Source organism: Primulina eburnea, chromosome 7, assembly GCF_022965805.1.
Source record: "Primulina eburnea isolate SZY01 chromosome 7, ASM2296580v1, whole genome shotgun sequence".
NCBI lineage: Eukaryota > Viridiplantae > Streptophyta > Magnoliopsida > Lamiales > Gesneriaceae > Primulina > Primulina eburnea.
Window position 1 is genome coordinate 10431986 of NC_133107.1, and position 144179 is coordinate 10576164.

The 144179-nt window shown below is 36.4% G+C and overlaps 6 protein-coding genes and 1 non-coding gene across 8 annotated transcripts; 4 read left to right on the top strand and 3 right to left on the bottom strand.

Annotated features, from left to right (window-relative positions):
• Positions 1–29365: 29365 nt before the first annotated feature.
• On the top strand, positions 29366–29471 carry LOC140837529 (small nucleolar RNA R71). Its single transcript, XR_012119360.1, has one exon. It is a non-coding gene; the product is annotated as a small nucleolar RNA R71 (small nucleolar RNA).
• A 38338-nt stretch (positions 29472–67809) lies between these two features.
• LOC140837214 (uncharacterized) lies at positions 67810–71750 on the top strand. Its single transcript, XM_073203292.1, has 7 exons — positions 67810–68054; positions 68626–69077; positions 69991–70174; positions 70296–70520; positions 70634–70750; positions 70860–71093; positions 71457–71750. Exons 1-7 carry the CDS (start codon positions 67986–67988, stop codon positions 71667–71669), a joined length of 1494 nt encoding a protein of 497 aa, XP_073059393.1. The 5' UTR covers positions 67810–67985; the 3' UTR covers positions 71670–71750.
• A 781-nt stretch (positions 71751–72531) lies between these two features.
• LOC140837215 (uncharacterized) lies at positions 72532–73208 on the bottom strand. The gene is made up of 2 exons (XM_073203293.1): positions 72798–73208; positions 72532–72683 (listed from the first exon to the last, which is right to left on the bottom strand). The coding sequence occupies exons 1-2, from the start codon at positions 73150–73152 to the stop codon at positions 72637–72639; spliced, it is 402 nt and encodes a 133-aa protein (XP_073059394.1). The 5' UTR covers positions 73153–73208; the 3' UTR covers positions 72532–72636.
• Positions 73209–80951: 7743 nt separating this feature from the next.
• On the top strand, positions 80952–83333 carry LOC140836134 (protein PLANT CADMIUM RESISTANCE 11-like). Its single transcript, XM_073201544.1, has 4 exons — positions 80952–81142; positions 81371–81442; positions 81901–82113; positions 83187–83333. The coding sequence occupies exons 1-4, from the start codon at positions 80971–80973 to the stop codon at positions 83261–83263; spliced, it is 534 nt and encodes a 177-aa protein (XP_073057645.1). The 5' UTR covers positions 80952–80970; the 3' UTR covers positions 83264–83333.
• Positions 83334–83764: 431 nt separating this feature from the next.
• Positions 83765–91240, bottom strand: LOC140837216 (uncharacterized). Of its 2 annotated transcripts, none has more exons than XM_073203294.1 (13): positions 91122–91240; positions 90045–90459; positions 89656–89902; positions 88464–88576; positions 88187–88266; positions 87324–87465; positions 87151–87231; positions 86042–86146; positions 85755–85937; positions 85171–85263; positions 84396–84535; positions 84236–84302; positions 83765–84096 (listed from the first exon to the last, which is right to left on the bottom strand). In XM_073203294.1, the coding sequence occupies exons 2-13, from the start codon at positions 90435–90437 to the stop codon at positions 83980–83982; spliced, it is 1761 nt and encodes a 586-aa protein (XP_073059395.1). In that variant the 5' UTR covers positions 90438–90459; positions 91122–91240; the 3' UTR covers positions 83765–83979. The 2 variants fall into 2 exon arrangements, with proteins under 2 accessions (XP_073059395.1, XP_073059396.1); XM_073203295.1 differs by having other exon boundaries at positions 90045–90452; positions 91122–91214.
• Positions 91241–99947: 8707 nt separating this feature from the next.
• Positions 99948–101194, top strand: LOC140837219 (small ribosomal subunit protein cS23-like). Its single transcript, XM_073203297.1, has 2 exons — positions 99948–100358; positions 100833–101194. Exons 1-2 carry the CDS (start codon positions 100089–100091, stop codon positions 101112–101114), a joined length of 552 nt encoding a protein of 183 aa, XP_073059398.1. The 5' UTR covers positions 99948–100088; the 3' UTR covers positions 101115–101194.
• A 74-nt stretch (positions 101195–101268) lies between these two features.
• Positions 101269–103151, bottom strand: LOC140837217 (uncharacterized). The gene is made up of 5 exons (XM_073203296.1): positions 102615–103151; positions 102345–102438; positions 102119–102156; positions 101905–102040; positions 101269–101768 (listed from the first exon to the last, which is right to left on the bottom strand). Exons 1-5 carry the CDS (start codon positions 102975–102977, stop codon positions 101353–101355), a joined length of 1047 nt encoding a protein of 348 aa, XP_073059397.1. The 5' UTR covers positions 102978–103151; the 3' UTR covers positions 101269–101352.
• Between the last annotated feature and the right edge of the window lie 41028 nt (positions 103152–144179).

The following is a 144179-nucleotide window of genomic DNA, read 5'->3' on the forward strand; positions in this document are numbered from 1 at the left end:
TGGAACCAAGCTACAGACTTTGTGCATGGATGAAACTCAAGCATATAAACTCCTAGTGACTCTAGGACTCTTCCGAGCCACCACCGAGCCCACCTGACCCTAACAATCCCTGGACCACGCCCAGACCATACCAGACTAGCCCAGAACCTGGAACCCATGCAGCGAACCCCCTGGATCAGAAGACACAAGCTGCGCGTTTCCAAGCTCTCTTACGCCTCTCTCAAACCATCAACCAACGAAGCCGCACCAGCCCTTTCCCAGACCCTTTTGCACTCTCTTAGGACCCTAAGGACCTAGCCTCGCCCAGCCCAAAGCCCCCTAGCCGAGCCTTTCCTTCCCTGTGCTGCAGCTGCTCCTGCGCGTAGCTTGATGCTTCTCGGCTATGACTCCTTCCCAGCTCCTCCCCTGACCCCACATGACCCTAGCCCAGCCCTCGTCGAGCCCAAGCCAAGCCATGCAAAGATTTCCCTTGACCGACCACCTAAGCCACAAAAACGTGCATATGGGTCCAGCTTCTATCATGTCTTGTGTGCAGCATGTTCATGTGTTCTAGGACCCTTTAAAAACATGCAAAAACATCCCATAACAATTCCTAATCATGGCAGCCCCTGATGCACATAAAAATCATGATTTTTGGTTCCACAACATGCTTTAAAAATTCACCTTTGATGCATAAACGAAATTATTTGAAAGCTTCACTTTTTTTTCATGCAAAAGATATATAAACAAATACTATGGTGTGATGGATGAGTAAAGGGAAGAATATGGCATGTCTTTGCATTTTTAACGCACAATTATTCGTTGACATTGGAAGAACAACGACGAAGGGACGTTTGCTAGAATATCTTGAAGATTTTCTATGCTTTCCTCCTCAAACTTTTGTGTGTGCCGTGAGGTTTATGAAAGAAAGATTTTTAATGTTTTAGGGGAGTGGGGCGTGGGTTTGTAATGGGGTATGGGGTATGATTTGTATTTTAAATAGTATTTAAAATACTAACAAAAGCTTAGGACCATTAACATGGTTAATTAGTCCCATAAGCTCCTTAATGTTTAATTAAAATATTTTGTTTAATAAAGTTTGTGAATTTATTAGCCGGGTTGTCAAAACGTTCTTATTTTTGTTCAAAATCCAACACCGATAAAAATTACGTCCTTGCATATAAAATCACCTTAAAACTCCTTATTTTTAAAAATAATAAAAGCATCGCTCTTAATTTAAATAATTTAAAAAATTATTTAATAAAAGAATTTTCTATTTTTCAGCCATCGGTTTCCGTTCCTCGATCGCAACTCGAATAACCTTTAAAAATAAATTTTAATGCAACCGTGTAGAAAAAGTATATTTTAAACATGTAAATATACACAACATAATTAATTTATGCAATTAAAACAATTAATTGAAATACAAAAGGAATTTAATAATTTGTATGCATGTGGTTTACGTAGACTTTCGAATTTTCGGGGCGTTACAATATTTCTCCCCCCCCCCCCCCCCCCCCTTTATATTGAATTTCGTCCTAGAAATTCGCTTATCATTGATAACCCAAAAATTTAGCCTTAGTTCTAGTATCCCAACCACGCTTCCGCTGCACTACTCTGATAAAAATTAAGTTCTAAAATGTCCTTATGTCTCCTGGATCCCAATTAAATTACCTTCTAAATCCTCATTGCGCATCACAACTTAAAATAACCCATGATGACTTAATGCTATGTTATTATAAACTCAAATTTCAACTTTTCTTACCATTCTCAATATAACATAATGGATTCCCACGCTTATTATAACCTCGAATTTCAACTTTTCTTACAATTCATGTGCTACGTTACATGCCATGAATTGGCACCTCAATTGAATTGACACCTCAATTGACTTGGCCGAAGAGGTGCCATGATTTGATTCAAACAATGTGTCATTTTATTAGTGAAATGGTCCATCATTTCATGAAGAGACATGTCTCTTGATTCAAGGCTTTCCATCATGACCTCTCACATTTCTTTATTGCACTATTTCTCTTCTTCTCTTTTATCTCTAAAGTTTAGTTCAATATACGAACTTTTAAGCATTAGTGCTTAAAGTTCAAATTTTCAAGATATAGAATCTTGAGTTTGGATTTTCTAAGCTTTTACGCTTAAATTCTAACTTTAGAATTAAATTCGAGAGTTGTCTTCTACTTTTGAGTTTTTTAAGCATATGCGCTTAAATCCAAGTTTTGAAAGATTTAAAATCTTGGAATTGGATTTTTAAGTTTAATGCTTAGAATTCGAAATTAGAAAATTTTCATTTCATCTTGATAGCATTCTAAATATTTAAAGTTCGTGTGGCTTTAAAATTTGCAGTGTTACTATTTTAAAGCCGTAGTCGTTGTATCTTGAAAAAACGAATTTTGCCAACAACCGTGAGCACCGGGGAGGGGCAATATCGTTTTAAGGAAAAAGAGTCAAACTCTTGCCTCGACCATTTTATTCTAGCCATTTGGTTCACCTATTTCTATCCTGAGATTTCCCAAGACAAAATAAAAGAATACCTACCAAAAAAAATCACTCAAATTTAGAACTTCATGCTGAGAGATTTCATTTAGTGAGAGATATGAAGAGAAGGTCTAGTGTTTTATGAAAGATGTTGAGCCTGAGACCACATATGCTGAGCTGGAGACTGTCGATGATGATATGGTATTTAAATTTGATTATAATAAATTTTCACGAGCAGATCTTGTCAAAAAGATTACGACGGTTTTAATAAAACTGTCGCTAATTAGCAACGGTTAAATAAAAACCGTCGTTAATCGCAAATTGGCGACAGTTGTGCTTAAACCATCGCTATAATTAGTGACGGTTTTATTAATATCGTCGCAATATTTAAAAAAGTGGCGGTTTAAACAATAACCGTAGCTAATTATAGCGACGATGTATCAAAACCGTCGCCGATTTAGATCGGCGACAATTTTGCTTAAATCATCACTATTAGCGACGGTTTAATGAAAAATCGTCGTTATTAACCATTGCAAAGTGTCTATAAATATCTGTATTTTCAGTCCATTTCCCTCCACACCACTTCACATATGCGATAAATTTCTCTCTTGAACGATTTTAGTTTTGATTTAGGGTAAGTTCTTTGCGTTTCAACTCTTGGAAATTTCTGAGTTTTGGTTAATATCATGAATTTTTTAGCTTTCCACCTGATTTTTTGCACGTGCACAGTGCTCCGGCATCTTCTAAGATCAGATTGTAAGTGTTTTTTTAAATAGATTTATACATATTTTAATTTTTTTATTGCATGTTATTTCGAAATTAAATAATATATATTACATGTTTAATTTGTTATTAAAATATTATATAATTTAATTTATATAAATTGTTAACATTAAAATTATGAAATTTTCCTGCTTATGTTATTGAATTTTAATTTTTTTAATTAATGAGTAAATGATAGCGATTAAGTAAAATACATCTTATTTATTCTTTTGTAGGATAAAATGAATAACGATAGAAATTGGATATATCGTCGTTTGGAGAATAGATTTCTAACGGTTGAATATTGTGTTGGTGTAGAGTCGTTTGTAACATTTGCACTTAGTCATCCTGAGTGTTTATTAAATGGAAATATCAAAGGTACAAACAACTCGGGGATTCAAGTGAGTGGTCATATGAGTAGGAAATGTGACTGAGTTTTACGAGCAAATTGAAGAAATAGTAGAAATTGAATACCCAGGTCTACCAATGAAACAAGTTGTACTTTTCAAGTGTTGCTGGTTTGATACTCATCCTCTCTTGGGCACACTCATACACAAAAGGTACAAAATTTTTGATGTCAATCGAAAAAAGAATCTGGGATACTAAGAACCAATTGTGTTTTCTACGCCAGCCTTGCAAGTTGTATATTTGACTTATCCAACAACGAAGAGAGCTGAATCAGATTGGATGTGTAGTGCCCAAATTCAGTACACGTATAACCCATGCATTTATTTGATTATTGAAGCATGTAGTTAATTTTAAAACGAGTCTTAGTAGTGCATAATTTATTTAAATGCATTATTTTAAATTATTCATGTTTAGGTGATGCACGTTAAAATGGCTTTTTCGAGTTTCATGTTTCAGGCGTTTATTCGAGGCGGGATTGAGGAAAAGACTCGGTGACGATTTTTGGTAATTTCAAAATATGGTATTTTATTTTAAATTAAGGACGGGGCGTTTTAGATGATTTATTTAGTTTTAAGCATTTTAAAACCTTATTTATGTCTTTAGTAATGTAAGAGTTTGAAACTTTTAAAATTAGTGGGTAATTATTCTAAATGAGGAGTTTGATTGGATTACTGTGTGTTAATTTTAATTAGTACTTTAATTAGTTAATTGAGCACCAATTTCTCCTAATTAAAAATCCACACACACGTTACACACACTCACACACACTTACACATTTTTAAACACACAGCACACCCTACTCATCTCATTTTCAGATTTTAAGAGAAAGAAAACCTAGGGTTCTAAGGTAGAAAGCAGCCGCCCCCTTCCCTTTATCTTTCCATCGAGTTTTTGGTGGATTTTATTGCAAGAAAACGGTGCCACGATCGTCCCGGATCAACATCGCTTCAATCTCCGCTTCGGTAACGCCGTTTCGGTAACGTTTGATATCAAAAGGCACGTATATTCTGTTCTTGATGCATCGATCATGTCATATTATGCGTAGATTGTTATTTATGCGTAAAACCATGTGTATGTTGTGTAGAAGTTTGAGCAATCATGTTTAAATCGTTTTCGGAGCCCTTTTTAGATCTAAAAATCACGTTTTTACTTTTCTGGTTGAAACTGCGAATTTTTGGTCGAGATTTTGAGAAAACTTTCAGCTATAAAATTTTAGAACTTTTCGATGCCTTCGATTTGATATAAAATTCGAGATTTGTGGATGAAAATTAAGTGAGTTATGGCGTTTTTCGTGGGACTGCTCAAACTGCGACTTTTACGAAAATTGTGTTCCTGAAGTTTTTATGTTGCAGGCTTCGCGGGGATCGACGGGTGATCGTTGCTGTGTCTAGGTATGATTAGTATGATGTTGGGATGTTAATTGATACGTCGTTTAGCGTCGATAGGCACTAGAATGCATTAGAAGTCGTAGGAACGAATTGGTGGCAATTGCTACGTTTCGAATGGTATGTGTCGTAGGGTGAACATCGTCGCTTTGGGATTTTGTACGAATATGGTTTGATGTTATGGCATGCTAGGATGAGTCTTGGGGTGTCGAATTGTGGTCCGTGCAATCGAGTCTAGACTGTTAAGCGAAACCTGTTTAGAATTTCCGAACTTTACTTGTCCCGCAGGTACACGGACCCACGGACGGGCCCTGGCACGGGGTCCGTGACTTTGTTCTTTCCGGAGTGCATTTTTCCAGAGTCTACACGGACCCCCACACGGACCCTGACACGGGGTCCGTGTCCACCCTTCTTTCCGAACCTTTCACCCGAGTCTACACGGACCCCTACACGGAGGTAGGCACGGGGTCCGTGTCCTTCATATTTTGGGAAAAATATTATAACATGTTTGAGGTTCAATGTCATGGTTTAGTACAACGATTTACAAGGTCGAGCCATGGGAATTTTAGAACGTCCTAGGTAATTGAACGAACTCGTAAGTAAGCATGATTACCTACGTCTAAGTTATGCAAGTTAAGTATGCAATTTCATGTTAGTATGTCGCAGCGACGGCCCCGATCGAAGTCCAACGAATCCCTCAACACCAAGTAAGTATGTATGACGTGCAAGAAAATATTTTAAGTTTTTGGGTTATACTAAATGTCTCGTGACCAAATTAAATGGGTTTGGAAGTCGGTGAACGTGGCCAAGGACCTCTCCACCCCGTTAAATTATGAACGGGTTAGATCATGGTTGGAAAGAGTTAAATTATGAACGGAGACCAACCAGCCCGTTAAATTTTGAACGGGGATCTCATGTATGTGGCAGTGGATACGTCCCTGTCAGCCCAGTACTGTGGTTTGTCTGATCAGGCGTTTATTATGTATGGGTCACTTACTTTGAAACATCTCCTACGAAAAGGATGAAGTTACGTACGTTCAAGTATGCAGTATGTTTATGAAAGTTTATGTTGATGGCACGTCTAGTTATGTATGTACGTATGTCCAAGTTTATTATGCAAGTTCAAGCCTCAAGTTATGTATGTCCTATTTTTAAAGTTGCATGCGATTTTATTACGTAGTACTCGTTATCTCAGTTTATACGTGTTGAGTTTTTAGACTCACTAGACTTGATCGATGCAGGTGACTATGTTGTTGAGGAGAAATGAGGTGGCGACCAAGGGGCAGGCTTGGACTGAGCGGGAGGCTAAACCCGAGGACCGCCCACGTTATTTTAGGATTTTAAGCATGAAAACATTTATACTCTGATTTTATGGTTTGGATGTGAGACCTTTTGGACAGCTTTGCTTTTAGCAAATTTTATTTGTGACGGTTGATTTTGAGATTTATTTTTATGAATGTTGAGTGACGACCGTATGGATGTTTACATTTAAGAAAATTTTTAATTTTTCCGCAAATTTTTAAGTATGAAAATACGGTACGTTAAAGTTGGTATCAGAGCGGTGTTCTTGTAAAGGGTTATGCCTACTGCCAGTCGCAAGAAGCTCACGAAGTCACACCTCAAGTCTGTAAGTTTAAAGTTTTTCATTAGGTTATGTAGTAAGCATCAAGTTATGATTTCAGTATGTGCATGTTTTAAATTTGATTTACGTGCATCATAAAATATTGATATATGTTCATGAATATTGGGTTTACGTGTTGGGTAATTTATTGGAACAGTATGCCTCCTAGACGTGTGATCGACCGTGAAACAAGGGAGGAGGACAGAGAGCCTCGAGTTGAGGAGAGGGCCAATCCTCCACCACCACCACCTCCAGATATGCAGGCGCAGATGCTTGCGGGTATGACGCAGTTCTTCGCACAGTTTGCGGGGAACCAGGCTGCAGCGGTAGTTGCAGGGGCGAGGCCCCAACCAGAGGCGGTATATGAAAGGTTTAGGAGGATGAGTCCTAAAGAGTTTTCGGGTACCACTGACCTGATGGTAGCAGAGGGATGGATTAAGTCCATAGTTGTAATCTTTGACTTTATGGAACTGACCGATGCAGATAGGGTCAGATGCGCCACGTTCCTTCTGACTGGGGACGCCAGGTTATGGTGGGAGAGCGCATCAGTGGCAGCCAATCTGCAAGTATTGCCATGGAATGGTTTCAAGGAGGTCTTTTTCTCCAAGTACTTCACTGAGGAAGTACGATCCAGACTCACCAACGAGTTTATGACGCTTGGACAGGGAGATAGTAGCGTGGCAGAATTCGTGAGGAAGTTTGAGAGAGGGTGTCACTTCGTACCCCTCATTGCGAATGATGTCCAGGCAAAGTTGAGGCATTTCCTGAATGGTTTGAGGCCGATCTTGCGCTGTGACGTCCGAGTAGCTGGCCCTACTAGCTACGCAGTCGCAGTATCTAGAGCATTGGCTGCAGAGCAAGATCTGAGAGATATCGAGATGGACAGGCAGGGCAAGAGGACCTATCAGGCACCACCGCAACACCAGCAACAACAACAGCAGAGACCCCAGTTTAAGAGGCCGTTTCAGGGGCCGCCTGGGAAAAAGCCATATCCAGGACCGCCAAAGGGCAAGGGTCCAATTCAGTAGCAAGGGGCGCCTCAGAAGCCCGGTAACTTCCCAGTGTGCCAGAAGTGCAATCGCCAGCATCCCGGACAGTGCCTATGGGGATCCGGGAAATGTTTTAAATGTGGGGCTACAGATCACGTGCTGAAAGAGTGCCCACAGTGGAAGCAGCCAACCCAGGGCAGGGTATTCGCCATGCATGCACAGGAGGCGGACCCAGACACCACCTTACTGACTGGTAAACTTTTCTACCTAAGCTCAGTATTATTTTGCCTTGCATGTGGAATTTTTACTTGGGATTATTAGCGTGCTAGTAATATTTTGTGTACCTAGGGTTATTGAGTTCTATTGTGCTTAAGGTTTATGTTAGTAATTTTGGAGATATAAGTAAGTTTGTGTGCTAACGTCTCTCAGGAAACATTTTTATTAAGAGAATATCAACAACTGCACTGATAGACTCAGGAGCCACTCACTCCTTCATGTCGAAGACGTTTGCTAATCATTTGGACCTTAAGTCCATTGGCCTAGTCGTGAACTTTTCGGTGACAGTCCCGTCAGGGGAAGAGCTGTTGGCTACCAGTGTGATCAGAGACATTGATCTAGAACTACATGGCCACCTGGTATATGCATATTTAATCCTATTGCCGATGCCAGAATTCGACATTATCTTGGGCATGGACTGGCTGACTAAGAATAGAGTTCTGATAGATTTTCAGAAGAGATCAGTGTTGGTCAGACCGTTGGGCATGGAGCAGTTTCTATTTGAACCAGCTAGATGGAGGAGTTTCCCTCGCATGATTTCGTGCATGCAGGCGAGGAGGTTGATCTATAAGGGGTGTCAGGCTTTCTTGGCCAGTATTTGCTCAGCACCTGACGTGCCCACTCCTTCTATATCAGAGGTACCTATAGTCAAAGAATTTCCAGACGTCTTCTCGGATGACGTCACAGGCCTTCCACCAGATAGAGAGGTGGAGTTTGCAATCGATCTCATGCCAGGTACAGTGTCAATCTCTAAGGCACCGTACAGATTAGCTCCAGCAGAGATGTTAGAACTTAAGCAGCAGATTCAGGAGCTCTTAGACAAGGAGTTTATCCGCCCGAGTTGCTCACCGTGGGGCGCACCAGTGCTCTTTGTGAAAAAGAAAGACGGAAGCATGAGACTGTGCATCGATTACCGTGAGCTGAACAAGGTAACGATCAAGAATAAGTACCCGTTGCCTAGAATCGAAGACTTGTTCGATCAGTTGCAGGGAGCTACCGTGTTCTCTAAGATAGATCTTCGATCAGGGTATCATCAGCTGAAAGTGAAGGATGCAGATGTCCACAAGACGGCCTTCAGAACTAGGTATGGGCATTTCGAGTTCTTAGTAATGCCATTCGGTTTGACGAATGCTCCAGAAATTTTCATGGACCTCATGAATCGAGTGTTTCAGCCCTACCTTGATCAGTTCGTCATAGTGTTTATTGACGACATTCTCATATACTCGAAGAGCCATTAGGAGCACAACCAGCATTTGAGGACAGTTTTGCAGACCTTGCAGAGCTGCAAGCTATTTGCGAAGTTCAGTAAGTGTGAATTTTGGCTGCAGAAAGTTGCATTTTTGGGGCATATAGTATCCAGCAGTGGTATTGAGGTGGATCCAGCGAAGGTAGCAGCCGTTAAGGAATGGGTTGAGCCAAAGAACGCATTAGAAATCCGCAGCTTTTTGGGTTTAGCCGGTTACTACCGTAAGTTCATTAAGGGATTTTCGTCCATAGCAGTGCCGCTCACTTCACTAACCAAGAAAAATGCTAAGTTTGTGTGGAGTGAGGAATGTCAGAGGAGCTTCGACACCTTGAAGCAAGCTCTTATTTCAGCGCCAGTGTTAGCCATGCCGTCAGGACAAGGTGAGTTTGTGCTTTATACCGATGCATCTAAGCTCGGATTAGGCGCAGTGTTGATGCAGCAAGGTCGGGTCATAGCTTATGCCTCCAGGCAGTTGAAAGTGCACGAGAAGAACTACCCGACGCATGACCTTGAGTTAGCCGCCGTTGTCTTCGCACTGAAGATTTGGAGACACTATATATACGGCGAGAAATGTCAGATTTTCACCGACCACAAAAGTCTCAAATATTTCTTCACGCAGAAAGAGCTGAATATGAGACAGAGGCGGTGGTTGGAACTTGTGAAAGATTACGACTGCGAAATTAGCTATCATCCGGGGAAGGCTAATGTTGTCGCAGATGCTTTGAGTAGAAAAATGGCAGTTGTCGCTCAGTTGTCAGCTCAGAGACCGCTTCAGTCAGAGATTCAGAGATTTGGTCTAGAGATTTATCAAGAGGGCAGAGCTCCTAGACTGTCTAATCTGATAGTCAAATCTGGTTTGCTAGACCGTATCCGAGCAGGTCAGTCTTTAGATGAGCAGTTACAGAAATGGAGACTGAAAGATGAAGCCAAGGGCAGCGTGTTGTACACAGTTTCAGACGGCATTGTGAGATACAGAGCCAGAATGTGGGTGCCTAGTGTTGGTTCGATCAGACAGGATATTTTGACAGAGGCACACGCATCTCCGTATTCCATTCACCCAGGAGGCACCAAGATGTACAAAGACCTACAGTTATTGTATTGGTGGCCAGGGATGAAGCGAGACATCCGTAGATTTGTATCAGAATGTCTCACTTGTCAGCAAGTGAAAGCTGAACATCAGAGACCAGCAGGATTGGTTAAACCACTCTCCATTCCCGAGTGGAAATGGGAGAACATTACTATGGATTTTGTAGTTGGGTTGCCGAGATCAGTCAGAGGATCGAATTCCATTTGGGTTCTAGTGGACCTACTCACTAAATCAGCGCATTTTCTACCAGTGAAGACGACTTTCTCCATGACGCAGTATGCGGAGCTTTATCTCGGGGAGATAGTTCGTTTATATGGATTTCCAGTTTCAATTGTATCCGACAGGGACCCAAGGTTTACGTCGTCCTTCTGGAAGAGCTTACATGCGGCCATGGGGACGAAGTTGCTTTTCAGTACAGCTTTTCACCCGCAGACAGATGGTCAGTCTGAGCGAGTGATTCAGATTTTAGAGGATTTGCTGAGAGCGTGCATGATTGATTTTCAAGGAACTTGGGAGTCTAGACTACCTCTAGTGGAGTTCACATACAACAACAACTTCCAAGCATCTATTGGTATGGCGCCCTATGAGGCGTTGTACGGGAGGAAGTGCAGATCACCAGTTCATTGGGATGAAGTTGGTGAGAGAACAGAACTTGGTCCAGAGATAGTTCAACAGACTGCAGACGTGGTGGCCAAGATTCGTGACAGAATGAAGACCGCCCAAAGCCGTCAGAAGAGCTATGCAGATAAGAGGAGGAGAGATCTCGAGTTTGCCGTTGGTGACCACGTCTTTGTGAAGATAGCACCCATGAAGGGTGTTATGAGATTTGAGAAAAGAGGCAAGTTGAGTCCGAGGTTTATTGGACCTTTTGAGATTTTGGACAGAGTTGGGACACTAGCCTATCGTGTTGCCCTTCCGCCGAATCTGGCCGGGGTACACAATGTGTTTCACGCCTCGATGCTGAGGAAATATCTGGCGAATCTTTCGCATATTCTGAGTTATGAGCCGTTGCAGCTGGCTCCAGACCTGTCTTATGAGGAGAAACCAGTCCAAATCCTAGACAGGCAAGAGCGTAGGCTTCGGAACAAAGTGACTAAGCTAGTCAAAGTTAGGTGGCTAAACCAATCAGGGGGAGAAGCCACATGGGAGTCAGAAGCAGATATGAGACTTCGATACCCGGAGTTTTTCGATAAGACTTAATTTCGAGGACGAAATTTTTATAAGTGGGGGAGGAACTGTAGTGCCCAAATTCAGTACACGTATAACCCATGCATTTATTTGATTATTGAAGCATGTAGTTAATTTTAAAACGAGTCTTAGTAGTGCATAATTTATTTAAATGCATTATTTTAAATTATTCATGTTTAGGTGATGCACGTTAAAATGGCTTTTTCGAGTTTCATGTTTCAGGCGTTTATTCGAGGCGGGATTGAGGAAAAGACCCGGTGACGATTTTTGGCAATTTCAAAATATGGTATTTTATTTTAAATTAAGGACGGGGCGTTTTAGATGATTTATTTAATTTTAAGCATTTTAAAACCTTATTTATGTCTTTGGTAATGTAAGAGTTTGAAACTTTTAAAATTAGTGGGTAATTATTCTAAATGAGGAGTTTGATTGGATTAGTGTGTGTTAATTTTAATTAGTACTTTAATTAGTTAATTGAGCACCAATTTCTCCTAATTAAAAATCCACACACACGTTACACACACTCACACACACTTACACGTTTTTAAACACACAACACACCCTACACATCTCATTTTCAGATTTTAAGAGAAAGAAAACCTAGGGTTCTAAGGTAGAAAGCAGCCGCCCCCTTCCCCTTATCTTTCCATCGAGTTTTTGGTGGATTTTATTGCAAGAAAACGGTGCAACGATCGTCTCGGATCAACCTCGCTTCCATCTCCGCTTCGGTAACGCCGTTTCGGTAACGTTTGATATCAAAAGGCACGTATATTCTGTTCTTGATGCATCGATCATGTCATATTATGCGTGCGTTGTTATTTATGCGTAAAACCATGTGTATGTTGTGTAGAAGTTTGAGCAATCATGTTTAAATCGCTTTTGGAGCCTTTTTTAGATCTAAAAATCACGTTTTTACTTTTCTGGTTGAAACTGCGAATTTTTGGTCGAGATTTTGAGAAAACTTTCAGCTATAAAATTTTATAACTTTTCGATGCCTTCGATTTGATATAAAATTCGAGATTTTTGGATGAAAATTAAGTGAGTTATGGCGTTTTTCGTGGGACTGCTCAAACTGCGACTTTTACGAAAATTGTGTTCTTGAAGTTTTTATGTTGCATGCTTCGCGGGGATCGACGGGTGATCGTTGCTGTGTCTAGGTATGATTAGTATGATGTTGGGATGTTAATTGATACGTCGTTTAGCGTCGATAGGCACTAGAATGCATTAGAAGTCGTAGGAAACGAATTGGTGGCAATTGCTACGTTTCGAATGGTATGTGTCGTAGGGTGAACATCGTCGCTTTGGGATTTTGAACGATTATGGTTTGATGTTATGGCATGCTAGGATGAGTCTTGGGGTGTCGAATTGTGGTCCGTGCAATCGATTCTAGACTGTTAAGCGAAACCTGTTTAGAATTTCCGAACTTAACTTGTCCCGCAGGTACACGGACCCACGGACGGGCCCTGGCACGGGGTCCGTGCCTTTGTTCCTTCCGGAGTGCATTTTTCCAGAGTCTACACAGACCCCCACACGGACCCTGACACGGGGTCCGTGTCCACCCTTCTTTCCGAACCTTTCACCCGAGTCTACACGGACCCCTACAAGGAGGTAGGCACGGGGTCCGTGTCCTTCATATTTTGGGAAAAATATTATAACATGTTTGAGGTTCGATGTCATGGTTTAGTACAACGATTTACAAGGTCGAGCCATGGGAATTTTAGAACGTCCTAGGTAATTGAACGAACTCGTAAGTAAGCATGATTACCTACGTATAAGTTATGCAAGTCAAGTATGCAATTTCATGTTAGTATGTCGCAGCGACGGCCCCGATCGAAGTCCAACGAATCCCTCAACGCCAAGTAAGTATGTATGACGTGCAACAAAATATTTTAAGGTTTTGGGGTATGCTAAATGTCTCGTGACCAAATTATGAATGGGTTTGGAAGTCGGTGAACGTGGCCGAGGACCTCTCCACCCCGTTAAATTATGAACGGGTTAGATCATGGTTGGAAAGCGTTAAATTATGAACGGGGACCAACTAGCCCGTTAAATTATGAACGGGGATCTCATGTATTTGGCAGTGGATACGTACCTGTCAGCCCAGTACTGTGGTTTGTCTGATCATGCGTTTATTATGTATGGGTCACTTACTTTGAAACATCTCCTACGAAAATGATGAACTTACGTATGTTCAAGTATGCAGTATGTTTATGAAAGTTTATGTTGATGGCACGTCTAGTTATGTACGTACGTATGTCCAAGTTTATTATGCAAGTTCAAGCCTCAAGTTATGTATGTCCTATTTTTAAAGTTGCATGCGATTTTATTACGTAGTACTCGTTATCCCAGTTTATACGTGTTGAGTCTTTAGACTCACTAGACTTGATCGATGCAGGTGACTATGTTGTTGAGGAGACAGGAGGTGGCGACCAAGGGGCGGGCTTGGACTGCGGGAGGCTAGACCCGAGGACCGCCCACGTTATTTTAAGATTTTAAGCATGAAAACATTTATACTCTGATTTTATGATTTGGATGTGAGACCTTTTGAGACAGCTTTGCTTTTAGCAAATTTTATTTGTGACGGTTGATTTTGAGATTTATTTTTATGAATGTTGAGTGACGACCGTATGGATGTTTACATTTAAGAAAATTTTTAATTTTTCCGCAAATTTTTAAGTATGAAAATACGGTACGTTACAGGAGGTATGTGAGTAGTCTATGTAGGCGAGCGTATGTCACTAATGTTGAGCTAAATAGTAAGCATAATCAAATTGATGCGAACGATGCATTTCAAAACAACGAAAGTGGACTTCATGACATTTCAATTCAATTTTCTTTTGACATCTCAAAATCTAGTCGATGTTAATGTTATGTACGACAACAAAATTGATTTGAACCGCACTGAAAGTGAAACAGTAGAGGTTCAGTATTCGAGCGACGATGTTCAGGACATCTACGACGAAAGTGAATAAGGTTGAGTTTATTTATGATTGAATTGTAATTTAAAAAATATATTATTTTATGCACATAATTAATGAATCGTTTGCTTACATAGATTCTGTACGTATATGGCAGAGCAGCAGCACGAACCACCTCCGCATGATGGTCGTACTCCGATATGGGTCACAAATGACATGTAAGTTATAAAATTATATTTTTGTTTATTTTTTGGTAAAAAAAATTGAGATAAATGTTGTTGCTAATTTTTAAAATTTCAATAATAGATTCAGCCGTATCACAATAAGGTGACAGTTCATTACTGCTCAGTCGCTAAATAGGCGATGATTTTGCTAATTAGCGAAATTTTTTGAGAAACCGTAGCAATATTTAGCGGCGATGACTTTAGCGACGTTAAAACCTTCGCTAATTTTTTTTTTGTAGCATGTGTAAAACGAAAAATACGTAATATTTACAATCGTTTCAATTCAATTATAACGTCAGAAAAACCAACTTACGTAAACCACATGCATGCAAAGTTATTTTAATTGCTTAATTGTTTTATTTAATTGATTTTAAACGCTAGCATGATATTTATTATATAATAAAATATATGATTGCATGATTAAATGAGAATATGACATGATTACATGAAATTAAGGATTTTACCCGAATATTTGATGATAGGCAGGGGAAAGGAGACCGGATACGACCAAGACAAGAATATGTATTTTTATTTAATTAATGGCAAGACTTCCTAATATGATTAAAAATTATTTAATTTTCCTAAAAATTTTGGAGTTCGAATTATTTTACGTGTCGAGATCGATTTTTCCCAAGAAGCCGGTTTTGGGCAAACAAGGAGTTTTAAAAAATCAAAAATATTATTTTTGGGAAAATTATTTTATAAACTTTTATTATTTAATTAATTAATTGTTATTGAGTCCAATTTTATTAATTTAAATAGGCCCAATTACCCTTAATCATGCAAGCCTAAAATCAAAGCCCAATAGCATATGAATTATTTATAAATAACTAAACCTAGGTCTTTTAACATCAAAATTCACACATAAATCAGCCGTGAAACACCCACAAGCACACACCAAGAATTTTGAAATTAAGGAGGAAAAGAAAAGCTTGTGTTCTTCGTCGTCCGGTCGTCCAACGTCGCATCCTCGCCGAAGATCGTATATTTGAGCGTTATAAACGCAAAGGCACGTTCCTAAACTCTTTTAAAACATCATATAAATCATAATATGCTTGATTTAATTGATTATGCATGAAAATTATTGGGTTCGATTATTTTACGGTACGATACGGATTTTCAACGTTTTTACAATTTCACGCTTGCTTTGAAAGAATCGTTATGAACCCAACAAGCACGTTGAAAATACATGATAAAATATGATTGATTATGATTGAAACATGATAAATTGATAGAAAGAAATAGGCTGGAACAACCGTGAAAGAAAAAAAAACAGAGAGTATATGGCCGTAGGTTTTATTGTTGTGCAAAATTCTAGTGGCTCGTTTCATTTGCATGGGGTTACGGGGCTGGCCAAGGATGGTTGGAGTCTTGGCTAGGGTCAGGTTCGAAGGATAGGTATGGTACTAGGGCGGCTAGCGTCGAGGGAGGCGGATGAGGAAGAGCCCTGCGTGCGGGGACTCTTCACGCACAGGTTTCAGTGTGGCCGAGAGTTCCAGGGGCCATGGCTCGGTTTGGGGCTGGGGTAAGTGGTCCATCAGGGTCCTAGGGTGATGGGCAGGGGATGGGCTAGGGTCTAGAGTGGCTGGGTTGCTGATGGCTAGAGGAAAAGAAAGGAAAACCGTGAGGGAGAGCAAGGTGACACGCAACTATTGTTTTCTGATCCAGGTGGCTCGCGCGCGGGGTCCATTGCTTGGGCTAGTCTGGGCTGGGTTTGGGCTTGGTCCAAGGATGGTCATGGTCAGCTGGGCTCGGGGGTGGCTCGATTGGAGGTGACCTAAGCTAACTAGGAGTCTTGGGCGTGAGTGAATTTTATGTGTGGCTACTGGGTTCTCAAACATGTGGTTTGTTGCGTGGCTCAGAGGCTCGAGCTAGGGTAGCTAGGTCTGGACTGGTCTAGGGTCAGTAAGGGTCGAGAGGGATCGATGGTTAACCAGCTGGAAGTGTCCTAGTTGGGTTAGGTGTCCTTGAAGTGCATGGAGTCTCACACACACAAACATGCAGAGCTTGGGTCAAGTTTCAGATGAGTTTGAGCGAGCTAGGGCTAGGTTCTAGGGGCTGGGCTTAGTCAGGAGGATTCTTAGGTAGGTTGTCTCGGGTTTGGCTCGAGGTGGTTCGGGCGTGACTCGAGTAGTTTGGGAGATGGCTGAGTGTGTTCCTATAAGGGTCAATTTTCAAAATTTAGGAAGAAATTTTGAACCATGGGTCCACGGGGGTGGCTCATGATTTGGAAGGGTAGAATAAATACTAAAAATGTTATGTCTAAAATTTGGGATCAAAATAATGAGTTTGGATTTATCCGCGATTTTATCACCTCACGAAACGTTAATTAAAGAATTAATTTAAAAGTCTAGCTTAAGCTTTATAAAATTATGTAAAATTATATTTAATCCTAAATAATTATTTAGAATAATCCCATGTCATTAAAAGTGAGAAAAAGATCAATTCGAGAATTTTTACGTCTATGGGAAAACAATCTTTTTACACTTAGGAAAATACATAAACTCTTGGCAGCGTCCCGAAGGATCATAATGAATGTTAAATGATATTATATGATTTAAAATGATGATTTTGATGATATTATATTATTTTTACGATTTATTGTAAAGTTGTGCAATTTTTACTGTTTAAAATGCTATTTTTGGAAAGCTGTCTTATTATATGATTTTTAAAGAAAAGGAAAAATATTTTGAGGGATGTGAATTGACTGTAACAAAAGATATGATTTATGATATATGATTTTATGGGGATGTCGTGAGGGGAAAAGGCCCCAGAGGAAGCTCATTTACTGGAGAAGGCCCTAGAAGGAGCCTATTTATGGGAAACGGCACCAGAGGGAGTCCGTTTTTGGGAGAAGGCCCTCGAGGGATCCCCGACGACAGTATTTCCATGGTTGAGCCTAGTGCACACCCCCCATGGGCCATGTAGAGCTGAGACTGATCATTCGACGAAAGGATAAAAGCTTATCACTTTCAAGGATCAAACTTCACCCAAAATGATATCTGATTGAAAGCTTATGACAAAAATGATTCTTATGATATATGATTTATGATGAGGAATAAAGCTATTTTTAAAATGATTTATTTATGCTCAAAGCTTATTTTAAAATGATTTTTAAAGGATTCATTTATGCTTAAAGTTATTTTAAAATGATTTTACGATTTATGATTTAATTATTCTCAAATGATTTTTAATGGTTTATTTATGTTCAAAAATTTTTTTTAAATAAAAATATGATTTTTAAATGCATGTGAATGTATATGTATTATTTTTTATCCATGTTTAGAACGTGTTGAGTCTTTAGACTCACTAGGTTTGTATGATGCATGATTTGATGATTTTTGGAGGCGGTGACGATTGAGTCGACTGAGTGCAGCAGCACACACCCGAGAGCCTTTATATTTCCGCACTAACTAGATAGATTTATGATTTAAAGATTATGATAATGATTTTTATTAGAGATCTTCGTATGCTTAATTTTATTGTTAGTCGATTTAGGAATTTTGGTTAGTCGATGATTTAAGATTTTTTTTATGCACTTAAGATTTAATTTATTGAGTTATTTTTCATTCATGATTTTGTTAAATTATTTTATTTAATAATTTAGAATTTATGATTTAAGATTTGAAAAAAAAAAATTGAGGTCGTTTCAATTATTACTTTGAAATCTTGGGGAATAATTTGTGTCAAATCATTGTTTGGAAATTATAATTCACTAAGTTGTAATGGTGAAAAAAGGAGTAGTTTAGGATTATTAAATATTATGAAATATTTAACAAATTAGGCTGTTTTTTAGAAATAGCCTGTTTTATCATTATTCATCTCTTGTTTACCTCGGTGGGATGAATAGCCCATAGCGAGACATGACTTGAATTGGATCTGGCGAGACCTTGGAGAATCAGAAATAAGATTCGATGTCAAAAATTTCCTTAATGTCGTATCCGGATAAAGAAAATCTTGGATAAGGATGAGAATATAAGGTTATCAGGGTTTGGTTGTAAATATAAGGTTTGCCTGCATTTCGAAATAGATAGTGTTTTTAGGATGATGAAGAAATTATCATTCCGATGATCGTGATGAATATTATGACAAATTTACTTGAAAGCTCTTGTGAATTATTATTGCATTAGGATAGGTAGTTTTTGACTTTGAACCTTCCTTAGTAATATACTATAAGATTTACTAGTTGAGTAGTGACATGATGTCTTGAACTAGTCAACATATTATGTAAACCAAGTCAATAGTATTTACACAATAGTAATTCTAACATATTCTTGTTTTCATGTTGTGTCCATTTCGGCCCTGGACCATATCTTATATTCATAAGTGTTTTTCATTGAAACGGTCATTACTTCTCACTTATATAGATGATCTCCTAACTAGAATATACTGTCATACCCTATCTCTAGGTATATGAATCATTAAAAGAAAACTTAATCTCACCATTTGTTCCAGGTCTTTTCTACTTGGATTTTGTAGGAATGAGCCTTTACTTATTCCAAAGACTCAAACTAATATTTATAACTTAGTTTTCCTATTGAACCAAGGTCATGGGATCTCCATTCCACAAGGTTCAGTTACAGCTATAAATATTTTATTTTGTGGGTTTTAAGCCCATTCCTCTTAACAAGTGATACGGTTTGATTCATCAACTCAATTCATTTTTATGTTTCGAATCCATTAATTTGTACCTTCGATCTCTATTTATTCCTTTAGTAAATGGTTCTGCTAGGTTTTCCTTTGATTTCACATACTCAACGGAAATAACCTCGTTTGAGATCAATTGTCTTATGGTGTTATGTCTCCATCGAATGTGTCGATACTTACCATTGTACATATTGTTCTGTGCTCTTCGTATTGCCGATTGACTATCACAATGAATGTTAATGGAAGGCACTGGCTTATTCCAGCAAGGAATATCTTCTAGGAAGTTTCTCAGCCATTCGGCTTCTTCCCCAGCTTTGTCTAAGGCAATGAACTCGGATTCCATAGTGGATTGAGCTATAAATGTTTGCTTAGAAGATTTCCATGACACTGCTCCTCCACCTAATGTGAATACATATCCTCTAGTGGACTTGGAGTCTTTTGTGTCAGATATCCAATTAACATCACAACATCCTTCTAAAACTGCAGGATATTTTGTATATATCAAACCATAGTTCAATGTATATTTTAAATATCCAAGCACTCTTGTTAAGAATTTCCAATGATCCTTATTTGGATTACTTAACCTACTTAATTTATTGACTGAATATGCAAAATCTGGACGAATACAGTTAGTCAAGTACATTAGACTACCTATTATCCTTGCGTATTCAAGTTGTGAGATGGGTTCTCATCGATTCTTTGCTAAATGAACGCCTAAATCTATGGGTGTTCTAGCAGGACGACTGTTTAAGGTACTGAATCTTTCAAGTACCTTTTCAATATAGTGAGTTTGTGAAAAAATAATTACATCGGGTATTCTAGATATTTTAATCCATAATATAATATCACATAACCCCAAGTCTTTCATATCAAAAGACTTTTTCAACATATTCTTGGTATTTATAATCAACTCATGATTACTTCCCATAATCAACATCTCGTCTACATAAAAGCAGACAATAACATAAGATTTTGCATTACCTTTAATATAAACGCATTTATCACATTCGTTGATTTTGAAACCATTTGACTTCATTGTAGTGTCAAATTTTTCATGTCATTGCTTAGGTGGTTGTTTAAGTCTGTATAGTGACTTGACAATTTTACACACCTTCTTTTCTTGTCCAGGTACAACAAACCCCTCGGGTTATTCCATATATATTTCTTCTTCTAATTCTCCATTCAAGAAGGCTGTTTTTACATCCATTTGATGAATCTCAAGGTTATGCAATGCAGCAATGGCTATGAGAACACGAATGGATGTAATCTTAGTGACAGGAGAGTAGGTGTCAAAGAATTCATATCCTTCCTTTTGTTTGAACCCTTTTAGCCACCAGTCGTGCTTTATATTTATCTATAGATCCATCTTCTTTGTATTTCCTTTTAAGGATCCATTTGCATCCTAAAGGCTTGCATCTCGGAGGGAGGTCAGTCAACTCCCAAGTATGATTATGCTTGATGGAATCTATTTAATCATTTATTGCTTCTTTCCAGAAAGGAGCTTCTGGATTGGATAGAGCTTCTTGAATAGTTCTTGGTTCATCATCTAACATATAAGTCATAAAGTCAATACCAAATGACTTTTCAACTCTCGCTCTCTTATCACGTCTTTGTTCTTCAGTTTTTTCTATGGAATCAATATTAGATTCATAAGATCGTTTGTTAGAACCTTCTTTTCTTTCTTTACAAGGAAAATTGGTTTCAAAGAATATTGCATTTCTTGATTCCATAATTGTACCTTCATTAATCTCAAGAATTGTTGACTTATGCACCAAAAACATATATGCACTACTATTATATGCATATCCAATAAAAATGCAGTCAACAGTTTTGGGTCCAATTTTAATTTGTTTTGGCTTAGGTATTTTCAACTTTAGCCAAACACCCCACACTTTTAGGTATTTATAAGATAGTTTGCGACCCTTCCATAATTCATATGAGATTTCATCTTTCCCTTTGTGTGATATTTTATTAAGAATGTGGTTTGCAGATAATATTTCTTCCCCCCACAGGTTTTGAGGGAAGCCAGAAAACGCGTTCATCATCTCCTTAAGAATACGAATTTTACGTTCTATAACTCCATTTGATTGAGGTGAGTATGGTGCAGTAGTTTGATGAATTATGCCCGAGTTAGTGAAAAATTCTTCAAATGGAGCGACATACTCTCCACCTCTATCACTTCGAACCATTTTAATTTTTGTACTCAATTGATTCTCAACCTCATTCTTATAATTTTAGAAATCTTTTATAGCTTCATCTTTACTTTTCAATAGATATACATAACAAAATCTTGTGCAATCATCAATGAATGTTATGAAATACTTTTTTTCACCTCGAGTTTGCCTAAGTTTTAAATCACATACATAAGTGTGAATCAATTCAAGTGGTTTATTATTTCTTGTCACATAATGGAATGGAGTTTTGATCATATTTACTTCAATACAAATCTCACACTTATCTCGTGGATCTCTTTTAAATGCAGGTAGCACATTTAAATTTGCAAGTCTTTGTAAGTTGTTGAAGTTAAGATGTCCTAATCTTTCATGCCATAAATTAGACCTTTCAAACAAGTAAACAGAATCAATAACTTTATTCTTCGCCTCATGGCGGGAAACATTCATTACATTCATTTTAAAGAGACCATTATCTTGGTACCGTTTTTCTACAAATACACCATTCTTAGTTAGGACAAACTTGTCCGATTCAAACACAATTTTAAAGCCAGCCTTACTCAACAAGGATCCAGAAACTAAGTTCTTTCGAATGTCTGGCACATGCAGCACATTTCCCAAGATACCTCTTTCCCAGACGTCATCTTCAATAGCACTTTGCCAATTCCTACGACCTCAGACGTCGTAGAGTTTCCCATAATCAATTTCCTATCACTTACATAAGTGTAGGACGAGAACATTTCTTTTTAATCACAGATGTGGCTAGTGGACCCGGTATCTACCCACCATTCCCTTGGATTATCCACCAAATTGGTTTCAAACACAACTGCGGATAGATCAAGTTCTGATATGTCTATTGGTACATGCCTTTCTTGGATGACGTTGGCTTGCTTTAGTTTCTGTTGTTTTTTTTCTTTCCTTGGAAGACGACAGTCCTTGGCCATATGATTCGGTTTTCCACAGTTGTAGCAATTTCCTTTGAACTTCTTGGCCTGCCCTCGTTTTTTCTCATTTAGAGGGCGCTTTTTCTTGTGACTGGTGCTAGATTCTATCAGATTTTCTATGGCCTCAACCTCCATTGTCTTTTTGTGGGTTTTGGCTTCAGAAGTTTGGCTATCTTCCTCAATGCGAAGCCTCACAATCAGATCTTCAAGTTTTAACTCGTTACGCTTGTGCTTAAGGTAGTTTTTGAAGTCTTTCCACATAGGTGGCAATTTTTCAATTATAGCCGCCACTTATATTGGTTCATTGATATCCATCCCTTCTGCCAATAAGTCATGAATAATAATTTGAATTTCTTGTTCCTAGCTTATTACAGATTTGGCGTCCACCATTTTGAAGTCCAGAAATTTTCTTGCAACGAACTTCTTAATGCCTGCGTCTTCTGTTTTGTATTTATTTTCCAAAGAGTCCCAAAGTTCCCTTGCAGTGTTAACAGAACAGTAGACACTATATAGTGTGTCATCAAGTCCATTGAGTATATATAGTTTCTGCAGAGAAAGTCACTATGATTCCAAGCGTCAAGTGCAGATCTTCGTTGTGTGTCTGTGTCGTCTGTAGCAATGACAGGGGGGTCCTCCTTGAGGAATCGAGACATGCTTAGTGTGGTGAGATAAAAGAGAATTTTATGCTGCCAACGTTTGAAGTCGGCACCAAAAAATTTGGGTGGCCTTTCGCCGTGAGCGGGAGAAGCGACAACTGGAGCGAATGATGTAGTCGACATATCCAGAATAATAAAAATGAAAATTTTATCTTGCGATTTGGATTACTCTGGATGTCTTGAACTAGTACAAAACTCAGCAACAAATAAACAGCAAGTCGAGGCAAGGATTTTCCTTTCTCTGCAAGACCAAATTGCACGTATACAAGTGCTTTACGTTGGAGGAAATCGTCTCTAAGATACAACGACTAAATCTAGAAGATGCAACACAACAGGTTCTGGATAGCAGCGAACAAGAGTATGCTTCCTCCGCCTGAGTGGGGAAGTCCACTCGTCGTTTTGCCCTTTTTCGCTGTTCATCCTCCTGACAAATTGGCTTCATCGGTTGAAGCCACTCCTCGTCGTGCCGGAAATGTACCCCAGCCCGTGCACACAATTCGGATATATCGTCGGAAAGAAAAGCCCAATGTGATGTTGTGAGCACTCAACATGATCTGAGAAGCTATAAGTTTGCCCACATTTATAATGTATCCTCGGGTCAACGCAAAAAGTAGCACCGCTCGTTCCTTTTGCACCTCGCTCTTATGCGAGACTGACATCATCCGTCGGGCCACAAACAAATACCACAGGGCAATTTCCGCATTCAAGTATTTCGCGTCAAAACAGCTTGGCGGTCCGCCCAACGGTTTCCACATTGCACCCGGGTGGCATAGAGTCTCGATAATCAGGTTGTAGTCGGGATCAACCACCAACGCCTGGAAATTAGAGTCATCGACCTCGGCCGTTTCTAAGAGGGCGTTAATCGTGGAAGAATCAAACGGCACAAGCCTTCCTTTAACAAATTCCCTACTATCAGTTCGTTCAACGGCATTAGCGTAGAATTACCTAACCACCGACACCACAGCCGCCTTAGGTGGCTCGCTAAATTTTTCTCATCCTCTTCTTTCCAAGTCCACAAGAGTTGACATATATCTATCGTCAAGGGTACGACGAAATCCCCTCTCGGCAATGGGGTTTCTATGAATTTTTGCATGATCGTATCTAGCCCTAGCCTCCGCACTCACAAAACGGTGTTTATCAAAGGCTGAAGATGAAGTAGAGGAGCCGGGGTTACCTCTTTGTTTCTTGGGAGCCATGGTGTTTGAAGATGGAGATGGTGGGTGACCGGAGAGGGGTGTTCTTGCTTCTTAAGGAGGATTGCGCCTTGTTGCCGGAGAATGAAGTGGAGATTGACGTGCCTGCACAAGGAAATCGAAAGAGGGGGTGAGTTTAGAGTTAGGGATTTGGGGGAAAATTTCGCAGAATGAAGAGGGGAAAGGGGTTCTCGCGTTTTAATTGCAGTCGCGCTCGAGTGGTAGAAAACTATCGCTCGAGTGCCAAGCCCTCTGGAATTTTTACCCCGAGGTAAGCGTTCGCGCTCGGGCGGTATAAAATTACCGCTCGAGCACCCAGCTCTCCGCCCAAAATCGTTTAAATTTTTATTTTTTTGAATATTTTTTTTGTAACAATAATTAATAATAAATAAAAATAACTGACATAAAAATTTTGAATTAAATGCAAGATGAGGGAAAAAGAGGTAGTTCTCAATTTATAGTCGAGAGCTTGACCGGCGGTCAGTCTCAGTTCGGATTGTCTTGGAACCGGGTGATTCCAAGTTGTAGCTCAACTGTGTTACCCATGTAGTGTTTCAGACGCTGGGCTTGACCATAAATGTCTCATCCTTTCCATCTTTCAATTCTACAGCCCCGATGAGTATACTTCCGAAATCACGAATGGACCGGACCATCGTGACTTCAGTTTTCCTGGAAACAGTCTCCACCGGGAGTTATAGAGCAGGACATTTTCACCTTCTTGGAATTCACTCTCAATGATTCGCCTGTCATGAGCCCTCTTTGTCTTTTCTTTGTAGGACAGTGCGAGATCATACGCCAGATTTCTGAATTCCTCCAACTGATCTAGTTGAAGAAAACGTCGTTCACCTGCATCAGTAAAGTTAAAGTTTAGTGCTTTTGTTGCCCAATATGCCCGATGCTCTAACTCTACATGTAGGTGACATGCTTTACCAAACAATAACCTGCACGGTGTTGTGCCTATAGGTGTTTTGAAAGCAGTCCTATATGCTCAAAGAGCATCATCTAACCTCACCGACCAATCTTTCCTACTGACACCCACCACTTTTTCCAGAATTCGCTTGATTTCTCGATTAGACACCTCAACTTGACCACTTGTCTGGGGGTGATAAGGGGTAGAGATCTTATGTGTGACACCGTATTTGCTCTAGAGTTTTTCAAATAGTTTGTTGCAAAAATGAGTGCCACCATCACTGATGATTGCTCGTGGTGTTCCGAATCTGTTAAAAATATTTTTCTTTAAAAATTTTAAGACCACCTGAGAATCATTAGTGGCATATGCTTCTGCCTCTACCCACTTAGACACATAGTCAACCGCAACCAAAATATATTTTTTCGTGAATGAACTGGGAAACGGTCCCATGAAGTCTATCCCCCACACATCAAAAACCTCACACTCAATGATGTTATTCAATGGCATTTCATGACGGTTAGAGATGTTACCTGTCCGCTGGCATTTATCACAGGTTAGCACATAAGCACGAGCATCTTTAAAGAGGGTTGGCCAATAAAAGCCGCATTCAAGTACCTTAGATGCCGTCCTTGTTGGTCCAAAGTCACCACCTACCTCACGGTCATGGCAATGATTGAGAATTTGGCCAAACTCCTCCTTTGCAACACACCTTCTTATCATGGAATCTGCACATATTTTGAACAAGAAGGGTTCCTCCCAAAAATAATATTTCACGTCCGAAAAGAATTTCTTTCTTAGGTGAAATATTAAATTTGGGGGGGGGGGGGGGGGTGAGCCTGTAACAAGGAAATTTGCAAAATTTGCATACCATGGACAATTTTTCACCTCAAACAGTTGCTCATCAGGAAACCAATCATTAATAGCATCATTCACACAATCGTCACTGATCAATTCTAATCTAGACAAGTGATCTGCTACCACATTTTCAACACCTTTTTTATCTTTGATTTCTAAATCAAATTCTTCTAACAGTAAAATCCACCTAAGTAGGCTTGGTTTTGCATCCTTTTTAGCAAGTAAATAATTCAATGCTGAGTGGTCTATGTAAACAATGACTTTAGACAAAACAAGGTATGAATGAAATTTATCAAGTGGAAACACTACTGCAAGTAACTCTTTTTCAGTGGTGGCATAATTTAATTGTGCTTCATCTAGAGTCTTACTTGCATAGTATATAGTGTGGAATACCTTGTTCCGTCTTTGGCCGAGGACAGCACCAACCGCAATATCACTGGCATCGCACATGACCTCGAAAGGCAGATCCCAATCCGGTGCCACCAAGACAGGAGCCGTAACCAAGCGTTCTTTTAAATCCTCGTATGCCTGCAAACAGTTAGAATTAAAATCAAAGGGCATATCTTTCATAAGTAGAGACGATAGAGGTTTGGCAACTTTAGAAAAATCTTTGATAAACCGCCGATAGAAACCGGCGTGGCCTAGATAACTTCTAACTCCCTTTATTGAAGATGGTGGTGGTAGGTTCTTGATGACTTCTACTTTCGCTTTGTCCACCTCAATCCCTTGTTCTGAAATCTTGTGCCCTAGGACAATTCCTTCTTGTACCATGAAGTGGCATTTTTATCAATTCAGCACCAAATTTGTCTCCTCGCATCGCATCAACACCACCTTCAAATTCTGCAAACAGTTATAAAAGAAGAGCCAAATATCGAGAAGTCATCAATAAATATCTCAAGAAAAGTTTCTATCATGTCATGAAATATAGCAGTCATGCATCGCTGAAACGTGGCAGGGGCATTACACAGACCAAAGGGCATCCGTCTAAAAGCAAAAGTGTCATAAAGACAAGTGAAAGTAGTTTTCTCTTGGTCCTCGGGCGCAATCATGATTTGGTTATACCCTGAATACCCGTCCAAAAAACAATAAAACTCATGACCCGATAACCTCTCAAGCATTTGATCAATGAAAGGCAGTGGAAAGTGATCTTTACGGGTGACATCATTTAATTTCTTATAATCAATGCACACACGCCATCCCGTAACAGTTCTAGTGGGTATTAATTCATTATTTTCATTTGTGATCACCGTAATCCCACCTTTTTTCGGCACACACTGAACAGGACTTACCCATGCACTATCAGATATAGGATAGATAATACCTGCATCAAGGAGTTTGATAGTTTCTGTCTTTACTACCTCTTGCATCTTTGGATTCAATCTTCTCTGAGGTTGCACGAGAGGTGAGTATTTTTCTTCCATCAATATCTTGTGCATGCAAATTGATGGATTGATCCCTTTAATATCCGCCACTTTCCACGCAAATGCACTCTTGTGCGCTTTCAAGACTTTCAACAGTTTATCCTCCATCACATCTGTCAAAGTAGCAGAAATAATGACAGGTAAAGTGTTATTCTCACCTAGGTACACGTACTTTAGGTGCGGAGGCAATGGTTTGAGCTCAAGCGTCGGTGGGTCCTCGATGCTTGGCTTGGGAGGGGTCAAATCTCTTCGATCCCCTAGATCTTCCAGTCGCATCTTCATTTGTTTTCTCCATGGATGGTTGGCATTAAAGTATGCCACTATTTCAGCTTTTTCTTCGTCCAATTCCTTTTCTCCCAATTCAGTAGTGATAGTGGCCTCCAAAGGGTCCCTCAGAGCATCCTGCACATAGTTAGACACAAGCGGATCAAAAACATCAATTCTAAAACAACTATCTGAATGCAGAGTGTGTTTAAGTGCATTAAAGACATCAAAAGTAATTTCTTCCTCTCCCACTCTCAATCTCAACTTCCCTTCTTGAACATCAATCAGAGCCTTGCCAGTTGCAAGGAATGGTCTCCCCAAAATAAGGGGCATCTCCATGTCTTCCTCCATGTCAAGCACCACGAAGTCCGCAGGAAAAATAAATTTGTCCACTTTAACTAACACATCCTCAATCACCCCTCGTGGATATTTGACAGATCTGGCAGCCAGTTGTAAAGACATCCTCGTTGGCTTAGGTTCATCCAATCCCAGTTTCCTAAACACAGACAACGCATAAGATTAATACTTGCACCAATATCACACAAGGCTTTATGAAAAACAACATCACCAATCATGCAAGGAATAGAAAAACTCCCTGGATCTTTAAGTTTCAGTGGGATTTTGTTTTGCACCAAAGCAGAGCAATTTTCAGTAAGATTCACCGTCATGTGATCCTCCAACTTTCTTTTGTTTGCTAAGATGTGCTTCAAAAATTTAGCATAGCTAGGCATTTGCATTAAAGCATCGGCGAAGGGAATATTGATATGCAATTTCTTAAATACCTCAAGAAACTAACCGAATTGTGCATCTAGTTTTGCTTTTTTCAATGCTGCAGGGAAAGGTGGAGGAATAACAATTTTAGGTTGTGCAGTGGGTGCTGGTGCAGAGTTAGAAGAATTACCTTATGATGTCTCAGTCTGTTCATCCGGCACTTGATTTTTTTCTTTTTCTTTCGACTCTAAAATTTTCCCACTCTTCAACTCAATGGCCTTCACTTGCTCTTTTGGATTGGTCTTGGTGTTACTTGGCAAGGTGCCCGGCTCTCTACTTGCTATCATCTTTGCCAACTGTCCAATTTGATTCTCGAGCCCTTTTATCGATGCATCTTGGTTTTGAAGTCTAGTTTCAGTGGATGAAATAAACTTAGACATCATTTGTTCCAAGTTGGACTTTTCTTCCCTATGAGGATCAGATCTGTACATCGGTTGTTTTCCATATGGTTGTCCTCCCTGTGGTCGATTCTGACTGTTTTGGCCACCCCATGAGAAGTTGGGATGATGCCTCCATCCCGGATTGTATGTGTTCGAATAAGGGTCATTCCTTGGGCGGTTTTGGACTCCCACTTGATTTATTGGTGCCCTTTTTTGCACATAAAATGGATTGTCATCTTGACAGTCCTTCACATAGTGTTCTTCTCCACACTTTTCACAGAATATCTCTTGAAGACGCATCGTCGTGCCACCCACAATCAAGCTGTATAGTTTCCTGTTTAAAGCATCAAGTTGTACAGTAATAGCAGAAAAATTAGTTACCTGGTGAACTCATGCACTCTTCCGCTGGTTGTTTCTTTCTGATTGAGGGTGATAGCTGCTAGCAGCCATCTCCTCCAACAACTCATATCCTTCTTCCGCAGTTTTTCTCAACAAGTTTCCACAAGCAGCAGCATCTATCATAGTACGGTTAGGAGTAAACAAACCATAATAAAATGTTTGAACGACTAACCCAAGTGGTAATTCATGATGTGGGCATCGTCGTAGTAGATCCTTAAAGCATTCCCATGCCTCATATAAAGACTCCTGATCTAATTGAGCAAATGTTGTAATGTCTGCCCGCAGCTTCATGGTCTTTGATGGAGGAAAGTATTTAATGAGAAATGCTTTCGCCATGTCTTCCCATGCAGTGATCGAACCTACAGGAAAACAATTTAACAATGCTTTAGCTTTATCACGTAAAGAGAAAGGAAACAAACGCAACCTAACAGCATCATCAGAAACTCCATTGAATTTAAAAGTATTGCAAATTTCAATAAAATCTGCGATGTGCGTGTTTGGGTCATCTACTGCAGATCCTCCAAATTGGACTGTGTTCTGAATCATCTGAATTATAGCTGGTTTGATTTCGAACTGTTTTGCTCGCACCATAGGCCTCACAATGCTGGGGCGTGCTCCATCCAAAGAAGGTTGGGCATACTCCAGCATTGGTATGCGGCGTGGCATCTCAACACGTCTAGCATCATGGTGTTCCTCATCTTGATCATTCAACTGCCTCTCCATCAGTTCTTTGAGTCTCTGCTGTTGTCTTCTCCTGTGGAAAGTTCTTTCAATTTCAAGATCAAACACAAGCTCAACCTCCACGTCAAGTGACTTTGGCATGCACTTGACAAGATGTTTGGAATAAAATATGGAGTGTTAGCTCAAGAAAAATAAAATAACGCTAAAGAAAATAACTAAAAATAAAATTGTAGATTAACAGTCCCCGGCAACGGCGCCAAAAACTTGATCGAGCAAAACTTGCACTATGGAATCCTCAATAAAAATATGTTTTATATGCTCAAAATTAATCGCAAGTGCACGATGTCAAATAATAGTATAATGTACCGGAGTTCGAATATCGTTCCACTGAAGACTATATTTAACAATTATTCTTTTCCAGTTATTAGATCTTTAGCAACGAAAATTTGAATGAATGATGATTACTACTATGCTCAAATAAATATGCAAATAAAATGATTCAATAAGTAAAGAATGAAAATTAATATCTAAAATGTTGAGTAAAATTCAATGAGAAATGAATTTGTTGGGAATATCGGTTCACCTACCCCTCGTTAATTTATTAATTCGTTCGATAGTGATTATATGCTTCCGACAGGATTTCCTATTCAATTGAGCATGCTCTCTCGAGCTATGCCAAACTAATACAACTCAATGAAGTAATTAAATGTCTTTAAGTATTTATGTCGCTAAATTTAGCGACGGTGTAGACTAAACCGTCCCCAAATTGTACATCGGCGACGGTTTAAGTAAAACCGTCGCTACTTTTAGCGATGGTTAAAGAAAAAACTGTCGCTAAATAGTTTTCGAATGTCTAAAAACACGCTTATACAAATGTCGTTTACCATTTTTCTTGTAGTGAGAATCCAAAACTGTTGTCTTTAATAATTTTTTTCATTAGGTAAAATTTTTGTATTAAATTTCTTTTAATTTATAATATATATTAATAATTAAACCAAAAATAACAATCGAAAACAAAATATTTACCACGTTAAATTCGTGACTATGTTATGTTCAAAATCCATCATCCAAAATATGTCAACGATAAACATAAATTTTACAAATTTGAATTTAGTACTGCAATTGACCTTAATACATGTTCGTCATCAACGTGGCAATGTGGCAGTAGAGTCCCACAATATCAACATTTTCCAAACAAAAAATACGTATATACTGCAATCTTTTGTCATCATCGGCCTCGATCTCCTCAAACTCATCAACATTTATGCATCAAAACCTTCCCCTGTCTTTTCATCCCTGGCTTATAATCCACACATAGAAAGCCCATTAAAAACCCATTTTCGTACTTACAGAGTTGGATTCCAAATTGACGATTCCTTATCCAGCAACATTCATGGTTACTCGTACCTTGTGTTTACTATTTTCCGGTTCATCTTTTTTTACCTTATGTTTTAACCAAGAACCCTTATATTACATTAAATTCCCAAATTCAAATAAATTTATTATTATCTCAATTGTTCTCCAAGCTACAAGTAAATATAGATCATGTCATAGTAAGGTTATGATTTAATACGAGTAGTTTAGCCCGTCATTCAGGCTATTCTCTTGAAATATAAAAATAAAACAATAAATAAAAACAAAATAAATAAAAAAAACTTACAAAGTGGTATTCAAAACTTGAAGCTTTTATTTAATTCGTAAGAAGGGTTGTTTACAGAGAGGAAATAGAGGGGAGCAAACTTGATCGTATTCTTCTAAAAACACAATACAGCCTATAAATAGATGGAAGAGCCGGACATCAAACCCAGGATTCCAACTAAAAATATAAACAATACAATGCTTTATAAAAGAAAATAGTAACATGGTTACAAAAGTCAAAAAGTCTATAGTGATATTCCACCAACTTTATTAAAGATGAATATCCTAATCATCTTAATATTTTCTTTTAATGAATTTATATAATTTTCAAAAATATCACTAATATGGGAAGGAATATCTTCCTTTGGGTCTTAAGCATTTTGCATCTGTATTAGATGGATAAATTTGTTTTCACTTGATTCGGATACCATAGATTTATCTGATTTAGAGTCAGAATATGCAATGTTCTTATAAAGATCTTTCTTCAGTTTTTCAATGTAGACTTCAATCATCTTTTCTTTAGAATAAGTATCAGAATATTTCGGAGTAAGAAGCTTGAAAGGACTCATCGAATCCTGCTCCTTTTCTTGTTTTTTATTAAAATCTTTCTGATATAAAGAAATTTTTTCTTCCATATGTTGAAGAATTTCGGAGCCATAGAGCTTTCCTGTATCAGGGTCTTCTTTTAATAATTTGTCCCAAAATTTTGTGAACTAACCCTCCATAAGCAAACAAATTCTGGTTGTAACCGCCATATCCATGGAATTCCGAATTCCATAAAGAACAGACATAAAATCTTACCATCGATTCAATGTTCTTAAAATGATTTTTTAATACTTGAGGAAATTTTTAACCAATTATTCATTGGTTTTATGAAAAATCCACTACAAGAAAAATGCTAAACGATAACGGATAAAATCCGTTGTCGTAGACACTCAACAACTGTTAAAAAAAGTTAAAAACAGAACAATGACCAAATTTTAATTTAGCGACGAATTATAAAACCGTCGCTACGTTTAAATTGGCGACGGTTTACAAAACCGTCGATTGTGATACCCTTGTCCCACATCTGAAAAATTAAAGATTTAAAATGAGTTTATAAAGGGCTACAATGGACTTCTATAGCAACTTGGGTCAATCATTTTCGTAAAGCGAGGACGAATACAAAGTAGTTGCTATAGGGGCCCATTGTACAGTCACGCAGGCGCGGGCCCGGGCTCGGGGCGTGACATAATGGTATCAGAGCCGGTCACCGGCATGGAACACCGAGAAATAAGTGCTATGCAGGGCAAAGTGCTACGTGCATGGGAGCCACCTCTTGAACCTGCGGGGCAAAGTGCTACATGACAGGAGCCACATCTTGAACCTGTAGGAGCCACCTCTAGATTCTCGGTGCTAGTGGATCGAGTGGTCAGGCCGCGACAGGGACGTCGCGTTCTGAAGGATGGGTGATTGTGATACCCCTGTCCCACATCTGAAAAATTAAAGATTAAAAATGAGTTTATAAAGGGCTACAATGGACTTCTATAGCAACTTGGGTTAATCATTTTCGTAAAGCGAGGACGAATACGAAGTAGTTGCTATAGGGGCCCATTGTGCAGTCACGCAGGCGCGGGCCCGGGCTCGGGTCGTGACATCGCTAGTTTTGAATCGGCGACGATTTTCAAAAAGCTGTCGCTATTTCAAATCGGCGACGGAATTTTCTAAAACCGTCGCCGATTTAAAATTAGCGACGGTTTATAATTCGTCGCTACATTAAACTTTGTGACGGTTTTAGTAAACCCGTCGCTAATAGCGACGGTTTTTTGTTTAAACTGTCGCTATTTTTAACAACGGCTCTCTAAAACCGTTATAATTTCTCCGAAAAAAAACGCTAATCCACAACAGTTCACAAAAACCGTTATCTATTCCCTAAAAAAAACGCTAATCCACAACGGTTCACGAAAACCGTTGTCGTTTCTCCAAAAAAAACACGCTAATAGACAACGGTTCACGAAAACCGTTGTCGTTTCCCAAAAAAAAACGCTAATCCACAACGGTTCAGGAAAACCGTGGTCGTTTCCAAAAAAAACGCTAATCCACAACGGTTCACGAAAACCGTTGTCGTTTCCCAAAAAAAACGCTAATCCACAACGGTTCACGAAAACCATTGTCGTTTCCCAAAAAAACGCTAATCCACAACGGTTCACGAAAACCGTTGTCGTTTCTTCGAAAAAACACGCTAATCCACAACAGTTCACGAAAACCGTTGTCTTTTGTCCTCAAAAACACGCTTATAGACAACAGTTTTATAAACCGTTGTCTTTGACCCCAAAAACACGCTAAAAGACAACGGTTTTTAAAAAACCGTTGTCTTTTATCGTGTTTTTGAGGGTCAACAACAACGGTTTTACAAAACCGTTGTCGTTTGCTGCTTTTTAACAACGGTTTTCACTAAAACCGTTGTTAAAAAGCAAAAGACAACGGTTTTTTAAAAAAACAGTTGTCTTTTGAGTGTGGTTGAATGCATATTTTGTTGTAGTGCCAGATGAACAGCTGTTTGAGATAAATTCTATACTTCCTTGGTTTGCTGATATAGCTAATTTCTTGTCTTGTGGTACTCTCCCTCCAGATTTGAGTTATCACCGAAAAAAGAAATTCTTTCATGATGCAAATTTTTACCTATGGGATGATCCATACGTCTTCAAGAGATGTGCTGATCGGATGATTAGAAGATGCGTAGCGGAGGAAGAAGCGAAAGTTATTCTTGAACAATGCTATTCTTCACCATATGGCGGCCATTTTGGAGCATCAAGAACAGCAGTAAAGGTATTATATTCTGGTTTTTACTGGCCTACCTTAGCCAAGTCATGTGACAGATGCCAAAGGATTGGCAATATTTCTAGACACCATGAGTTCCCATTGACCAATATTTTGGAAGTTGAACTTTTTAATGTTTGGGGTATTGAATTCATGAGACCATTCTCATCTTCTTTTGGTCAATCTTATATTTTGCTTGCTGTGGATTATGTGTCAAAATGGGTAGAAGCAATTGCCACCAATACTAATGATGTGCGAGTGGCTGTTAAGTTTGTTCACAGGAACATCTTCACAAAATTTGGGACACCAAGAGCCATAATTAGTGATGAAGGTACACATTTTTGTAATAAAATCTTTAACTCACTTTTGGATAAATATGATGTGAAGCATAAGGTGACCATGGCATACCACCCACAAGCAAATAGACAAGCCGAAGTATCCAATCGAGAGATTAATCAGATATTGGAGAAAACAGTGAAGACAAACCGGAAGGATGGGGCACTGAAGTTGGATTATGCTTTATGGGCATACAGAACTGTATAAAAGACACCTATTGAGATGTCACCCTATATGTTGGTCTTTGGTAAGGCCTGTCACTTACCACTGGAATTGGAACACAGAGCTTTTTGGGCCGTGAAAAAGCTCAACTTTGACATGGAAGCATCTGGTGAGCAGCGGCTATTGCAATTGAATGATATCGAGGAGTTCAAAAATGAGGATTATGAAAACGCAAAGATCTAAAAGGAGAAAACCAAGAAGTGGCAGGACAACCATATCTTGCACAGAAATTTTGATCCCGAACAACAAGTACTGTTGTTCAATTCACGGCTCAAATTATTTCCTGATAAACTAAAATCAAGATGGTCGGGGCCATTTACAATAGAATCAGTCCAACCATATGGAGCCATTGAGCTAATGAGAAATGACGGAAAAATGTTTAAAGTAAATGGACAACGGATCAAGCATTATTATGGGACAGAAGTACAGTATCTTGACAACATTCCTTAAGGTGGATCAACTTGATGTAGACTAGTGGTATTCGGGCTGACGACGTTAAACAAAGCACTTATTGGGAGGCAACCCAAATTTTTGTTTCTTTATTGCATTTCGTTTTCGGTTTTGCTTCTACTCTTGTATTCTTATTTATGGTTGTGTATTTTTGGTTTAGGGTGTTCTTATATTCCCCCAAACCTTATGAATCCCAATTTTGTTTTTCAGGATTAAAAATTAGAGGAGAAAACAATTTCAAAGAAGACACCGTGCTGGAAATATACCGCACCAGCGGTAATTGAAGACATAAAATAAAAAAATTTTCCAGTAGCCATACCGCACCCGCGGTACTTTATTGAGTGCACCCGCAGTGTTTGCTGAGTGAAAACTGAAAATTTCCAGTAGGCAAAGCGCACCCGCGGTCTAGTTTGTAGTGCACCCGCGATATGTTTCCAGAACCAACACCGCACCCACGGTAGAATATGCACCGCATCCGCGGTAACTGAAGGTCAAAAATTAAAAAATTTCCAGTAGCTACACCGCCCATGCGGTCGATGATTTTAAAAACAGAAAGGGGCAAAAATTAAGCATCAACGAAGAACACTTCTCCAAAATTCTCCTTCACTTCGAAATACCTTCTCACAAAACGTATTCCAGACTCAAATTTTGTTCATCCAATCACACATTTCCCACTCCACACCTACATAACTTCACTCATTCCATCCAATATCCATCTTCATTCCACAAAATCAACACCAAACCTAGGGTTTGAAAGGGGGCTAAAAAATTTTACACCAAGGATTGATTGGAGCTTTGATTTTATTCTTCCAAGACAAATTTCAACACTCAAGGTGAGAAAATCCATACTACATTTGCTTTGAAATTCGGAAAATTAAATTAAATTTTAGTGGAGTACATTCTTGAAATTGTTGATTGGATTGATGTGTATATTGTTGAGGTGTAGTTATTGTGATTAATAAGTTTGGGGGAGTGAAAGAATTATCAAGTTTAGTGAATTGGATTGAAGGGGAAGTTGTTGCTTCGAAAGTGTTTGACAAAATGCCTCCAAGAAAAAAACAATCAAAGGGTGAATCCTCATCTACGAATTATGATGCACACAAGTTCCGGGACGAGAAGACGGAAGAAAATTATGGTGAAATTCTAAACAAGAGCATTGTGAAAGAGAGGGGATTTGACCTAATCTTTCCACGAACCGAGATCGGATTAATGCTTACAGCTAGGCATTGGAGGAATTTGGCAAGCCACCACAGGATGCGGTCATTTCTTTGGTACGAGAATTTTATGCTAACTTTAAGGTTAAGCACGATCACTTGTAAGTTTTGGTGAGAGAAAAGATGGTAGCTTTTGATGCTTATACCATCAACACGATGTATGGTATCCCTCCAATCATGCATGATGAATATTAAGTATATCGGACCGAGAAAGTTGATTATAATAATATTCTTCAAACTATATGCATTGAGGGAACGGAGTAGCGAATGAGAGAAGATGTGCATTTAAGCCTAGCCAAATCTAATCTGAAAAATGTTGTCAAAGATTGGTATTCCTTCATTTCGGCCAGGATAAAGCCCACTGACCATACTACCACTGTCATCAAGGAGAGAGCAATCCTGAATTTTTGCATCTTAATGAGAAAGACAATTGATTTAGGTCAATTGCTTCAGAGCTCGATGTTAGATTATCCAAAAGAGAACTCTCCTAGCGGACTCCTCCACCCTTCTCTTATCACAGACCTATGCTATTATGTGGGAGTGACTTAGGCAGCAAATGAAGAATTGTTAAAACCAAAAAATATCATTGTGGTAATTCAACCACATAGGTCACTGACATATGATCAACATGATGCACGTCGAGATCAGAGAGAATTCAACAGAAGGCTGCAGAAAGACGTGCCCATGCTCAGGCCCACAACAACAAACACAACCGTAACCAAGAAATGTGCGAGATCGATTAACCATTTTGGAAGAAGAGATGCGTCATCAACGCCAAGACATGAACGAGTTTCGGTTTAGGACCGATATATTCATGGTCTATATGATGGATTTCACGTCCGTCTTGGCTCAACAACTTCCATCAGCTTCCACATCTGGTAATACATTTCCACAACCACCACAGTGGCCACCGCATACTATCCGCTGGAGTACCACCCACCACAAGAAAACACAGATGATGAGGATGTCAATGACCACTGACGGTCGTTGTCCGAGGTATGTTTATTCCTCTAACTTTCATGATCATTTACATTGAGGGCGATGCACATATTTTAGTTTGGGGGAGATGTTATTTATTTTATTTTGTGTGTTCAATTATTTATTTAGTTTTATTTGAGTGTATTTTACTTTTGAGTTATTTGCTTGTGTGTTTGTAGTGTCATAGTCATGAAATTTTTTGAAATGGCCAATGATGAACAAAATGTGTGTGTTGAGAAGAAAGGTCGTGCATTTCATTCATGTTCATCAATCAATTTGAAAAATTTAGAGAACAATCATGAGATTTGGTGAGTTTGAGACTTATAATTTCTAAACAACTCTGCGATTTTCATTTGACTTAGAAATAAATTTTTTCAAACACATAAATGATGGAGACAATCTTTGATTTTATTTAGGCCTATTTATATTGTTCATAAATATTCATTTGAAGACCTCTTGAACCTATATGAGAAAAGAATTGTGTTCTTGAAATTTCTTGGAAGCCAAGCACTTTTCTTTTGAATATATATATATTTGGTTGATGCATTGAGACACCATTTTTCCCGATGATTAGATTCTACTTTGTGTTGGTGAATTGATTTTGTCTAGAACTATCCAAATAACACTCGAGGTGAAATACGGACAAACTATGATTTAGGAATGATTTAGCTGATTTTTTGGATCGGTTGAGCCTTTCGAGCCACCAAATAAAAATAATTTATCATTTGTCACCTCTTTGTAGCTTATATGAATTCGAATGATACACGTGAATATGTGTAAAAGACCCACATTCGATATCCTTTCAAATATCCCACATTTACCACCAAGTTGAATATCTTAAACATTAATTTCCTACCTTCTCAAGGGAGTAGGAATTCAAAGGATTAAAAAAAATTGAATTTCTCCTACAAAAGAAAAGAAAAATGAATTATGTTTCATTGAAGAAGTTGGAGAAAAAGGGGATAAAAAGAGATGAAATGAATAAAAAATGGAAATAAAAGAAAAAGTGGAATTCGCAAAAGAGATAAAAATTCAATTTAATCCCTTATTTGAATTCTTAATCTTCATTTGTAGCCATGAGTCAAAGCCTAAAATTACAAGAATTGCAAATCCTATTTGTAATGCCTGAGAATTTATATCATGCTATTTTGCGATTATTGATTTTGAGTTGATATAATTATGAAGGATCGTTCCGAGTCTTGAAATGTGATTGCATGTGATATCGAATGTGCGAGGACAGTACCTCTCGCGCACATGCGCGACGTGATGCACGCACATGCGCGAGGCGGGCAAAAAACCTCGCGCATATGCGCTGAGTGAGGGCGCGCATATGCGCGAGATGTGCGAGGAGCCAAGTCCATGTCCATAGAACCTCGCGCATATGCGCGGAAGTGGTGCACGCATATGCGCGAGTTATGCGAGAAGTTAAACTGAATTCCAGTGGACCTCGCGCATATGCGCGGAAGATGGGCGCGCATATGCGCGAGCTGTTGAGAACACAAGCGTTGAGACCCGAAGGTCTCGCGCATATGCGCCGTTTTGCAAAAATGAAGCCACGTAAGTCTAACATGCAATTTAAATGTGAAATTTCTTTCAGTCGAAACCATAAGACGAAAATTGAAGGAGAAAAGCTTCAGGGAATTCAAAAAACTTCCTCGTACCTTAAAATTGTGATTGTGCCAAATTGGGTTGTCAGAATTTCAATCCGATTTCGGTATCACATCCCTCTCGACACAGGCTACTACTGGACGTAAGTTTTGTTACGTTTGATTATGATTTGAAATTATGATATTGCTAGAATCAGATAGGATTCATATATGATGTTCTTGATATGTTAGACATCGTAGAATCGAAGTCAGATTGAAAAACAGATTGATTATGGAATTGTTATGATTTATCAGAATATATCGATTGATATTGAACAAATTTGAATTATGAATTGATTACAGATTGTATTGGATATCAGTTATGGATTGTAATTATCATCTGTTGATGTTCTATTGACCGGGATACCGAGATTGTTCCGTTATGCCGTTGGTTTTGAGTTAAATCCAGATTGATCAGATTGGTATTGATTTGATCAGTATATTGATATGGTATTATTGATATTGTCATTGCCAGATTGAGTGTTGAGAGACTTTAAATTCCAGACGGGAACAGCATCAAAACTGCAATAAAAGAAAGGTATAAGTCAATGTGGTACCGATAAAATGACTCGAGTATGATATACTTGAGTTTCTCTAAATCACATACTTATTGTTATTATGTGCATTGATTTGATTTGATTTGATATGCTTGTTCTATTGATTGATAGAAAGCATGTATTAGACGAGTATTAGACGAGTGATCTTGTGATATAAGTGCCGATAGTGATGGAATCGTCACTGTATATTGCACATTGTCACAAGATAGTGAATTGACGAAAGTGCCAGAGTCTATGATGGATAGGTCAAGACATCGGATGTTTAGTTATATCGATGTTCAATAGAATTGGAGTTTCTTCTATTAATGATATTCGATATGGAATACAAATGTCTGGAAATCAGGATCCCTAGACTAGGATTGAGTCTAGTTTTAGACGTGGAGTCACGAGTCTGATTGATGATTTTATATTGGTTATGTTTCAGATTTTGATACATGTTACTGATATCTATTACATGCTTTTACATTGTTTATATGATTGCATGTTTCATTGATTTATACTGGGATGTATTTCTCACCGGAGTTATCCGACTGTTGTCGTGTTTGTATGTGTGCATGGCAACAGGTGGGACAGGATCGGGGTCGAGGAGATGAATAGAGATCGTGATTAGAGTGGAGACTATGAACCTTGATTAGGGATAGGGTTTGGACACTTGATATTTAGTTGTTAACCCTTAGTTTGAATGATTGTATATAGTACGAGACCTGTACTTTAATACTGACATGTATAATAGAATGTATTCCATTACGTTCCATATTTAATACTGTATTTTAAAAAAAAATAGACCCTGTTTATTATAATTAATTAAATTGTCCCAATGATGATTAAGAACATGATTAGCGTCCGGGTCCCGACACTATTGACCAAATCATAGTTGTCCAATATACTAGTAGAGAGGGATTGGGAGGATCAAAAGGGATTGGGAGGATTAAACCTATGGACAATCGATAAACACTTCCATTGAGTACGAATCTTGATCAACTTTACACACAACTCATTGCATCAAATATTTATTGGATATTCCTTTCTTGAATGAATATTGCTTTGAACCAAATTTTTACCAAAAAAGACCTCTTGATTTGTGTTTGTTAAAATTGAAATCGAATGAGAATGTTTTGAAACATGAGTTGAAGAGATTAGAACTTTAGAAAAATTAACCGATTGCATGATTATATCCGGATGAAAAATTGATTCGATTGTTTTGACTGGTCATATATTGAATAATGAATGCATGAAGAGTTAATTAAATTATCTTGAGGCCAAGTTCTTTAAAGTATTTAATGACTTGTTTGTTTGTGTTCTTTTGTTTTGCTCGGGACTACCAAAATCCTAAGTTTGAGGGAATTTGATAAGTGTACTTTATTGCACTTTTATTACTTGTTTTTAACTTGGAATTTTGTGATTCTTGAGCAGGTTTTATGTGATTTGTTGTTGTTTTTGTTTTTGTAGTTTGGAAGCTTAGAATGAGAGTTTGGAGTATTAAATTATTGAATTGGAAAGTGCAAAAAAATAAAAAATACAGAGGCTACAGCACACCGCGCTTATATCTGCGTCGCACCCGTGGTGTAGTACTGCACCTGCACTAAAAAATGCACCACACCTGCACTCACACACCAGTAGAAGCAGCGCACCTGCGATGACTTATTAACCACACCCGCGATCCTTGCACGACAGAATTCGAAAAATCTGTATTTTGGTGTGCTGTACATGGAAGTCCAAGATTTTGGTGTGCTGCGGATTGAGGCTTGTCTGAGACTATAAAATACATCATTTACTTACCATCTAGGGTATTGGGGGAGCTAAGGGAAGAGTGGATGATGCTGCTAGAAGATTAAAGACTCAAGCTCATCAAGTTTTTGGGATATCTTTTGCACAATTCTAGGGACAGAATCAACACTTCAAACTCTTGTTCTAAGTTCTTCTTTCTTTTGTTTTTCATTTGATATGCCATGTTTTATAACCATGTTTTGTTATTTTGCTTGTGTTATCATGAACTAATTTTTATTTCTAGAGGAAATATGGAACAAAACAAGAAACCATGTGTTGGAATTTATGAACTAAGCTATTTAAGTTTTTCATATTGTTCATTTGTATTGTTCTAATCTTAATGATTTCAATTTATTGGCCAAACTTTGAATGATTTATATGTTTACAATTTATCACTCGGAAGAGGAAATTATAAAAAAGAAAAGGGAAAAATACATCAATGATATTTATAGAGTTCGGGAGGGCCTATAATGCTATAGAAGCCCATAAAAAATCTAGTGCTTGATGTGTTATTTAATTGTAGATTGTTGATGGGGACGTTGCAATATATTTTTAGATAACTAATATCTTCTTAACACTCGGGAGAGGAAGCAGATAATTATAAAATTCTTGGCTAATGAATAAGAAGAATTTTTATAATATAGCTACAAGAAAGTACACATGGTGGACGGTTGAGTGAAATCGGACATCTAGATCTTTTATTTCATTGTTAATTGTTATAATTTGGTGTTACATTTAAACTCATTTTCAATTTAGTTATTCTTGCAAACAAATCGATTATTCGATTATTCTAAATAAAGTCGAGACTATTTTAATCACAAGTACTAATATACATTTATATACACATTCCTCGTGGGATCGACACTTGTACTCAAAAATACATTTTACTATAACTTGACATCATGCACTTGCGAGCAATAAAGAAAACGCGCAACAGAAATCATATCTCTAGATTGATTTACTCACTGAATTTCAGCTGAATCTGAATGCTAAGAGTTACATTATTTGTTATTTTCTTTGAATTGATTATAAACTATCTCATTTATTTCTTCTAAATAAAGTTGATTTATGTCAATTATGGTAATTAATATACAGCTTTAAATAATTATTCCTCGTAGGAACGATATTTGTATTTATACCAGTACTAAAACTTGATATCGTACACTTTCGGTAGTGAAAATACGCAACAGGTTGATGAATAAAAAAAAAAAAAAAAAACTCCATTGTCCTACTTTTCAAGAACTAACAAGGTGTTGACTTCATTTGTTAGTCCTATGGCCACGAGTTGGTATCCTGTTTTTTCACCACAAAGGGCTCGCGATTAATTTCCTGGAGATCTGACTCACGAGCTAACCGGCCACCAAAGTCCCACAGCATTTATACTAACCCATTGGCAACCCACTTCGGTTGCATGATTGGGAAATTAAATGAAAGTAGCATCAAAATTTGTACTTCGAAAGTTTTAGTGAAAAAATTATACCGTGTAATTAGAAGACTGGGTCGTCGTCTCTTGTTATGATTTCATTGCTATTAATAAAAATAACATTTTATTTTACTAACTATTCAAGAAATTGATAAGACTGAGAATATAATATAATCGTCACTATCTATGATTTTTTCCTAATTACTTTATTTCTATCGTATTTAATTTAAATAGTTATTACCAAAAGAATTTATGATAACACAATAACTTTTGTGAGACGGTCTCACGAGTCTATTTTGTGAGATAGATATCTTATTTGGATCACTCATTAAAAAATATTACTTATTATTATGAATATGAGCTGGATTGACTTATCTCACAGATAAAAATCTGTGAGGCCGTCTCACAAAAAATCTACTAAATAATAAAAAGAGAAGTTGCCTATCATTCAATTCACACACTTGAAAATGTAAGAACTTGAAAGGATGATAGAATCACGTGGGTGTGAAAAATGACTAAAAATGCAAACAAGGACAAAATTATGAATTAGATAGGTGACTTGAAAATTTGCAAGACTAAAATCATCAATTTACGTGACTAAAATGGTAATTGTTTCAAATAAATCGTGATAATTTCGGAGTTACACATGAAATCCGTAACATCAATTTATTTGTTTCTGTTAGCTAAGTTCAATGAAACATATAAGAAATATTATGATCAATAATAATCACGACGTGCGATCATATCATGATCATCACTATTTTTGAGATTTCGATTAAAATATGTTGTCTCATACGACTCATTCGACGATGCTAAGCCCGAACCAATCTTAATTCCACAAAAGATGTTTTTTTTTTAATGACGTGAGAATCTTCGGTCTCTACTTTTCGGTGCGAATGCACAAGATACTCTTGACATTAGAATAAATTGATTAATATTTTCTTCACAATTTTCTTGAAACATACAAATTCCACTCCGAAGCAATTCATATATTATATCTATGAAATTGATACACGTTGGGCTTTCATTCCTATAATTTTATGGGCTCAGATAATTATAAATAAGAAGATTAAAATCTATGAAACATATTGTTTGCACTAAAAATAAATTTTACATACAGATCTTGTCATGTTTCTTAAGAGATTGTATTTACAAAACTAAAACCAATTATGGAAGCCTTCAAATTCTCTTTTATACATTTGTAGAAACACAAAAACTATCGTGAGACAGTCTCATAAGTCAATTTTGTGAGACAGCTCGTACATCAAAATTAAAGAAAGCTTAAAAGCTTCCTCATTAATTTCTCTTAATCCATGCCAATGAGATGAGAAGATACCGAATCCAACTGATAAGATTTGTTATCTGTCCACTTATGAAATTTAATTAAACAATCACAAAAGTTGAATCCAGCAAAAGTACATATTTTAGGTAGTGTTTGGTACATTATTGATTTGGACTTGTATGAATCATGTATAGTTAGCTCATTAAATGTTGTCGGAAACTAATTCTCATCTGTCGGCTTCAAAAGTATTTTGTTCATTCAGCCAAAATAGTCATTTTTAATGATTTTATCTTCTTAAATACATTTATTCCTTTTTACTAAAAACATTATCATGAAAATTCTAGTGAGACGGATCTCCGATCTGACACAACTTATAAAAAATTATAATTTTTTATGTCGAAAATATTACTTTCATTATAAGTATAGGTCGAGTCGAACTGTCTCATGAATAAGGACATATAGAATCTTCACATTAGAGACAACTCATTATTGTTATATCCATAACAATAGAAATTATACTTATTTTCGTCCATCTAATGGTCTCACGTTGCTTCCTCTTGTATTGAATCAGGTTCGAGTCCTCTCACCTCCTACAATAGGATTTCAAAAAAAAAAAAGTCATTTATGGATTTGTTCGGTTTAGTTCATCTTGTTTTTCGTGTAGTAAAAGGATTCGTATATTCATGGAATTTGATTTGATAAAGTCTTCATAATATTGAAATATTGGATATTTACGAGTTAAGTATGTGATATCACAATATCAAATCTTTTCTCCCCATCGTAGTTTAGATGGTTGGATATGATGAGTTTATACCAAAAGATCAAAGGTTCAATCTCTATCTACCTCTGTCATCTCAAGTTTGAGTCTGTCACACGAGGTTTACTCATTATGGTTTATCTAGTCAACATTGTTTACAGGCTATACGATTGATATTGCAGATTTATTCAGAGCACAACAAAAATAGCGACAACACATTCTAAGAAAAATCACCCCAATCGTCTCCTATGCCTTTGTCGATTACATTGTAAAAGAGGTGGAAAAGAGAGATTTGAGGAAGAAATTGGAACAACTAGTTTTGGGTAAAATTTTGGTCCCGTGGCTATCTCTAATATATTAATTAGATAATTTTCCTCTCAATGCTGGTCAAATCTTGTTTATTTAACTTGCACAAAAAGAATTGGACATCATTAATTACATTTTCCCATGAAATCTTGATGAGCAATGTCAAAAAGAATGATGTCATGGATTATTTAATAATATTAAGTATTATTAAATTAATTAAACCAGTAACAATATTATCCCTGGCCGTAACTATAGGAACATATTAGTTGGTCATCTAACTATATATATTAAATTTAATAAATTGTGTATGAATCTATTTAAAAAACAAAGTCAATGGGCTATACAACGACTTCCAAGCATGAAGTGGTTACGTTTCCGACAATATTTTTACACCTGATATTACACAATATATGATATGTCAAGTTCAATTTTTGGCTAGAGAAAATAAATAGAGGGAAAAAAATGTAGGAACTCGAGATGTTTAATTTAAATAATAATTTAAATAAAATGGAAAAATACAAAATTGGTTATGTAAGTTCGCCAAATTGTGATTTTGCTCTCTAACTAGTTAATTTTAGCATTATCCCAATAAATTTGTTTTTTTTAAGCAATGTTGAAGTGACAGTAAATACTACTTGTATATTTGCACACGCAGATGTGCATTATGTGATTAGTGTTATGTCATGTTTTAATAATAATAATAAAAAGATTAAAATTACAAAATCATGTTGTTAGTTTAATGCTGAATTTGACTAGCTAGCATCGCCTCATCGTTTTTTATGAATATTTATTAGAGGGATTAGATCTTTCCACGATTTGTAAGGAATTTCAGTGAGATAAAATTCTAATATCGTTAGCGTAGAAACGAACTCGAAAGATAAGGAAGTAATCGAAACAAGTGTGTTGTTTACAGTATGATAATTGTGCAAAGGAAAACAAAATCAAACTGAGGCCTGTAGCGTGTACAGTTTTATTAAAACAGATTTGCCCATCCGGTATGTGCTTCGATGTTTCAACGGACGTCTATTTTCCAAGATACAACAGGCAGACTAGCAGTGATGTCGTACAAACCGCTATGCTAGCGAACAAAACAGTACCTAAACTTTATCAATGGACGTAGTAGGAGCAGAAACGCAACAAAACGAGCAGAAGTGCAGCAAAACAAGCAAAAGAAGAATGCAAAGCAGCAAGAGAAAATGGATTTCGGTGCGCCTTTCTTGGCTAGACACATACCCTATTTATACATGTCAATATCAGCTATACGAAAGGCCAAAGGTTTCTTTAAAGAAGCACCAAGAGTTGAGCAGACAAAGCACCAAAACCCAAGTCATGTGAAAGGTCTCAATCGAAAAAAATAACAAAAGATAGCATAGACTGTTAGGCAATTTTTGCCTTGATCAGTCCAACATTCGACGCACCCAAGTCACGAATCAGGCCCATGATTTACACCTTCCCTGCATCGGCGTGCACGAAAGAGAGCCTCTTGACCAATCATTGTTACACCTCCAAAAAGTGTAACACAATATAAACTTATCTATACCACTTTATTTTTCTGATGTGGGACAAACCACCTTTCCAAATTTCAATTCACTCACATGAAAAGCACATAAACCTCACAACCTAATACACTTAATCCCAGAATTTCATCCTTATTTTGTTTGGTATTTTGTTTAGAATGTGGTTGGCTAATAAGATTTTTTTACCTTCAAGTTTTGGGTAATCCAGAAGTCATCGAGATTGCATTTTCCTTGAGAGTTCGATTCTTAGGTCTAGCAATGTCATAATGATTATCCTGAATAAAGGCAATCTTTTGCGTAGCAGTATTCATCAAAATGTATATTATATTCTCATGATAAATCACTTTTGAATATTTTTATGTTGGTTTGTTTAGTTGATTTTCGACCCCATTTTCAAAAAGTCTTGACATCTCGCAGCCTACTCGTTATTGTTTGTTATGAATTTCATATCGTTTTAATAAAATTCATGGAAATTACAAACATGAATAATCTTTCAATTGATCTAGTTTTTGGAGTTGAATTACGTTTAAATCTTAAACTTAACATAACATCAGAGATCAGATTTTACCGTTATATGTTAGATTATCTATAATCGGATCACCCATTGTTTTGTAAACTTCACGTTCTAGATGTTTATTCCTGAGCATTGGAGAGGTGTGTTAGTTTTCTCACATCGGTCTCATAAAATCCATAGGAGTTACATATATATAATTAGACAGAGCTAGTTTTTTAGATTGAGTTAAAGTCTAATTACCAAACCACCATTTCACCATAATTTATAGTTAATATAAAAAAAGATACGGATGGGTTAAGGATCTTACAAATTTATGTAAGATAATCCACTTTTTTCCATTTAATTCAATTCATTTAATTTTGAATTTTGTTACCAAGTTGAGTTTTATGTCCATAAATTTTATCTTAATTTATTTTAAAATAAAATATATAAAAATATAAATTTATCATCATTTTTGTAAGTTTATCCTTCATCAATAATTATAGGCAATCAAATAATTATAGGCACACACCACGTAGTGTTACAGCTCTTTTTATATTTTTGTTCATTTTAAAAAAAGATTAACCAAAATTATTATATGAGTACATTACACATTCTTATTAGCTAATTCAAATACTTCTCACAATCAAATGTAAGATGAGGTATCCAATAACTCTTTCTTCTGAACTCGACATCGTTGTTGTGACCTCACCCATCGATTTTACATGTATTGTGAATCTAGAGGTGGTTCCAACAAGTTCAAGATGTGACTTTTGTTGATGTAGGTCGCACTTTACCTCTCAAATTCAAAAGATAGTTCTCACACACGTAACATTTCGCTTCGCATAGCATTTATTTTGTTGTGTTCTAGTTGGTAACGCCTTTAATACTATTTTGTCAGGTCGCACCTAAGTTTACATAAGTGCGATTAGAAGATAGACTACTGTAGCAACTACTTAATATTCGTACTCGTATTCACTTTATAAAAATATTTAACTCAAATTCCTATATGTATACGTTGAAATCTTTTATTAACAAATTAAATGTTCAGCTTAATCTAATATGGGATGGGTATCAAACCTAGACAGAAACTACTTAAATTTGTGTGTTATTGCACACACACACACACAGACATATATATATATATATATATATATATATATATATATATATATATATATATATATATATATATATATATATATATATATATATATAACATGCCTGAATTGAATGGCGGCAACTTGTCACTTATTATTAATAATTATTATTCTGAATCAAAGTATAATATTAAACATATAATTAAAGATAATTATGATATTTTCTCAACCGTATCCGTTTCTTTCAATCACACGACATTAATTAGAATTCAATAATCATATCTTTCTGCTCGAATTTTTTTTTAAAAAAAAATTATTTTTTAAATGTTACTTTTATTTAAAGTATAAAATCGAAGTGATATGATTCCCAAACTGATGCGAATTGGCATGCTTGCGGGTCAGAAAAGGTTGTTATTGAGGATTGTTTCAAGATTTATATGTTTTAATAACATGTTAATAAGTATAATTTAATTTTAAAAAAATGAATATTTTTATATAATGTGGAATTATCTTTATTCACCTAGTATCGGATATACGCTTAGGTACAGTTTGGTACATAGGATATGATAAGTAAGAGATATATAGTATAAAGATAAATCAGTGATAAATATAATGATAAGATAATATGTTGAATGTTTGGTATGATTTTAATAAGAGTGATTAAATTTATATATTGAATTGTAATGACAAAATTAATCCTATCACAAAAACTTATATTTCATTGTTATCAAGATCTTGTAATTGCATATCTCAATTCTTAAATTACGTTTTATTTATATATATATATATATATATATATATGTGTGTGTGTGTGTGTGTGTGTGTGTGTGTGTGTGTGTGTGTGTCTATATATGTATCTATATATTTGTATATATGTATGTATTTAATAAACATTTAACATTAACTTAAATACATTTAGGTAATTAAGTCATTTATAATTTATTTTATCATTACATTAAAATTATCACACCTCTTACTAAGGATGTTTTATCCTTCTCAAAATTTATTTATCAAGGATCGTGGGCTTTTTAAAAATGTACCAAACATGGGATAAGGAGGATTATTTATCAATCTCACCCTTATCCCATGTACCAAACAATGCCTTAGTGAATTATTAATAGCATTTTTTAAACTAAATATAATAATTTAGTTCAAGAGAGCGATGAAATATGGTATTGGGTAGTTCTATGGTTAAAAGAAATTGAGTTCTCAGTTGTGATTTTTGTTCGAGAAATACTCATGGATTTGATCCTAAAATTTTGAGGTCAGACACGAAGTCATGTGTTAATTGGTACGAGGAAAAAATCACATGTTCGATTTTTGTAACTTGGAAAGGATCCAATTATTAGAGGCGATATTTTTGGGAGCAATAATTTCCAAATTACTAAAATATTTCTTGAGAATTATTTACACTATTGAATTTATCAAATATAAAAAAAATTATGAGTTGGTCTCATATGAGACCGTCTCACGGGTCTTAATCCGTGAGACGGGTCAACCCTACCCATATTAACAATAAAAAGTAATACTCTTAGCATAAAAAGTAATACTTTTTAATAAATGACCCAAATAAGAGATCCGTCTCACAAATATGACCCGTGAGACCGTCTCACACAAGTTTTTGCCAAAAATTATATATAATTTTAATCAGAACTAGTGAAATTTTTATATAAAAAAATAATTAACTAGATTAGAAAATCTGTATTTACGAACAAGAGTATGTCTCTTGTGAGACAGTTTCACGAATCTTTATCTGCGAGACGGGTCAACTCTACTGATATTCACAATAAAAAATAATACTCTTAGCATAAAAAGTAATTTTTTTTCATGAATGACCCAAATAAGATATTTGTCTCATAAAATACGACCTTGTGAAACCGTCTCACACAAGTTTTTGCCTGCAAACAATCACTTGCACATATACATAGGGATGGCAATTTCCTCCGAACCCGTTGGAGGATCCGATATCCGACCCGAATAGAAGAGGGTATGGAGGGATTTTTAGACCCGATTAAATCATTGGGTAATCGGGTATGGGGATTTTCGGGTTTGGGTATGAAGGCGGGTTTGATATAATCCGACCCACGCTCTACCCGAATACCCGTTTAAATTAATATATATATATATATATATATATATATATATATATATATATATATATATATTTGTGTGTGTGTGTGTGTGTGTTTATGTATATATATTTATTTATATATATATATATTTGTGTGTGTGTGTGTGTGTGTGTGTTTATGTATATATATTTATTTATATTAAAGATTCATTTTCTCAAATACAAGTAAATCGATACTTTTTCTTTTCTCTTCCCTTTCACTTTCACTTTTACGTTTCAAGGTTTTACCTCTTTTATTTTTCATTCAATTTATCATCTTCTTCATTGGTAAGTTTATTCCATGTTTGACTTTAAAAATTGAAAATTAATTTATTTTTGTTAAATTGCGTACTTTTGTTCAACTAATATAAAATATTTTTAATATTTTGTTATTTTTTTTATAAAGTTTACTTTGCAAATTTTTATCAATAATAATTTTTCTTATTGTTCATTTAAATAATTTTTTAAATATTCATAACTTCACTGAAACAATTTAAATTTGAAAAAATTCAATTGTATATGATAATAGGGTATTTGGGTAGGGTATGAGTATCCGATAATCCGATGGGTATGGGGACGGGGATGAAATTCAATACCCGATGGGTATGGGGATGGGTATGGGGATGAATTTAATAAATGGGTATGGGGATGGATGTATCAAATCCGACCCATACCCTACCCATTGCCATCCCTACATATACACTATCTCACTAAATAAATTAATTTTCAAATGAGAATACTTTCTCATACCACCAACAAATTACACATATCTTTAATATAAAATATAATCGTTAAAATATTTATAAAAGAATTCCAAAATTTACACAATAAGTTATGATCGTAAAAGAGTTTAAAACGGGTGATTGAATAAACTCCTTAAAAAAATTTCTTTTAAATTTGAACCGAGAAAAATAGTTATCTATTAGTGCATGTTTTTCGGCCAGTTACACACAATTTGACCACTGAAAATGAATTTTTCATGTGTCGAAGAGTTCATCTGGACTAGAGTATCAATATATACTCGCTTAAACAAACTTTTAACAAGATCACCAGGCAAATAACAAATGCAGATAGACAACAAGCTGATGGAAGTAAATAACACAAGATATATGGAAGCTCAAAGGCAATATTCTTAAATGTCTCTCCTTATTTCACTCAAAGAAAGAATTCACTAAAAAACATTGCTTTTACAACACTTGTGTTGGAATTTTTCATGTTCGCAATCTTGATTTTGATGTTAACAAAACTTGTTATTTTGTTTATAATGATTTTGCCTAAGTGCGCAGAAACTGAAATTGATCAGGACTCGAACTGATCAATTATCGAGCCAAAACTGAAAGTACCAACTAATTAATCGAACTGAACCAGTTCAACTGATTGTCCAGCTGATAGGTGGTTCAGCAGAAGACCTTCACAAGCCTGACCAGCTGATGAAGAGTTCAACTGATGAAAAGCTCAGCTGATCAGTTTAAATGAAAGAGTGAAATCAGTTCAACTGACGAGTCAAATGATTTCACCAGCCCAACTGAAGGTTAGTTCAAATGACTAGCTCAGAGCATCAATTAGAACCAATCAGTTGCAGAGCTCGAAAAGCTTATTCAATGGAATCCAACTGTACACAAAGGTATAATAATGGACGTTGCAAGCAAAGTTTAAAGACAAAATATTCCAGAATGACTGTCGGAAAAGTCGAGACACAAATTTCAAAGAACGCATTCAAGCTACTTAATACATTAAAATGACTGTTATATCATATAAAAAGCTCGATATTATTTGTTAGCACCAGAATTTAAGAATCTTCAATCTAACACACTATCTAAATAAATTATAAGTATATTTGTAGTATAAATATTAACTTAACTCCAGTAATATTTATTTATATAACAAAAATAAATAGTAAAAGCACTGACTATGGTTACTAGAATATGTGTACGCGCGCATATATCTATGTATATAAATATGGAGTAGGTCTCATGTGAGACCGTCTCACGGATCATAATCTGTGAGACGGGTCAACCCTATCCATATTCACAATAAAAAGTAATACTTTTAGCATAAAAAATAATACTTTTGTATGGGTGACCCAAATAAGAGATCCGTCTCACAGATACGACCCGTGAGACCGTCTCACACAAGTTTTTGCCATAAATATGTGTACTTGTATATATACATGTCTACTATTTTATTGAAGCAAATATTGTAGCAGAAACACTTATTTTATGAAACCTGGTTTAATGAAAATTACGAGTATAAACTTAATATATTTTAAAAGATAAAACAAATTATACTACCTCATTTTTAACCACTCACTCAAATTCAAATTAAGAAGAGAAAAAATAGTTTTTATAATTATATTATTTTTTAAATTTAAATTTTTATTCATTTTTCACAAATTTTTAATAATGTCATCTCGTATATCGCACACATTAAATACTAGTATCACATGCATAAACCTTTGCCAAAAATCCTATGAATGAGTCAGTCTATGATACATGTATAGAGTAATAATTTCCTTACATTTTAATAAAATATATTTAATTGATCAATTATATTAAAACATAAAAAATATTACTTTTTCGATTAAAATTTATGTTATATTATATTATATTATATATTGCCAGATGTGAAACGACGCCGGTCGCTATCCATGCGTAGGAAAAATGGGTAGAAGATGCCTAACGACCAATAATTCATGTTTGAAAATAATAAGAGTGATAAAGTTTGGAATAATTGAATATTTTTTTAAAATAAATTTCAGTGCTTAACTAATTATTGGATTCGAAGTAGACGGCCAGCTTTGTCAAAATGAGATATATATTTTTATTTTCAAGTCATCCTATTTTTTTTTGTCAAAAATATAAATATTATTATTTTCTATAATATAAAAATAAGTTTTTCACTATTCTTGATCACGATCTTCCATTTATACTCAAAATGGATATTGCCCTTGAATTTGATAATTCCCCCTTCTTTTCGAAAGCTTTGAATACAAGAAACATATATTTATTTAGGTCAAAACTTGTGTGAGACGGTCTCACGGGTCGTATTTGTGAGACAAGTCTCTTATTTGGGTCACCCATGAAAAAGTATAACTTTTTATGCTAAGAGTATTACTTTTTATTGTGAATATGGGTATGATTGACCCGTCTCACATATTATGATCCGTGAGACGGTCTCACATGAGACACGCTCATTTATTTATAACATTTTATTCTATTTCTCGAAAAAAGAAGAAAAACTGTTGTGCCTAAAATTAATTTTTTTAGAGAAGCCCAAACCACAGCCCAATATAAGAAGCCCAAGTGAAACTGCAGTTGGCCTAATGAAGAAACGTATTATCAGTTGCTGCCATTGCCCGATGTGGAAGAACGTGGAGTGATGGGGAAGGGAAAACTGCTGTGCAGAATGTGACAAAAGTGAGGGAAGGAAATCAGAAAAGGCCCCCGACAAAATCAACAAAAAATCGACAGCAACGTCTCTGCAAATTTTCTCTCATTTATTTTGTTGTCTATTTTATTTCCAGCAATCATCTTCCATAGATTTCTCTTGTAAAAACTTTGTTCGAATTTGTAAAAACATAACTAATGTTGATGTTGTTTATGGATTCCCCTGTTAATTCCATTATATTCCTCATTCCGCGATCTTAGTTTTGGAGCCATTTCGAAGGAATTAGAACGAACGATCGAATCGAGATCCGCAACGTTTGGTAAACGAAGTCAGATAATTTTCACAAATTTGGCACGAACACGTGCCTGGCACGCCCGCAAAATTTCGTGACAAACAAGTTGGCACGCCCAGTGGGACACAATGCCTCCAAAGCGTACTGAGAAGAGTGAAGGAGTTCCTCCATCACTGGGGAAAGTTCATCGCTTACAAGAAGAGTTTCAGGAAATTGATGCAGAAGGAAAAACAGTTGAAAGGCTCGTACACCAGTTCGAGGAAGAGACTATGAAGGAAGGAATTGATGTTTCTGGTGGTGATGGGTCTTCGCCGAACTTCATGTTGGCCATGGAGAAAATATCCGCAGCGATCTCAAGGAAATGACTAAAACTTTCGCTACTGTCACGATGGAATTTGTGGCAGAAATGAAGGAATGGAGAAATTCTGCAAAAGGCGAAGTGGTTATACCAGAGAGTGATAAATTTCAAGAGAATGACGTCAAGTTGCTGAAAGATCAAGGCCAAGGATCAGGAGTTTCTCAGGCAGGTGATAGTCGCCGCTTGGGGGAAGCACGAATTCCTGAATCTGCCAGGGAAGGAAGGTACACTCCTCCGCACAAAAAGGATGAGGAATTTGGATTAAAATTCCAAAATTGCAGTAACATTAAACAAATGGCTGGTAATATGTTCTCTGTGACGTCTCCTAACTTACATCCAGGGATGTGTGGTGATGGGGGAATGCATGGATATTCAGTTCTAGGTTCGGGGAATAACACTCGAGGGGCAAATTATTCCCCGCACCCATTGCGAAAAACTCCAGTCTTGGACTCCGAGACTGGACATGATATTATTCAAGGGTTGTATGGCCCGGAAGTGAGGCCAATCAACCGATCAACCGACCAGAGTTTCATAAGTCATACCCCGATGTTGTTGATCGTGAAAATCCTTACCCACGAGGATATCTGATAAGTGCAAGATTTGCACTTAATTTACATTTAAATCCATTTTGAATTATGCTTGTTTCGAACAGAATTACGCGTTTTTGGTTTGTTTATGTTGTCATTACAGGAATGGAGATAATAGTGTATACGCAACCAAGTGAACCGAGAAAACAGATTCGAGCCGCGAGTTTAGCTACTGCCAAGAACAGAAGTACGCGCGCAGCCGCGCGACTTTGCGCGCGGCTAGAGGATCGACAGAACCTCGTGCGCGCCCGCGCGAGATCATGCGCACCCGCGCGCACACATACACGGGCAGATGAGCAGCACGGCACGCGCAGCAGCGCCAGAACTCGCGCCACCGCGCGCACGCCGCGTCCAGAAACATATATAATGCGCGATCGCTAGGTCAGAAAGAGGAAGAGGCCGCCGTAGAGAGCCGTCATTGGAGAAAAAGACACGCGAACCAGAGCACATACACGGAATAGAGATTCAGAGTGCGAAGAATCATCGCAAATACGAAGAACGACGGATCTGGGGACAGAGAAGACACTTCGATTTGTTATCTTTTCCTTTGTTTCTTTATTTTATTGCGTAAACATGTCTAGAATCATAAACATGTCTTGTTTTCTCTTGGATTTCGTGATGAACTAAATTCTCATTCTGGAGAATGATGTAACTCTGTTGAAACGATGATTTGACACCGTTATTTATTGATTGAATTCTGTTTTCGTTTAATTGTGTTCTCTGCGTTTACTGCACTGCAATTTACTGGCCATAAATTGTTTGTTGTTTGATTAATCTTATAACTCGGGAGAGGGACTAGGATTATAGATCATTAGAGACACATCGTTGAATGTTTATAGCGTTCGGAAGGCGTATAACTTTAGCGAGGCTTAGTAAGAATATTGTATGCGTTTATCTATGAACCGTAGATTCTAATTAGGAATAATTGAATCAAATTTGATAGATACACTTTATTCGTCACTTGGGAAAGGGGGAATAAAACAATCTAAGTGTTCTTGGCCATTAATCGATTGGAATTCAGGAATATAAATTAAACTGTGAATAATTATCGTGGAAACTTTGTGAAATCATTTCTCTAGATACTTTCTCTCATTATTATTTCTCAATTCGGTGATCTAATTAATTCATTGTTTTCAATTAATTCGTTTAAACAAACAAATCTGATTACTGATTTTTCTAGATAAAGTTTTGGCTATTTTAATTACAAGAATTGTTATACATTTTTATACACACTCCTCGTGGGATCGATACTTGTACTCAAAAGTACATTTTACTATAACTTGACATCGTGCGCTTGCGAGTAGTTAAGAAAACGCGCAACAAGTTTTTGGCGCCGTTGCCGGGGAGTGTCATATTTGAATTTATATCAATATTGTTACCAATTAGTCTAGATTTTAATTTAGAGCTTTTATTTTATTTCATTTTTGACTTATTTACTTTCTCTGTTTGACAGTGCATGCTAAGATCGCACAGCCCTGATTTGCTTATTTTTTGATCCGGAGATCGAACGAACTGCGAGAAGATTGAGAAAAGCGAGAAGGGAAGAAATCAAAGCGATGGCTGATAACAGAGAAAACGACAGACAGATGCCGCCTGAGGCTATACCAATCAGAGATCACTTTCGACCAGTGATCAACACGCACTATTCTGGCATTGCTCGAGGAACCATCAACGCCAACAATTTCGAGCTTAAGCCCGCATTGATAAACATGGTTCAACAGAACCAGTTTGGGGGAGCCACTACTGCAGATCCTCATCTACATCTCAGAACATTCTTGGAGATTACGGACACGGTAAAAATAAATGGTGTTTCTGATGATATTATTCGACTGCGCTTGTTTCCTTTTTCTCTTAGGGATCAAGCAAGAGGATGGCTCCAATCACTGCCGTTAGGGAGCATCACGACATGGCAAGAGCTGGCGACGAAGTTCCTTTCTAAATATTTTCCACCTGCGAAGTCTGCACAATTAAAGATTGAGATCAGCACTTTTAGACAGACTGACTTCGAGCAATTGTATGAAGCTTGGGAAAGGTATAAGGAGTTGTTGAGGAGGTGCCCAAATCATGGTTTTGAAGACTGGGTACAAAAGAGCTTTTCTATAATGGATTGAATGGTCAGACGCGTACAACTGTGGATGCAGCGACAGGTGGCACGATCTTTGCCAAATCTCCTGCTCAAGCCTATGACTTGCTTGAGCAGATGACTATTAATAGCTACCAGTGGCCGTCTGAGAGGTCAGGAGTACAAAAGACTGCTGGAGTTTATGTTGTGGATCCTATCACATCACTGACTGCACAGGTTTCGGCATTGACAGCACATATTGCAGCGATGAACAAGCCAAGCCAATCTACGTCTGATGTAGCATTGGTGACTGCTGCGGAAGAGCCAGTTGTGGAGGAAGCTCAGTACATCAATAACAATCGTGGCTATGGAGGATACAGAGGTAACCCTCCCCCTAACACTTATCACCCTGGTTTGAGAAACCATGAAAACTTTTCTTATGCAAACAATAAGAATGTGTTGAATCCTCCTCCGGGGTTCAATACATCAAATGGGGAAGGAAAGCCATCGTTTGAAGATTTAGTGGGGACTTTTGTTGTTGAATCTGGTTAAATGATGTCTAGAACTGAGTCTAGACTGGACAACCTTGAGACACACATGGCAAGTATTGGTGCGACCTTGAAAATCCTGGAGTCGCAAGTGGGGCAGATAACGAAGCAACTCACGTCTCAACCATCAGGCGCAGTTCAAAAGACTGCCGACCCAAATCTGAGAGAGGTGAATGCCATTTTTATACATCATGAAGAGATTTGTGTGGTAGGCAGAGAAGAGAAGGAGGTTGAACGTCCACCTATGCGGGATGAAAAGCTAAAGCCAACCAAAGGAGCCCGAGGTAAGAAATCTGAGAGGTATGATTTGAATAAATGCATTGATATTTCTTTACTTCCCTACCCCCAGCGATTTTTACAATTACAAGCTGAATTCCAAAAGAAAAAAGGTCTTGAAGAGCTCAAGAACCTACACACTAATAATGAGTTTGTAGATCAGGTGGAAGGTGAAGTTACCGAAGGAACACGAAGAAATCCTCCTCAGAAGTTGCTAGATCCCGGTGAATTTATTGTACCATGTGAAATAGAAGGTCAGTCAGTGGAAAATGTTAACTGTGATTCAGGAGCAAGCGTAAATATAATGCCAGGTTCTCTCTACGAGAAACTGGGATTAAGCAAGATGAAGCCCACAAGACTAAGCTTACAGATGGCAGATAAGTCGGTCAGGATACCGCTGGGTATTGTGGAAGATGTCGAACTTAAAATTGATAAATTGAAGGTTCTAACAGATTTTGTGGTGCTTGACATGGGGAACAGTCAGAATGTTCGTGCTATTTTAGGACGACCATTTTTGGCTACTGCTGGAGCCGTCATTGATTTGAGACAAGGAAAACTGACCATGGCGGTTGATGGTCAAAACATAGAACTCAAGGCTTCCAAGATATCATACAAACCACCATGAACAAGAGTGGTATAGTCGGGCTGATGACGTTAAACCAAGCGCTGTGTGGAAGGCAACCCACAATTTATTTTCTTTAGCATTCATTTTGTTTTTATTATTTTATTTTATTTTACGTCCTTAGTTGTTAATTTTACCCACCACCAGATCTATCACCGCCGCAGCCCATGGACATGGATGACACAGATGCTGCGGACAACAACTCGAGCGCCCGAGTTTTGACACTCGTGCGCAAGGTATGTGCTGTCGTGTTCTTTATTTCTATACATTGAGGACAATGCATACTTTAAGTTTGGGGGGGTAAAACTGCCTGATAGAATTTTTCCTGCAATTTTTTTTTTTTTTTTATGTCTATTGCTCAGTAGTTTTTATTTACTTTTTTATTGCATGTTAGAACTTGTTAGGTAGCGTCATGGATAAGCAAAATGTGTGACCAATGATGAAAACTGAATTGCGACCCTGAGATATATATGTGTTCATGATAACCTCGGAGTCACAATTATTTTGCACAGTCGTGTTGTGATACTATCATTGCTTAGAGACAAGTTGCATGCCTATGATGCTAAATAGATGAGGGGGATCCAATTCTTGATAATTCTTGCATGACATTGATTGAAACTTTTGCAATCATAAGAATGAGCTAGGCAATTGTTCGCAATATCCTTGGGCCTGTGTTCTTTGCTTATTGTCAATTGTAGCCCTTTGAGCTTCAAGTTAATTGAGATGCTTAAATTTTCTTCGTGCACCTATTTCATATATCTTTTTTATTGAAAATTGCATGTGAGTGGTGTGTATGAGTTGACTAATGGATTGACGGAAGTCTAGAACTTGTTTGAACACTTTTCGAGGCGAAATACGGATAATATGTGACATAGGAATGATTTAGGCGATCTTTGAAACCGTTGAGCCTTCGAGCCTACCAAATGAACATGAAATATCCCTAGTGTCCCATTTTGAGCTTACTAAAAATCAAGTGGTGTGTGTCAATGACATTCAATCAACCCCCACTTGTATCTATTCTACATCCCACAACAACTACCTAATGAAGCCGATACACTTATTTTCCTACCTGATTTTGAGAGAAAGAAATTCATTGGTGGTGTAGTGATTCAAATGCTCCTTGAAAAGAAAAAGAAAAATTGAAGTGAGCAAAGAGGGAGTTGAAAATAGACAAAAAGAAAGAGAAAAAATTCAATCAAAGAAAATATAAGGGAGATGAAGGATATGAATGAAAAGAAAACAATAAGTGGATGGTGAATGAAAAAGAAAATGAAAAAGAGTGAAATTGATGAAGAGTTGATTATTTCTCTCAAATTTTGAATTCCATACCTTTTATTGTAGCCGTGAGCCGTGGCCTAACGTTACAAGCCTACAAGACCTATTAACCTTGTCACATTTATCCAATATACTAGTGGAGAAAAGTTGTTCAAGTCAAGCCTATGGATACCTGAAACTCATTGTCAACAAGTATAGACCTTAATCACTTGCTTGCAAGCATCTCATTTTGTGATTTCATCTTTGGCATACTTGTGTTGATCATCTTTCGAGCCAAATAATCACCGAAAAAGTCCTATGTGATCTGTGAATGCAAATGTTTATGTTGATGATGTGAAAGTTGAACTGAACTTAGGATTTCTTGATTCTGTAAGGCAAAGGGGCATTACAACTTTATTTGAGCATTCGATGGGGTAAACAAACATTGACATAACACACACACACGTGACTCTTGGGAAATCGTGAATTACATGAAATTAGATGAATCGGAGGTCATTATCACTTTTTGCACATCCATGACTTTAGTAGTTTGCGTATTTTTATTCCTTCTTTATTAGCTTTTCTTATATTTTGCTCGGGACTAGCAAAAATTCAAGTTTGGGGGGTTTGATAAGTGCAAGATTTGCACTTAATTTACATTTAAATCCATTTTGAATTATGCTTGTTTCGAACAGAATTACGCGTTTTTGGTTTGTTTATGTTGTCATTACAGGAATGGAGATAATAGTGGATACGCAACCAAGTGAACCGAGAAAACAGATTCGAGCCGCGAGTTTAGCTACTGCCAAGAACAGAAGTACGCGCGCAGCCGCGCGACTTTGAGCGCTACCGCGCGCGCATGAAAGCTAGAGGATCGACAGAACCTCGTGCGCGCCCGCGCGAGATCACGCGCAGCCGCGCGCCCAAGGCAGCAGCAGCAGACTCGAGAGACGCGCGCGCCAGCGCCACTTCACGCGCAACCGCGCGCGCACAGATGAAGCAAATGACCAGAACCTCGCGCGCGCCCGCGCGAGATCATGCGCACCCGCGCGCACACATACACGGGCAGATGAGCAGCACGGCACGCGCAGCAGCGCCAGAACTCGCGCCACCGCGCGCACGCCGCGTCCAGAAACATATATAATGCGCGATCGCTAGGTCAGAAAGAGGAAGAGGCCGCCGTAGAGAGCCGCCATTGGAGAAAAAGACACGCGAACCAGAGCACATACACGGAATAGAGATTCAGAGTGCGAAGAATCATCGCAAATACGAAGAACGACGGATCTGGGGACAGAGACGACACTTCGATTTGTTATCTTTTCCTTTGTTTCTTTATTTTATTGCGTAAACATGTCTAGAATCATAAACATGTCTTGTTTTCTCTTGGATTTCGTGATGAACTAAATTCTCATTTTGGAGAATGATGTAACTCTGTTGAAACGATGATTTGACACCGTTATTTATTGATTGAATTCTGTTTTCGTTTAATTGTGTTCTCTGCGTTTACTGCACTGCAATTTACTGGCCATAAATTGTTTGTTGTTTGATTAATCTTATAACTCGGGAGAGGGACTAGGATTATAGATCATTAGAGACACATCGTTGAATGTTTATAGCGTTCGGAAGGCGTATAACTTTAGCGAGGCTTAGTAAGAACATTGTATGCGTTTATCTATGAACCGTAGATTCTAATTAGGAATAATTGAATCAAAGTTGATAGATACACTTTATTCGTCACTTGGGAAAGGGGGAATAAAACAATCTAAGTGTTCTTGGCCATTAATCGATTGGAATTCAGGAATATAAATTAAACTGTGAATAATTATCGTGGAAACTTTGTGAAATCATTTCTCTAGATACTTTCTCTCATTATTATTTCTCAATTCGGTGATCTAATTAATTCATTGATTTCAATTAATTCGTTTAAACAAACAAATCTGATTACTGATTTTTCTAGATAAAGTTTTGGCTATTTTAATTACAAGAATTGATATACATTTTTATACACACTCCTCGTGGGATCGATACTTGTACTCAAAAGTACATTTTACTATAACTTGACATCGTGCGCTTGCGAGTAGTTAAGAAAACGCGCAACAATATCACATTCCAGACTTTACTTTGTACTTGGGGGAAGACTGTCAATCTAACGTGGAACATGTGACAAGGTTTACAATACAGTGTGGGGAACTAGCAAATTTGAATAATTTTTCCAACTGCAAGTTACGTTTGTTTCCCAATTCATTGACTAGTATTGTTTTTACTTGCTATGCAACACTGCCTCGGAAAATGACGTTTGAGGTAAAGGAGAACAAGACAGAAACTTTTCATGGAAGAGGCCGCTGTCACAGTGGAGATAATATGTATTATAGTGGGAGGAATATGAGGTACAGTAGGGGATCCATGGCCAAAAGGCCGGAGAACCAGCACCTCGGAAATGTTTCGTTTCATGGGTCAATGAATGGCGAGGGAAGGAGTGACCGACAGTCATTCCAGAAGTTAATACAGAGGCCACCACCTCTAGACACCAATAATAGATATGAAAGAAAATCTCGTTTTGTTATTCCTCCCAGAGCATTCCCCAATGGCGTATGGAGGCGAGTAGAACATCCAAAGTTTCCAAAACCTCTTTCTCGGACCCAAAAGCGACGTTTGTTGAGGGAAAAAGCTGCTGAGCGCAGGTTGAAGATGGAGGAACCAGGTAAAGAGAATAAAAAATTTGGGAGGAAGGCTACTGAAGATAATGAGGAAGAAGATGGTGACTTGTTATCTGAGGAAGACAGTAATGTGGTCAAGAAAGCTACTTTCAGGGTGGGACAGATTCTCATTTCATTTGAATGTGCCACTGGTTCGTTAATGCTGCCAGAGGAGTTTAAACACAAAACAACATTTGAATCCAATGTATTCACCGGAAATCAGAGTGGTACAGAATCCATTCAAACTAATATTTTGAATGAGAGCGTCAGTGTTCTTGTCGATGAAGAGAAAAGAGTGTTAATGAAGCGACCCACCAACGAGATGACGAAACATATCAAACCACTCTACATTGTAGCGCACATAAATGGAAAGCCATTGTCTTGGGTACTCATAGATAATGGGTCAGCTGTGAATATTCTACCCTACAGAATTCTTCAAAAGTTGGGAAAGAATGTAGAGGACTTGATTCCTACCGAAGTCTCTGTGGCGGCTTTTACCGGGGAATCTACAAAAACTTTGGGAGTGTTGCCAGAAAATGTTACTGTAGGATCCCGATCCTCACTGTCGGTATTTTTCGTAGTCAATTCTAGTGCTAGCTTCCATGCTTTGTTAGGGAGGGATTGGATTCACACCAATCATTGTGTACCATCATTCATGCACCAGTTACTGCTGATGTGGAAAAGGGATGAGGTGGAAGTGGTACAGGCTGATTCGCAGCCGTATCAATCTAATTATTCCAACGCAGTTGAGGCTAGATATTATGATGGAGCCTTCGTACCTATTAAAATTCGTGATTACAAGGTGAATGGACAGCAAGGAGCAGTCTACATGGACACCAAGAAAGTACGGGAAGCACTTGAAAAAATTCTCAAACCCACTGCCGTGGTCTCTCCTAGACCCATGGTTCGACCTATTATCGAGGGGGTCGATGATTATGTTCACTAAAGAAGAGATGGAAGTGGCTGCAACTTCCGAATGGAAAGCCACATTGCAGCATCTGGTGAGTGAAGTACAATCTCAGGAATTGTGGGACATTGACGGAATTGAAATAATATTTGAAGATGAATGTGATAACAGTGAGGAAGAAAAGTTACAAATGGAGGATTTCATCTTAGCTCCGGCTCAGATGAAAGAACGACTGCCGGAGACAGATGGTTCATGAAGCGGGGTGTGAGGAAGTCCGGTACAGAGTAGGCTAGATGGCCACTTTGTTTGAATCTGTCATATTAACTTGTAAGAAGTTTCTGTAAATATGTGAGGAATAGGCTTTTAAGCCATTCCTTTCTGAAGTTTTGTAAATAATGATGGAGCATTGTGAATAAATAAAATGATTGCTCATGGAATCCGATGTAGTTGATGTATTTTGAGAGGAATATTTGTTGTGTTAGTTGGCCAAATCGGTGACAAAGCGAAGTTCATTTAGTGCAGGCCTTGAAACTTCGTTGAGCTTTATTTGGAAAAATGTGGTTTGGTCGTTCATTGGTAATATGTGTTGATTTGCGTTGGTTTGCGTCGTTATGAGATGTTCACTTTTTAGAAAAAATTTGGCAGAGTTTCCCTTGTAAATGTAGTGTGCCAAAAATGTGAATACCTGCAAACAAACCCCAAGCAATAGATATCCAAACAACATTATATTTCAACAGCAAAGTTGAGTTTCTAGTCATTCATCAACATTCACGAAACAAAAAGAACTTGCCAAATCATGGCAAACAAGTGCAAAGAAGTACACCTACTGTCCCTAGCCTACGTATTTTTTTTAATGTGTATTACACTTCATACATATATGCTCAGTCAGTTGCAAAGATATTCATCCAAGCTTGGAAATTATTTTGGATTGGCCGGCGGCACTCCCAAGAGGTAATTTCCATATCCATTGGTATTTAAGGTACTGCTTGCATTGGCCTTTGAGATAAATCCTCATTTCCTCCAACTATGTTCCTGCGAAATAAATGGGACCACATGAGAAATAATAGAATGTTGATCAACAAAACCATGCTTTGTGTGTGCTATTGTTGTCATTGATGTGACACATGTCACTTCTTTGTGAGATGGAATGAATCTTGCCATTTTTAATTTATGGCTTGTCAAGATTCCAGAAAATGAGATCTCATCCTCAGTGAATTTGGGTGGAGCATCACAATTCCTTGTGCTGGTGCATTTCTTTTAAGCGCATGGAAGATTACAGAAGTTGCATCAGCTATAGGCCAAGTTTTGAATATGGCCGCCAAGGGAGCCGTCCTGTTGAGATGCAAGCAGTGGGTGTTGCAAGGTATTGCTCATAAAAAACTCATTCAGACATATTCACAAATATCTTGAGTGCAGCATGAAATGTCACATATTCTACAATGTTTTTGTGATGGAGGATTGAGAAAAATGCTTAAATTTACCAACCTTGAGAAGGTGTGACTTGAGGTGAAAGAGATTGATGATGGAAATTTTCAGAAACTTGGATTACATTACAAAGGCGATGTAATCGGTGGTGATATGGGACATGAGATCTCCGTGAGTGGTTGAGTAGTTATCTAAAAGTGAAGGAGAATAGGTTGTGGAAGCAGCGAAGAATTGGAGGGTTTTGGGGGAAGAAGAACAAAGAAGAAGTTTGGGAAGCATGGTGTTGGGAATACACTGTTTTCTTTCTTTTTCTCCTCTTCATCCTCCTCCTCATATGTATCGTATTATGTAAATGGGCCAACTTGTAAATAGACCAAATATATTTGAATTATTAAAAATAGCCAAATTGGGCCAAATTGGCCATTGGCCCAAATTGGCTAGGGGGGCAATTGTTGTGCCTAAAATTAATTTTTTTAGAGAAGCCCAAACCACAGCCCAATATAAGAAGCCCAAGTGAAACTGCAGTTGGCCCAATGAAGAAACGTATTATCAGTTGCTGCCATTGCCTGATGTGGAAGAACGTGTAGTGATGGGGAAGGGAAAACTGCTGTGCAGAATGTGACAAAAGTGAGGGAAGGAAATCAGAAAAGGCCCCCGACAAAATCAACAAAAAATCGACAGCAACGTCTCTGCAAATTTTCTCTCATTTATTTTGTTGTCTATTTTATTTCCAGCAATCATCTTCCATAGATTTCTCTTGTAAAAACTTTGTTCGAATTTGTAAAAACATAACTAATGTTGATGTTGTTTATGGATTCCCCTGTTAATTCCATTATATTCCTCATTCCGTGATCTTAGTTTTGGAGCCATTTCGAAGGAATTAGAACGAACGATCGAATCGAGATCCACAACGTTTGGCAAACGAAGTCAGATAATTTTCACAAATTTGGCACGAACACGTGCCTGGCACGCCCGCAAAATTTCGTGACAAACAAAAACATATACACATATTTTTACATAAGATGATTATATTTTAAACTAAGAGAAGCACATAATTTATAAAGATAAAAACTTATGTGAGCCGGTCTTACGGGTCGTATTTGTGATACAGATCTCTTATTTGGGTCATCCATGAAAAAGTTTTTATGCTAAAAATATTACTTTTATTGTGAATACCGGTTGGGTTGACCCGTCTCACAGTTTAAGACGCACTCATTTGTAAAACTACCCGTATATTTCGATGCGATCTTGTTATCAAAATGACAAAAATCTTATAAGATCGTCTCTCAGTTCAACCTATCATATTTATTCATAAAAAATGTTATTTTTATGACATGTATTGAATAAGTCGACTCATCTCAATTTCATAAAAGATTTGTATTAAAATAGATTTCTTTATAAAAGCATGATTAGAAGATTATCATATTCTTCGATTCATTTTTTATAATATATATTAGTATCTTATAATTATTTTTTAAAATATATATTATACAGACAATTAATTTATAGATTGGAAAGGGGTTAATTGGTACAGTATATACCGACTTGGTCCAAAGACTCTCGAGTTCTGCGGCACCTACAAGCCCACACAGAAGTTAAGCGTGTGATAATCACGCGCCCACAGGATTGATGATTATCATGGGGAGCATGTCTTGTTTGCTCATTACTCAATAGGATGAAACTCACTCAATAATCATTTCAATGAGAAAAGAAATCATAATCATTTATTGTAGAAAATAAATCAATCAAAATTTTATCTAAAATCATAAGTATTTTTTTAAAAAATAGAAACTAATTAATATATTGTTTCGTTAAAAAAATAAATATTCTCGAATCCTATGGACCTACTATGATTTCTTTGTTGGTGAATAATGTGCATTCCAATGCTATATAAGAAATAAGTAATGCCATGTAGCATAGAAGAAAACTAGAGTTCGCTAATTATATATAATATGATAAATTTTATCTGCTTCTAATTTTTTAAACTGTATAACAGTTCAAGCACTACATTTTGATTGTTCTATCAAGTAGAAACAATTATTGAACCTCGGCAATCTATCTCTCAATAACTGAACCATTTGTAATCAATGAGAATCACACATGCGACCTTGACTCTGATATCAATTGTAGAACCGAGCATTTTTCATTTTATCAAAAGATGTAGTTGGTGAAAACTTGCAACTATAATCTTTTAAATCGTATAGCAGCTTAAGCATTAAGTTTCGATTGGTCTACCAAACAGAAGAAATTATTGCATCCCAAAAACCTAATCTTTCAATAATTACATCATTTGCAATCAATGAGAATCGAAGACCTTGGCTCTAATATTAATTGTAGAACCGAGCGCTTGTCGTTTTACCAAAAAGCTGTAGCTGGTAGTAGCGGTGCAACTCTAATATTTTAAATTGTAAAGCAGCTCAACTACAACGTTTCGATTGCTTTATCAAACATAAACAATTATTGCACCCCCAACATATCACATAGTAATATAATCCGTATTTATCCTTTTCAAATCCATTCCTCAAAACATTCAAACTTTTAAGGTTATGTGTATCATCTACTAAAAATTAAAATTTAAAGATATTATTAAATCAAACCAAAAACCTAAAACAAATTAGTCACTTTTGTTTTCTATAATTTCTATAAATTCATCATAAAATTGGTTGCCACTGAAAACTTATTATTACCTTTTCTTGTAATTTAATTAGTAAATATTTTTTGTTATGTTTTATCCCAAACAAACGTTTGTTGTATCTCAAAAACGTTTTTTTATAACTTTCAAATGAATTCTATTTTTGTATTACATAAATAAAATTAGTCCCGTATTCAAAGGAGAGAGTCTCGCGACCACGGCCAAAAGGCGCGTGGGTAAGCTCTAACACAGACAGAAGTTCAAAACTTTCACAAGAAAATGGTGGCAAATACCTGGCAACTCATGCCTATCTTCCTTCTTTAAAAACCAACAAAATGATAGCCGTTACATGTTTTCAGTTTCTTCTCCATTTTTTCTTTGATTTTCCCATTTATTAACAAACTTCAACCTATCGTTTACTTGGACTTTTTTCTTAAAAATATCATCTTTTTCCCTTTAGAACGGGAATTCGATGAACGATGAGCGTCTCCAGATCTTCGTCAACCTCTTCTTCCTCCTACGACTCCGCCGTGGGTGCCTCACAACCGGTACTGGTGCTGTTGTCTCCACATGTTTGTGTCAGTTTGTGTTTTTGGGTGATGGGTTTGGATCTTTTCTTGACTTGGGTTTTGGTTTTTGAAACTTGTGGTGTTGGTTTTACTTCGTTTTGTCAGTTTTGTGTGTAGCGATCCTCTCTGATTTTGATGTTTTCCTTGTTTTGTTTAGTGATTTGTAGATCCCTTTTTCTGTATTTTGATTGTATGCTGATGCGTACGAGGATCTGAATTAGTGCAACTTAAATAGTTGAAGGAGACGTATATTTTGTCTTAGATCGATTATGCCATGCGCTAGGAATTAGGGCACTTGTAATTGTGTGGAAAAAGTTGAATGTTTTTCAGGAAATCAAGTAAAGTTTCTGCACGTCTTTCAACGACTAAGGTTTTGATTGGGAAAATTGGAATTTGCAAATTCCATCTTCCTACTTTTCTTTTTTGTTATTTTAAAGCAGTGGGCATATGATTTGTAGATTTTTTTTCTTTTCTTCTTTTGCAATCAGTACTTGTTGAACATACCGATTATGTTGGAATATATGTTGTTCTCATAGTGAATTTGTTGCAGAATGTTGTGGGGAGCCATTCAATGTCTCAGGGGATATTTACAGCAGTGTCTCGCCATTGGCATGATGTGTTCTGGTTGCTTATATTTATGGCGCATTTGGTGGTTATCGGTTTCGCACTTGCGGTTTTGGGGCTCAACAGGTTCAAGAAACAGGATAGGCTAAATATTGATAAGTACACAATGGGATTTCTTGAGAACAAGGATGGTTTAACAGAAGATTACTGGCCATTGTATGCTGTTGCTGGCGGAGTGGGGGCGCTATTGGGATGGACTTGGTTGCTATTGCTTGGTTCACGAGCAAATCAAATGATGAAGTTTTCTGTGCACATTTTGACCACGTATCTTGCTGTCATCAGTGTGCTTTGTTTTTGGGTTAAACAGTATTTTTGGGGCACTGCATTTGCTGGAGGTGCTGCATTGCAATTCTTGTATGTGATATCAGTCATTGATAGGTAAACTCTACAACCTCATGTTTCATGTTTTTTAATTTAACTTTGTCCTTGAAAATTATTGCAAGTTTTTGTGATATGCTATTAAGTTCGTCAAATTAAAGGCTAGATGCATATATTAGAGCTATTTTGAAATTTGACGATATATCAAATTTAGTAAAAGTCATGATTCAAAGATAGCAAAAAAGTTTTTGGCTCTTACCGTTTTCAGGATACTATTCCATAATGATCAAGGTTCAAGCTTTTTTTTACATTATAAAGGCTAGATGCATATGTTGGAGCTATTTTGAAATTTGATGATCTATCCATTTTGGTAAAAGTCGAGATTCAAAGATAGCGTAAGGTCTTTGGCTCTTAGCATTTTTCAGGATACTATTCGATAATGATTAATGCCTCTATATAGTTCTTTATAGTGTTATAAATATTGCCGAACTTTCCAGTCAAAACTGTTACCTGACACAGCAAATAAAATTTAGATGGCATATGCAACAAACCTTATGTTCTTAGAAATGGGCATGCTTCCAATTTTATTTTTGATGTCTTTTTGTATAATCATCCTTCGTTGAGGTAAAAATGTGAAAATAAATTGCTTTCCCTATAGAATTTAATTTTAAGTAGCCAGGAATTAAGATGGGGCTTAGAGACTTTGAATTTGATTTCTTGTTGAATGATTGTATATAAAAAGTATTGAACCAAAAACTCCTTAATAAAAGGTAAGTAAAAAATATTCCAAGAATACAAAGCTTGTAAAAAAGTTATAGGTTATTTTCATGGAATAACGGATAACAGAAAAATGGTGTTCCACTCATGAAAATGAATCTACCTAAAGTCAACTTTAGACATCTTTTAGGTGGAAGTAGAGTCGCTCAAATTTTTGCTTGAGTATAAAGTTTATCTGACTCTCGTCCTTCAATAGACTTCCATTTACCATGCTGGTGCTACAACGAGCAGTGAATATGGTTTGGAACCTTCCCGAGGTCTCTAGATTAACATGCATTTTTATGCTCATAATGCTTTTCTGGCTCTCTCTGTGGTCCTTCGGTGCTGCTGGGGTTGTTGCCTTGAGCATGGGTGATAGTGGACGCTGGTGGCTTCTTTTGGTGAGCGGGCAAGTTATTTCTCTGCATGTCATATTTTAGGCTGAGATATAATGCAATACAGTTCACATTATTTGAATTTCAATTATGAAAAAATAGGCATGATCCCATGACTCATATGCAGGTGTTATCTGTGAGTTTGTTTTGGACTGGCGCAGTTCTTTGCAATGTTGTCCACGTCATAGTTTCAGGAATGGTGTTTCTTGTCCTTAGTCATGGCGGCCGAGAAGCAACATCAATGCCTTCTAAACCATTAATCAATTCTTTGCGATATGCTGTCACTACATCTTTTGGCAGCATATGCTATGGATCTCTGTTTACGGCCGCTATACGAACTTTACGATGGGAGGTAAGCAATCCAGGGTTGATTAGTACTATTGTCTTTTAGTTACTTGCCTATCAATGACCAACTAATCGAGCCACATCTGTTCTTACTAACAAGAGATCTTATGAACTTGATAGATTAGAGGATTGAGGTCAAAGATTGGGAACAACGAGTGTTTGCTCTGCTGTGTTGATTTTCTGTTTCATCTAGTAGAGTTTTTAGTTCGTTGGTTCAACAAATATGCTTATGTACAGGTATTTTTTCAATCCATAACATGGCTACCAGTATTTTCTTAAAAATCTTGCCTGATAGCTGATCAAACTACGACAATATTTGTGACACATGCATCCTTTTATCTTCAAGATTGCTGTACATGGAAAAAGCTTTAATCATTCAGCAAAAGATGCTTGGGAGTTATTTCAATCAACAGGGGTTGAAGCACTTGTAGCATATGACTGTTCAGGGGCTGTTCTATTGATGGGAACAATCTTGGGTGGACTTATCGCTGGAACGTGTGCAGCAGTTTGGACTAAGATTAAGCATCCCGAGCGAGTACTAATGGTAGGCTCTACTGCCATGTTAATGGGAATGATCTTGGTAAGAAACGGCCCTAAATCCTCGAACGTACAGAAATATTACCAACTTGGTTCTGATTTTAATTCTTGGATACCAAATTACACTTAAGATGTGAAATCCTTATCTCTCATTGGTTGAAAATAAAAGTTTAAAATACTTTGTAAGAGCTTACAATAGACTCTGATAACAAATTGAGTTAATCATTTTCGTAAAGCGATAATAGATACGAAATAGTTTTTTTAGGGTACATGCGGGCTTGGATCCGAGTCGTGACATAAGAGAAATTGAGCTTTCTTAGGGCACATAAAAACTTGGAAAAAGTTTGCTTTTCCGCTTAAATATTCACGTCTTTTAAGCTCACCTGTGTCGTTTTTTCTTTGACAGGTTGGGTTGGCTATGGTGGTTGTGGAAAGTGCAGTGACGTCGATTTACATCTGTTTTGCAGAAGACCCTTTGCTAATAAACAGGTGGGATGCTACATTCTTCAACCAGATGTCGGAAAGACTACACCAGCGCCTGCAGCACAGAAGTGCTCGAGCGAGAGAAGGATTAAGTCATAGAATAGATGACCAAATGCCAGAAATGGTTCATGTTTGATTGTTATCTTGTACAAGATAAATAGCATATAACTGGTTGCTGCAGTTGGTTTCTATGAAATGTGAAGCGCCTTTCTTCTTATTTTATCTTCCAATTCTTCTACAATTTTGTTATACCGTGTTGCTTTATCGATTGGATATTCGGCCTATGTATCCTAACTTAGAAAATGTATTGACATATAAACTCTTATAGATTGATCAGTCAAGGCATTTTTCCGCTTTAACTTCTGATGGATTCCCTCGAACTCGCTATTGGAACTATCAAACAACTCCCTGATTAAATGAATGAGACTTCTCTGCGGAAAAGGTGAATCGCCTGAGCTAGTATTTAAATGTGTAGTACAGATGGCTCGTACGTAGTATCTCACCAGGAAGTCTCTATCTCTCCTAGTTTCCATTGGTTGAACGAACTCCGGAAGCATGAAATAATGGTACACAATCAATACATCAACGATCCCATTATCCGTATATCCATAAAATTCATGGAGTTCATATGAATCTTACAAATTTTGAGTTCAAAATGGATTGGTGAAAATCATCCATTGACACTTCCCTATGCAAGTCAACTCTGTTGTAATAAGATCCTCGGACGGCATACATAAGTGTCGCTTGCTATCGCATCTAATTTCCAGGGCACAATGGCTTAGTGAAAGTAATGGACTACATATACATCTCATTGCAATCTTTGGTTGTATTAGTGGAAATGTTTTTACTCATGAGCTACTGAAAACTTGAGTCTCACTCTCATTTGAAGCTACTCAAACTGAATTTTTCAGAAGCCCCGTATGTATTTTTAACTGCGATAATCACAGATTCGACATTGCGAGAAAGTACTTCAAAAAACTGGTTTGTACCAGTGCATATCTTCAAAACCTGTGAAACCCATATATTTAATTATGATGAATGTTTATATGTATATATTTACATTAGAGAACTAAAGTTACATATATATAGAGCATGTTCTGGTTCTAATAATCGACTCGTTTCCACTTTCTTTCTGTTCCGTACTTCCTCCCTGCAGCCATAACCAAGCAGCAAACCGGCTTGTTAACGTCAAGTTAGGTAAAGTATAATTCTCATGTTAATTAAAAAAAAGAAAAGAAAAGAAAATCCTGAAAATATAACATACTTAGCCTATTTTTCTTCCTAGTCTGAGAAACCTGTGGTATAAATACACCAGTCCCATTATTTCCATTTCTCCACAACTTCAACATCCATGCAGGTGCTACATAATCTTCCTTGTTCGCTACCCAATTGTAATAGCAACCACTTTGTGTAACACTGCACGAGCTGCTGTTCGGGCTCCGATTCCGGGCTTCCACCCTTCTCGAATGCTTGTTCTCATATAGTCTATCTTCATCATCATCATCATCTGCTGTCAACTGCAAGACTTGTCTCCTAAGTTCAACAAAGAGAAGATCATCTTCATCTTCAAACACATCATCGCTTGTCCGCGTCTCTTGCTTATCATACTGAAAATCCATTGAAGGGGATCGAACTTATGCTTTTGCTTGTTAGATGGTGTCACTTGATGTATACATATAGTTCGAAATAAATATATATAGAAAGCCATGGAAATGGAGGAAGAATGTGCTTTGAATATGGTCAAAGTGACCACAAATGCATTGAGTATGCCATTTCTTGTGTTTTAGTGCATGTTTTGATTGTTTTTTATGTGCTAATATTATTTATTAATTAGTTCTCAAAATTGGTATGTTTTGTTTACATTGAACCGTTCACAATAAAATCTTTAATGGGTATAAAACGCGTTGAATTGTTGCTTTAAAGGTCAAGTTGGAAAATTCCAAATCTTACGTTCATAAGGTCGACATTTGTTCAAACTCAATGAATTCTTGGAATTACTATTTGATTTTGACTTAGCTTCTAGAAATACATTATAGGAGTATTTTTTTTTTTCTACTATGAGATGGTTTGTCATCGGTGCTTGATACCTCCCTCCATCATATATATATTTTGGTTTGTGTGTGGTTCATATAAATTAAGAAAGATACTGGAAAAGTAATGTAAAGCCCGAAAAACCAACCTATATAAATCGTATGGATGCAAATTATTTTAATTGCTTAATTGTTTTATTTAATTGCTTTCAAATGCTTGCATTATACTTATTATATGATTAAATGCAACATAATTAGATGATAATATGACATGATTACATGAAATTAAAGATTTTACCCGAATATTCGATAATAGGCAAGGAAAAGGAGACCGAGGATGACCAAGACAAGAATATGTATTTTTCATTAAATAATGACAATGCTTCCTGATATGATTTAAAAAAGATTTAATTTTCCTAAAAATGTTGGAGTTCGAATTATTTTACGAGCCGAGCTCGGTTTTTCTTGGAAAGCCGGTTTTGGGCAAACAAAGAGTTTTAAAAGATCAAAAATATTATTTTATGGAAACTTATTTTATAATTTTTATTATTTAATTAATTAAGTATTATTGAGCCACAATTTAATTAATTAAGTAAGTCCAATTTCACTTAAGCTTGTAAGCCCAAAACCAAATTCCATTAGTATACAATTACATCTATAAATAACTAAACTAGTGTTTATTCACCCTAATTCACCACCATCAGCAGCCGTAAATCACACCACAAGCACACACAATATTTTTGAAAAGTAAGAAGGAAGAAAAGCTCGAGTTCTTCGTCGTCCTGTTCGTCCTTTCTCGCCGACGATTGAATTCAAGCGTTATAAACGCAAAGACACCTTTCCTATACTCTTTTAAACATCGTACAAATCATATTATGCATGATTTAATTTTTAAGTATGAAAAATATAGGTGTTTGATATCTTTTACAGTAAAACTTTTATTTTCAAAAATACGACGATTTCACGCTTATTTTTAAAATGTTTTTTAATCCAACGGACACGCTGCCAATACATTATAAAATATGATTGAATATGAATAAAACATGACAATTTTTAAAGGAAAACCAAGCTGGAACCATGGGCAAGGAAAATAAAAAAAGGGCCTAAGGTTTTTGTTGGTTGGTTCATGGTTCGAGGGGCGGCTATGGTGCATGGGGCCATGGGGCTTGACCAGGTCTTGGGCGAAGAGTCCTAGGAGGGTTAGGGCTCGAGCAATGGGCTCGGAAAGAGTCCATGTGAAGTGGGGCTCTCCCCCACGTGAGTGCTGGTACAACAGCGGCCATGAGGGATCGCTGCTGGGGCTTGGGCGGGCCAGGTGGGTCCTATAGGGTCTAAGGGAGATGGGCATGGGTAGGGCCAGGGGTTGGTGCAGGTGGGTGCGCCGTTGGCTCGTGGCAACATGTGGGGAGCATGGAGTCGCGCGCAGCCTGTCCTTGTTTCAGGGGTTCGCTGCTTGGGTTCAAGGGCTTGGGTTGTTAGAGTAGGTGCCCGGCAAGCCAACTTGTGGCTCGGGCTTTATTGACTCTAATGTAAAATAATCTTTATTTTAATAATATTTTACGATTTTATTCGATTATGACATTATACTTTATCTGTATACCATGCAAGCTGCATAGATAAAGTCCTTGAATATACAATAGGTACCATGAGGTGTGCGTCTCAACTAGGGATGTAATCGAGTCGAGACGAGCCGAACTCTTGAATGTTTAAGCTTGGTTCGTTTATAATCGAGCCGAGCTCGAGCTTTATTTAACGAATATATGCACGGCTCACGAGCTTATTCAAGCTTTTATCGAGCTTAAACAAGCATAATAAATATGAATTATACATTTAAATTTTAATTAAATTAATTAAAAAGTAAATTATATATTTAAAGAAAAATAAATTATTCTTATTAAAATTTGTAAATTTATTCTAATAAATAAATTTAATAATTTTTTCTATATATTTCATAAATAATATGCAAAATCAATAAATCAAATATCAAATTATTTTTTCATCTAAAAGATTACTCATGAACTTACCAACGAACATGTTCACGAGCTAACGAGCCGAATACTGTAAAGCTTGACTTTGGTTTGTTTATCTTAACGAGCCTCATTAAACGAGCTCAAACGAACTTTTATCGAATCGAGCTCCGAATAGCTCACAAACGGTTTGATTCGTTTACATCCCTAGTCTCAACGTAAGATCATGAAACTCATTAGGAAGCGTACCGTATATTCTAAACAGGTTCCTAGTCGATTCAGCCGCCTGAAACAAGGATAAAGGTCGCTCGAGCTCGAGACTAACATTTGTGGTGTAAACGCCTTGTTTCATTGGCAAGGGCATGGGGAGATGTCCATTCACGCAGATGAGTGATCATATGATGATGCGCTGAACAACCCTCCCTCGGACTATCCAAGTGGTTCCCACATATCGAGTTGAATAGTCCGAAGTTATGGTTGTACACCATTAGTCCTTTGACCCAAGACAATGCAGGGGCTATACGTACTAGCATACACTTTAATCTGTTTACCGACTCTATCGAGGGTCATCAGATGGACGAGGTTGGGTGTAGTTTCGAAATACGTAGGAGCAAATGTATTGTAGTCAGGGATTCACCGTTCGCCTACGGGAGAAGATATCCTATGTGATCTGATGAGTTAATAGTACAAGGAGTCTCTGGCCAGAGCAAGAAATGTGCTTTAGGAAAAGGTGTTTTCTTAGTTGCACATACCATGTCACTATTAGTACTCAAAGATAAATCGCATTGTTATCGAATTCATATGCAACTCTCGATATACCAATGGTTACAGATTCGATCGGGATATATGTGTTGAAGGGACCGTACTGTACGCTAACCATGACTAGAGGTTCTTGCAGGCACTAAGTGATACCTAGAAGATCATGGGGCGATGCTACTAGACGCTCTTACCATGATCTGATGGGTGCAATCAGAAATGAGTTCTGACATTTTTGATCAAGAGTTGATGAAAAGAATGAGGTTAACTAGGGTAAACCCGAATAAGAATAAATGTTATTCTGAATCACATGGAGATGTGAACCCACGGCTAGCTGTATCCCTGAACCATTGAGGGTCACATAATTATCGGATTCTGTGTTCCCGTTGAGATAGTCAAATTTCAAGAAGTTGGAATTTGGCGACTATAGTTTGATGGAGATCAAACTGGAAGCTTATAAAGGAGTTTATGAGCTGATTCTATAGGATGGAAGAAGTAGAAGTTAGCATGATTAGAAGTTAGCATGATTGCTAAATATAGGAGAGTGGAACTGCCTGTTTTGTGAAGGAGTTCACTAAAACTGACAGCTGCCAAATATGATGACTACCAAATATGGTAAGTTCTAAATTTGGCAAATGAAAATTTTAGTCTTCGAAATTTTCATTATATGAACGAGATTTGTATCTTTGGTACATCGGTGCTTTCGGATCATCGATTGGGGTTATAATGAGTTCGGAATCATTTTTTTTAGTAAATTTGGAATTTACTAATTAAATGATTGTGCTAGTAGTGGTGACTACTAACATGCACAAATTCCCATGAATATTCTAGAGGAGTCTAGAATTAAATTAACTAAGGAGTTAGTTTATAAATTAAATAATAATTATTTAATTTAATGTACATATACATGTATATATTTTATATGGTGATATAAAATACATGTATATGATATTATTATATCATGTATTATTAAAAGTTAATAAATACATTATATATTAATTAGAGCTCATAATTGAAGAACACAATTTTTCACACAAAAAAAAAAAAAAAATTCCCTTCCCAATCACAAAGAAACCCATGGCCACCCCATAAGGAAATTGAAAGAGATTTTGGCAATAAAGCAAATTTGATTTGCTTGATATTTAATTAAGAATCAATATTATTTCTTAATGATTGATTAAGAATTAATTAGCCAAAATAGGAAGTGTACCGTATATTCTAAACAGGTTTCTAGTCAATTTAACCGCCTAAAACAAGGATAAAGGTCGCTCGAGCTCGAGACTAGCATTTGTGGTGTAAACGCCTTGTTTCATTGGCAAGGGCATGGAGATGTCCATTCACGCAGATGAGTGATCATATGATGATGCACTGAACAACCCTCCCTCGGACTATCCAAGTGGTTCCCACTTATCGAGCGGAATAGTCCGAAGTTATGGTTGTACACCATTAGTCCTTTGACTCGAGACAATGTAGGGGCTATACGTACTAGCATGCACTTTGATCTGTTTACCAACTCCATCGAGGGTCATCAGGTGGCGAGGTTGGGTGTAGTTTCGAAATACGTAGGAGCAAATGCATTGTAGTCAGGGATTCACCGTTCGCCTACGAGAGAAGATATCCTATGTGATCTGATGAGTTAATAGTGCAAGGAGTCTCTGGCCAGAGCAAGAAATGTGCTTTAGGAAAAGGTGTTTTCTTAGTTGCTCATACTATGTCACTATTAGTACTCAAAGATAAATCGCATTGTTATCGAATTCATATGCAACTCTCGATATACCAATGGTTGCAGATTCGATCGGGATATATGTGTTGAAGGGACCGTACTGTACGCTAACCATGACTAAAGGTTCTTGCAGGCACTATCAGTGATACCTAGGGGATCATGTGACGATGCTACTAGACGCTCTTACCATGATCTGATGGGTGCAATCAGAAATGAGTTCTGAAATTTTTGATCAAGGAGTTTATGAAAAGAATGGGGTTAACTAGGGTAAACCCGAATAAGAATAATTGTTATTCTGAATCACATGGAGATGTGAACCCACGACTAGCTGTATCCCTGAACCATTGAGCGTCACACAAGTATCAAATTCTGTGTTCCCGTTGAGATAGTCAAATTTCAAAGAGTTGTGGAGATGTGAACCCACGGCTAGCTGTATCCCTGAACCATTGAGGGTCACACAAGTATCGGATTCTGTGTTCCCGTTGAGATAGTCAAATTTCAAAGAGTTGGACTTTGGCGACTATAGTTTGATGGAGATCAAACATGAAGCTTATAAAGGAGTTTATGAGCTGATTCTATAGGATGGAAGAAGTGGAAGTTAGCATGATTGCTAAATAAAGAAGGAGAGTGGAACCTCCTGTTTTGTGAAAGAGTTCAATAAAACTGACAGCTGCCAAATATGGTGACTACCAAATATAGTAAGTTCTAAATTTGGTAAGTGAAAATTTTGGTCTTCGAAATTTCATATGTTAATTTATTATTGATTGTTAGTAATGCTAAGTTATTTATTTTAGAATTTTCGAATTTATGATTTATGATTAAAAAAAAGTCGAGATCGTTTCAAGTAAATTTTACAAAAAAATTCATATTTTACTCTTAGTGGATGTTTTAATAGAATATAATAATTGTTATTGGTTTATGTATTTAATTATGATTATGGATATATATACCTGACTATATATTTGGGACGAAATAAAAAAGAAATGTGCCATTTATATTTAGAATGGAAGAGTATAATACTAGCTTCTCGCGCACATGAGTATTGGCTTATATATATTTTTCAATTGAATTAATTAGCTTTTGAATTTTTATTATTATCAATCATTAATACAATTACATTAATTAGTTTTTGAATTTTTTATTATTATCAATCATTAATACAATTAGAATTAATATACTATAAGTAATATATCATATATTTTTATAAAATTTAAAAGGAAAATAATAAAGACATATTTCAGTACTATTATATTTTAAATTGAATGTTTTTGGGGCGTAATAATTAATGATTTGATTAATTTTATGTATTTTTGAACGTTTATGATATATCTACATATTATGAAAATTAACAATTAAATATTCATTCTGAGATGAATATATATACAGAGAGCAGAATTTTTCTTACAAGCATCAATAAATCCACCAACATCGAATATATTAGGCAGTCCGAATTTTGAGTAGGTCTCTTGTGAGACGGTATCACGAATTTTTATTTATAAGACTGGTCAACATGGTATACCGATATTTACAATAAAAAATAATATCCTTAGCATAAAAAGTAATAATTTTTCATTGATGACCCAAAGATATCTCTTTCACAAAATATAACTCGTGAGACCGTCTCACACAAGTTTTTGTCTCGAATCCTTTTGGGACAAATATATTATAATTGAATAAACAATAATATAGTCAACTTGAAAGATTTTCTGAGGTAACTTTATCTTATGGTTAATCCTCTCATTTTCAAGCAATCGTATTTACAACTTAATTTGACTAATTCTTTGGATTTTTCCTCACTCAAGTTGGACACCTATGGTAGAATTTTCAAAACATCTTACACTGGCCTTTGTAAAATAGTCAAAATATTTCAATTTTTAATGAGGAAATAATATAGGAAAGATTATAAATTTGGTTCCGCTATTTTAATCTTTTCCCCGTGAGCCATAAAAAAAGAATAATTTTTTAAAAAAAATTACAAAAAAATTTAACAACACAGAAAATCAAATTATATCAACAAAAGGCATCGAATGTTTAGTAGTTCTTATCTATGGCTATCACAACAATAATGATAGCCCATACTATGCTACATCAGAGTTTTATTATCGGTGCAGCCTTGTTCATTGATAAGCATGTATATTTCTTGTGAGACGATCTCACGGATTTTTAGTCGTGAGATGAGTCAATCTTGCATATATTTACAATAAAAAAAACAATACTTTTGTCATAAAAAATCATATTTTTTCATGAGTAACTCAGATTAAAATCAATCTCAAAAAATTGACTCATGATCAGACAGTCTGACCAGAGGATTTGTACTCTTGTTCTTGTCCATTCCAGGACACCTTGAAGTGGCTTAAGAAAGCTTATCGTCACATGTCTCGGATTATGAAGGCTCGCGAGCTTTGCCATTTTCAACCTTAATTGGACGGAAAGATGTTTCAAACTCTCGTGCAGATTTAGACATTATATTTTTTTTAATCAAATTTCATATACTTCGTTGTATGAACAATTTATATTCTTGTGACGGTGTCACAGGTGATATTTTTGTATTAGTTTGAATTTGTATTTGCATCTGAGTATGTCCAAAGTATTTGTACAACTTAAATTTTGTAATATAATTTTCGATTTATTGATAAAAACACATGTAATTCTAAAACTAAAATTCAATAGTCTATAAATAATAATAAAAAAAAAAAACAGGGTGATTTAGAAAACTTATCTGTTGCTTAATTATATATGTGAATTAAAATTTAATATTTGAGAGCCTTAATTTTGTATGTTAAACCGTACGGGTTATATAGTGAGGAAAATGTAATAAAATTCAATCAGGAAATAACGATTGCCAACCGCCATGCGCCGCACCCAATGCACGAAGAAATTAAATAAATTTATCATGTTTACTTATGTATTATAACTGCCACAACCGTTTATTAATTATCCTTGCACATTTTAGAAAACAAAATGGATGTGGTTGTGCCGGCAACAGCGCCTCCGCCGGAGCCGCTGCTATCTACGAGCATCCCCGTGAACCGAATTGTTCCACCAGTGACTCCGGCCGCCGCTATCTCCACCCTTCGTTATCCTGTTCCTTGGTCGACCGGCCTCTGCGATTGCTGCGACGATTTTAGCACTTGTAAGTATTCTTCATTGATTTTCAGATAATTTTTTTTTAAAAAAATGTGTAATGGCTAGAGTAAAAATACTAATAATACTCGAGAATGATTGAGAATATGTAGGGATTTTGTCATATAACTTTTTGAAAAAAAAAAATTTGAAATTTTATATTGTCGTGAGAGAAATATTTACTTGTTAGTTTATTTTAATTTTTATGATTACATGATAATTTATATATATATTACAGGTTGCTTAACATGTTGGTGCCCATGCATAACATTTGGTCGGATTGCTGAAGTTGTCGACAGAGGATCCACATGTAATTCCCCATTCTTATTTATCCATATATTATAAATAAGTTATTTTTGTCGATTTTTTTTTTTTACTAACCAGTATTTGTGAAGAAAATTTAGAAATTATATATTAAAATTAAGAATTTTGAAGATAGTTTTGTACACGAACTTTTGGCAATTTATGAGAATAATAATAATAATAATAATAATAATTCAAACTCATTTTTCGTTTTTTCGAATTTAGGGTGTTCTATAATTATTTTAAAAAAAAAAAAAATCAGATCATGAATGATATCTTCATACGTGGTTATATTCTATACTCCTGTATGTCTATTTTAATAGACATGTAGATATTATACATACATATATATTTATATATATAGATTATGCACGCAATATTCCCTACATTTAGCATCTGATGAAATATTTATTTTGATCAAAATTAGAGTTAATTAGTTTTAAAAATATAAAGAATTCTATCCAGCTTGTGGGGTGAGCGGGGCGTTGTACTCGGTGATACTGTGCGTGAGCGGGTGTTCTTGCTTGTATTCGTGCTTCTATCGATCGAAGCTGCGGGGACAATATTTCTTGGAGGAGAGCCCATGCGCAGATTGTTGCGTCCATTTGTGCTGCGAGACATGCGCATTGTGCCAAGAATATCGACACCTCCAAAATCAGGGGATCGACTTGTCTATAGGTACGCAAGTTTGTTTCCATTTCGATTTCGATTTAAACCATTTTTTTATTCCACCCCAACATTTATTTTAACTTTACCTATCATAAAATTGGGATCAAGGAGTAAAAGTAGGGGTGTCAAAATGCGACACGACCCGTCAACCCGACACGACCCAACACGAAAAAAATCAGGTTCGGGTTGGGGTTTTTCGGGTTCTGGTTGGATTCGGGTTGGGTGGATTCGGGTTAGTGTCATGTTAGGCGGATTTCGGGTTGGGTCGCGGGTTGACCCACAAACTTTTTTTTGAAAATATTACCTATATTTTTATATATTGTATGTTTGAACAAATTTTATTGTATACTTATGTGCTAAATTTTCATCATTGATATTTATTTTGCATATTTTTATTTTTTTAACAATTTTTTATTTGATTTAGTAAATATACTTTTAATTTTTTACGATTAAACTTTCAAGTTTAAATCAAAAATTTTGTTATTATGTGTTTAAATTAAAATATTATTATTATTTTTTATTTTTTTGAATTTTTTCATTAATTTTTTAAAAAAATTTAAAAAAATTAATAAAATTCGAGTTAGGCGGGTTAGACTGGGTTATACTGGGTTCGTGTTCGGGTTAGAGTTTCGGGTTGCTTCGGGTTCGGGTTGGGATCGGGTTGAAAAAAAGTAAAAAAAAATTCGCGGGTTGACCCGAAACCCGACCCAACCCATCCGATTAACACCCCTAAATAAAAGTTTAATTTTGTTCTCATTCTTTATGGCATCGATAATACAACAGGTAATAACAGTTGCAGATTCTCACGGCATAAATTTTTTTTACCCTTTTTTTCTAATTCTCGTTCCATTCCAAATTAGAGATTATCTTCCTGCATTATTTGATTCATGTATATCAGTGTAGGCCCCGTAGTGTAGTAACTAATCTCATTTTCCAAAACGAGATTAACTTCCTAATTCTTTTTATTTTTATTTTTTTGGGTCATATAATTTTGTATGAAACCCTTTTCGACATTATAATTTATTATACTTTATTTTATTTTTGGACAAATATAATTAATAAATGTGAAAAGAAAATTGTAGGTTGGCATGGGAACGTGGAGAGGCAGAATCGAAAGGCTGCAATGCCTCCGCCAATTCAGAACACCATGAAGCGATAGACTCGAGACCAAATTCAATCCCTACCCTTTTTTTAAATAAATATATTTTATGACTTTAAAATGTATGTTCCTCCTATCAATTAAAAAAAATGTATGTTTTATTTAGTGAACTTGGACTCCATTTATTTATTTATTTTTTATAAATATCAATGAATTATATAGACTTGTTTTTAGCAATTGGGTATGAGATAATTTATTCTTTGGTACGTTTAAGATGATAATAGAAGATCGAAAGATGTATAATTTATTAATTATATAGTATCCGATATCATCTTATCGATCACACCAAACATCAAATGACGTTGATTTTCAATGTCAATAGCTTAACATGTTTCCAAAATTGTTCAAGATCATGTGGCCGTTCATGCTCTTTCAAGATCCTTTTTTTTTAAAAAAAATCCATTAATTTTTCACGATCCTTCATTATTTTTTTCCAAATTTCTAATGTCCAAAATCCCAACCGTTGAACCAAGATTTCAAACTCGATTGGGGCATTACAGCTGAACAGAAAAAGATGTACTACAACATGTCAACATTAGTAAGAGTTGGTTCAAAGAAAATACAATACAAGCAAAACGGAATTTCTGAGATAATAGTAACAAGTAAAATTCGGTCGCCTGTTCAAATTTATGATTATTCAAGAGCCACTACAAGAAAGGGAGACATGCATAAAAATAGACACCAGAAATAACATTTTGCCGGGCGTGAACTTGTTTCTAGCTCGACATCATATGGTCGATCGATTGAAGAGCTTGATTAGCAAAGAAACGGACATCAACATCAGGGTCCTCGGCAAGATCTACCAGGCAAGGGCGTATGGTTTTCTCCACCACCTTGGAAATTAAGATTATGTTTCAGGTACATGAATGAAATTAACGAAAGAAAAAGGGGGAAAAAGAGATAAAATGGATTCAGTTTCACAAGGCGAACATTCATTTTCATGCAAGTGAAAGAAACAAATAATGAACTCACCGATTGATCGACAATGGGGATCATGGATTGCAAAACTTTGGCCACGTTAAATTTTATGTTTGGTACTCTGCAAAATATAAATAACTCACAGTTGATTATATGCGTAGAGGCTATTGATTACACAATCATATTCATAGATTATTTTGGAAACTGGGGTTACTTGTCTTTTGATGAGGTAACAATGACAGGCAACAATTTGGAACATGTTATCTCAGAGCCCATAACAGGAGCAAGCAATGAAATTGCACGAAGAATGGTCATTCGATACAGGTAGTGTGCATTGCCTATCATCTCCAACACCTGCATGGGACCCGTTGACGAGGCCATGAATGCACATTCATGTTATATCTTAAACCAGTGGCGGAAAAGGCAAAAATTCTACAATTTTACTGCAGAAATATGTAATAGAATAAAAAAGGTAATTCATTTTGCTCTCAAACGGCCAACAAATTTGGCGACAAAATGACAGCAGAAATGGCAACCAAGGAACTTCTATTTGTCTGAAGAGGGGCAACTGGAAATATGTTTTATGCCATTTAAATGCTTTGACCAATTTGCCTGTGAAGTTAGGGCCATTTGTCATCCATGACTAACTCAAGCCATTCTTCAATTAAGCCATACACGGTTTATCATTCTCACAAATGCTCTTCTTGCCTTGATAGGCATGAGTTCGTTGTGGCTCTCTCCTTTCTAAGTTCTTTGAGATATCACAAAAGAAGACATCAGCTTGTTAATTTTACTCGAGGGGTTCAAAAAACTTGTGCGTAAAATAAGAAACTGAAACTTAAAATATTACCATCTCCTTGGCTTCATGTACAAGCCACAACTATAATTTAATCAGTCATACATGCAGAAAGTAAATTGAAATACCAGGCTAGCAACTTCAGTTGAAGCAGAAAGAATAACAAAGCAATAATTAACAATCATCAACAAACCTGCGGTACTATATGCTGCATTGCCCACTCTGGACCAAATTCTTCGGCCAGGCGTTTCAGATTATTAGCAGCAGCATCTCTAATCGAGTGAACCTTTACATAAAGAAAAAGGAAGACATTAATGGTTGTCCATTTCAATGGTTTTACCTATTGATGTACATTATTAGTCCATGACAAAGGTAAACAAATGGTTTATTAAGAAAAAAGAAAAATGGCCAACCGACCTAAAAGATTATTATTAAAAATAGAGAAGTAAAAATCGTTTTCAAAAAGAAGTAAAAAAGAGGAAATTATTAAATCAATAGATGACAGTTGAAGGGAACAGAAAATCTACAATGGGATGGTTAAATCTACATATTTCTCCTGGATGTCTCATCATGTAACATTTAAGTTTGACCTCGCTGTTCAACCTTGGATGTCTCATCATGTAACATTAAGTTTGACCTCGCTATTCAACCTTACAACTGCCATGACATCATTCTTTCAGAGTTCTCATGTAGATTGGAAAACGAGAAAATACTATCAATTTGTAAAATAACTTTACACATTAGACGAGCATAATCCTAAGAAGAAAAAACACTAACCTTGTCCTGTAACCACTGCATGCAAAGGGCACCCAATTTATCATCAAAAAATCCAACACCCAATTGACTAGCCAATAGTGGTATATATTCTATGATGGCTAGCCGAACTCTCCAATGCCTATCCTCAGCCAGCTCAACAATAGCAGGTAATAAAGACTGAGAGAGCAAATCAATCCCAATAACCTGCACGCATCCAGAAACAGGTATAAAGAGTAATATTTTGAAAAAGCCATACAGGTGAAGAAGTTCCTTTAACAAAAGAAAAAATTTGAAGGAATGTTACACACCTGATTGACTTGATCTAGCTTGCTAATGATATTGAGGCGAACATCAGGAAATTCGTCTTTCAATAAAGAAAGAAAAATAGGAAGAAGTTGTTCAATAGTTGCATCCTGCATTATCAACATAAACAAGACCTCAATTTTTAAAACCCATTGTAATTGTCTGCATATCTTATTACTTCTTTATTTAAGAAATGTGACTCCAAGAAAGTAATAAATGATATATTGAAAAACCATGAAATTGACAACTAAAGAATCACCGATCAGTTGAAAATTCTACAACACAAATTATAAATGGTAAGCTTAGAAAGGACAGCAAATACCACCCACATCCATATCCATACAAATACTATAATGGTGACTAAATCAAAATTTATAGGATGCAAACAGGGCTAAAACACGTACGAGTGTCTAAGAAAACAGGGTATTTTTATTTCCCAAAGACAAGGCAAAGAAAAATACGAATTGAATCTTAACAAGACCCTACAGCTCATTCACAAGAACCAAGATCAGTCTGCACACGACTCCGGCCTCCAGGATATAGGACAATAGAGACATCTTGACTCAAAATTCAGGCAAGCCAATGCTGTCTCAGGTGAGTGTCTTGGTCAGGTCTGACCAACCAACAGTGAAATAGATTTGGTGTGCACGAACAAAATGTATACATTCTCCAGGTCGAATGACAAGGAGTTACCAACTAAAGATATAGAGCTATCTATGGATAGAAATTGTTAATTGTTGAACTGGAACTCTGTCAAAAACCATGCATATAATATCAACACTAAGTGTACATAACTACAGTGAGCATAAATAGCTGAAACAACCGCGGGGTTAAGATCAATAGCCACGGGAACAAGCAGGTGGATGTGGTAACATATGCAGAAACACTTAATGTTTAGCGTAGCCCATCATATGGAACTATGAAGCAAAAAGAGACTGCTATTCCATCTCCGCACACATGCAAAGACGCTCATATAACATAAAATAATATGCCTTTAGATACTAACAATGTTACTCAAAATACACTGGAGCTGAAACTAATTAGCAGTTCATCGTGAAACAAGAATTTGCATCAATGGCATATTTCATCAACTTTAAGTTGCAAATTGATTTACCTTTCCTAACACAGGAGCCATTCCCATAATGACAGATGCCAAAGCAGATCTCACATGTTGCGAGGAATCAGATGACAATTCCTGCAAGTAACACCTTTTATTAGATAGTAGAAAGCAATTACAAGAACCATATATTCATCAGCTATCATTAAAAAAATACCTCAGGCTCCTACCTTCACACAGGGAAGAATATGCTGAATAGCGAGTTCAGGGTTAAGAATCCGACAAAACTTGGTAACTTTTCCGGCAGCTGCTATACGCACTTCTGCTTCATTATCTCGAAGTAGGCGAACATAAGCAGGAACCAAATCTGTCCTGAAACATATAATCAACGGTATAATGCATCATTTCATTGTGAGAAACACTAGTGACGTGATTAAAAAATTAAATCACAGAAAAAATTAACATATCCAGTTAAACTTAGGAAGAAGATGTTCATAAGAAAACATATCCCGCTAGACACTCCATAAACAATTAAAAGAGACATAGAAACATAAATGACTATGATAACAGTGTCCACATTAACAATTTTTATTTTTAGCATCTTTCCTTATTATGCAACTTTGTTAGCTAAACATGAATAGTAAAGATACCATCTTCATGACGAGGAAAACATCACTCCCATTGAAAGTAATCTCAAGGAAAACTTCAGTTAAAATACACAGAAAGAAAATCGAAAAGCACTGATTTGCCCATAAGTTTGTTACTCTAAAGGCATAAAAAAGTCAAGTGCGTCATGAGAACATATGGATAAAAATAAATAGGACCAGTGGAGAACAAATATTCTTAATTGAATAATAGCAACAATCATAAGCTTGTTATACATGTCCATACAAACACACAGGGCCTCATACATGCACATGTAGCAAGAAGAAAGAACAAAAAATTATAGCTGATAAATGTAGTCAATCTACTTTCCACATACCACGTTGATTACCTTGTAAACAAATTCAGTGTAACCAGAAGATACTTGTATCAGCATCAGGCAGTATAAAGAACCAAGAACGCGTGAAAAATGAAATATAAATATAATAACCTAGTAGGCTCAGGTCCAACAGCCTCGCAAAGCTCATACAACTGGTTAGCAACCATGTAGCGAACACGCCAAGACTTATCCTGATAAATACAATTTTCAAGCATGTTATCGTCCACAAGACCAAGGAAAAAAACTTGGCATACAACAGTTATAGACATCAGAACATTAAGAAGTTAATAAGTTCAGCACTGATAATCACAAACAGTAAATTATAGACATCAGAACATTAAGAAGTTAATAAGTTCAGCACTGATAATCACAAATGGTAAAACTGTACCTGCGAGAAGTTGACAATTACAGGAAGAATATGTGCAACACAATCTTGAGGCTCCAACAATTTTCCAAGGGCAGCACAGCTCTCCACAGCTAGTAACCGAACAGAATCTTGATCTGAAAAGAGGAATCATGAATGTTAAAACTTGTTTGCAGCCAGCAATACGCACCATATTTTGTATTCCGCATTGTGTAAATTGATGCTTGAAGCTGTCACTCTCATTCTTCATTCCAAGTAATTTACTTAAAGTACTGTTGATAACAGGGCATGAACAAACAAAAGAACCATTTTCGAGATATCAAAGCATTTGAATACCCTAAAAATTTCTGATTATTTGACTCCTTTCATCAAGTTCCTCATTTGAAGACCAGTAGACCACACTCAATTTTCTTGAGTATGATTTAATCATTCTTTAGCATGAATGGTGCACTTCATTCTGCTCACTTTTAATAGAAATTCCAATTACTTCCTTATCTTATCCTACTTCAAAAGCCATGTATGCTAGCATGCAATGCTGATCCCAAGTTAGTATGCAAGGCATGAAGAAAAAGGCAATAGATTTTATTTAATATTCACTGAACAATATTAACTTTTGTTTCAAACTAGAGGTACCTTCCTTCTAATCATGATATCAAACCTCAATAGATTTTATTTAATATTCACTGAACAATATTAACTTTAGTTTCAAACTAGTTGTACCTTCCTTCTAATCATGATATCAAACCTCTCCAAGACCATGAACTGCCAACTTTCTGAGAATCAACCCATTTTTCTAGAGTGACTAAGCAATAAATCTCAACAAGCTCATAAAATGGGTACTTTCAAAACAATGAAACCAAGTACCTATCTTCAGCAACTAATTAAATAAATTCCATCAACTGAAAAAGGCGGAGGCCATTTAGTTTAGCCTCAACTAGAAATATTGCAGCAACACTAAATAATTCCCGTGGAAAAATCATTACACGAGGGAAACTATCACAACAATTTGTAGTGCACCCTCATTCTGTTGAAATAACTCTGATTAATCCTGGACAGGCATTATGAGCATTAAAAATTCAAATAATAAAAAACCATTATTTTGATTCTTTCTAATATCTACTTTACACCATTTAGATTTTAGATATGTCAATATCATTAGAAAAAGCTTGATAAAATGATTGATTGGGGTAAATACAATAACCCAAAGTTTGTTTACCATCTTGTGTAAGATCCTCAAACATTGACATAATGTCTGTCTTGAGATGAGCAGGTTCCACAGTGGCAGCAAATTTTCCAAGGTTTGTTGCCGCAGCCCTTCTCACCATTGGCATATCATCTTGACACAACTGACTGTATATTGATCTCAACTCCGTCTTTAGCATATCTGGGGCACTTGGGTATGCAATGTGAAATAACCCACAAGCGGAAACCCGAGCGGTAAACCACTCACCAGCTGCCAGCCTCTGTGGTTCATAATTAAATCAAGTTCAAGCAAATATTTTTAGTAAAGAAAGATTTAATCTAAATTGTATCAGTACTTTCTCCATATAACACTTTACATGATAGAATTAAAAATCATAAGCAAAATACTTAATCATAACAAACCTTCACGAGAGGAATAAACCAGTCAACCAAATCACTTTCCCTCATCTGTGAACCAATTCTGCATAATGACTCCACAGCTTTGTCCCTCACACAGGTCTCCTCCACGGTGCAAAGCGTTTCCAAAGGAGGAAGCAACACATGTGCATGCTCCACTCCTCCAACATAGGGGATAAATACACCCAATTCCTCAGCCATAGCAAGCAATACCTCGTCATCGTCATCATTGTTCTCACTTAAAAATGGAATCAACTCTTTCCGGGTCCTCTCCTCCCCAAGTGCACGTGCAATTGTGGAAAGTCTACGGATAGAGTTCAATCGTAGTTGAATGTCGTCATTCTTTAACTCATCTATTAATACAGCTATAGGATACAATGGCTCATCCACAGTCGACATTGTGTTTTCCTGGAGCTAAAAGCTTCACCACAAAAGTGAAAAAACAAAATGAAAAGAAGGGAAACGTAGGTAACATAAATCATAATCCATAGAATTAAACATAGAAAAAACCATAATCACAGCACTAGACTCCCTAAAACACTATTAGTTGATATTTTCTAGACATTTTAAAAAACATATGAAATCTTATGAAATTCACCCCCAAAATCCTGATATAAGAATCACTCCAACTTTCAACCGTGAAAATCCTAACAGAAGTAAGAATTCACAACCAAATCCTGAAAACCCTAATAGAAGTAACTCGCCACTTTCATCAACCAAAATTCCATATTAAAATAGTCTGCACTATCGAAGATCATAGAAAGGCAACACCTTTCTCCTCGTAACTTCTTAAAAGAAAACCTCAGGATCTAAGACTTTTATCCCAGAACAGAAATGTCGACTACGATTAAAAAGAAAGAAAGCTGGCAAATTTCATCGACTCCCACAATCTATTTTTTAAACAATATCCAAACATTCTAAAAACAACCAAAACCAAATCAAATGCAAAAATCCAAGATCTGGTAACAAAAATAAAAATCCAGGGAAATTACAGAATACAAGGAATTTTCAAGCGCGTATACAAAAAATATATCAATTCAAAAGCATGATTACAAACAAGTATTCAGCCTAAGGAAGGTTTACCAGGAACAATAGTTTCCGGACGGCTCTTCTCAGATTCGAAGGAATTTTTAGAGAGAGTCTCTCGATCGCTGAAACAGCATCACTAAAATCGATATTTTAATTTAATGTATTTAATTTAATAATTAGCAATACATATTTAATTATTTTGATAATAATAATAACTAAAGTTGTTTTTTTTTTAAATTAATATTAATATATGATATTTGATTTAATATTATTTTATTTTTAAATAACAAAATTAAAATACTTATCGTTATTAAGACATCCAGTTTTATTTGATTTAATATTATTTTATTTTTAAATAAAAAAATTAAAATACTTATTGTTATTAAGACATCCAGTTTTAGTTATAACATTCACCACCTCATCAAAAATAATGAAACTCATATACCTCGTGTATATTATATTGACTAGTGCACAGACGTAAGCTCTGTACAATATTTTTTTGTAATTCATTTGGTTTATATTTAAATGAATATCAAAATGTAAATATAATAAATAGTGATGGACTACGCTGTAATTTTGATATATGAATTAAAAAAATAAATAGAAAAAAATAAGAGAAAAAAAGTACAAAGCAGGAATTAAAGCCTACACAACAAGATTTTATCCACTAAGCTACATGTGACTTATATTAAAAAATTTACACTTTACTAATATATCTAATTATTAAAATAGATCATGACACCAAAAATTAGTTAATATAAGTGTCTCAAACTTTATAGTATAGATGATATAGATTATAATTATAAATATATTTAAATAATTTCAAATCTTTAGTGTAAATTTTATTAAAAAGATGTATACTTTTTCTTCATAAATATAGTTATAAAAATAACAAGATAAATAAATTAATACTGTAGAACTATTTTCTAATTTCGTTTTATCGTAATATTTTTAGTCTTTTAATATTTTATGGCGGTATTTAGATCGTGTTATTAACTTCAGGTGATAAGTTAAAGAGTGAGTTTCATGTGAGACCGTCTCACGGATCTTAATCTGTGAGACGGGTCAACCCTACCCATATTCACAATAAAAAGTAATACTTTTAGCATAAAAAATAATACGTTTTCGTGGATGATCCAAATAAGAGATTCGTCTCACGAATAAGACCCGTGAGACCGTCTCACGTAAGTTTTTGCTTAAGTTAAATGATATATTTTAAAATTTAGTGACAGAATATTCTACTCAATTCTAATGATTTTACACATTGTTATGATTTTTTTAGTATATTAAATTTTTATCTAAATGTTATTTCAAAATATATTATTATAAAATATGACAATAATTAAACTCACAAAAAAAATGTATTTGTCCTATTATTATTACGAATAATATTTTTAATCTCTAATATTTTGTCGGCAAACATTTAAATGAGGTAGAGCCAATTAAAGAAACGTGTAATGGTTGGCTGCAGGAAATTTCACGGGAATTACGTGAGTAGACGGAAGACGCATTTTATACGCGTCTTCACACTGACAAGAGGCTCTATAAATAGAGCACCCCAATTCATTCTGAAAATATCTCTTCTTCGAGTTTTCTCTCATCTTATAAGCATTTGAGTGCTTAGTTCTATAATATTTGTGAGGTGTTTTATTCTCCTGTATTAGGAGAGTGTGTGTTCTTTTTGAAAACACTGTGAGTGAGTTGTACACCACAAAATATTATAGTGGAATTCTTTTTATCTTGTCCGTGGTTTTTACCCTAATAATTTTTAGGGGTTTTCCACGTAAATCTCGGTGTCCATTTTATTCTTTATTTTCGGGTTATATTATCTCAAATTCCGCACGTGGGACCAACAAGTGGTATCAAAGCCTTGGTTTAAAATTTCTTAAAATTCTGAGTATGCTCTGTGGTTGCAGCCTAGACTGATCTTCCACATCAGAAATTTTTTTTGAGATTTTTTATTTAAGGCGGGATTATTTTGTCCAGTCTACCAAATCGTTATGGACATAATGGCGGGCAGGTACGAGATAGCAAAATTCAACTGAAGCAATTTTATGCTGTGGAAAATAAAGATACAAGCAGTTTTAAGAAAGGAGAATTGCTTTACAGCTATTGGAGATAGACCGGTGGAGATTACAGATGATGGAAAGTGGAATGAGATGAATGACGTTGCCTATTTACACTTGGCTATAGCGGACGAAGTATTGTCAAGTATCTCTGAGATAAAAACAGCCAAAGTTATCTGGGATACTCTGACAAAGATGTACGAGGTCAAGTCGCTACACAACATGATTTTCCTAAAGAGAAGGCTTTATACTCTTCAGATGGCGAATCCTCATCGATGACCGACCATATCAATACACTAAATACTCTATTTGTCCAACTCACTTCCACGGGGCATAAAATAGGGGAAAATGAACGTGCGGAGCTTCTACTTCAAAGTCTACCAGATTCATATGATCAACTTATCATCAACATTACTAACAATATTCTTATGGGCTTTCTAAAATTCGACGATGTCTTAATTGTGGTTCTCGGAGAAGAAAGCCGGCGCAAGAATAAGGAAGATAGGTTGGTAACCTCGAAGCAGACAGAGGCTTTACCGATGATAAGAGGAAGATTCATGGACCGTGACTCCTGTGGGAGCCAAAGACAAGGTAGATCAAAGTCAAGAAGTAAGAAGAAAAATATTTACTGCTTTAAATGTGGCGGTAAAGGGCACTTCAAGAAAGAGTGTATGAGTATCGAGAAAAGTTCTCAAGAAAATGTGGCCAGTACTTCAGGCAGTGGTGAAATATTATTTAGCGAGGTAGCAACTGTTGCAGAAGGCAGACACAAATTTTGTGACACATGGATTATGGATTCAGGAGCGACGTGGCACATGACGTCTCGAAGAGAATGATTTGATCATTATAAACCAGTCTCAAGAGGATCTGTATTCATGGGAAATGATAATGCCTTGGAAATCGCTGAGGTCGGTACTATCAAAATAAAAATTTTTGATGGCACCATTCGCACCATACAGGAGGTACGACATGTGAAAGGACTGACGAAAAATATTTTGTCCTTGGGGCAATTGGATGACATCAAGTGCAAAACTCGTATCGAGAACGGGATCATGAAAATTGTGAAGGGCGCGCTTGTGGTTATGAAAGCAAAAAAAGTTGCCGCAAATCTGTATGTACTTTTGGGAGAAACACACAAAGAGACAGAACTAGCTATTGCATCAATTGGTTCAGGAGAAGAATTAACAGTGTTATGGCATAGAAAGCTCGGGCATATGTCAGAACAAGGGTTGAAAATTCTCTCAGAACGGAAGCTGCTGCCGGGACTTACAAATGTATCACTACCCTTTTGTGAGCACTGTGTTACCAGTAAACAACACAGATTAAAGTTTGGCACTTCTGCTGCCAGGAGCAAAAGCATATTGGAGCTGATTCATTCGGATGTTTAGCAAGCACCGAGAGGAGCGAGATACTTTGTCTCGTTCATTGATGATTTCTCTAGGAGATGTTGGGTGTATCCAATCAAGAAGAAATCAGATATTTTCCAGAACTTCAAAGATTTCAAAGCGCGGGTTGAACTTGATTCTGAAAAGAAAATCAAGTGTTTGAGGACTTACAATGGAGGAGAATATACTAGTGACGAATTTGATGCATATTGTTAACATGAGGGCATCAAAAGACAGTTCACGACGGCTTACACACCTCAACAGAATGGAGTGGCAGAGCGGATGAATAGAACCTTGTTGGACATAACAAGAGCTATGTCGAGGACTGCGGGTCTAAACAAGTCCTTTTGGGCGGAAGCATTCAAAACCGCTTGTTATATTATCAATCGTTCTCCTTCAGTGGAGATTGATCTGTAGACTCCGATGGAGATGTGGACCGAGAAGCCGACGGATTATTCTCATTTGCATACATTTGGAAGTCCGGTGTACGTTCTTTACAATGAGCAAGAAAGATCAAAGTTGGTTTCGAAATTCAGAAAATGTATCTTCTTGGGTTATGCTGATGGAGTAAAGAGGTTTCGCTTATGGGATCCTACTGTTCACAAGCTTGTCATCAGCAGGGATGTTATCTTCAAGGAAGATAAAGTAAAGGGAGACAAAGGCACACTGAATTCAAAAACTACTATATTTCAGGTGGAGAATAAGACAGACGAAGGTCAAATTTCTTGTGAAGCAGTACCAAAGCACGAAGAACAAGAACATGTTGAGTCTGAGGTTTCCAATGTGAGGCAGTCAACTCGAGACAGAAGACCACCAGGTTGGCTTTCAGATTATGTCACTGTAAGCAACATTGCATATTGTCTATTATCAAAGGATGGTGAGCCATCGAGTTTCCACGAGGCTACTCAAAGCTTGGATATATCCTTGTGGATGATAGCAATGCAAGAAGAATTGGAGGCATTGGACAAGAATAAAACTTGGGATCTTGTTACACTACCACAAGGGAAGAAAGCAATTGGAAACAGATGGGTCTATAAGATCAAGCGTATGACAATAACCAAATGGAGCGGTATCGTGCTATATTGGTGGTAAAATGGTATGCTCAGAAAAAAGACATTGACTTCAATGAGATATTTTATCATGTGGTTCGACTTACAACAATCAGAGTAGTGTTGGCATTGTGTGCGGTGTTTAATCTACATATAGAACAGCTAGATGTGAAAACAGCATTTCATCATGGAGATCTTGAAGAAGAAATCTATATGCTCCAGCAGAAGGTTTTGCGGAAAAAGGCAAAGAGAACTTGGTTTGCAGGTTGAAGAAATCTCTGTACGGTCTCAAACAGGCGCCGAGGTGTTGGTACAAGATATTTGATTCCTATATCATGAGCCTTGGATACAACAGACTGAGTGCAGACCCTTGTACATATTTCAAGAGGTCTGGTGATGATTATATCATTTTGCTGTTGTATGTGGACGACATGTTGGTAGTAGGCCCCAACAAAGATTAGGTCCAAGGATTGAAGGCACAGTTGGCTAGGGAATTTGATATGAAGAATTTGGGACCAGCAAACAAGATTCTAGGGATACAAGTTTATCGAGACAGAAGTAACAGAAAGATTTGGCTTTCCCAGAAAAATTATTTGAAGAAAGTCTTGAAACGCTTCAACATGCAAGATAGTAAGACAATCTCGACCCATCTTCCTGTTAACTTCAAGTTATCCTCCGAGATTTGTCCTAGCAGTGAAGCAGAGAGGATAGAGATGTCTCAAGTACCATATGCATCAGCAGTGGGAAGTTTGATGTTCGCCATGATTTGTACAAGACCGGACATTGCTCAAGCAGTGGGAGCAGTTAGTCGGTATATGGCGAATCCTGGATGAGAGCATTGTAGCATTGTTAAGAGGATCCTTAGATACATTAAGGGTACCTCAAATGCTGCATTATGTTATGGAGGATCAGATTTTACACTCAGGGGTTATGTCGATTTAGATTATGCAGGTGATCCTGATAAGAGGAAATCTACTACTGGTTATGTGTTTACACTTACGAGGGGAGCAGTAAGCTGGGTTTCAAAACTGCAGACAGTTGTGGCATTATCTACAACGGAGGAAGAATACATGACAACTATTCAAGCTTGCAAGGAAGAAATATGGATTAAAAGGTTACTGGAGGATATCGGACACAAACAAGAGAATGTTCCTTTGTTTTGTGACAGTCAGAGTGCCTTGCACATCGCAAGGAATCCAGCCTTTCATTCCAGGACGAAACACATTGGAGTCCAATTTCACTTTGTACGAGAAGTAGTAAAACAAGGAAGCGTGGATATGTAGAAGATCTATACGAAAGAAAACATAGCTGATTTTCCGACCAAGCCAGTGAACACTGATAAGTTTGAGTGGTGTAGATTCTCAAGTGGCCCAACAGAGACGTAAGCAGCAGGTAATGGCAAGATTGAAAAGATGTGTGGAAATGTGTTTGATTCTCAATCAAATCTCCAAGTGGGAGAAATGTCGGCAAACATTTAAATGAGGGGGGACCAGTCTAAGAAACGTGTAGTGGTTGGCTGCAGGAAATTTCACGGGAATTACGTGAGAAGACGGAAGACGCGTTTTATACGCGTCTTCACACTGACAGGAGGCTCTATAAATAGAGCACCCCAATTCATTCTGAAAACATCCCTTCTTCGAGTTTTCTCTCATCTTATAAGCATTCGAGTGCTTAGTTCTATAATATTTGTGAGGTGTTTTGTTCTCCTGTATTAAGAGAGTGTGTGTTCTCTTTGGAAACACAGTGAGTGAGTTGTACACCACAAAATATTATAGTGGAATTCTTTTCCTCTTATCCGTGATTTTTACCATAATAATTTTTAGGGATTTTCCACGTAAATCTCGGTGTCCATTTTATTCTTTATTTTCGGGTTATTTTATCTCAACGTGAGACCAACAATTTATATATATATATATATATTATTTATTAAAGTTCAGCATATTAGAGTAACTAAATTGTGGTGTCTTGGTCTGTTTTTCAATCTCCCTAAATTACCCTCACTCCATCTCTCCACGTTTATCCAACCGGATTATTCTTCCCTTACTCCTTCTCTCCACGTTTTCTCAAGATCCAATCATATTATTTCTTCCCACACAAGTGCCAAACGCTACAAATTTCATTCTCAAATTGTCGCCTCTTCCCTTCCATTACAATCGCATTGAAGTGGAGCCGGCGGCCGAGTCCAGCGCCTGTAGAGCACCCTGACGCACTCAAAAATTGTTGTCTCTCAGAAATCTAAACACACGTCCACGTCGCCTCCGCTTCTTCCCTTCCAAAACAAGCAAATTGGAGTGGAGTTTCAATTGCTCGCCGGTGAACACGGCTGCCGAGGCCAACGCTTGTATACAGCACCCTGACGAACTGAGAAATTTTTTTCTCTCGGAAGATATAAAATACGTCCACGATTGGCGTAATCTCGGATGCCGTATATGTCTTCCTCGATAATTTGACCAGTTGTTTGAGACGCTCGACGCCAGCCATCCTCTCCTTAATGTCAACAAAACGTTATTTATTGATATAATTTTTTTATCATTTCTCAAGAATTAGAATTCTGCATATGAGAAAAAGGAATAATTCATATTAAAAGGATGAGTTTTATTGTTCTACAATATGTACATCACAAAATTTATCTCCTGAGATGTGTGGTAGACATCTTTCTCCCTTTCTATTATACTTTATTAGAATACGGTTCTCTTTTTTTTCTCACTGTCAAAAATCTGTTCATGATGCATTCCACAATGAAATCTGTTGGTCTTTTGATACAGAAGAAGGGCAGGATGAATATGAGAAAGATGGTTTCTTATTGGATGATGTTGATGAAGAAGAGGGGGAGGAAGAATAAAACAAGGGTGATAGTGATGAGGAGAGGCAATAGAAGAAGAAAAGGAAGAAAATGTTATTTATTTATTTCATCAATCGCCTGGATATTTTTCTTTACAATATTCACTCTACTATTCTGTAGTCCAGGGATGAAAACATGTTTTTTGCCTTGATAAAAATTTCTCTGGTTGACTATAGGGACTCTGAGAGGAATTATGTGCTTGATGAAGATGATTATGAATTTCTTCAGGAGAGCAACATCTCCGTTCCTCGCCCAACACTTACATTTAGAAGTTAACTATTGTCATGTGTGGATGTAGGTATTAAATGAGCAGAAGCAAATTAGAGAATATGGAGAAGAAACATTAGATTAAAATATGAAAATACTATTTTAGTGTAAATAAAGGAACTGTGCCATACAATCTATTACCATATATTGAAGGATCTGTGCCATACTACCCCACTTGAGTTTTTGTACATCTACCACTAGTACGGAGAGAGTATTACAGAAACTACCTTAAACTTGGTATTGCATCTAGGGGTGGAAAAAATACCGAAATTACCGAAAAATAATCATACCGTACCGACATTTTTTTAGGTATACCACATTTTTTCGGTATATCGAATTTTTTTTCGGTATCATTATGGTATTGGTGTGAATTTTTTCCATAGAAAAATTTCGGAATGTCGGTATCGGTACTGATATGAATTTTTTGATATCGATATTTTTGCCACGGTATACCGAAAATCCACCCCTAAATTTGCATCCCTTTTCGCAATACTACAACATATCTATCACTATATAATAAAGGCAATGGTGTCATACCAATTACCTTGGTCTCTTTCTATGTCAGGTCTCTTTTTCAATGTTAATCCTACAGTATAGAGCTATCTTATTTTAAATAGAACACATTAAATATCGTTCTTTTATAGTTTGGTATGTCACCAGTGACTATACTAAAGTATACCAGATTATAAAAATTATCTGTCATATATTATTAAACAAAAAACATAGAAGTTTATTATATTAGTCTCATATATTCATGACACACGCAACGTGTGTGCCTCGGTGGCTAGTATATTTGAAGTTTAGGGATCAAAATCGTTAAGTTAAATGTGAAAGTATATGGAGCAAAATTAGGTTTAGCGAGCTTTTTGAGCCGACTTAAAAACTATTTGATTTATATTCGAACTTATCGATTTCGAGTCGAACTTGAACATGTTCAAATTTTTTTTGAGTTGAACTCGATCCCAAATTATTTTGTTCTGTAGTTCGCGATTTGCTCACGAGTCTTAATATTTTATTAATATAAAATAATTATATATTAAATAAAAAAATTTCGAGTCTTTGAAGTACTTAAATTTTAGTAAGAGTTCAAACAGCTCGCGAAATGTTTGAATCTTTCGAGCCGAACTTAAACTCAAGCTTTAATTCGAATCAATTTTGAATTTTCAAATTTTTGTCAAATTCGACGCAATTCCATTCTTTACTGCCAAAGTAAAATACCTTATTCCCAATAGAGCAAACCAACATAAAGTCCAACACATTTCAGTCAAGCCCAAAGCCCATTTCTTGGATCATCGTCACCTTATCCACTATCAGAACTTTTCTCAAGCACCATGACTTCTCCCCCTTCAACTGAATAATAAAGAACCATCTTCTCTCTTTATCTTCGTGAATTTGTGAAGAGCGAGCAGAAGATGTTATCCATGTCTGTTCCATCAAGTATAAAAGGCACTCTAATCTGCCAACCATCCATTGTTTCCAAGAATCCCACTTCGGCGCCATTGAAATCCTCGTGTTTTGTGAAGCCAAAAGCTATTTCTTTGCATTCTTCGGCGTATATTGACCTCAGAGCCAGACCCTTTAGAGGATTCCAAAGGCTGCATGCTGCTGCGGACACCGCAGAGTTAGCTCCAGCTGAAACAGTTGCTGATGTTTCAGACCCGGAGCTTGGTCAAGAATCTGAGGTGGGCCATTTCCATTTTCAAGTACAAATCATTTTTTTTGTTGGTTTTTATCTTTCTTTTTTTCTTTACTCTTTATATGGGCATTTGATTGCATTTAGCTGAAGTAGTTTTCATATTCATCGAGTTGCCTGGTATTTACTATTTAGCTTGACATGATAAATTAGATCGACGGGCGCAAAGTTTGAGTTTTAAAATTGAACTATGTTTTAACTCTTCTATTACATTTGGGTTGTTGCTGGCACACTAGCTTCTTATCTGGATAGGGTTATTGCCACTGGTGTGGTGCGTATGTTTCAGTCTTCAGATACATAATTACCATACCATCTTACCAAAATTGTCAAGTTAATATAGAATAGGGATGAAGATATTTTGGAATTATTTATCGGGCGGACGACAGTTTCCGCTTTTCATTCTTTACTTCGTCGTCCTTTGACATAGAATTAGACACAAATTAATGGATTCCTGCTTATGCAGAAGCCAAGAGAAGACATGAAATCATTGGCGAAACCGAGGCTCGTATTGAAATTCATTTGGATGGAAAAGAACATCGGGCTTGCCCTGGATCAGAAGATACCAGGTCATGGAAATGTTCCTTTGAGTCCATACTTTTTTTGGCCTAGAAAAGATGCATGGGAAGAGCTTAGAGCCACACTGGAGAGTAAGCCCTGGATATCACAGAAGAAAATGATCATCCTTCTCAATCAGGCTACGGATGTTATCAATCTCTGGCAGCAGAGTGGTGGCAATCTATCTTAAATTTGCATCGATTGCCATAGTTTTTGTATTTAATCTTTTGACATTTATACCTAAGGTTGGATTTGAGTTTCTTGATTTCATGTTCATTGTCTACTTATTTAAATTCTGCAACTTGAGCTGCTAGTTCAATATAATCGTGCATCTTGCGCGTAAAAAACAGAAATCTAATGCTGATTTATATTTTCAACTGTGAAAAATGTAATATTACATTGTAAAATGTAAAATACCCAGCTATAGCCTATATCTCATCATCAGGGCTTAAAAAAAGACAATAGGCAGTCAGCCCAATAAAGGGAACGAATCTAAGAAAATTTACCACACCGTCCTTATCTTCTTGAATATTCTGCAAGTTCTCACCTATCAACCATGGCTGAAAAATTGAATATAGGCAAATGTCCCAAATGAAGGCATAAGCAAGCCGCTCTGTCCCGAGATATTCAAGAAGAAACTCCCATCTTTGTGCTAAATCACCGAAATTGCCGTCTCCGCGCCCATAAACTGCCCACAGAATCGAAACCGAACAAACAAGCCCACCAAGAAGTCCCACAACTGGTGCGCCGTTTGTCATGATCAAACCTAGCTGAGAGTTCTTTACAGGAGTGTTGTTTCCATCAACCTTATTCAGACGGATAGCCATGTAAGGAAGTAAGAATGCTACATTGGAGAAAAACAACGAAACTCAAATCCCAATCGCGAAAATATTACAAAGAACTGTAACAACAATCATCACCATCATTCAAAGGATACTCATTCTCACACCTCAAGTAAAATTATTAATTTCAAAACATACTATTTGTAAGGAACATTTGGAATCCCCAAAGAACATCAAGCGATCCCTTGTATTTTCCTCTGTTCTTATCTGTGTATAGCAGAGGGGCGAACATGAACGTCCACCCGATGACAAAGTTGAATAACCCTTCAGACATCTGGAAAACAAAAGACATCAAGAATCTGAAATTACACAAGAAACCAAGCAGACATGAGATGCAAGCAGTAAAACTTACCGGATGAAGCACTGGTGCATCGATAAGATGAATACCAACTACTCTGCCGAAAGTTCCAATCAACAAATGATCAAACATTATACAATATAGACTTAAACATTAAAATATGCATCTTCAGTATAATTTGCAGTGTTCATTGATTAAGATATGTTTACAATTAGGCAGTTCTTGATTTCTCTCTAAGATAGTGTACTTGTAGCAGTCTTGCAGAGTAGAGTAGCATTACCACGGTTCAGCAATGGCAGAATAAAGAAGAAATTAACACTAAGGCCTATGAGAGAACTGATTGTTTCCGAACTGATGGCCCAGATGGGATCCCCCTGCATGGTACAAGCAAATTGGAACTCAAATACTCAATCAAAAGCAAGAATTCTCATCCATATCACCTTTAAATCAATTTAAAGATATTCAACATATGCATGGTTCGATCATTATGGCCATTTAGCAATAAATTCCGTTTCGGCGAATCATGGATATATGTTATTACGGTACTTACAGGAGCGTAGGGAAGTAAGAAGAGCCAAATGATATAGACACCCTCAGCAACCCACAGAACCGCTTGAAGTATTTTCCGTACATTATCATCCAATTCTGATACTGAACCCCCGCCGCCGCTGTTGTTGGAGGCTGCAGGGAAGAAGTTCCGGCGAACACCATTCGTCAGCCGATCAGAACCATTGGTGGCAATGGATGGATTTGATCTATTCATATTGCTCGCGGAGACGATGTGTTCTCTTCGTTCGGGAATCCGAAACTGGGGTCTGAAACCGGGAGTGTAGTTATTCAACGGCATGAACGAAGTGAAATTCAGAACGGGAGTAGAATTGGAGCTCCACGGTATCAGAGTAGATGGTGGCATCTCCGTAATCTCTCCGCCGGCAAGGGCGGTGATTTTGGTGAATTATCGCCGGAGGTAGTCCTCAGGTCACGGAGTAACGGGTGGCGAAGCGGCAGATTTGGTGGCTAGCTGCGCGGATGACAACGTGGCATGCCCTTGTTCGTTTAAACTACCCAGTTTCTCTCCTGTAGGATTTTCTACAATTTCAACTAAAGTCGGGTGCTTGCTTACGCGATTTAATTGAATTTTCATAAATTGAATTTGAAAAGCTAAAATATGTGGGATTCTTCGAGAGGCATGTGATGTAGTGATTTTTTTCCTGTCGGGAAATCAACGTTTCCATCTCAATTGTAATAATATACGTGGGATTCGATTCTTCTCCAAGAAACTTGAAACCCAACCATTGAATCCATCCTTCAAAATCATTAATAATTTGACTCAAAACTTAAACGAAAGTATATCCGAAGTTAAAATCTTTACGCCTTAAGAACGAGTCTTGATCTTCCAGATCTACATACTTTTTTCTTTGAGACAATCATTCAGTTTATTTTCAGAACTATTTTCTATATTAAGGATAGAGGATAGGGAACATAATAATGCTCGATCTGAAGATCATGACTCATATATATAGATATTGTCTATCATTATCTTATGATATTTATGTTTTAGCTCATCATAAAAACAGAAAATTTTATTTTCGCCTCTACACATTAAAGACTCAGAACTTATTAGATACATTAAAACTCAATAACTCGAAACATTAGTTTATCACTTTATTTTGAGTTTAACTTAATCGATAACCCATAAAATATAATTATTCATATATAGGCTCATATAAATAAAATTGATCAAATAATCTCACTTGGGTAATGTGTGTAATCTTATACTTATGTTTGTGATAACAATCTTATGAGCTCAAAAATGTTGCCATTTTGAAATGTATCTATAACCAGTCTGGTCTATCCATCACATCAACATAGGAACAAAGCAGTCTTTGATACACCTAAAGTAACTAGACCCATCAATGATCACATATGCCAACACAACTGTATGATATGAATTATGAAGTTGACATATAACATGAAATTTTATGCAATGTGATCATAACATGCATATTTCAAACTGGTCCTCCCTAAATTTTATTAATATCAAACTTTAAACCATAATCAAAACTAGTTACTATGCACATGCGATGCGTGTGTACAAATTTTTTTTTATCATTATCGATGAACTAAAGTGTAATTTGACAATTTATGGAGTGATTAAATTGATATTTGAATTGTTGAAATAAAATAAAAATAAAAATGTGTGTTGAAATTTAAAAAACAAAAATGTAATATTAGTATTATATAAGGGTAAAATAGGAAGGAAAAATTGGTGTCATTTTAGGTAGTTACTATCATGTGCTCAAACTTAATATAATAGTATAGATATGATATAAATTAAAATTTATTTCTATAGAAATTTTTTTACATAACCATAAACCAAATTACTGAGCATGTCTATAAAAAATTTAAAACTACAAACTTCTTTTGAAACCAAATATATTTAATTGACCAAATACCCATACAAATGTTGTGCACAAAAACCTTTTGGGTGATAGTCCCTTAATAATTAAATCCCCAATTACGGAGTTTGTACCGAAGTGATTTATAGATAACTATCCACTCTCATATGTTCCTTTAACAACCCGAAACTTAATTGGAAGTAAAATAACAAGCTATAAAATATATTGTCGTGATAAAAGAGGTTATAATAAATAACCTTTTATCACTATTTCATGAGACAACATCTTCAGCTAGCAAATCAATATTTTCTAGCTTACTTTTGACATCCCATAAAATCAGAGTTAGTATACCAAATGGTCTCAAACTGGTCTAGCCTCTTATATATGAGCATGTAATATTTTGTTCTCTGTAAATATCATGAGAGTCGTTTGACTGCTTTCCAATACTTTGCGCCTGAATTACCTAGATAACTGGGGTCTGAAACCTGGAGTGTAGTTATATGAGCATAGATTTGATCTATTTATATTGCTCGCGGAGACGATGTGTTCTCTTCGCTCGGGAATCCGAAACTGGGGTCTGAAACCGGGAGTGTAGTTATTCAACGGCATGAACGAAGTGAAATTCAGAACGGGAGTAGAATTGGAGCTCCACGGTATCAGAGTAGATGGTGGCATCTCCGTAATCTCTCCGCCGGCAAGGGCGGTGATTTTGGTGAATTATCGCCGGAGGTAGTCCTCAGGTCACGGAGTAACGGGTGGCGAAGCGGAAGATTTGGTGGCTAGCTGCGGGGATGACAACGTGGCATGCCCTTGTTCGTTTAAACTAAGCAGTTTCTCTCCTGTAGGATTTTCTACAATTTCACATAAAGTCGGGGGTACGCTTACGCGATTTAATAGCATTTTCATAAATTCGAAAATGAAAAGCTAAAATTTTCTTAAACTTGATAACATTGAAACCCAACCATTGAATCCATACTTCAAAATCATTAATAATTTGACTCAAAACTTAAACGAAAACATATCCGAAGTTACAATTTTTACGTCTTTAGAACAAGTCTTGATCTTCCAGATCTACACACTCTTTTCTTTGAGAGAATCATTCAGTTTTTCTTCAAAGTTATTTTCTATATTCAGGGTAGAGAATGAGGAACGTGATAACGCTCGATCTGAAGACCATGACCCATATATAGATTGAAACGTCTGCCCTTTATATTGCTTTAAAAGTACTAGAATTTTTTTTATAACACTCAATACACATTTTCCCATGAAAATATTTTTATAAAATATTTTACCCCTTAAAATAAAATACCAACCATCTAGTATTTTGAAAATCAAGTGCAATAGTCATAAAATGAAACCATCAACTGTTTTACCAAAATTAAAAAAAGCAATAAGTTTCAAAAGTATAGCACATACTAAACCTCTCAAAAATCCCCCACAAAGTATAAATAAATAGTCTTAAAAATCTTTAACATAAATCATGAGTCATAATCATAATGCGTAAAAAGTAGAACCGCTGGTCCTCGGGTTGTGTGCGCCATCAGTACAGTCAAATCATCCATCAAGACCTCCCCCAACCTCACCTGCATCCATCACACCTAGTGAGTCTAAAGACTCAACACACCATAATCTTAATAACAAATAATACGTAATACAGTCAACATATAACAGTGAAAAATACTTGTACTTAAAATATCGTTTTCATGAAGATGAATAAACTTCAAACATGACCATTTTCATAAATATTTCATGATGCATAAACTTTAAATAGAAACATTTTCATAATGATGCATCAACTTTAAGCATAAACATTTTCATGACATGCATTACATAAACCTTAATCTTTTTCCTTTTTCCTTAACATGACATAACATAAAACCTTTTTCATGATCATAAACATTTTTCCTTTTCCTTTGTTGAATTCAGATCGTTAATTGTGACTTTCCTGACATGACATGAACATGAAAAATCGATGGATCCATCTACATGAAATCGCAATACTGGGCGGCAGGGGACACCAGCAACACACTCACCGGTCAATTGGGCCCTGGCCTATCCTGATCGAATAGAAATAAGATCGTCGGGATTCCCTCGGGGACCTTTTCCCATAAATAAGTTCCCTCTGGGGCCTTTTCTCTTCACGATATTCTCATTCTTACCGTTACTACAAAACCATTACCACATAACCGTTACCACATATTAGTAATGATGAAAATACGATCGTCGGGCTCCTACTAGGACCATCACCCTCACGATATCTCCAAAATTATCGAATTAGTCACAATTACTTCACTTCCTTCAACGTTTATATTCTCCTCACTTTATGAAATCAAACATAACATTTTCGTTTTTGAATTCAAGCATGCAACATGTCTTTTAAATGTCTTCCTTAAATCATAAAAATTCCTTAGACATTTAAAAATCATAATTTAACCATGAACATTTCATAAACATTTAAAAATAATCATAATATCATAAAAACACCATTTAGGGCACTGCCATGACCTCTACAATTTTTTTAGGTGTAAAAGACCGTTTTACCCCTGGACGCGACTTTTTACGTTTTTGACTTTTTTCTTGATTTCTTGACTCTAACATGTCCCAATAATTATTTAAGCTTACATGAATTTTTTCATATTTTTATTTGGCTTAAAACTAGCCGTTTCAATTAATTTGTTAATTAGCGTTTCGTGCGACGATTAAATCTCGAATAAATCCAAAACTTGTTATTTTGATCCCAAATTTTAAACATAGCATTTTTATGATTTATTCTACCATTCCAAGTCATGAGCCAACCCAGTGGACCCATGGATATATTTTTAGCCTTTTAATTTTCGTTTTTGACCCTTAATCGAACGCACCGAGCCATCTCCTAATTTACTCGAGCCACGCTCGAGCCACCTTGAGCCAAAACCTAGCCAACCCATCTAGCTACCCTACTGACCAAGCCCAAGCCCTTGACCAGCCCCTTAAATCCCGAAACAGCCTACTGTCTGAGACCCTTTGTTCGTGTGTGTGAGTTCTAGGTGTACTAGGACTCTTCTCCTTCTAGGAACCTTACCAACCCCTAACCATCTACCAGCACTGACCCTCACTGAGCCTAGCCCACACTAAGACCTAGCCTAGACCAGCCCGCACCCTAAGCCAGCGCGCAAAGCCGCAGCAAGCCCCCTGCCCTTAACGTACAGCAGCATGCGGGAGTTGCACATCTAGTGTACTCCACGTTTTTGCTGTCAGGGCCCCAACCACCGAGCGCCCCCCCCCCCCCCCCCCCCCACCCTTGAACCAGCCCATCAAGCACTCTCCTAGGACCCTAACCACTTGACCTAACCCAGCCCAGCGCCCCCAGGCCGAGCCCTCTCTTTCCTGCACAAGCTGCCACCTGCGCTCCCCTTGCTGTAACTCTCGGGTGGGAGTCCTAGCTTGCTAGGACTCCTCCCCAGCCCCTGGTCTCGAGTCCTAGCATGGCTAGGACTCTTCTCTTGACCCCTCACGCACCCTAGCCAAGCCCTGGTCCCAACCAAAACCAATTCCATTAGCAAGACTCTTACAACCAAGCCCAACTCCTCCATAACAGTAGAAGGTACCAGCTTGTTTTCTAGCATGAATTCAGTGTTTTGTGTGTGTTATTAGGACCTTAAAACTTGTGAAAAACGCCATTGATGGATACCCTAGTCATGGCAGCCCCTTAACACATATTAAACAAGTTTTTTGGATGAAAACACAAGCCTTAAAAATTACTTGTGATGCAAATCCGAAAATAATACATGATGCAAAAAACACAATTAAATAAATACTATGGTATGATGAATGAGTAAAAAGAGAATTATGGCGTGCCTTTGCATTATATACGCACGAAAAACCGTTGACGACGAAGAACGAGACGCAACCTTTGGCTTGTTTTCTTAAGCACCCTTCGAAAAAACCCTTGAATGTGATATGTAGGTGTGCCGTGTGTGTAGAGTGGTTGGGAGAGAATTTCAGAATAATGGGAGAGGGAGGCGTGAGTTTTTCTTTCAAAAAGTAGGGTTTTTTTTTTTAATTCAATACTTTAAATACTAATTAATTAGCATCAAGGCTTTTAGACCTATCAAGCCTCTAAATTAAGCCCAATAGTTTTAATCAGAATTTAATAAAATATCAACAAGGTTTTTTTTTGATTAATTAAATTTGTGAATTTATTATACGAGTTGCCAAAAAGCTCGCATTTTTGTTGAAAAACTAACACCGATAAAATTTATGTCCCGGCGTATAAAATCACCTCAGAACCCCCTTATTTTCAAAAATAATAAAAAGCATCACCCTTATTTTAAATAATGAAAATCAATTAACCAATAAAAACATTTTCTATTTTTCAGCCCTCAGTCTCCGTTACTCGATCGCAACTCGAATAACCTTTAAAAATACATTTTTATGCAACAATGTAGAAAAATATATTTTAAACATGTAAATATGCACAACATAATTAATCATGCAATTAAAATATTTAATTAAAATACAGGATAATTTAATAATTCAAATGCATGTGGTTCGCGTGGACCTTTAAATTTTCGGGGCGTTACAATCTTCACCCCTTAAAAATTCATGTATATATAAATAATTTTTTTTTAAACCAAGCTTGCAACATGTCTTTTAGCATTAACATTTCATCTTAAAATTCCATAAACATTTAAACTTAATATTTCAACATTCATTACAGCACTCATGGCGCTGTCAGGACGTCTAACATTTTTAAGATGTAAAATGACTATTTTTCCCTTGAAACCCTAACTTTCTCAATTTATCCTTAGACCTTAAAATGACGACCCAAATTCATATAAACTTAACACCTTAAAATACACATAAATATTTAGACGTAAACTTACGCACCTCGACTAATTTTTCGATTCGTTTTTAAAACTTATACGTACATCCTGATTTTAACTCGAATTGACTAGAAACTTAACAAAACTTGAATCATAACTAGGGGTGTCAATCGGGTCGGGTGGATCGGGTCGGGTGGATCGTGAATTTTTTTTTTTATTTTTTCAACCCAAATCCGAAGCAACCCAAAAACCCCTAACCCGAACACGAACCCGCCTAACCTGACTCAACCCGTCTAATCCGAATTTTATTTATTTTTTTAAAAAAATATTAAAAATTTCGAAAAAATAAAAATAATAATTATATTTTAATTTAAACACATAATAAAAAATTTTCCGATTTAAATTTGAAAGTTTAATTGTAGAAAATTAAAGTATATTTACTAAATCAAATAAACAATTGTTCAAAAAATAAAAAAATACAAAATAAATATTAAATGATGAAAATTTATCATATAAATATACAATAAATTTTGTTCAAACATACAATATATAAAAATATAAGTAATATTTTCAAAAATTCGGGTCAACCCGCGACCCAACCCCACCTAACCCGAAACCCGTCTAACCTAGTACTAACCCGAAACCACCCAACCCCAACCACCTGATTTTTTTCGTGTTGGGTCGTGTCGGGTTGACGGGTCGTGTTGCATTTTGACACCCCTAATCATAGCTTATTAACACCTAACCATACCTTATACGATCCAAATCAAGCAAATTAAGACCATTGAACAAGCTTAGGAAGCTGCTGGAAAATTCTGTCATTCGAACCAAGCCCTAGTTTGCACCAACTCTTAGTCCCTTTGATTCCGGCCCTTAACCACCATGTCCAAACCCTATCTGACCATCCTAGGACCATGACCATCCCCTGGAGACCCTACTGGACTGAGCTTGAGAAGCCTAGAACCCACAGCCACTTAACCCCTGACCCTTAAGCCATACGCGACCTAAGCTTCTCGTCTCCGCCCTAGGCTTCGCACCAGAAATCCCTTGAGCCACCTAGGACCATTAATAGACCCTAATAGGACCCATTATCATGCCCTTACAGTAGCTAAGTGACTTGTTCTTCGTAGGGCAAAAAACGCAAGCCTTATCCCATGAAAACCCCATTTTTCGTTTAGCATGGCACCCTATCACGTCCAGCCCTCAAACATGCGCCTAAGAACCTTAAACATGTTAAAAAATGTCTCTTATAGTAATCCTACCATGTCAGCCTCTTTGTGCATCATAAGCAATAGTGTTAAAAGATGAAAACTCTAGTTTTATCATGTATAATAAAAATAAAAGAAGTGTATCATGTTTTCATGTAATCATGTATCAAAATGCATAATATGGTGTGAAGGATGAGTGAAGAAAGATTAAGGCGTGCCTTTGAGTATTTCATGCATGAAAAAAAACTTGCGATACGAGCGACATCGGTGGAGAGATAGGGAAAGAAGCTTGCTGAATTTTCTTCAAACCTTGCTTGAATTCCTCTTGAAATCTTGTGGGGTGTGTGTGTCTGTGTTATGTGCAGATGGAAGAGTCCTTGTGTTTTTAGGGTGAGGGGCATGAGTTTGTGTGTGTGTAGGTTAGGGTTTGTTAGCTTTATTTTCATAAAATTACATGGTGCAAGTTTGGGCCCATTAACCTAGTATAATATGCTCATTAGGCCCATTAGATAATATTTAAAATATCTTGTTTAGGTTGCTTTTCAAAAATAATAACCGAGCCTTCAAAAAGTCCCTATTTTCATCAAAGATTGATTACCGGTATAAAATACGACTTAACGCTTACAAACACCTCAAAATACATCATTTTCGAAAATACTCCTTAAAATATACCATATATTAAACAATTAAATATTTATTTAATAATATTTTTTCCTTATATGGTTCTCTGTTTCCGTTCCTCGGTCGCGTCTCGAATCAAATTTAAAATACATTTTTATGTGTTCTACACATATTTTAAACATGTAAACATGCCTACCACATTTAATTAATGCAATTAAAATAAATTGATTAAAATACATAAAAAATTTGATAACTTGCATGCATGTGGTTCACGTGGACCTTCAAATTTTTGGGATGTTACCGTCATAGCTCATTTCTGATTGCACTCATCGGATCATAGTAAAAATGTCTAGTAGCATCGTCCTATTATCCTTAGGTATCACTGATAGTGCCTGTAAAAACCTTTAGTCATTGTTAGCATACAATATAGTTGAAACTTCTACTACTCGCTTTTCTTTAAATATATTAGAATTTTTTTTCTCTCTACCCTTCTATTCAGCCAAAATATAGTATATATATATAGAAATATACTTTTGCACGATTTAAAATAAACCAACTAACCTATTATTTGAAAATCCAAAAGAACGTATGCAAAACATAAAATAATAAATCGTAAACCAAAACCTAAAACTTATATTTTTTAAAATAAAGCATATACTTTTAATCAAATAGTTTTTCATGAACATGCATCACTTTTAATCTATTTTCCTTTTATCATATCTTTTTTCCTTTCATCATATATGTATACGTTTCACTTTTTATTGAATTCTGATCGTTAATTTTGACTTTCATCTCAGTTGTAGGTCGATGGATCTATTTACGTATAACCATGGTACCAAGCGGCGAGGATATCAGCGACACTCTCACCCGTCAACTGAGTATTGACCTTACATATCATTATATCATCGTATTAGTCATAATCAAGTAACTTCCTTCAACCTTTCATCATGTTAATCATTTATAAAAATCCATGCACATATATCAATTTTTTTTTAAATCAAGCATCCAGCACATCTTTTAGCGTTATCATTTTTCATCATAAAATTCCATAAACCTTCAAATAAATATTTTAACATTCATTACAGCATTCAGGGCACTGTCAGGACGTCTAACATTTTTCAGGTGTAAAATGACCGTTTTGCCCCTAAAACTCTAACTTCCCAATTTACTCTCGGACCTTAAAACGACGACCCGAATCCATCCAAACTTAACATTACACCTTAGAATACACCCATAAAAATTTCTTAGACGTAAAATTAATCTCATCGACTAATTTTCCAATTCGTTTTAAAACTTAAACTTACGTTTTGGTTTTAACCTGAATCGACTCGAAACTTAGCCGAACTTTACCAAAATTGAACCATAGCTTATTAACACCTAACTATGCCCTATGCAAGCCAAATCAAGCCATTTAAATCCCTCAGAAAGGCATGGGATGCCTACGGAATTTTCTGCATAATTTGATCAAACCCTAGCTTAATTTACCATGGGTTCCTTCAAGCCTAGACCCTAACCATTATGTCCAGACCATAACCAACCCTCCTAGGACCATGACTGACCCCTAGAGACCCTGCTTGACTGAGCTTGAGGAATCTAGAACCCGCAACCCTCAACCCGTCATTCTACAAGCTTGCGTGCGTCCCAAAGATCATGGCTCTAGCCCTTCCATTGTACCAGCCGCCCTTTGGTACATCTAGGGCCATGAATAGTCCTTATTAGGATCCTTGGACGTGACCCTACGGCAGCACATGGCCTGCTCCTCCCTATCCCTCAAAACCAAAACCCTAGTCCCATAAAAATCAAATTTCCGTTCAGCATGTTGCCCTATCTTGTCCAATCCTTAAACATGCATCTATGGACCCTTGAAATTGTGGAAAAACTTCCCTTCCCATAGCCCTATCATGGCAGCCACTTTGTGCATCATAAACATGAATTTAGAAATATAAAAACTCAAGTTTTGTTCATGTTTTGTCATAAAAACGAAAATAAAAAAAAGTGAATCATGTTTTCATGCACACATGTATTACACATATAATATGATATGAACGATGAGTGAAGGAAGATTAAGATGTGCTTTTACATATTTCACGCACGAAAAACAACTTGCGATGAGATGAACGTTGGCGGACAGAAGACCTTGCTGAATTCCCTCAAATTTCACGTGTTTTGCTCTAAAAAAACATGTGTGTGTGCGTGCGCTCTTGATGGAGGAGAAAAAACTAGGACTCTTGATTGATGTAGGCGTGAGTTTTAAGTGTGTAGGTTAGGCTTTTGGGGCCTTGTTTTTAAATAAAACACTTGGTACAAGTTTAAGCGCAACCACCTTATTATAATAGGCTCATTAGACCCATTAGATAGTAGCTAAAACATTTTGTTTAGAAAAGTTATCGAAAATATTAGCCGAGTTCCAAAAAGTTTCTATTTTCGTCAAAAATCGATTAATACGACTTGACGTAAAAACAACTCAAAAGTTGTCATTTTAGAAAATAACACATTAAATATATCATATATTAAATAATTTAAAATAATCATTTAATATAAATATTTTTCCTTTTATGGTTCCCAATCTCTATTCCTCGATAATGTCTCGTGTAACCTTTAAAAAACACTTTTATGCATCCTAGTATAAAACCATATTTTAGACATGTAAACATGCCTACCACATTCAATAAATGTAATTAAAATAATTTAATTAGGCATTTTTCATTTTTCCTAGATTTGCCTGCAGTTGGATTATGTTATCGTATTTTGGACTTTACAATGGTCCCATCAACACATATATCCCGATTTAATCTGCAATCATTGGTATATCAAAAGTTGCATATGTATCTGCTAACGATGCGATTAATCTTAAAGTATTAATAGCGACATGATATGCGCAATTAGGAAAATACCTTTCCCTAAAGAACATTTCTTGCTCTAACCAGAGACTCGTTGTGCTATTAACTAATCAGATCACACAGTATATCTTTACCCGTAAATTTCCGACTACAATGCATTTGCTCTTACGTATTTCGAAATTACACCCAACCTCGCTACTTGATTACCCTTAATGGAGTTGGTAAACAAATCAAAGTGCATGCTAGTACGTGTTCGGGTCAAAGGACTAATGGTGTTGTTGGAACATTTCATGTTCGCAATCTCGATTTTGACAAAACTTGCTATTTTGTTTCTAATAATTTACCTTAGTGTAGAAGAAGCTGGAACTTATCAGGCTTCGAACTGATCAGTTAAACGAGGTAAAACTGAAGCTATCAAGAAGCAAACTGAAAGTGCCAACTGACTGATCAAACTGAATCAGTCCAACTGATGTATCAAGAACAGTTCCACTAATTGTTCAGTTGTTATGTGATTCAGGAGAAGAACTTCAGAAGCTCGGCCAGCTGATGAAGAGCTCAACTGATGATAAGCCCAACTGATCAGTTCAACTGAATCAGTGAAACCAGTTCAGCTGACGAGCCAACTGATTTCACCAAACCAGTTTAACTGACCAATTCAGAGCATTAGTTAGGAATGCAGAACTCGACAAGCTTATTCAATGGATTCCAGCTACACAAAAGATACAAAAGCATCTGTATGATCAAAAGTACAATAATGGACGTTGCAACAAAGATTAAAGCCGAGAGATTCCTGGAGGCATGTAAGAAAATTCAAGACACATATACCAAGGAACGCATTCAAGCTGCAACGATCACATGTGATGAGTCTTGAAGTACGGTCTCTATGCCTCTATGAATACAAGCTCAAGACCATCAGCAAGGATACAAATATACAAGAGTGTGTGAAGATAAAAAAAAAAGCAGGCTTATTTACTTATCAGCTTTCAAGAAGCAATCATCCTAGAGGGAATACTCAGTCATATCAGCTTAGTTTAGAAGCAATCATCCCAGAGGGAATACTCAGTCATATCTGCCGTTATTAGCTTAGTTTAGAAGCTTACTTCCCTCAGTTCTCTCTCTCTCACACACACACACACCACCACTCAAATACAGTCTTGCACAAGCTATAACGGCAGACTATTCTACTCGACAAGTGAGATTCACTTGGACAGTCCGAGGGAGGGTTGTTCAGTGTTTCATTATATGATCACCCATCTATATGAATGAACATCTCCATTTCCTTGTCAATGAAACATGACGTTTACATCACATATACTAGTCTTGAGTTCAAGAGACCTTTATCCTAGTTTAGGCGGCTGATTCCACTAGGAACATGTTTAGAATATACGGTACATTTCCTAATGAGTTTCATGATCTTACATTGAGAGGCATGCCTCATGATATTGTTTGTATATTCAAGAACTCTATCTATGTAGCTTGTATGAGTATACAAATAAAATATAATGTCATAATTGAATGAAATCCTAAAATAATATTAAAATAAAGATTGTTTTACATTAGAGTAAATAAAAGTCAAACCCACAAGTTGGCTTGTTGGGCTCATACTCTAACAAAAATGTATGATTGCGAATGTACATATTTATACCGCAACCATCAATTCTTTGTTTCGTAATGGTACCATTGTCAATTTAATTTTTTCTTGTGATTTTTTTATGAATCGGCGCGCAACTTCGTGAATAAATAGATTGCTCTCTATTTCTATAAATTTCTCCATCTTCTATTTTAGCATATTCATGCATTTTTTTTCTTCATATGTAGTTTCATCTAGTTTATATTGGATTACATCATGTAATTTATGTTATATCAGGTTTTGTATTCTATTTAGTATCAATGCATTAACTTGAATTGTTTTGCACTTTTAGTCATTCTTAATTAACGAACAGATATAATGCCAAATGATTGTAAAAATATGTGTATTCCTTGCACGTCGTCATATTCATTTTCTTCTAAAAATGAAGTGTTCGCATTGTCTGAGAGAAGCTAGCCATACATCGAATCAAGTACCAGATTTTCACAGCCAAAACGTGAAAAATTGTCATAAAGGCTGCAATCTGTGTTGGTACTTTGTATTGATAAATGTCAGAGTTCAAGCAAAGTGCGCGAAAGACGAATAAGATTTTGACATCCATTACAAAAAAAAATTCTACTTAGCAACAGAATAAGATGAATAAGATTTTGACATTCACTATAAAAAAAAATTCTACTTAGCGATGATATTCCGTCGCTAAGACCGTCGCTAATCAACTTAGCAAAGGCTTTAGCGATAGAAATTATGACCGTCGCTAAAGTCACCGTCGCAAACATATTGCGACGGTTTCTGACAACCCGTCACTAATTACCGATGGTTTTGAGTAGATAAACCGTCGCTAAATTAACGACGATTTTGACATAAACCGTCGGCAATTTAGCGATGGAATATGACCAAAACTGTCGTTGATCAGCGACGGTTTTGGTCTATTCCGTCTCTATTTAGCGACAGTTGTTTTCATATTCCGTCGCTAATTGTTTCTTTTTATAATTTCTTAAAAAAAATTATTTTTATAATTATTTGTAAATTTTTTTAAATAATCTCCTCAACTCATCTAAATTAATAATTTTCAAATTTATAAATGATGTATGAAATCTTGCGATAATAAGCAAACAATAAAATCGCTTAAGAGAGAAAATTATATTACAGATGTGAAGAGGTGTGGAGAAAATGGACTGAAACGGTCAATTTATCGACAATGTGCGACGGTTTTTTGAAAAACTGTCGTCCATAGCGATAGTTTAAATACACCGTCACTAGGTTGTTGAAAAACCGTCGCTAACACCTGATTTTTTTGTAGTGATCCTTATCTGCACACAAAAAAAAAAAAAGAGGATTAAACCAAAACCTCTTTAAAATGCTATGCAAAACAACAAACTACAAAATAGCAGTGTATCAATACTCAAAATTGCAACAATTCTTCTTAATACTTCCATACAATTCAAAATATGGCACACATTTTAGAACCTCGAACGATGACACAGAAGTGCCATAAAAATCAAAATTGTTAGAGAGAAGACGTCAAATTACACTTGCATAGTTTTTGATCATTTGACTAAAGATGAAATCCTAGATGGACACTATATATATTTGATTACATCGAACGGGCCTTCTTTGACTAAATAATAGTTTAAATCCATATCAAATGATAGATGCAGTCTAGCGCAATGTTGTGTACATTGTAACAATGATTTAATGCCATGGTCAGCCAAACCAGAACAAGCCATTCTCATGGAAATGTGATTGTTTTCAGGCAAAACAAGCAGAGGAAAATTTGATTAAGTTCAGATAAGGTGTCGATATTGTAACGTTCTGAAAATTTGAAGGTTCACGCGAACCACATGCATACAAGTTACTAAATTCCTTGTGTATTTCAATTAATTGTTTTAATTGCATAAATTAATTATGATGTGTATGTTGACATGTTTAAAATATATTTTTTTACATGGTTGCATTAAAATGTATTTTTAAAGGTTATTCGAGTTTATTAACCAAAATATTTTATTTAAGTACTAATGAGCCTAATTAACCTCCTTAACGGGCCTACGCCTTGTTAGTGGTTTATTAAATATTTAAAGCACAAAAAAACCCTACCCCATGCATCATACCTCACGCCCCCACACCCCATGTAAGGCCCGAGATTATATCATTTTAATCCGAGATTAGTTAATTTACGAATTTTGGAATGATGAATTAAATTCCACGATTTTTGTAATTAATTAGGATTAAAATTGAATTAAAAAGAGTTTGAGGACCAAATTGCAAATAGTGAAGACTTCAGGGGCTAAAGTGCAATTAGCACTTGAGTGACACTTGTCACACCATGCAATTGATATATAAATGGTTATTTTCCCTTGAAATCAGAAGCAAGAAACGAAAAAGGGATTTCCAGGAAAACTTCCGATTTCATTTGATCGTAGATTTATGATTTTGACAATTCCGTCCATCCGATTTTAAATCTGAACACGGTACCGAGCTCTTCTTGACACGAGCTTCAACTGGACGTAAGTTTTGCTACGTTTTGACATGCTTTGAAATTATGCTATTGTCAGAATTGAATAGGATTCATATATGATGTTCTTGATATGTTAGACATCGTAAAATCGAAGTCAGATTGAGAAACGGACTGATTATGGAATTGTTATGAATTTTTAGGGTATATTGATTTATACCAGACAGATTTGAATTGTGATTGGATTACAGATTGTATTGGATATGGGTTATGGATTGTAACTGTGATTTGAGGATTTTGTATTGACGGGAATATTGAAATTGTACCGTTATGCCGTTGATTTTGAATTAAATCAAGATTGATCAGATTGTTATTGATTTGAAAGGTATATTGACATGAGACTATTGATATTGTCATTGCCAGACAGACTGTGAATTCTGGACTCCGACTGAGCCAGAAACCGACGAAAGAAAGGTATAAGTCAATGTGGTATTGGGAGATCGACTTGAGTCGGTTTAGACTTGAGTTTCCCTAAATCACATACTTTACTTTATTGTTGCATTGATTTGATTGATGTACTTGTTCTCTTGAATTATAGATAACAGGTAGTAGATGAGTAATCTTGTGACAGAAGTTCCTGATAGTAGTGGGATCGCCACGGGAACATTGCACGATGTCACAAGATAGTATATAAATCTTGGGACGGAAGTGCCTGATAGTGGCGGGATCGCCACGGGCACATTGCACGATGTCTCAAGATAAGGATATTAGCGATAGAGCTACAGTCCATGACGGTTAGGTCAGGACACCGGATGTTGGTTATATCGAGTAATAGGATTGGAATTCTTCTATTACGGAATTCGATATAGGAACACCATATTTGGTTATATCGAGTAATAGGAACATAGTTCCTTCTATTACGGAATTCGATATAGGAACACCACATTTGGAAACCGGGATCCCTAGACTAGGATTGAGTCTAGTCTGAATTGCAAAATTGTAATTATGTTTCAGATTTCGATACATATTACTGTTACCTGATTACATGCTTTATATTTGTTTATATGATTGCATGTCTCGTTGATTTAAACTGGGATTTATTCTCACCGGAGTTATCCGGATGTTGTCTTGTCTGTATGTGTACATGACAACAGGTGGGACATGATCAGGGTCCAGGAGATGAGGAGAGATCGTGATTAGAGTGGAGGCTCCGGACTTGGATTGTATACAGGGGTTAAACACTTGATAGTAGTTGTTGAACCTTAGTTTGTACTGATTTGTAGACGGTACAGGACTTGTACTTTATTATATACTGATATGTATATTAGCTTGATTTCACTACGTTCCGCATTTTAAAAAAAAAATTTTAGACCCTGTTTTATAATTGATTATTTAGTCCCAATGATGATTAAGAATTTGATTAGCGTCCGGGTCCCCACACCCCATCAATTTACAAACACTTTTTTCTCAATATGCAACAAACGCATACACGCACAAGGTTGAAGGGAAAAGCATCAAGTTTGCTAGAGTTTTTTTCAAGCCGTCGTTCCATGTCATCGTTCTTCAATCATCAATGTTTATTCGTGCGTAAAATATATAGAGACACGAGGCACGTCATATTCTTTCCTTTAATCATCTATCACACCATATTATTTATTTACTTGTGTTTTGCATGAAAATCAAGTGGCATCATATTATATTTTCGTATATGCTTCATAAGTGATTTTTAAGGCTTTTGGGTTTTCATCCAAAAACATGTTTTATATGTACCTAAAGGGGCTGTCATGAATTAGGATGATATGGGTCATGTTTTACACGAGTTTAAGGGATTAGAACACACACAAACATGCTGCACATGCACATGGACAAGCTAGAAACCGTAGGAAACAAGAGAAGAAGGAACCGTGGGTCATGTTTGTTTGTACAAGTCAAGGAACTCGATAGCTTTGCATGGGGCCTTGAGGCTTAGCCAGGGCTGGCTGGGGCTCGAGGAAGGTCAGGGGCGAGCGCCTGGTAGGGTCATAGGGGGCTAGGGCTCGCGCTAAGTGGGCTGGAAGAGTCCTTTTGTGAAGGGACTTTTCACGCGCAGGTTTCAGGGGGTGGCTGAGAGTTCTAGGGGCTGTGGCTCGGTTTTGGGCAAGCTAGGTAGGTCCATCAGGGCCTAGGGTGATGGGCAGGGGTCGGGCCAGGGGCTGGAATGGCTTGGGTAATTGCTGGCTCGAACAAAACGTGAGAAGCGTGGGGTACTCCAAGACGCGCAACTTGTGTCTTCTGAATTAAGGTGCTTAATGCTTGGGTTCCAGGGTAAGGGCTGGTCTGTGTAGGGTTTGGGCGTGGTCCAGGGATTTCTAGGGTCGGGTGGGCTTGGTGGTTAAGGATTGGTAGAGTCCTAAGGCAACTAAATCTCCCGCACGCACAAAAAGGGTCAAGAGCAAGTGGGATTTTCGAGGGTTTAAGGGGCTGGTCAGTGGCTTGGGCTTAGTCATTAGGTTCCTCAACAAGTTGGCTCGGGTTTGGCTTGAAGTGGCTCGACCATGGCTCGAGTATTTTGGGAGTTGGCTCGGTGTGTTCGAATATGTGTCAAAAACTAAAATAATAATATTATAATTGGAACCATGGGTCGACGGGTATGGTTAATGGCTCACAAGGATAGAATAAATAATAAAAATGCTATGTTTAAAATTGGGGATCAAAATATGGAGTTTTGGATTTATTCGGGATTTAAACGCATAACGAAATGTTAATTAAAGAATTAATTGAAACGCCTAGATTAAGCTTAATAAAATTATATATAAGCTCAAATAATTATTAAAAGTCTAAGTTTATAATTTGGGAATTTTATAATAAAATTTGGTTTAATTCGGGATTAAAACGCATTAATATGTTATATTTAAAAACTAATTTAAAAGTCCTCGATTTAAGCTAAATAAAAATATGAGAAAATTCATGCAAGATTCAATAATTATTTGGGACATGCTACAGTCAATGAAATTAAGAAAATGTCAAACACTTGAAATTTTATGTCTAGGGGCGAAACAGTAGTTTTACATCCAAAAATTAGTAAACGTCCTGAATGCTGTTTTATATGCTACTATGATTATTTTAAATTTTTCTGGAAGTTTATGATGTTAAAATGTTTATTTTTATGGATTTTTATGATATTAAAATATTTATTTTAAATATTTATGATTTAATATGTTAAAATATCTATTTCAAAATGTTTATGGATTTTTATATGTTAATATGTTATTTTAAATATTTATGATTTATTATGTCAAAATGTTATTTTAAATCTTTATGATTTAATATGTTAAAAATGTTGATTTTAAATGGTTACTGATTTTTATGATTTCAAATGTTAAAATGTTTATGGAATTTTATGATAAAAATGATAACGTTAAAAGATATGTTGCGTGCTTGTTTTTAAAAGAAAAATGATATTAAATGCATGATTTTTATAAAGTGATGAAAATGTGAAACATTGGAGGAGGTGAAGTAATTGTGATTATTATGATGATATGTTGATATGAATGGAGATGTCATGGGGGAAAAGACCCCAGAGAGAGCTCATTTATGGGAGAATGCCCCAGAGAGAGCCCGATGATCGTATTTTCATATGATGAGGATAGGTCAATGCTCAATTGACGGGTGAGAGTGTCGCTGATTCCCCGCCGTACTGTGGTTACATGTAGATGGATCCATCGACCTTATGAGGAAAGGAAAGTCACGATTAACGATCCGAATTCAATAAAAGAAAGATATATATGCTCATGATGAAATGATAGAAATTAAAATATTGATGTTTAAGTTATGCATGTTCATATGAATATGTTTATGATGCTACCAAAATGTTTATGAAAAGTTTATGGAAATGTTTATATGTAAAGTCGATGCATCATTATGAAAAATGTTTTTGTTTAAAGTTTATGCATCATGATAATGGTTACGAAAATGTGTATGTTTAAAGTTTATGCATTTTCATGAAAACGATATTTTAAGTACAAGTATTTTCACCATTGCATGTGATCTGTATACGTATTACTTGTTATCAAGTTTATGGTGTGTTGAGTCTTTAGACTCACTAGGTGTGATTGATGCAGGTGAGTTAGAGGGAGGTCTTGATGGTTGACTTTTCTGGACTGACGGTGCACACAACCCGAGGACCAACACTTCTATTTTTCAGCACTTATGATTTTATGTTAGGATTTATGTTAAAGATTTTACAACTATTTAATTATGCTTTTGAGAGATTTTTGAGCTGTGATAGTATGAGTTATACTTTTCAAATTATTGTTTTTAGGTTTGGTAAAACATTTGATGATTTTATGCTTTGAGATATTATCTTTGATTTTCAAATATTAGTTGGTTGTTTTATTTTAAAATGGTTCAAATTTTTTTTTATATATTTTGTATAAGGGTTCGTCTGATCAACTAGTAAGGTTATTTTTTAAAAAATAAAAAATAAAATTTCTAGTACATTAAAAGCAAAACGAGTAATGGATATTTCAGATATGGTGAGTTCACAAGCAAGGACAATTATTACCCTCAACAGAAGACAAAAAAAAATTTCAGGAGGCTATTCCAAAACTTGGCACATAATATTTTTCTTATACATTTTGAAAATTATCCAAGAAAGTAGGATTCGAAATCCAAATCCACTAATTTATTGTTGGATCTCAGTTTTCTCATGCCCAAAACGTAGCGGAAGTTTTAAAAGTTTATTTTATTTTGACAAACAAAATATTTTTTTGAGCACTCGTATGGTTTTATAAATTAAACATATATAGGATGTTTAAAACTTTTACCTTTGATGAACAATTTTCACTTGGCTCCAACTACGCCGGTATAAGCGAACGTAGCTCTTGTTGTAAATCCAACGTACGTTCTTCAAATCTTCTTTCTTCAATCTCCTAATCCGGTCCTACGACTGGATTACTTGTTCCTCTTCTAACTTGCACTAGAAAGTATAGAAGGATTTATCGTTGGAGATTAAAAATCGAGAAGAGGCATAAATCAAATTTTCTTTGATGGAGGCCGAAATTTGTGAGAGAAAAAGGAGAGCAATTTTCCAAAAACACAAAGAGAGTGGAGCCTAGGGTTTTTCAAAAAATTGTGAATGAATTGTGTTTAACCCTAAGCCTAATACACATATATAAGCATATGACCCATTAATTAAATAAAATACTTAATGGGCTTAATCAGTTAATTATTCTAGTCCAACTAGTTTAATTAATTGATTAATCTTTTAAAATCCAATTAAGAACCTTAATAATATGTATGTTGGTCTTGTGCTCCTACAAGTCCATTATACATGTACCCATTACATTTAATTTAAATCTCTTATAAATTCAACATTTGAATTTAATATTTAAATTATAAATTCAACTCCTTGAATTTATCACCTCCAAAATTAAATATTTAATAAAATCAGCTTTTGAGTTTAATAAATTAACTTCTCAAATAAATTCAACTCCTTGAATTTATTCTTTCCAAATTTCATAAATTCAACTTCTTGAATTTACTATCTCATAAATTCAACTCCTTGAATTTATTTTCTCAAAATTTAATTATTATAAATTCAATTCCTTGAATTTACTATATCATAATTTAAATTCAACTCCTTGAATTTATTCTCTAAACGAGAACAAATAATCCTCAATGGTTCAGGGATATAGCTAGCCGTGGGTTCACAACTCCTTGTGATTCAGGACATAATCCTTTATTCGGTCTTACCCTTATTTGCCCCATTCTATGTATCAACAATTGATTATGAGAATGTCATAAATCATATTTCTGATTAAACCCATCGAACCATGGTAAGAGCGTCTAGTAGCATCGCCCATGATTCCCTAGGTATCACTGATAGTTCCTGCAAGAACCAGTCGATAATGATTAGCGTACAGTACGGTACCTTCATCTCATATGTCACGATCGAATCTGCAACCATTGGTTCATTGAGGGTTGCATATTAATTCGATGACTATGTGATACATATAAATAGTGGCATCGCATGTACCATTGGAGAATTCCTTCTCCAACGTACATCTCATACTCTGGCCAGAGATTCCATGCACTATTATTTCATCAGATCACATAGGATATCTACACCTGTATGTGAGCTGTGAATCCCCGACTACAATGCAGTGGCTCCTACATGTGTTGCAACTGTACCCAATTTCGTCACCTGATTACTCTCTTGGAGCCGGTAAACGAGTTAAAGCACAACCCTAACATATAGAGCATCGGTGTTGTCTCGGGTCATAAGGACTAATGGTGTATAATCACAATCATGGACTTATCCTCTAGATGAATGATAACCACTTGGAAAGTCCGAGGGAGTGTTGTGCGGTATAATCATCATATAACTACCTATTTGCATGTTTGGACATCTCTATACCCTTACTAAGAAACATAGTACACAACATCACAGATGCTAGTCTCGAGCTCAAGCGACCTTTATCCACGTTTTAGGCGGCTGAATCGACTAGGAACGAATTTAGATTATAGAGTGTTTACAAATGAGTTTCAACATCGAATTACGATTCATTTGTATTAAAGTATAATCAAGGTCTTTATCTATGTTTGATAACATGGGTATACAGATAAAGAAAGTACAAACCATAAATAATGAATTATATTAAAATAAAGATTGTTTATTACAACAGAGTCAATAAAATCCCTAGCCAACAATTGACTTGCATGCAAATGTATATTTAGATTGTGGTGCAAGATTCCGTATATATGAAATGTTCACTATTCCCAAGTTGTAATGCCATGGTTTCATTTCAACAAGACTTCAAGAATCATATTTTTTTTTTGTTTTTCTTGTCTGAGGTGAATACAAAATGCTGCTAGATTGTTATTTACACATAAAATTGTACATATATACTCCCACACATATTCCAGTAATACAGCCCTTGCATTCTTATTTTTGGTGTATACATACTCCATATTTCTTGTGCCACTCTTTTTATCCAGCAATCAACAGCAGGAAGACATGTAGAGACGAGCGACAAAGGAAAGCTTGCTCCATGAACTCCGGTACGCCGAAGCAAGTTTTTGTCTGAGTAATTTATCAGCTGGTTGGTTTATACAACTAAGTGTCACCTTCTTCTCCAGAAAACTGATCATCACAGATTGAGTCTCCCCTGATAAAAAATTTGATTAATGTATGTCAATTTTTTGAAAACCAACATATGACATGTTTATAATAGGAATCCATACATAAAAAATAGAAGATATAGGAAAATATAATAAATAATAATATCATAGCAGTAGAGTATTTCTTGGGACATAAAAATTTGAATTAAAAGTAATGATTTCATGGAAAATGTAAAAATACAAGTTTTAAAAAGCTAACTATCTTATACTATTTTATTTATTTCAAAAAAAAAATATGGGAAATGTGACATATCCTAAATTTTTTAACATGAAATTATACAAAGGAGTCAGCGTGACACACTTGTCATGGAGATAGAAAGTATTCAGAAACTATCACCATATCTTATCTAGTGTATGACCTATTCGAGACAAGTTCAATAAATATGGTAGGATGTTAAATTAATCCAATCTTGAATTCAAAATAATTTTGCATTAAAGCCGATGCTTCCAGTTGAACTTGAACAAGCTCGGAAAAACTCTTAAACATTTTTTGCTCGAATTCCAGTTCGAGTTCAGTTCGAAGCTAGCGATTTATTCGAACTATAAAATGCTTTTCGAGTCATCTCGATTATAACAATGTCCACTTTGAATGAATCCAATGGTCGTAGTAATGCGTAAAACAAATATGATTTTTCGCGACGCGAGATTATTGACGTGCATTAAAGCACGTTGCAGATTCTACATTCTACTTGTTTATACACCATTTTTCGATTGTTTCTAAAAACCAATCCAATGTTGGAAGAAAACACGACTCCCTCTAGTGCATAGTTTTAGTCGGGGTCCCCATTATAGGGTCACTAAATGTTCGAGAACCAAAATATGTATGCTGATCACTAGAAAGCACATATTTTATTGAGAAAATGCAATTTTTGTTGTTTTCAGACGTGTCTGTTGCAATTTACTAACATTATTTTTGGTGGTGCCCATACTTTTAAAGATAAAGTATGAATGTGGGGTTTGTCAAATATGTGAAACCACAAGTCTACAACCAATTCAAAGCCCTTTACTTCAAATTAAAACCCATTGTTCCACATAATTTTCTCTAATTCATGCTTATATGAATCACCCTTGTCTATTGACTAGGTCATTATGTATATATGTATTATGAACAAGCTATATATATACTATCTGTAATAGATTTGGACGTCCTGATGTAATCACAAAATAGCATATCATCTCGAATCTTTAGCTTTAGAACGAGAAGTGTTACAATACATCGTAAATTCTAAAAACGACAAAAAATATCGTACTTAAATAAAATTATTCAATATTCTTGTAAAAAATTGGACTCTAATATTTTTGAAATATAATGTATAAATTATTTACACAAAAGTGAGTTAACTCCAGAAAAATTATATACGCAATCAATACTCAACCAACATCGACACCGATTCGTCTGATCTGACCAATGTGACCAGATCTATAAGACTCTTCCGTCGTCATGAAAAATAATCCAAAAGTAAGACTTGAAAGGGGTTAAAATTTCTATTGTCCCCAATCAATATAATCCAAGAATATTAATTTAGCCGTTGCAAAACTTTTCAAAGACGAGAGTGCTTGGTGGGGCCACAGCCCAACGTTCTTGCGTAGAGGGATCCTATGGCTATGGGGTGTCATCCACTAACTAAGTCTAATTTCAAGGTTTATCCGAAATAAATGCAGACCAGTTTGGCATTGTAGAGGGACTGAAATTAGGAGTGGAAAATAGAAAGAAAATAATTTAGTAAAATATTATGGGATTTTTTTTCATAAAATGGGTACAAACATGTAATTTACATAAATAATAGCTTCGGAAGGGCAACATCAAAGTTATCAAAGAGGACATGCAAGTTGTAGTTTCTGATAAAACGACAAACTATGTCACGATGCATAATGTGAACTCGAAGCCATGAAAACTTGGAATAAGCTAGTATATAGATCGATGCAGAAGAAGGGCTTACCGTTCAATTTGGACATAATTTCAGCCACCCTTTGCTGGCACCGGGAACACCTGAAATCTGCTAAAAACACCACTTCCTGAACCTGCCCAATTGCGCGAAGAAATGAACAAATGATGATCTCAAAAGTAACAAGGGAACCAGGACATATTAGATTATGCAGAGATCAGAAAGTGTAGTACAAGTGGTACGGCCAAGGATTCGATGGCGGCTAGGGTGGTCCGCGGAGGAACTCCGTTCTTGGACACCACCGTCGGAAGCTCGGTTTTTTTCCATTTAACAAGTTGCATGCTTGTGGGCTTAGCTAACGAGGGCTTATTACGGTGGTTATGGTAAATATTGGATGCTAAACTTTGGAGATTAAAAAGCTGGCATGAGGAGAGTTCGGTGGTGCGTGAAAAGGGAATATTTACCTACACTTCCCACTTCACATTTCCCACTATATATGATAGCAATGGGTACCTTTTCTTATATATATATATATATATATATATATATATATATATATATAGATATATATATATATATTAAGAACTCCTGAACTTGCATGTCCACGAAAACAATAAATTTTTTATTCCCATCCATTTGTCCGAGCCAAGTATTTCCTAGCTATCATTGATGTAAGTTTCGAGTACAAAATTTTTTAAAGACGAGGAAATGTAAATTCTAGAAATTCGATCGAGACGTTACTCGACGGAGTCGTAAAATAGGGATCGATCGAGGGAATAACGTTTTGGAATTTTGGTGCTTAATAAATGAAAATTAAGCAAATAAATCAATGTGTTTGATTTGGAAAAATTCGAAACGAAGAACGAAACTTAATGAACGAATATTAAGTTCGGTGGTTCTGAATTAAACTCGAAAAAAGTTCATCAAATGTTGAAAGAACTTAAAACGAGTAGTCATAACATGTAAGGGACAAAAATCGGAAAAAAAAAAAATTCGGCATGAACAGTAGCCGGCGCGCACCTGCGCGCATGTGCGCGCGCCAGACACTGTCTGGCGGGCACATGCGCGCGGAGCAGCGCGCATGTGCGCGCACGTGCCGAGTGCTCTCGGCAGGCACTGCCGAGCACGCTCGGCAGGGGCTGCCGAGCGCTGCTTGGCAGCGTGCGCCCCTGCGCGCACAGACGCGTCCCTTCGGGTTTTTTCGAATTTTCTGATGTTTTTTCATCTCCTTGGCATTGTTTGATGTTTTTGATCAGTTACAATGGCCAAGGGACACTCCTTATGAATGAAAGATCATGTCTTTTGCATGAAAAACATAAAATGCATGATTATTTGAAAATTAAAAACACATTCAAACACATACAAGCATAAGCATATTCTCCTTCTTCCTTTCTTCTACAAGAGAGAGTTCATCCATTTCTTTGTGAAAGAACTTGAATATTTGAGTGCTCATTATTCAAGTGTTGTAGTTGTATATTGGGAGAAGATTGCCACAAACTCTAGCACATTGTGAGGGCAAATTCTTCTTAAGGAGAAAATGTTCAACACTTGCCTCTACAAAGCCATATTCTTTGATTTCTTCTTGCTTATCCTCTCATTTTTTAATACCCCAAACAACAATCAACAATCTTAAGAAGAATTTTGGTGTTTTGATCATTTGCAAGAAGAATCTCAATGGCATCATCATCTACAACACAACATGCTACCATTGCTCAAGGAGAGAAACCGGAGAAATTTTCTGGTGCGGATTTCAAGAGATGGCAACAAAAGATGCTTTTCTATCTCACAACCTTGAGTTTGTCAAGGTTCTTGAAGGAAGATCCTCCCACCGTTGCTGAAAACGAAACAGACACCAACATGAGGGCCGCTTTGGATGCTTGGAACCAAAGTGACTTATTGTGCAAGAACTACATCCTCAATGGACTTGACAATGCATTATATAATGTGTATTGTCAAGTCAAGACCGCCAAGGAACTATGGGATATGCTTGATAAGAAATACAGGGCGGAGGATGCGGGCTTGAAGAAGTTCATTGTTGGGAGATTTTTGGACTTCAAAATGGTGGATTCAAAATCTGTCATGAGTCAAGTGCAAGAATTACAACTTATCTTGCACGAGATTCATGCAGAAGGAATGAGTCTAAGCGAATCTTTCCAAGTTGCTGCGTTGATCGAGAAACTCCCTCCATTGTGGAAGGATTTCAAGAATTACTTGAAGCACAAAAGGAAGGAGATGGGATTGGAGGATCTCATTGTAAGATTGAGGATAGAAGAGGACAACAAGAGCACTGATGCCAAGGCAAGTAAGATGGCACCAAGGGTGAACATTGTTGAATCAAGTTCTCAAGGGAAGAAAAGGAAGTTTGAAAAGCAACCACAACAAGGCCAACAACCATCAAACAAGAAGAAGTCCAAAGGCACTTGTTATAACTGCGAAAAACAGAATCACATGGCTAAGGATTGTAGGAGGCCAAGGAAGGGAAATCCTCAAGCCAACGTAGTTCAAGAAAGGTCGGTACCATTTGATTTTTCTGAACTTAATTTATCTGCAGTTATTTTGGAAGCCAATTTGGTGGAAAACTCCAATGAGTGGTGGGTTGATACGGGAGCAACTCGGCACATATGCTCCAACAAGGGGATGTTCTCCACATACACTCCATCGACCGGGAGAAAACTTTACATGGGGAACCCCGCTACATCTGAGGTGGTGGGCACCGGAAATGTCGTATTGAAGATGACATCGGGTTTGTAAGTAACCCTTGTTGATGCACTTCATGTACCGGACATAAGAAAGAACCTCGTGTCGGGGTCTTTGTTGGTCAAACAAGGGTTTAGACTAGTATTTGAGTCTAACAAGGTTGTATTGACTAAGAATGGTCATTTTATTGGAAAAGGATATCTCGATGAGAACCTTTTCAAGTTGAATGTAATGGCTATACGCCAAAATGTTGTTGAAAGTAATAAAGACAAGAGTTCTATTTACTTGCTTGAGTGTTCTCATTTATGGCATGTTCGTTTAGGACACATAAATTTTAATACCTTGCAACGTTTAATGAAACTTGAATTATTGCCTAAACACAACGTCGATCCAACACACAAATGCGAGATATGTGTTGAAGCAAAAATGACCAAAGCGCCTTACCACTCGATTGAAAGATGTACAACTCCTCTAGAACTAATACACACCGATCTTGGTGATTTAAAGTTTGTACAAACTAGAGGAGGGAAAAGATACTACGTGACATTCATTGATGATAATACAAGGTACTGTTACGTATATCTTTTGAGGTCAAAAGATGAAGCTCTTGAAGCATTCAAATGTTATAAGACCGAAGTTGAGAATCAACTAGGCAAATAAATAAAGAGAGTTCGAAGCGATAGATGGGGCGAATACGGAGCACTGTTTGATGAATTTTGCACATCTGTGGGTATAATTCATGAAACGACTGCTCCTTATTCACCACAATCGAATGGCATTGCCGAAAGAAAGAATCGAACTCTGAAAGATATGATGAATGCTATGTTAATAAGTTCAGGACTACCCCAAAACTTGTGGGGGGAAGCAATACTATCGGCTAATTACATTCTGAACAAGATACCCCACAAGAAAAATGACAAGTCACCTTATGAATTGTGGAAAGGTCACAAACCTTCCTACAAGTACCTTAAAGTGTGGGGGTGTCTAGCTAAGGTTGAAATACCAAAGCCTAAACAAGAGCGGATTGGACCAAAGACGGTCGACTGCATATTCATTGGATATACACATAATAGTAGTGCCTATAGGTTTATAGTGCACAAATCTGAAAATGCAGAAATGAATACGGGCATGACAATTGAGTCAAGAAATGCAGTATTTTTTGAAAATATATTTTCTTGTAATGAGAAGAAAGAAAATGGTTCTAGCAAAAGAAAACTAGAGACGGAAAATGAAGGTCAAGTACCTACACATGATCCAACTCTATATGAAAATGCTATACCATTGGAAGACTCTTCAAAAGAGCAAGAGCCAAGAAGAAGCAAAAGGGCTAGAATCTCAAAGTCCTTTGGTCCAGACTTCCATACTTTTATGTTGGAGAATGAACCAAATAACATACAAGATGCTCTTGCTAGCCCTGACGCTCCTTATTGGAAAGAAGCCATCAACTCAGAAATGAATTCCATTTTGCAAAACCATACTTGGGAACTAGTGGATCTTCCACCAGGTACCAAGCCATTGGGATGCAAATGGATATTGAAAAAGAAAATGAGAGTTGATGGAAGTATTGAAAAATACAAAGCCAGGCTTGTGGCCAAAGGCTATAGACAAAGAGAAGGTCATGATTTCTTCGACACGTATTCACCAGTTTCAAGAATAACATCCATTCGTGTGCTCATTGCTATTGCAGCTTTGCATAACCTTGAGATACATCAAATGGATGTCAAAACAACATTCTTAAATGGTGAACTTGAAGAAGAAATATATATGGAGCAACCTGAAGGCTTCATTGTTAAAGGACAAGAAAGAAAAGTCTGTCGTTTAATTAAGTCACTATACGGACTTAAACAAGCGCCCAAGCAGTGGCACGAAAATTTGACAAAGTGGTATTGTCAAATGGATTTAAGATTAATGAGTGTGACAAATGTGTTTACATTAAAGGCACTCGAGAATCTTATGTGGTGGTATGTCTATATGTGGATGACATGCTAATAATGGGGAATAACCAAGAGTTGATTAAGGGTACAAAGAAAATGTTGACAAAACATTTTGATATGAAAGATATGGGTATTGCTGATGTAATTCTAGGGATTAAAATCTTTAGAACTCCAGAAGCAATAGTCCTATCTCAATCTCATTATGTAGAAACAGTGTTAAAGAAGTTTAACGCTTATGAATCTACCCCAGTAAAAACGCCTTTAGACGTGATTGTCCATTTGGCGAAGAATCGTGGAGAACCAGTTTCCCAACTGGAATACTCCAAAGTTATTGGAAGCCTTATGTACATCACTAATTGTACTAGACCTGACATCGCTTGTGCGGTTAACAAGTTAAGTCGGTTTACAAGTAATCCTAGTGATGCACATTGGAAGGCGTTGACAAGGGTGCTTAGATATTTAAAGCACACCTCAGAATATGGACTACATTTCACAAAGTATCCTGCAGTACTTGAAGGATACTGTGATGCAAATTGGATTTCTGACACCAATGACTCCAAATCCACCAGTGGCTATGTATTTAGCATTGGTGGAGGAGCAGTATCTTGGAGGTCATCGAAACAAACTTGCATTGCGAGGTCTACTATGGAATCGGAGTTCATAGCGCTAGATAAAACTGCAGAAGAAGCTGAGTGGCTTCGCAACTTTCTAGAGGACATTCCATGTTGGACAAGTCCAGTGCCAGCAATCATGATACATTGCGACAGTCAGTCGGCAATTGCAAGGGCAAAAAATAGTATGTACAATGGCAAGTCTCGACACATTCGTCGAAGACATAATACTGTGCGACAGTTGATCTCTAATGGAGTTATATCTGTTGATTATATTAAATCAAAGGATAACTTAGCGGATCCGCTTACAAAAGCATTAAATAGAGATCAAATATACTATCTGTCAAGAGGAATGTGTTTAAAACCTACCAAATAAAGTTTTCGTAGTGGCAACCAACCTTGTAGATTGGAGATCCCAAGATCTTGGTTCAATGGGACAACTAAATTATGAGAACTTGATGATCACTCCTCATTCCTAAGACAATGAGTGAAGTTACCTACAAAGGTAGTGAGGTTAAGTATTGTACTTTTAATGATTCCATAGCTTGCAAAAGCAGGGTAAGTAGGATACCTTTTTACAAGCAGATCATCTATGTACGTGTGAGGACGGGCCGCCTCGATGAAACACGTATGAAGCCAAGATGTGTTCCATGGCCAAAACGGACACAACCGATAACACAAAATGGAAATGGAAGAAAGGTTATCATGTGAGTACAGTTGTCTGGTTTTACATGAACCGCCAAGAAGTTCAAGACATCATGTTCACTTCGTGGCCTAGTAAATCCGATTGTATTCCACTAGGGCAGGTTCAAAGCCAAAAGCTACCTCTCCTGATGTGATAATTTTTCGTATATACTCTCTCTTATGCATCACGAGCATTCATGCATTAATTTCATTCATGTGGGGGATTGTTGGAATTTTGGTGCTTAATGAATGAAAATTAAGCAAATAAATCAATGTGTTTGATTTGGAAAAATTCGAAACGAAGAACGAAACTTAATGAACGAATATTAAGTTCGGTGGTTCTGAATTAAACTCGAAAAAAGTTCATCAAATGTTGAAAGAACTTAAAACGAGTAGTCGGAACATGTAAGGGACAAAAATCGGAAAAAAAAAAATTCGGCATGAACAGTAGCCGGCGTGCACCTGCGCGCGGGTCTGCGCGCATGTCGCGCGCGAGCCTGCGCGACTGGCATGCGCGCACATGCGCGCGCGCCTGCGCGCATGTGCACTCGGCAGGGGCTGCCGAGCACTGCTCGGCAGCGTGCGAGCGGGCGTGCGCCCCTGCGCGCACAGACGCGTCCCTTCGGGTTTTTTCGAATTTTCTGATGTTTTTTCATCTCCTTGGCATTGTTTGATTTTTTTGATCAGTTACAATGGCCAAGGGACACTCCCTATGAATGAAAGATCATGTCTTTTGCATGAAAAACATAAAATGCATGATTATTTGAAAATCAAAAACACATTCAAACACATACAAGCATAAGCATATTCTCCTTCTTCCTTTCTTCTACAAGAGAGAGTTCATCCATTTCTTTGTGAAAGAACTTGAATATTTGAGTGCTCATTATTCAAGTGTTGTAGTTGTATCTTAGGAGAAGATTGCCCCAAACTCTAGCACATTGTGAGGACAAATTCTTCTTAAGGAGAAAGTGTTCAACACTTGCCTCTACAAAGCCATATTCTTTGATTTCTTCTTGCTTATCCTCTCATTTTTGAATACCCCAAACAACAATCAACATAACGGTGGATCGAGACTTTGAGATAAAACCATATTGCGTGATTCGGTGTCGCTTACAATGTGCATAAGCAAAATATATCACAACCAAAAGCTACCAAGGCTAGTGTAAAACTGCTTAAAAAAAGAAAAGACCAATGTATATTATTATGTAATGATCTAATCAATCATTTCTTAAATAAATCATAGGTTAAATAATAAAGAATATCAATATTAGGCTTTAAAAATATAGAGGCAATAAAACGTTACATACTTGAAAGGATATTTTGAAATTAAATGTAATGTACTGGGCCAGGCTCGGGTTTGAGCTCCTATAGAAACTATGTTGTAAAACGAAAATTGTTTACCCAAATTGCTATAAAAGTCTATTGTAAGCTTTTATAAAACATTTGAAAATTTCATTTTCCACTAATATGAGACAAAAGTATCACGTATTAGCTTGATTTGAAAATTTTGAAAAGTTGAAATAAGTTTTGGTGATTCATATATACCCGCGTGCAGTAAGTGTGAATTAAAAATAATTTAAGACAATTAATAATAAATCAAGAATTTTAAAATTTTGGCCTTAAAAAATAATTAACATATGCTACGTGCATCTTTTCAATCATTTTAAATAAGTTTAACAAGTTTAATAATACATGGGTTTATGTATATTGGTTTTTGGACACTACATCAATGTTCTCTAAAGAAGATTTTGATGATTGGAAAATGAATATGTTGACTCATTTATCTTTTCAAGACGATGATATGTGGTTCGTCATCACATAGGGACCAATGAAGATACTGAAAGAAAATACAACTAAGGCCATTACTGAAGATGCTCCTCAAATACTTGAAAAACCAAGGAGCAAATGGACGAATAATCATAAGAAGAAATCAATTCTTGAAAATGTGGCTAAAGATATTATGTACAAAATTTTTGACAAAAACATATTAAGCAAAATCAAAATGTTCATAACTACAAAGAAATCTGGGAAGTTGAATCAGCTAGGAGAAAGAAATGAGTAGACCAAAGAAAACAAGCTCTCGGTGGTCATACAAAATTTTGACAATATCAAGATAAAGCCTGAAAAATCTATATCTGATTTTGATGAAAGAGTTAGTGGAATCATTGTAGAGCTCAATCCACTTGGAAAAGTGTACAACAATCGAGAGTTAATTCCGAGGGTGATGAGAAAACTTCCAAAATAAGGGGATGTCAAGACTATAGCAACGTGTGAATCCAAATATTTGAGCAAGATGGAGCTATATGATTTTTTTGCGAACTTAAAAGATTATGAATTTGAATTGCAAATCAGAAATGATGATCAATCTACCTCTTGCAGTGAAACTGGAACAATTAGTTTCAAATGAAAAATTAGCTGAACAATTGAGCAACGATGCAATGTCATTATTTGTAAAGAAATTTGGAAAGTTTTTAAGAAATAATCGAGGAAATTTTCAAGACTCCAACCGAAGATTCTATCAGAAGAGTGAGTCAATTGATGACTCCAATGCTTGTTTTAACTATGGCAAAACTGAACATTGCATAACAGACTGTCCTAAACTTAGAAAGGATGATAGAAGGTCATCTGAGAAGGGCAAAATATACTTTGACATAAGGAGATCCAAGGATGAGAAGAAATTGTCCAAGAAGAAGCATGACCAAAAGGTTCTAGTAGCCGAGGAAGGCTGATTCAGACTTTGGATCATCGGAATTAGAAGACTCAAGTTGCTCCAGTGATAATGAAGAAATGAAGTGTTTAATGGTCAATGATGTTAGCTAGAATTTCCAAGTAAGTAGGTATTTGACTTTAGCTCAGCTGACTTTATACAGAGGACCTTGTCAATGCATGTTATGACATGATCAATGAGTACTAAATACTCTCTCAATCATTCGAGGAAATTAAAACTAAGAAAAGTGACCTGCCAGACTATACAACTGAAACTGACTAAGAACAATATAGGGAAATGTTATAAAACATCTACTACTTAAAAATACTGCAAAAAATATTTTTTTGACCTAATTTCAAAATTTAAAATCTTGCATGCATGCGCTACTACTGAGAAATACACCTTTTAAAAATAATCATGGTCAATCAATCAACAGATAAAACACAGCATTTTAAAATTTTCCAACTCGGCCCTTAACCATGCATGAATGAATAAAACGAGTAAAATACTGAAACTCAACATCATATCATAATAACGTATAAAACTGATCATGTATATTGAAAGCTCATAAAAACACGATGTAAGGAGCCCTGCCTACTCAAAGTTCGGCACCTCCAGTCTCCTCCTCAAAATTCTCACCTGCATCACACATGCTTAGTGAGTCTAAAGACTCAACACACATGTACCGTTGTTAGAAATACATGCATAACATGCAACCGTGAAAAGTTCTGTAATAAAATACGCTTCATGAACTTAAAAGCATAAACGTAAACATGTCATGGAAATCATATCGTGTTAAAAACAGCTCATCATATTATCATATACTTGTACATTTACTTTGATTGAATTCAGTTCATTAGTTATGACTTTCGTATCAGCTCCCGTGGTACCAGGCGGCTATCGGATATCAGCGATACTATTACCCATCCACTGTGTCTAGGCCTCATCATCGTATACATATATCGGCAATCACAACCAACTCTCATCCTTCAAAAGCATCATCATTTTCATCAATTATGAAAATAATTCATATACAAAATTTTTTACTTAAATTCAAGCATGAAACATATTATTGATAATTCATAAAAATCATGCTCGTGATACAAAAACATTTAAATAAAACATGTCCAATTGTGCTCAGGGCACTTTCAGGACCAAATCTTGACTCAAGTGCAAAATGACCAATTTGTCCTTGGAAATCTAAAATGACCATTTTACCCCAAAACCACAAAATTTCGACTCGAAGGCAACCAGGCTTAAATCAAAATTCAAATATGCCTAATTAAGCCTTGTACGACCCAACCTAACCCTCATTAAACTTAGTCATAACGTCGTAACGATACCTCAATCAAGATAATAGCGCTAAAACCAAAGCCCCTTACACTCTGCACTAGTGCCTATGCGCCTGCACCGAGGCACTGCGGTGCTTGGTTAGCGCCTAGGTGAATGGTATCATCTGTGTGGCGCTACTAGGTGCGAAGCACAGGCATTGTGGTGCTCAAAATGCAGCACCGCGGCGCTAACCCTGCGCGACCCAAACACCAAGAAGCCATCTTCTACCATGTTCTCACCCCACTCGTACCAGCCTCGAACCACTCACTCCTAGCCCATCACTGGACCCTCCTAGACCTACTTAACTCACGGCCAAAGCCCATGAAAGCTGCAACATGCCAACAGCCGAGAAACGTCCCAAAAAATTCACCTGCGGTACACTTCGACTCACACGCACTCGACCAACTTCTCCACCAACTCCAGTAATGTTTGAGCCACCTTAGGCCACAGCTCAGACCCACCAGGGTATGGTCTAGGGCAAGGGATGACCCTTGCACAGTCGGTGAACCCAAAACTTCCGATCGAGCCACTCCCACATCAAGCAAACATGATGTAATCTTCGTCCTATTCACAAACTCGACCCTCTACACGCTCCAGCCCTTTGACACCATATATTACACGTGAACAGCCCCTTAGTAACCAAACTCAGCAGTCCCCTTGCACAAGAATCATAAAACGTGAGCATGAGTCAAAATGAAAGGCAACTTTTTCTTGTCAAACTTATATAAAATGCATACGCAAGGTAGATCATAAAATTTTCATGCAAATACATAAATGTCAGCACATGTATGACGTGTATGAGCAGAAAACAAAAGTTCAAGTGTTCGTTTATGATTAAACAATCAAAAGTTTGAATATACGCACACGGTACGTGAAATGGAGAGGAAGGGAGAAGCTTCCTTGATGAAACGGCTGAGGCTTGTTGGAATTTTTTTTTCTTTTGCTGAAGAACACAAGAGAGAGAGGCTGCTGAAGGAGGGTGAGGGCGGCTGCTAAGGGAGGATTAGGTTTAGGGTGGATTTATGGTTCTTTTAAAATGATTAGTATGAAAATTAAAGGATAAAAAGGGTTTTGAGCTCATAAATAAAAAAGTAAACCCATCAATCCCAATAACAATCCTGAAATTTTTTTTTTTTTTGATATGTTTTATAAAACGTTGCACGAACCCTCAAAAAGTCCTCCGAACCGTTAAAATTTGCGTACCGGTTAAAAATATAACCCGGCGGGTTAAAATATTCAACTAATGTCCATTTTCAAAAATCAACTTAAAACACCTCCTATAAAATAATTAAAAATAATTATTCAATAAAAATATTTTTCCTTAATATCCCTGGTCTCCGTTCCTCGTTCGATCGCGAAATGCAACTTAAATCCTAATGCATGAAGCTTTAAAATACTCGTGAATTAAATCCTAACTATGCAATAATTACATAATTTAAATAAAAATCCTGGATTGCATATATTTAGGTTACGTCGTTAAATTTCCTGGACCTTACATGTTAAGTCTGAAATCAGAGATTGATAAGCTGAAAATTGAGAATGAGAGAATACATGATAAAAACCAGAAAATTAAATATGAGAATTTGAAGCTAACTGAACTAGTTTTATCCTGAAATAAATCTTAAGTTACCTTAACTGAAATGTAAGAGTTACATAACCTATTGGAGACAAAAATTGTCTCGGTTTCAGCAACAAGTAAAACATTCTCGAGACAAATACTCAACAAAAACTGAATATGTGCAAAGAGAAAAAGATTCACTTTGTAAGATCCAGTAAGGTACATGAATTTTAAGAACTTATCCATCAAGTTTCCAAGCATACTGAAGATATGAGCACAAGCAGAAATTTTGGTGTTGGTTGTGCCTAAGATTTTAATGCTAAATGAAACCAGAAGGCCATTCAAACCATTCTGGCTATGCATAACTCGATGAAAGGCAAGTCTAACCAATACTTTAACAGAAAGCCTGTTCAGAAACGATATAGGCTGACCAATGAATTTGGAAATAGTAAATAACATATGGTTTTTATTGTACATAGAACATACCACACACATGCGCACAAACAATCTATTTGGAACACAACAAGTGGTCGGTCAGTTAAACTAATCAAAGTTTGGGTTCCAAAATGACTAGTCTCATCTGGACCCAAGTAAGTATGTGTACCAAGAGTTATTCGCACTCTGTCATTGCGGGACACAATAACTGAACAAATCAAGGAGTCAATTTGGTACTAGGACAGTGGATGCTTAAGGCACATGACCGATGAAGCTAAACTGCTTTCAAAACTGATTCAGTTTAATAGACCCAATATCACATTTGGAGATGCTTCTCAAGGTAAAACTGTGGGTAATGATAAGGTTATCCATGATAATATTATTATTTGTTGAAAATTTTAAATATAATTTCATCAACATAAGTCAGTTCTGTGATCATGATTATTTAGTTGAGTTTAGTAAGCATGTACTGTCAAAGATATGTTTGGATTCATTATAATGACAGGTGAAGGGTGTTACAACACATACAAAATTAGTTGGACTATTTAACCTAGTAAACCAATGTGCTTCATTGCTTCCAACTTATCAAGAAATTGGTTCATGTAAGAGTTTAAGTCATTTAAATTTAAGAGTTGTTGTAGATCTGAGTAAGAATGAGTTAGTTATCAGTCTGTCCAAAATTGAATTTTCTAGAGACAAAGTCTATTCAACTTGTCAGTTTGGGAATCAAGTCAAGTCATCTTTTAAAAACAAAGGGTGAAATTCATCAACCAGAAGATTAGAAGTGCTACACATGGACTTTTTTTTCCCTATTTCAGTTATGATCTTAGGGAGAATGAAATACACTTTAGTCATTGTTGATGATTTCACGATGTGGGGATGGTGAGAAGAGCTATATTTTACATCCCAGAGGGGCTATAATTGGAGATACCATTGTTTCTGGGTCACTTGGGTAATCTTTTTAAACAAAAAGGAACAAACTGTCACTCAAATGATCAAAATTTTCAAAATACTTCTGAATGAAAAATCAAAAGGATTTGACAAAATTAGGTCCGATAGAGGAACTAAATTCGTCAACAAAACTTTTTCTACTTTTCTAGAAAATCATGGAATCAGACAAGAGTTCTCAGCAGCTAGAACACCTCAGCGAAATGGAGTTGTTGAGAGAAGGAATAAGACCCTTAAAGAGGCTTCTAGAGCAATGCTTGCTGATTCTGGAATTTCTCAGAGGTTTTGAGCTGAATCATTAAACACTACATGCTATACTCAGAACAGATCGATGATTAACAAGAAACATGGAAAAACACCTTATGAGATCTAGCATGACAAGCAAACTGTTATATCTTACTTAAAAATTTGGTTGCAAAAGTTTTATTCACAACAATGATAAAAATCATCTGAATAATTTAGATGCTAAGTCAGATGACAATATATTTATTGGATATTCTTCAATTAATAAAGCTTCTCGAGTATTTAACAAGAGAACTCTGAATGTTGAAGAATCCGTGCACATTATATTTGATGAAATAGAGTCGACTAACCAGTCAACTGATCCAACCAAACAGATCAACTTAGTTGAAGAATTAAATATGGAGGATGAAACTGAAGATGAAGTCTATAAAAGAACTCCTCAAATTCTAGAACTTGACCTGATTGATCGATCAATCAGTTGAACAAGATGATACTCCAGTTGAACAGTTTGCTTATGTACAAAGATCTAATGGAATTCCAATTAATACCAACCAAACTGATATCAACTTAACTAATTAGAACCAAACTGAACTCAATCCGATTGATTCGGTTCCAGATAACATTATTTTTGAACCTTTTTACAGATGGAACAAGAATCATCCACATGTCTCGATAATAGGTAATCCAACTGCTCCTATAACAACCCGAGGGCAGATGATCAATAGTTTTTTTTTTTCTAATATTGAACCTAAAATGATTGACGAAGCTATAACGATAGTAACCGGATTGATCTTATGCAAGAAGAGCTCAATCAGTTTATCACAAATATTGTTGGAGACATAGTTCCAAGACCTTCTCATCAATCAATTGTAGGCGCAAGATGGGTGTGCATGTACAAGCTAAATGAAGATGGAACGGTAGTAAGAAACAAAGCAAGGCTAGTTGTCCAAGGATTCAGACAAGAAGAAAGAATTGATTATGATGAAACGCTTGCACCAATAGCTAGACTGGAAGAAATTCTAATGTTTCTTGCCTATGTCTCTTACAAGAATTTCAAATTTTATCAAATAGATGTAAAGAGTGCATTCTAGAACGGACAATTGAAAGAAGAGGTCTACGTTTAACAACTACGAGGTTTTATCAACCATTTATTTCCTGATTATGTCTATCAATTAAAAAAAGCTTTATATGATTTAAAACAGGCTCCCAGAGCTTGGCATGAGACATTAACTAAATTCCTAATTGACCATGACTTTATTATAGACAATATCAATAAGACTGTTCAAATTCACCAAAGAAGATCATACCTTATTAGTGCAAATTTATGTTGATGATATCATATTTGGATCAAGTAACCCAAAACTGTGTTGTGACGTCCCGAAAATCAACGTGAACCACATGCATACAAGTTATTAAACTCCTTATGTATTGTATTAAATAGTTTTAATGCATGTTTATTTCATTAGTTGGGTTTTTATTCATGATTTAAGGATTTACATTATTTTAAATTATAATATGTTTAGTGATCAACGTTAAAATTTTTTCCTGGAGTTTTATGTTTCAGGCGATTATTCAATGCGCAATCGAGGAAAAGAGACCGTCGATGATTTTTGGCGGTTTTTAAAATGTGTTATTTTATTTTAACTTAGGATTGTGGCACTTCAAATGATTTATTAAGTTGTGAGCATTTTAAATCCTAATTTAAATTATTAAGTGATTTTAAGATTTTGAGCCTTTCAAAATATTAATTTGATTTGTTGGAAATTTTAAACTTTGAACTTGAGACATGTGCATTATTTTACTTTTGGGGTATTAGCATTTTAATTATCTTGTGATTAGTTATTATCTATTAAATCAACCTAATTAGCCCTAATTAAAAACCAAACACACGCACCCACACTTTTCACACACCCACAAGCACGACACTCATGCACACATATTTCTTTATGTTCCATTTCAATTCTTTTGAAGAAAACCTAGGGTTCTATAGCAAGAGCAGCCGCCCCCTTTTCCTTCAGTTTTTCAGCAAGTTTTTCGTTCAGTTTCTTCAAGGAAATCGAGCCACAAATCGTTTCGGATCAACCTCTCACTCATCCCCGCTTCGGTATCGTCGTTTCAGTATTTTAAATATCAAAAGACATGTATAATCTTTTGGTTCTGCATCGATATTGTTATATTATATGTTCTTATGTTTATTATGTGTAAAAAAATCATGTATGTTGTACAAAGTTTGAGCAAAAATGATTGGATCGCTTTTAAAAGGATTTTTGGATCTCAAAACTCGAAATTTGTTGTCAATTTAAATACTGTGACTTTTCGGTCGGTTTTTTGGAAAAAATTTCAATATATAAACTTATAACTTTTTGATACCTTCGATTTGACAGCAAATTCGTAATTTTTGGATAAGAAACGAGTGAGTTATGATTGTTTTCGTGGGACTGCTCAAAGTGTAACTTTCTGAAAATATGTTCTTGACGTGTTCTTGAAGTTTAATTGTTGCAGGATTCGTTGGAAACCGTTGGGTGATCGCTGCTCCTTTAAGTATTGTGAGTATAATGTTGGGATGAGTTTTGATACTTCGTTTCGTGTCAATGGTCCTTGGGTGCATTAGAAGTCGTAGGAAAAGTTTTGGTGTTAAATTATCGTGTTCACAGGTGGTGTTACGTTGTTTGTGATGTGTAGTTGTTTTGGGGCGTTCGTTTGAGTTTGAATCAGTGTCATAGCATCCTAGGATGGGTCTTGAGGTGTTGGTTCATGGTCCGTATGATCGAGTGAGTAGGATTAAATCACAAGTGTAGGAAATTCCGTTTGTTCACAATTCCAGTAGGTACACGGACATGTAGCCGGAACCTTACACGGGGTCCGTGCCCTTTTTCCTTCAAAATGTGATTTTCCAGTACCTACACGGACCCCGACCCAGACCCTTACACAGGGTCCCTGTCCTTCTTTAAAAAAAATTAAATTAATTTTTTTTGGATTGTTTTGGGGTTTGATGTAATGATTTAGTACGCTGATTAAACGAGGTCAAGTCCCGAGATATTTAGAACTTCATAAGGAAATTTGTCATTTTTTTGGTGAGAGCATGACTATACGTCTAAGTTATGCAAGATAGGATTCGAACTCATGTTAGTACGTGCAACAGTGGCCCCAAACGAGATCCAACGATTCTCTCGACGTCAAGTAAGTATGTTCGACGTGCAAAAGAAAATATTTTTATGTTTTTGAGGTATGCTAAATGTCTTGTGACCAAATTATGAACGGGTTTGGAAGTCAGTGAACGTGGCCGAGGACTTCTCCACCTCAGTAAAGCATGAACGGGTATAGGTCGGGATTGGAAAGCGTTAAAGCATGACCATGGACCAATCCACCCGATAAAGCATGACCTGAGATCTCATGTATGTGGCAGTGGATTTTTCATGTCAGCCCGGTACTGTGGTTTAGTCTGATCAGGAACATTTATGTATGGGTCACTTGCTTTGAAACATATCTCTATGCAAAATGATGTTATGTATGCTCAAGTATGTATGATACAAGCATGTTTAAGAAAAGTTTTATGATGATGGCACGTCTACGTTTATGCTACTACGTTCAAGTTTCAAGTACGTTTATGCTACTACGTTCAAGTTTCAAGTATGTAAGCCCTACTTTAAAGATGCATGTGGTTTTATTATGTAGTACTTGTTATCTCCAGTTTATACATGTTGAGTCTTTAGACTCACTAGACTTGATCGATGCAGGTGAGGACGAGTATGAGGAGACGAGGGGTGAGGACCAGTGAGCCGGCTTGGACTGCACGGGAGGCTAAACCCGAGGACCGCCAATGTTTTAAGATTTTATGCATGACGATTTTAATACTCTGATTTTTACGAGATTGCTTCATGTTGTTGGAACAAGTTATTTTTCTAGAAAACTTTGTTTGTAACCTTTTTCTTGCAAATATTTTTGTCGAACAGATTATCTTTATTGCATTTGAATGATTACTATCTACTTAAGAAAATTTTTATTT

Bases quoted from the DNA above. Each gene is read 5' to 3' on its own strand.
- LOC140837215 (XM_073203293.1), bottom strand. From the start codon at position 73,152: ATGGATTTTCAGTATGATAAGCAAGAGACGCGGACAAGCGATGATGTG. The intron at 72,684-72,797 runs GTATGTTATATT...TTATGGCTGCAG, and splicing joins TAGGAAGAAAAATAGGCTAA to GGAGGAAGTACGGAACAGAA.
- LOC140837217 (XM_073203296.1), bottom strand. From the start codon at position 102,977: ATGCCACCATCTACTCTGATACCGTGGAGCTCCAATTCTACTCCCGTT. The intron at 102,439-102,614 runs GTAAGTACCGTA...TGTACCATGCAG, and splicing joins TCTTACTTCCCTACGCTCCT to GGGGATCCCATCTGGGCCAT. The intron at 102,041-102,118 runs GTAAGTTTTACT...TTTGTTTTCCAG, and splicing joins ATGCACCAGTGCTTCATCCG to ATGTCTGAAGGGTTATTCAA.
- LOC140836134 (XM_073201544.1), top strand. From the start codon at position 80,971: ATGGATGTGGTTGTGCCGGCAACAGCGCCTCCGCCGGAGCCGCTGCTA. The intron at 81,143-81,370 runs GTAAGTATTCTT...TATATATTACAG, and splicing joins CTGCGACGATTTTAGCACTT to GTTGCTTAACATGTTGGTGC. The intron at 82,114-83,186 runs GTACGCAAGTTT...AGAAAATTGTAG, and splicing joins GGGGATCGACTTGTCTATAG to GTTGGCATGGGAACGTGGAG.
- LOC140837214 (XM_073203292.1), top strand. From the start codon at position 67,986: ATGAGCGTCTCCAGATCTTCGTCAACCTCTTCTTCCTCCTACGACTCC. The intron at 68,055-68,625 runs GTACTGGTGCTG...AATTTGTTGCAG, and splicing joins CCGTGGGTGCCTCACAACCG to AATGTTGTGGGGAGCCATTC. The intron at 70,751-70,859 runs GTATTTTTTCAA...TTTATCTTCAAG, and splicing joins ACAAATATGCTTATGTACAG to ATTGCTGTACATGGAAAAAG.
- LOC140837216 (XM_073203294.1), bottom strand. From the start codon at position 90,437: ATGTCGACTGTGGATGAGCCATTGTATCCTATAGCTGTATTAATAGAT. The intron at 87,232-87,323 runs GTAGGAGCCTGA...TGTTACTTGCAG, and splicing joins ATATTCTTCCCTGTGTGAAG to GAATTGTCATCTGATTCCTC. The intron at 84,536-85,170 runs GTTTGTTGATGA...GGTCCCATGCAG, and splicing joins TGCAGCATATAGTACCGCAG to GTGTTGGAGATGATAGGCAA.
- LOC140837219 (XM_073203297.1), top strand. From the start codon at position 100,089: ATGTTATCCATGTCTGTTCCATCAAGTATAAAAGGCACTCTAATCTGC. The intron at 100,359-100,832 runs GTGGGCCATTTC...CTGCTTATGCAG, and splicing joins AGCTTGGTCAAGAATCTGAG to AAGCCAAGAGAAGACATGAA.